This window comes from Aptenodytes patagonicus, chromosome 1 (assembly GCF_965638725.1).
Source record: "Aptenodytes patagonicus chromosome 1, bAptPat1.pri.cur, whole genome shotgun sequence".
Lineage (NCBI taxonomy): Eukaryota > Metazoa > Chordata > Aves > Sphenisciformes > Spheniscidae > Aptenodytes > Aptenodytes patagonicus.
This window is the reverse complement of record NC_134949.1, coordinates 44,493,624-44,619,355: the sequence shown is the minus strand read 5'-3', so window position 1 is coordinate 44,619,355 and position 125,732 is coordinate 44,493,624. Positions and strand designations below refer to the sequence as shown.

The window sequence follows — 125,732 nt, the reverse complement described above, 5'->3', positions numbered from 1 at the left end:
CAGCAACTTAGATTTTCAGGGGACTTGTCCCAGTGCGGAAAGGGATCTTTATGTCCCAGAATTAACATCAAATACACACGGAGGCATGGAAGTAGCTGGTGCTGGAGAGCTAAGAGGCAAAGGGCATGCCCAGAACCAGCCCCAGCCATGAAGGAAGCCATAACCCGGAGAGGAGGCGTGACCGCAGGTGGGAAAGCAGCCCGGGCAGCAGGGTGCGGGGAGGGTGGAGGCAGCGTGGCTGCGTAAGTAAGGCCTTGCCTGACTTCATGGTTCCAGACGGTAGCAGTTAACCTAGGAGAAAAGACTGGGGAGCTGGAACGTCATTTTTTTCCCACCCCCTCTCCCTCATCGTGAACAATTTCCCTCCAGACCTCCCCAATTCCTACTACATACGGCTTTCAAACTTCTGCTATTTCCTTGCCAGATTCCAAAAAGAACAGTTACAATTCATGCTCTCTAGGTTGGTGCGTTTGTTTGCTCAGCAGCAAGTACAAAACGCGAGTCTCGGCAGTTCTTTCCTTTAGAGACTTCTTCCCTGCTAAACTGTGGCTTGTGCTCAGATGAACGTTAGACCAATGGGTGTTTATCTTACCTGTTCAATATTCCCGGCCACTGTCCATTTGGTAGTCTTTTAAGAGCAAACGTGTTGTCATAGAACAAGCGTTCTCTCATTTCTTTTTTAGAAAGAGTAACTATTTACATGTCATCTTACAGAAGAGGGGAAAAAAGCATGCTTTTGGGGAGCTGAAGATACCTGCTTCAGGAGATGTGTGTCAAGGGAGAAATTAATAATTAAAATTTCTCCCTTGAGAAATTTCTCCCTTAAGCTTTATCATACAGAAGTGGGCTCCGTATGAGACGGCTCCTACCCCTGCTAGCTGACTTAACCATGAGGTTTATAGTCAAGAGTAAGGGCACCACTTAATGCCAAAAACATTCGTATGACAGTAGACAGGAAGTCTAAACAAAGAAAAGCAGGTAGAGAGGAGGAAGTGTGCCACGATGCCAGACGTGGAAGGGCAACACCATGTCAGAAAATGAACAGTTGACATGGAGAAAGGTGGGGGACATATCGGAACAAAACTGGTCACAAGTCAGAGTTCAGGGCCCCTTCGCATCCGAACTCCCGAACAGAGGAAAATTGTCCAAAGCTACCAACAGTATGAATTATGCCTTGCTGCTGGCTTGTAATACTGCTCAGAGGAGGTATTAATTTCTTTTTAAATGAAGTGGTTATGAAAATAATCATTACGCTGACTCGTACTTGTCTGGGTGATCCTGGAAGTGGCTTGACTCTCCACAGCGGGCACTTTACAGTTCTCTTAGGAGCATCTTGAGGTTTTACCCACCTGTGTAGCACACCAGCTCCTCCAGAAAGGAACACACACCCTTTTGTCTCTGTCATGTTGCTCGTGGTCTTGTGGCAGAAGCATAAACGGAGGTGGCCAAATCTGCCCTGCTGCAATGCGGTGCAGCCACGGGTCCTGGGAGCTCCAGCTGGGCCTCCCCAGAGAGCGCCCAGGCCCTCCGTGGGGCGAGGGGTGCCGAGGGCTCTTGGCGGCTGTGGCCTCGAGCCTGTCCAGTATGGGAGGTGTAGGCAGCCACATTTTTAGTTACAGTGGAAGTCACTTTGCCCCTTTTAGTGGTAGCTTCAGCTTCTCTAACTTGACATGATACAGTGTGAAACAGTAGATAGTTTTGACGCTTTAATTGTGCAACTGAGAGGTTAATATGTTTTATAGATGAAATTTAGTTTCCATCTACAATCTGAAGGACTCTCACAGCAAAACACGACACAAATTCACTACATTACAGTTTAAAAAAGAAAAACTCCACAGTCATACAAACATTACAGGATTTTTTGTGGACGCTATTTTTAAAGAGGGTGGAGAAACAATCGTAACTGCGTTGTAGAGGGTTGCTTTCCCACCTGCTTTAAATCTTAGAATAGTTTTGTTGCAGCTCTGCTGGTCACCTCTGTGAAATTACAGGGTTTTTTTTCCCCATGCAGGAATAGCCACTCAGCCTGTTGGGGGACAGAAGAAACTATTTGCTTAAGTTCTTCAGAAGTTCTCGCTGTTCATGGTTATGTACACAACGTTAACATTTAGCTATGGTGATTCAGCTTCCTCAAGTTCTTAGGTCAAAGCCACTAATAACAAGCGTAAAAAATGCTGGTGACTAGAGTTACTTGCTTTACATTTGTTTTGATCGCAAGAGCAGCAGTTGGGGTTTGTTAGAGAGTAATAGCAAGTAGTATTGTGCTCTGCCTCAACATAGATTTGAAGTAAGACTAGAACAGTCCTAAAGGTGACTGCAGGTTCCTGCATAGAAGGCAGAATTAAAAAAAAACACAAAACCTCCCAAACCCACAATAAATTGCTCACACTTCAAAGGGAGAGCTGCTGCCACACTGATGAAGTCATTGGCTATTCTTGCTTGTGTCAGCACCTCCCCATTTTGTATTACTGATTAGATAGGAAAAGTATGTAGCCTTTAGAGAAAGGAGGAACTGTTCGTTTTTTCCTCTAAAAACATCACCTGTTGGATGTCTAATGTTTCTGATCTGGCCCAGGGATAATTGCAGCAGGGACAAAAGCCCCACATTCCAACTCTAATTATTTCACCCTTCTTAACTTGGGTTCTACACGTCTGTTTTGCAAACCTATTAAAGCTTAGCAGAAGCAGTTAGCCAAGACAGCACACTTCATCTTCCAGTGTGGTCTTTTCCCTTTGTTTTATTTGCTGGAGAAAAAAACATGGGGGTGGTGGGTGAGAAGAACCTCTTTATTTCCTTGGTACCGTCTTTCTGCGCTCCACCTGTTCCACTACAGAGGCCTTTGAGCAGAGCCTCACCGGGCTGAACTCCTCCTTTAGCAAACCGGTGCAGGGAGAAGCTGCTGCAGATCTCTCTGTCCTGTGCACCCCGTCTGCCTGCGCCGCCTCCGGTGGGACCCCCGGGCACAGCTGGCTGCTGCGCCTCCCCTCGCCCCCTCATCTCCCCCCAAAAGGAAACAGAAAATAGCCCTGTTGCCCTCATTTGTGTCTACGTTACATACCCCTGTTTTAATGATACGTCTCTACCTCAAAAGAGGACAGGCCTGATCTGAGGGAGTTGCTACATTACAGCTAAAATACAGCTACCGCTCCCTGTGAGTGGTTACCCAGACCTGCACCCTAAGTCTTCCAAAGAAAAGAGCATGACTTCATTATATCAGCTGGTACAAAATGCGCATTTACACAAAATTTACACAAAATACACATCTAGCTACACAGTCTAGTCACTGCCCAGAAAGAAGATTTAATGGAAAAAGTTTCTTTAAAATAAAAATCCACGTTTACATCAACTGCTGATACCATGGGCGTGATTCTCCAACTGTTACCAGCATACCTCTATTAGCTGTATGAAAAGCGGCGAATTACACTAAGTTCTTTCCTCCCACTTAATCCATGGCTATAGGTGCTGCATCGTATTAAGCAAATTGCCTACTGACTAAGTCACCCTCTGCTCCCCTTGTGTAAAATGCCAGTGCTCTATGAAAATAACAGAGCTTTCACCACGGGCTTTTATTACGCTTAGTTAGTCCCCTGCATAAAAAAGGAGCGAATCCATTTCAAACCATGAGGGGGTGGCGGGAGGGGGAAGCAATGCTACTTAGGGCCTGAAGCGCTAAAGCTACTTCGCCAGTTTCTGCCTAGAAACAACGACACCGAGGTCGGTTCTCAGCCTGCGGAGGAGCCCCGACCGGGGCAGGGCCGCGGGCGGGCGGGCGGCTGAGCCGGGAGGTGGCACCAGACGGCTGCGCTTCTCCCGGCCGCCTCCCGGCCGCCTCCCGGCCTCCTCCCGGGCTCCGGCAGCTTCTGCGCGGGGCGAGCTGCCACCGTGCCGGACAGCTCTGACCCCGGCAGCAAGGCACCGCGTCTGAGAGCCGGCCGGTGTTTGTCTGTTTTCCCCCTTTTTTCTTCCCCCTCCCCCCTCCCCCCCCCAAAAACAGTTCGTAGGAATGACTCGAGGAAATTCTGCCTCTGCTGTAAGTTAAGCCAGTTCTAGTATGACAGATGAAGCGTGGCAGAGAACAGCAATCACAAATTAATTTAGATGCACGGGACCCACTGAGCGAGTCTGAACGTGGCAAGCACTGCTTTTAAATATCTTACACGGAAAGTCTGCTAGAGGAGCTGCACTATTTAACACCCTGGGAATGGCAGAGAGAGCTCTTGACTTGGCTGGTGAGCTGAAATCCATCCCATCGGGAGGCAGAAACCGTAACCCAAGGAGGGCTGGCCAGTGGGTCTGGGGGAACGCATCTGTTGGTGAACGCAGACAGGGACCCGCTGCACAGTGAACACTCCCGTACTGTGCGAAGAGACTTACGGACTAGGGATAGACACTTACAAAGCACCACAGGACGGCTCTGCTACAGCCGAGAGGAAAAGCAAAAACAAAAATCCTCCATATCAAAAGTTGTCAAGCCAGCAGTTCATAGCAGCACTGAACTTGGCTGAAATGCCAAAATGCTGGTTAATTCCTTCTTGCTCGGCCCCCTTTCAACACGATCACTATTTAAGCATGTTGCTTTGCTTTGTAACCAGAGCACTCTGTACACTGTGAGGTCCCTGTAGTCCTCCCTTTGCCCCCTTCCACCTCTCCTCCCTGTTCATTGCCTTGCAAGCATGTGCAGCCCACCACACGCACTCACATCCTTCTCCAGTCTCCTCTCAACCTTTTTTCCTCAGTTCTGCATGGATAGGGTTCTGCCCTATTTCCAAGCCACCATATATAATTATTTTCTGTGCAAGAGAGGGCTCTGAGGTCTAATTACGTTCCCTGTTATTCAGGGTGATAGCCACAAAAAACAAAAGACCCCAGAAGCCACTTCCCCTGGGACCTCGGGCACTCTGAATTTCCCCGTGTCTGGGGAGTGGCACTCAGAATTGCTACACGCAGACACAGAGTGCAAGATTTTTTCTTGCATATTTTACTAACAAGTCACTACAAGCTTACCGACATGCCACAGCTGCTGGAGAGAACAGGCTCTCCTCCGTCTTCCGCTCATCTCAGCTGTCAGTCTTCTCAGTCACTCCTGCGTGCTACCCAGGTCACCAAGACTCTCCTTGGATATTCAGTTCCCTGCACTCCTCACTCAGTCCTTCTGGTACTTGCTGCCTATTTCTGCCCCCTTAGACCATCTCCCATCCTTCTGCTTACTTCTTGCATTTTCCACTCATTTGCTACTTCTCTCTCCTGTTTCACTCCCCCTTCAGACCTAACCACTGGTCACCTCTTCCTGAGCTAATTGCTCTACAGTTGTATCTTCTGTTGACTTCTCTACTGTCCGCAATTCCTCTCTCCACAACTCAGGAGCCTCGACACTTTGCGTGCTCTCCCCCCTCCACCTCTGTTACTCACCTCCCGCTCCCCCTTTCCTTGCACTGCCTTATCCCGAGCTCCTCAGAAGCACACATCCCTAATGGTTTCAAAGACCCCATTAATCTTTTCCTGACCACTGGATCTTTTTTTCACTGATAAGCTAATCTTTACTCAGTAGGAATGTCTCTACTCAGCCATTTAGTTCCCACCTACTCTCGTTTCTCTCTAATCCAAGGGGGTAGTTTTACCGTAAACTAAGCACACTCTACAAGTCACCTGTTCCCACTTAATCCAGTTATTCCCCTCCTCAGAAATCAGCACTGTTTTCCATAGGCCTCTTTCCTATTTTTCTCCTTCTTCCCTAAACAGTTTCAGGGTGAAAGCAGTGAAGGTCTTACACTTCTTCCCTTGTTTTCAACCCATCAAGGTGTTTGCAGGCAAACAGCCATTCACTATTTCTCCATCAGTTTCCTTTCATCCCTTTTTGAGTGTCCAACAATAAAGCAAATACAGAAGGCAAGGCCTGTTGGGTCCTAATGCCTAATTTGGGAATAAGTACTCTAAACTGAGCATTGACTGCAGATTTGCTTGTACACAAAGGACGAAGTATGCAGCTTGTCCTCTTTCAAGTAACTTTTCAACTTAAAACATCTTTTTAATATCTGTTTAAAGCCTGTCATCTTAAATACCTTGGCAGTTTTCACCTTAGAATCATAGAATCGTTTGGGTTGGAAAAGACCCTTAAGATCATCAAGTCCAACCATAAACCTAGCACTGCCAAGTCCACCACTAAACCATGTCCCTAAGCGCCACGTCTACACATCTTTTAAATACCTCCAGGGATGGTGACTCCACCACTTCCCTGGGCAGCCTGTTCCAGTGCTTGAAACTCCTTTCAGTGAAGAATTTTTTCCTAATATCCAATCTAAACCTCCCATGACGCAACTTGAGGCCATTTCCTCTTGTCCTATCGCTTGTTACCTGGGAGAAGAGACCTTGAAATAGCAAATAATGTATATTATGAGCAAAACACAAAATTGGTTTTTAAGCATTGTCCATGTTTGTTTATATAAAATCATTACAATATAGGTACATAGATTTTGTTCCAATTGTTCACACAAAAATTCAGTCCCAAGCTTTCATCCTAGACATTTACAGCATGGCCATGTATCATTGAAGTAAGTTTCAGAATATAAAATATCAACATAATTTGAACAATAGGAAGTATATTTTATTTTTTATGTTCTTTAAGCTATTCTATCCCTTTGTAGTCTGTTTGGTTTCATACACGCTGACTCTGAACTCTTCTAAGTGCTTCCCCCTCCTCTGCTTACACTCACCGGTATGTCACAGCCATTGATTGATTGCTGTTTGTGTTTGTTTTGGACACTTCCAGATGATTGCTACTAATAACCAGTACTAAATTCCTGAAATATCTGCCTGATTCCTTTTACAAGGCAACTTCGTTATGGTCCGTCACATGAAACACAGTAGGCCCTAGGAATACTGTGGTGCAGGAGAAAAATAATCGCCAAATGAACGGATAGCTCAAACAAAGCATTGTAAAAAGCCATCACACTAAATTCTGCATGCATCATCTACTGCATTTCAGTGAAGGCCAAGTTTCTTAGTCAGCTCTCTGAGGAGATCCGTCAGCCCTAACTATGATTCTTTTGGGACATAGTTTTGCACCCGCTGCCCTTTTCTACTGCGTGCAGCTCGTCACCTGCACGAGGTTAGATCAAAAGGATGCAGGTACAACAGTTTAACCAAGAGGTACGCAGTGAAAATCCAGAGACCCGATTCATTTTTACTGGCTTTGTATTGGTCCTTCAAAAAATAAAAATAATTCTTAAGAGCTAGAGGGCCGTTAACTTTAAAAAAAACCAAACAAAAAAGCCCTGAAGGGTTAGGAACTGTAACCAGTACCAACAAGACACGGACTGACAGTGAGCCAGTAACCACTGGATTTGGTTTCTAGTTATTCATTTGCATGCTTACATACAGAAAGACAGGAACCAAATTGTCTTTGGTGCGGACCAAAATATGTTTAACAATGTTTTAAACTGTAATGAGAGTTAGCTGTATAGGGGCCAGTATGGTCAGAGGATGCTGTCTTTAAGAAGAATGAATAGGCTCTGTAGGTGCTGGAAATGTATCATAAATACAAGAAACAACAATGGTAGTGTTACTCAGATAAATTAGGGTTATCTTAAAGGTAACTTAAACCTACGATATTGTTTCTGTCTTATGGATAGGTACAGTCAGCTCTTCATTACCAAGGTGACAGACAGTATCTTAGATGGCACAATAGCTTGATAACCTGGTGGCTCCCCCACTAGCTAAGATGGTGGCAGCCCAGCTGCCCACGTAGGGTATCCCCGAGAACTCAGGAATCCAGAGGACAATGTGGCACAAAGACATGCCACAGAAAACACCCAAGGCTAGCTTATGTCTGGAAGACTACACGAGCTCTCTCTCTTGTGGAGGAATACAAAGCTACCAGAGGCGCTTATGTGCGAAAGCAGTTCATTCCCAAAAGGGCAAGTGTGGAGGCTGGACTGATCAGCCAACGTACAGACAAATCCAATTCCTCTGCGTTACGCTCCCTGGTATTCTTACTGTGAGGCAGCATGGGCATTCTGCAGGAGCGTTTTAGTTTGACAGGCTCAGCGCTGCTCAAGAATGTCTACGTAGCCTGCTACCTTAGAAAATATTCCCCAACATAAGTCACTTTACATTTATCTACTCTGAATTCCATCTGCTACTTTATCACTGCCATTGGTTTGGCAATTCGTTATTTCTCACTTTCTCGATTTGTTCTGTTTCTTTCCAATACTTTGATTTTGATGGATCCTCCACAATGAAGAGCTCCACTGCCAGATGCTCCCTAGGTTCCTTCACACTGAACACAAAAGTGAGAGCCATAAAGGAAAAACTGTCTCCTCCAAGTGCTTCTTTTGTCTGGTGATCATATCCTGGCCCTACTGATTTACCATCAGGGGATTTGCTTCTATGCCTTTTGCAAACTGGTCCTCGAGCATATTTATAGCCTGCTTTATAGCATCCACCCTTTCCTCCATTCTCTCCCAAGCACTGTGAGGCTTGTTAGCATTGGTTTTTCTCTACCTTCTTATACCTCGCTGACTCCATGTCTGTTTTTCATCCCTACGCCTCAACAGGTTGCTCTAGGGCATACTTACCCGGTTCACTGTTCAAATCTGGCCCTAGAGAGTACCTATTTGGGCAGAAAAAAAGAGGTAGCATCGTTGCTCAATAAACTGTTTCAAAGCTCTGCTGACTGAACTTCATCACAAATAGCAAGGAGTAGTAGGATAAGGTGAGTCATCGGTCCGTACCCTCATATGGTGCAGAACACGAGAAGCAGCAACAGACCATCCTAGAGTGAGATTGTGAATTGTGGCAGAAAACGTTCTCATCGCGCCTTTGAAATCATCTGCACAGATACTGAACCCATTCCCATCCCCACTGCCATTCTTATCCAACAACTGCCAACTGGAGACAGATGGCCATCTCTGCATTAATTCCTCATACTATAAGATGAAATACTTGAAAAATCAAGCAAACTTCTTCCTGTAAGTTTGGTTTTTTCCTTTTCACACTGCACTCCTCCATCAGCTAGATGAATGAACTTTGCTGCAAGAAACAATACTAGTTTGTCTGTCAAACCAAACTAGCTCAAAGAAACTACGTAGTTATTTTTGGTCAAATGATAGCAGAGTTCAAGAATGGTAAAACACACACAGAAACCAGACTAGAAGATGGACTCTAGGATTGATCTTGAATGCTAATATCTCCTGATAAATCCAGCTATTTCACAAAGCTCTGTTGTATTTACATGCGAGATTTCAAATCAGTTGGAAAAGCAGTTTGGAAAAAAGTTGGAAAAAAACTTTTAAGCATCCAATTCAGTAGCATGGCAAATAGGATAAATTTGATATTTCAGTAAAAGTGGGACTGTCAGATTTGTATGAGTTTCCAGACGCAAGTCATAACAAAGTAATCTAGTTAAACCACTGACTACAGTGACTACAACATAATTAGTTGTTAGAACCTTACAGAGGAAAACCTTGCCAGAAGGTTAGCACTGTGACACTAAGCTCCAGTGAGGGGAAAGAAAGAATAATTTAATTAATTCCTGGAAGAAAAGGAAATAAAAATCCATGATGATAGGCTAAGCCTCTCAGATTTAGATAGCATGTATAGCTCAGAAGTAGCATAAAGTGGTATTAAATTGCAAGGGATAGCAGTTTATCTGCATTTAGACAAAAATGCAAAAACAACCAAGACCAAGCGATAACAGAATTTGGTAGGTAAGAAGAGATAAACCAAAGATTAAGAGAGAATTTGAAAAGCAAACAGTACAGATGCAAACAGAAATAAAAACTCCCTCTACATACTTAAAAAAAAGGAAGTTGGTTACAGACAAAATATGCAATCACTTCACTGTCCAGAAACGAGGCTACAAGCATCTCCGCGTTACCCTTCACAGCTTCACGCCTTCACTGGGATCCGCTACAAATGAATCTTCTGAAGTCATGGGAAAGAGGCCAACGGTCAAGACTACGGAGCACCACCTAATTTCTTAAACACTTTTGACCGTCTCTGACAGAGATATTAAATGTTCTGTTAGCGATATAACTCAGAATACCAACAGAGTGCAAGGAGGAAGACACTTGCAAAATATGTTTCCCTAGGTTTTGTCTCATCCTAGGCATGTGGTCTAAGGCAGCACAGGTGGTTGGAGGGAGGAGAAGCATTGCTGCAGAACAGCAGAGCATTGGCTTGGAAAGCATTAGTAAGAAAAGGTTAAAAGGAAGAGTCAAGAGGGATAGTAGTGCTATGTCTGAGGATTATTTTACTTTTACGGGGAGATTTGACATTAGAAATGTCATGGAGTATAAGTGGGGATTTTACAGGAAGGTTAGAGGGAAGTTACAGTAAGAGATTTAATGTGAAAGGTTTAAAGAGAGGGTTTTGAAATTTTATGGATAAGAAGAGGAGCAGACATTTCTACAAAAGGATGGCAGTAAGATTTCACTGAGTCATAGCAATTTAACAACTGCATTTATGGAAGGATAGTGCAGAACTAAGTAGGTAGATAGGCTAGTTGGGGTACAGCGATGGGTGTGAGGATTACCCAGCAGGTGAAATTTAAAGCAGTAGAGAGGGAAGATTTAATGGGACAGCACTGGAGCGAGCTTAATAAACCTAGTCTAATAAAGCAAGAGCGATAAAGCAGGTAGAACAAGTATGTGACTGAAAAAGTTTGTGTTGGGAGAAGGAACATGAAGAATGGACTTCAAAGGGGATCAGATAATGGGAAGCAGTAGATAGGTGCACTAAGCGAAAGAGGTTCATGGAAGTTCAGGTAAGGCAGGCAGAGGTGGGGTGAAGTCCGGAGCCGAAGGAAGAGTATGCGTGCTTAAGAGACAGGCTGGCAAATACAGGAAACTCAACAGAGGCTTTGGGGAGAGCTTCCAAGATGCTGAAGAGGTGAGAGGGAGGGAGTGTTTCAGTGGAGAGGACACCAGCACCAGTGGGTATAACAAATGTTTGCTAAGCTTGGAGCCCAACAGTGACAAGCAGACAGATATTGGGCAGGGATTTGGATGTTGTCCTTAATTTCCTCAGCCAATAATTCATTTTTGTGTTCAGTATTTTATTTTCCAGCCCTTGAAAACTGCCACTTCAGAAAATATTATGGCTCAGATAAACTTGTACACAGAACCTTAATAAGGTTGGATAATTTGGTTGAATCTCTAGATGAAATTACAAAGAGTCTTAACCAGCTTGCAACCCTTTACAAAGGACCAGCTTTAAAGTGCCCAACCCCAAAAGGCACTTCATTTCCTCAAGATTTTAAGAATAAATGATGGGTTTTATTCTAAATTGAAAAATGAAGTGTTTGTTTTTTGCCTGGCAAAGGAGATCAAGATATCCTACCCAGCCCTGGTGGTAACTTTACCTCTAGGGGAGAGTCTCATTCCGTAATAATGAATATATAAACCCCACTATCTTAAGGCTTAGGGACCCTTGTCATTACGCCAGCTTAAAACATAGCTAATAAAATGAATTGTATTTCTAGGCCTTAAGAATATCCTGAAGATTTTTTTGGTAAGAAAAGAGAAAAGTGCTGTTCTAAAAACGTTTGCAAGCTATTAAGCTGTTCTCCGTTGTGGCAGAGGAAAACATGCAGCGTGATACTTAAACTATTTGGGACTTTATCCCCAAAAGCTCTCCAGCACAGACAACCTTATTGAGATGCAAACATCTGACAGTCAGCATTTTTGTATTGGGCACTTAAGCCCAACCTCACTCACCACAACATAACTTCTGTTAATATATAACAGACTGTAAGGAACACAAAGCCTTTTTGGAACTAAAAAAAAACCCACAATGTTTTTTATAGAAGATTAGAGAAAAAAAAAAAATATCCAACAGCAATGGTAGATGCAGCTAAAGCCTGGCAACGGCACCTCCTGCACATAAGAAAGGTGGGCAGATAAGATGCGAAGTGGGGCGAGCACGTCTCAGCCTTGCTAGCTGCTAAGGACTGCCACAGAGAGAGGGGCCCTGGCAGCAGCTGGGGAGACCTGGGGTAGCGGAGAACTGAGGGTATCCTAAGAACTAAAACACATTGCTGTATTTCTCCGTATACACAACATACTCTAAGTAACGACTTTCTAATCTGACTCTTTTTACTCATTTTTGGCCAGCTGTGCTGCTCATGGGGTGTAACAGTGAGGGGCGAAATCCTGGTATTGTCACTGTTACATGATTCTCTCGAGAAAAGCTCTTCACCGTATAAAAGGAAAAAAATGACAGAATGGGAAAGACAGACAATTCACATGAAGGATCCTTTTTCTAAATTGTGTTTTCTGAAAATACAATCGAGTAGTTTTCTAATTTAAAAACTCTACAGATAAGAGTGCAGGTAAGAACGTTTTTTTCAGGAGAGTGCTTAGTCAAAACTTTCGTTAGGTCAACTTCGTGTTAGGCGCTTGATCTGCAAATAGAAATATGACCGAGTTTACTAATTTTGTATTGCTGACTATTAAAGAGTAGAGCTAGTACAGAACTATGTTTTCACCATCTACTTTTCTGCCTATTTACAGCTTTCCAGCATAACACAGAACAACTGGCCAGTTCTGTTTTGGGATTTTCCCTTAGCCTGAAAGATAAGAGGTTTTGTCTGCACTGAGGATCCCGATACCTCAACTTCCATATATACAAACATTTAAACACCCCTTCAAAACCAACCGCCACACCAAAAAAAACCCCCCTAAACCCAAACCAGAGCAGAAATGAGATACGAGTTAAGTGAAAAGTCCAAGCAAGTGAATGATCACCGGAAGGGCAGAGAAGGCTGGTAGGGTGAGACAGTGCCCACGGCTGTGGAAGGGAACGGGGTAGAGACATGCCTAGGGTGAAAGCGGTTGCATGGACTAAGCCTCTTATTTATGCTGTAGGGTGCAGAGCGCCTAGCGCCAGATATTTGGGGCCCCATTTTGCTAGGTATTTTTAATCTATATCTGTAGCATCTTTTTTTTTTTTTTTTCCTCCTGTAAAAAGAAACCAAAAAGTGTTGCAAAGTTTATATTCTGAACTCCTAATGAATTTTATTAACCAGGCAGACAAATTCAGGACTGAATCCGAAAGAGAGAAAAAAAGTGAGAACGTGCTCCCAGCTTTTTTCTCTCTTTCGGATTCAGTCCTGAATATGACATACTGGATTCAGCAAAACCAAAAAATCTGAGTTTTCTGTGCAGGTTTAGCCATTTGATCACCTACACAAACCGTTTAACGGCTACTGCACACTCCCATCACATTCCCTGCACGTGCCTTGTTCCTAATATTTAACCCGGGTTAGGTTTCCCCACTGAAGGCTGTATTACTTCTAAACGAGACACCTTTCAAGCCTTTGCAGCGTGACTCGTAACATCACGAAAACACAGGCTCTTCCCCAACCTTCCGCCTGCGGGAGTGAACTCCACTAAGTAACTTCGGTCTGCCCACCAGAGCCGCAGATGAGAGGAAGTTATTATGCTGCGGGAGCAATTAACTTCAGGCTCTTCCCACCGTGCATCGACCCCATTAAACGACGAAGCCAGAGCAGCGGCAGGCACCACGTTTTCAGGCCAAACCCGCGCTTCTGTCCCCAGCGCGGCGTTTCCTTAACGACGGCCGAAGCCACGGGTTGACCAAGCCGGGCTTTACACGCGGCTCCTTGCCTCGCCGCTGGTGACAGCCGCCGGCGGTGCCGGGGAGCCGCACCGCCCGAGGGCCGACCCCCGGGCACCTGTCCCGCGGTTAGGCGGCCCCACGCCGGGTATGCCGGCAGGGCGCGGCGGGCTTGGCGGAGCCCCCCGCGGGCCGTGGGGGGGGGTGTGACACCAGACCGCCTCCTCCGGCCCCTCGTGGCTGGGCTCTGGCAGCCCCCGCCCGCCGCCCGTTAAAGCTGCCGGTGAAGCGGGAGCGCGGCCTGCGGCGGGCGGGCGGCGGTTGGCGGCGTCCCGCTCCGCTCCTCACGCGGCCGCAGCGCCCCTTGCACCCTCCCGCCCGCGTTGCCGCTCGTCGAGAGCGCCAGGGTCCGTGTCCCCTCCCGTGCCGGCACCGCCCGCGGCAGGTGGCGGGACCCCGCTGCGGGCCGGCACCCCGCGGCGGGCCGGCGCTCGGCGCGGTCAGGTCGCGGCGCGCAGCGCACCGGGCCGGGCGGGGCCTCCCCGCCCTCACCCCATTGTTGAGGCCATCTCGGCAGTTTCCGCCCTGGCTTCGGCTCTGTCCGCGCCGCGATGGGGAAAGGGGAGGGAGGGGGAGCGCGGGAAGCCTCGGGGCCGCGCCGCTCCTTCCGGGACGGCAAGAGGCGGTGCCGCTCACCTGGTGCCGCCGGCGCTGGGGAGCGCCCGAGCCGCGGCCCCGCCGGGAGGCGAGCCGCGGCCCCGCCGGGAGGGAGGTGAGCGCAGGCCGCCTCCGCCCCGCCCCGCGCGGGAACACGGTCCCCCGGCAGGCAAGCGGGCGTCGGCGGGATGGCACACGCTCCGGCCCCGGGGGCGAGGGACGGCGCTTCGCGGTCGTCGCGGCCGCGGCGGGCGGGTGGGCGGCGGGCACCTTCGGACGGCCCCGTGCCGAGGGGTGAGGGGAGACCCCGCGGGCGCGGGGTGCTTCGCCGGGGCCGGGCGGCGCGGTCCGAGCCGCGGGAGCCCGGCGTGCGAGGGCGGGCGGTGATGGAGACCCGACCCCGGGGGCCGAGGGGCTTCCTGGGGAGCTGGCGGGGCGGCGGGACGAGGACGGGCAGCGCTGCCGGACGGTTCACGTCTCCCCTTTTGTTTCTCTCCAGGGTGTTTGTGCTTCTCCGAGTCTCTCTCCCCGCCCCCGTCTCTCCCGCCCGCCCCGCCGGGACCTCTCCTCTCCGGGCGGCAGCAGAGCTGCCTCAGGGCGGGCAGCGGCAGAGGTGCTGGTGGGGCGCTCTCGGCGTCCAGCCCGCCGGGAACATGGCGACCGGCGGCTACCGCAGCGCCGGGGGCAGCACCACGGACTTTCTGGAGGAGTGGAAAGCCAAGCGGGAGAAGATGCGGGCTAAGCAAGCGCCGCCGGCCCCGGGGGCAGCCGCTGCGGGGGAGGCCAGGCCCGCGGGGGGCGCCTCCTCCACCGAGCTGAACAACAACCTGCCCCCCGGCGGCCCGGCCGCCCCGCCCGACCGCGCGGCGCCCCCCGCCGGCGGGGCCGTCAACTGCGTCAACCTCTCCAGTGCCGCCTTGGGTCGGGCAGCCCCCGCCAAGGAGCCGCCGCCGGCCCTCGCCGGGGGCCGGGGGCCCGAGCCCGCCGCCAAGCCCCCTCCTGCCGCGGCGCCGGGGTCCCCCGAGGGCGAGGAGAAGCTGGCCGCCAAGGGAAAGAGCTCGGGCCCCAGCGCCAGGAAGGGGAAGGGGCAGATCGAGAAGAGGAAGCTGAGGGAGAAGAGGAGGTCGACAGGTGTGGTGAACATCCCGGCCGCCGAGGTGAGCCCGCGGGGGAGGGGGGCGGCCGCCGCCGCACCTGAGCCGCCGCTGGGGTGCCCGGGGGCGCTGCCGGCCGGGGCGCGCCCACGGAGGCTGGGGAGCGCCCGGTGCGGGTGGGGGGCTCAGCCCGCCGGGGCGGCAGCCGTGCGCAGCGGTGCTCTTCTCCTGAGCGCTCCTCGCCCGTGCCTGGGCTTCTCGCGTGGGCTAGCTGCGGTGGTGAAGCTTTCTCCCTACGCCGCGTGGGAAAGCATGAAGGCCTGCACGCAGTCGGAGGGGTATACTGTGGTCGTTACAGTGCGGCGTCCAAAGAGATCAGGTGCCATTTATTCTAAATAAATTAGACCTGTCACGACCTGTGACTTTTTTTTTTCTTATGTTGTCTTGTTGGCAGAGGGTAAGTTCTAGGGCTTTTGGAAGATCAAACCGAGACACGTGCCTGTTGAAGTATAGTCAAAACAATAGTAATGAAAAAAACTGATTTATCAGCTCTGAATAGATGTTCAGGTGTAAATATTATTCAGTTTGAAACCCAAAAGAATTTCCTGCGCTGGAAAAAATGTAGTGGTTTAAAGAGCATTTTTTTGAAGGCAGAGGAAGATATTTTTATCAGCCAACACCACTGTCCTCTGTGGTTTGCTACTAGTATAAAAATCTGGCATTGATTTATAATACTCCTAGAGGAATTCAGAAGAATGGTAACTAAGTTTTTAGCTTTTTTTGCAGTTAATAAGAAAGGCCACAGGAAACTTTGAACAAAGCTGGATTTAAGTCTACAATTTTGCACTAATAATGGTGACCACCATCACTGTAGAAAAAACTTGTAGTTCTTCTTTTGGTTAACATTATAGATTATTAAAATAACACTAGAAAGTAAGATCTTTGTTTCTAAAGCAGCAGGAGAAGATGAAATTATGTTCTCCATACCTGAAGTCACTAATCCTTTTTTGTGACATCCTGGGCACTTTCACAGCAGACACTTTCATGCAAGAAGGTATCGGAAGGTGAGGAATGAGTTTTAGGAACAGCAGAAATATTTATAATTGTGGGTTTTGATAATAATTACTTGCATAGTCTTTAGTTTGAGGTGAAGTGTTTTGGCATAGGTCTTTGATATTCTTGTTTTGGAAAGTGAGGAATATAAATGAGTTCTTTAATTCTCTGGCTTCAGAGCGTGCAAGCTTCCTAGACTGTGGGCTGTTTGTTTTATACAGAGCCCCCTAAATACCTGCCCCTTGTGCTTCTATAGGAACTCTTAAAATGCTGTATCTTTACTTCCCTAAGTAAACCAGTCCTAGCCCAGTTAATGGTCTTGCACATTGCAGCAAGCATTGTACAACATCATGTTTTAGGGGCCTCTGCTGTGTACTCCATCCCCAGTCATCATCTTTGGTTGGTTGGTTGGTTTTGGGTGGTGGGTTTCCTTTTGCTCTTTGAGAGTAGTGTCCTAGTTCTTTGAACTAGTTTTCTGAACTAATGTTCCTTTGGTAGTTTTTGGGTGGTGTGGTTTGGGGTTTGCTAGTTTGGTGGTTCTTGGGGTTTTTGTTTGTTTTGTTTAAGTATTGTTCAAAATGTGCTTTACTTTCCAGGAAAACATGTTCCTTGCTCAGCAGCCATTAGAATCTTATGTGTGAACTTGCTACTGTAGGTTCTGCTGCATTGTTAAGTGTGGTTTATTTATTAAGGTTAACATATTCAGGCATTGAGAAGCAAGTTCTCACCTGTTCCCATATTTCTGAGGGCCTAATAACTTTGCGGCCTGTCACCATGTGTTGGCACTTCTTGGAAACTTCTTGTATCTTTATACTAATTACTTCTGTAACTAGCGATTAAGCATTCCATCACGTTTTCGGGGTCAAATTTTAATAAACGTAGATACCTGTTGTACAAGGTATTATTGGGGAAACTGGCTAGTAGTAAGTGTTGCATTTTTGACTGGCATATACTTATGCAAAGCTATCTCTTTTCAGTATTTCACATTTCTTAAATATTTTTAATCATTACCACATACATTCCTAAGAATTATTTAACTAGGCAACACTAGATCATTCCTGATGGTGTGGACAGCTTCAAAAACTGTCTCCAGTGTCAAATGTGAGTAACTACTTACCAATGAATGTTTTGCAGAGTATTTACTTGTACTGTCTTTCATATATCTATTTGTTCATGAGGAAATATTTTGAAGCACTGATTCAACACGGTCAGTTGAAGTTCTCGGACAAAAGAAGGCTGCGATGTAGATGATGACTTGTTGCAATAATCTACAACACTCCAGTTTCTTGCTGTCTTTCTCATAAGATGCTAGGCGTAGCTTTACCATGCTGTACATAGTGACTTGGTAGTAGTACACACTGAATTTAATCACTTAGCACTAGTAGCTGTGCGTGGTGTATGTTTTAAAATTACTTTTCAGGAGATGTTCTTTTAAAGCCCCCCCCCCCCCCCCCCCCCCCAAGAAAATAGTCTTTCTCTAGAATGGAGTAGCCATTTTATGCTAAACATCTCCTTTTTATGATCAGCATGTCACTGTGGTGGAGAACGATGATAAGAGGAGAGTCTGATACTCTGAAATTAAAGTGGGTAACTGTCGACAAAATGCACTCGCAGAAGATATGTAGTGCCTAGAAGCTTCTCTGCACAAAACAGAATACAAAAACAGTTTTTACCTCAAAGAAGTAGGATCTAGTTTCAGTTGCAATGCAGCTGGAGAATTTAATGATATGAGGGGTGGTGGCATAAGGAAAGTAAAAGTTTGTGTTGTCTCAGCTATCTTGAAATAGGCATGAAAAATGTTAGCAGATCGTTATTCATTAATGATTAATTTCTGTTCAATAGGAAGGTAATAGAGCTGTAATAGACCTAGGTCTTAAACAGTTCTGTGTCTTAAGTGTATTTTGTATTGAAGTTGGTGGAGGACAGAAACTATAGGGGAAGCTATGAAAACAGATGGTGACAGGTTGGGAGTAGTGGTGACACTTTGTATTTAAAGGCCATTGTGATAGAAGCAAAGGCTGGTTTTTATCTTTTCGGCAGTAGTGCTTATCTGAGTAATGGTGGCTTTTGAAAATGGCTTCTGAAATACTTGCAGCTTTTTTACTTTTCAGTGGTTGTAAAGTAGTTTCTTGATAGCTTGTTGAATCTTGAAAGTTGATTTCACTCTAAAGTGCTGTGGGATTTGGGTTTTGTTGCCTCGTAACAGTTCTTCAGGTTGTGAAAGGTAACTAAATTGTATGTAATTATCATTACTATGTAAGTTTCCTTTTTTAGATATTAAGCTTTATAACCATTTTTAGCTATGTTAGAAAGTCTTTTCAGTTTGCAGGTATTCACTTGATGCAGGTGTTAAGTTTACTTGTAACATTTTTCTCATTTACAGCTGTGCTAGTATCTATCCAAGAAACACATAGAGTTCCCTTATGCTACACTGACAGTGCTTTGTGAGGACCCACATATAGGATGAGAGTTATGTTTTGTATTGTTATAGTAATTCTTCTGTCCTGCTCCAAGCAAAACAAGCTGCACTGGTGAAAGTGCAGCTTTACTTTTGTAACTGTTTACACTGGAGGATTCTGCTGGCATAGCTGTGTGGGTAAGTTTTTTTTTCTGAACCCCAACCAGGAGAATAACAACTATTGTTGCGGTTACCTTTTTAAAAAAGGTGTATATATAATCAAAATCTTGGTCCATCTAGGAAGGACAGTTAGATAGCTGGGTTTTATTTAATGTGTGCTTATAGACAAAGTTTACATTTTCACCTAACCAGATGGAAGTCATCTAAATTCAGAAGTGTTCTTCTGTTAATAACAGGGTGATGAATGATTTAAAAAGGTGTAAAGAACTCAGATCTGTGTATTTTGCACATGAAGCTGCCAGATTCGAGACACAACAGTCTCCTGACCTGTTTGTGGGAAATACTGGAGATACTAATAGAGTAAAAGTTAGAAGTGATTCGTATGTGGAATCTGCATAGGATGTTTAACCAGTCTGTGTTCTGTTCTTGTTGTCTTATTAACAGCAATAAGGGTATGACTTCTTGAAACCACGCTGTTGGCTTGCCGCCAGGCATCTGCCTGCCTCTTCAGAAGGCACTGCATATGTGGTGCTTGGTAGATGTCATACCGAACGACAGCGTTGTAAGCAAGCACAGAGTGATGAGCTCTTTCTGTGGGGAAAGAAAGAGTTCCTGCTACTAGAGTAGTCCAGTGTGCCGAGTTGTGTAGGCTGACAGAAAGTTGCTGCGTTGGAAAAACTTAAGGAAACTTTAAATGCCAAATGTGTCAAGCATAGCAATTACCGGGTAAGTTGTAAAGGAATTGAAATCCTTCTCTGAATAGCTGGAAACTAGAGAGAGGGGTGGAATCCCGTACTAGTGGTTGGGCTCTTTTGACCAGAAGTTTGCCTTCAGCCGTATCTTCCTTAGTGATTTGCTACCTAAGGGTTAAGTGAAATGAAAGAGCAGTTCTAGCCATTTCTTCATACTAATGAGGTAGTGCCTTTGCATTGTCTAACATCTCCGTGCATTTTCTCGTAAAACAGCTTGCTTCTTTTTGCATATGTTGGGGGGAAAAAAGTCTCAATAAGTGTTTGTTCAAAATACTGGGAAAAAACCTCCTATTTCTGACCACTGATACCCTTACCATCCATGCAGAGGTATTAGTGTTATAACAGAAGTCTGAAATATGTTTATGTGACCTGGATGACCATTCATGGTATGTTAGGCCATCCTCCTGTTTGCTTTGTCTAGTGAACACATTCATCTTATTATGGTTCTGTTTATGGTTCTTCCTTCAGACACAGCAGGGTGAAAGAAGCAATATGAGCATTCTCAGATTCTGATAAAAGGATCTTACTGAGATTGTTTACATCCAGTCTGTTTTGCTGTTGATGCCTTTGTAAATTCTGATTTTGACCAAGCCTCTGGGCAATACCTGTTCAAGGGCATATGATTTTTTTCTTTCCATCTTTTTTTAGCACATGATAAACTTATATGCCTGTGTGTCGTGTGTCCCCCCCCCCCCCCCCCTTCCATTTAATGGTATGCTTTAATAGCCTGACAATTAGCTAGGTAAGGGAAATATTTGGTTAAATAAATCACATAACTTACCAGATTTCTAAGTTTATTTTCAATTCCAGAACCCTTGTAGCAGCTTCTAAATCACTGCATGCGCATCTTCCAAACCTGGGGTCTCTAGATGATATGGATAACTTTATTCTTGCTGAGTTTAATAAGGCTGTTTTGTAGAGAAACAGGTTGTAGATCAATATGTACAGCTGGAATTCGCAGGACTCAACCAGAAAGTACCAATTCTTTTACATACTTGGTTCTTTTTAGTTCAGCACTCGTTCCTACTGGAATGGGAAGGACAGTGATGGAAAAGTATCAGAAGCTGTTAATTTCCCCACTAATTCTTTTGACTTTGCATTTATCTCTTAAGTGCAATTTTGGGAAGGTTGGTTTATAAAATGATCTTTTAATAGTTAGGTGTAATTGGAAAACATTATTGTATGGTTGCTTTTTTTCACTCTTCTGTTTTGGGGATGAATCATCTGAAATGATACAGTTACTAGGTGGAAAATAAATGCAATGTAAGTAAAGTATTCCCTCTTCTGTTGAGTACTGAATTCTACAGAAAGTAAGAAAAGTATTTAGTTTAGGTTGTAATTCGTGGTTGAAAGCTTCTTAATGTTCAGCCTTGCCAGTTACTGCCTTTTCTTGCCAGTCTGTCATGTAGCCAATAACCTTAAATAAACGTAGATATTGGTTGACTGAAGGTAAATATTCCTTTGTCCTCTTTCTAGGCTATTTCTCGAGTACCAAAGACTGAAATGCTGTCTATCCCATCGTTGTTTGTTCCTAAGGCCTGCTTAAAAGACAAGATAATCTGGAAAAAAACATTGTAGGGCAAAGAGTGGAAACAGCCTGTCAGCTGTACGTTTGTCTACTTTTACCCTGAAATATATGAAGCATCTTGCTTTCCAGTGGAAATCGGGTGACTTCAGTCTCATTGAAAAGCACAGGGAGAGAAGTGTTGATATGATCAGTTATTGCACTGAAGTAAACATGCTGCTGAGTGTTGCTAAAAATTACTTACCTGACAGTTTTTTCAAAAGTTACATCTAGCTTCACTGTAACAAGTAATTGCTCTGAAAATATTTAATTATTGTTCTATAAAAATGTCTTAATCTAATCCTCAAATTGGAAATTTTTCACTTAAACAATAGGTTGATCATTTCCTACAAATCAAAAAGAAACTTCTGCTGCTTTGGCTATTTGAAACTAGTGGCTTAGATACATAAATGTGAAAATAATAACTTCAGGTTAATTTCAAGAGATTTAAACTCACATCCTAAATATGAATAATAATATTGCGAAGTTATATTGTCGCTGAAACTTCATCACAAGAGACAGATGTGGACAACCTGCCCTGGGTCTGGTCACATGTTTAAAGCTAGATACTAAAGATTTTTTAGCATTGATGTATATAATACATTACACTATATTAGGCAAAGAATCATAACAATAATACAGATTGGAAGGCATCTCTGAAAAAGTCATCTGGTCCAATCTCCTGCTCAAAGTGGGGCCAGTTTTGATCAGGTTGCTTAGGGTCTTGCCTAATAAAGTTTTGAATATATTTAGCCTGTTGAGGCTGGTATAAATAGCAGCTCTGCCTCCCAGCCTCTCAACCGGTCCCTGCCAGTCCCTGCCCTACCATTTTGCTGTCAGCCACAGACTTGCTTAGGGTATCTTCCGTCCCATTGTTCAGGTTGTTAATAAAGATGTTGCCTGTTATTGGCACTAATCTCAACCCCTGAGGGATGCCACTTAACTGGCTGCCAATTAAAGTTTATAATACTGATTTCAACCTTTTGAGCCTGAAGACTCAGCCAGCATTCCACCACCTAATAGTACGCTTCTGTGGACCATATTTTACCAGTTTGGCTTTAAGGATACTACAGGGAGACCAAGTCAAAGGCCCTTCTTCACCCTTGAAGGAAACTTTCAAAGTTTCTGGAACTGCTGGTGCAGAAAACCCTAATATGAGAGCTGTGTACACTAATACAGCTGAATCATTAAAATTGTCTATGTGAGGGAAACTGTTTAGGGTTTTCTAGTTTCTTTTTGGTAGTGGCAGTGCTGGAAAACTCTTGCTTTTTCCAAGGCAGCAGGACAAAAGAATAAGTAGTTTGAAAGATGGTGAGAGGTCCATCCATCTTGTTGCTCTGTTGTATTGTCTCAGGTAGATGAAGCTATTAATACTTTGGAACAGTAATGCTAAAATAGATTTTCTGTGGAAAACTTGTGGTATTTTGATATTTAACTATTTAATATTTAAACAATATTATAAACCCCTAAAACTTTATAATATTTTAATGAAACTACCCTGAATGACGACTAATGAGTTGGTACTTTGGCTTCATTCTCCAGTTGAATCCACCTTTGCTATTTTATCTCTTGTAGCACTTACTTAGAACTGTCTTCTGGAGGTAATGGGATTAAATAGCAATCTTGGGTATTTGTTACAGTGTTTTCAAAAGTAAGTTCTAATATTCATAGCTGTGGAAGAAATAACTGAATGAGTAAACTCTGAAGGTTGAAAAAAATAAAAGGATAAACAGAGAAGCACTCCAAAGCTGCTGCTTCTAAAACCTCAACCTTTGGAATTGTCATGTCTTCAAAATGCCTTCATGACTTTTGGGGATCCTGATTCATCCCAAACCTGAATATTCAGAACTAATTACTGAGAGACTCATTTATTGAACACATCCAGAAGGAGATGATTGGAATAAATGATGAAATACAAAATATATTTTAAGATAAAATTAGCCTTTTGTGTTTGTTTCTGTACTAGAAGGAACAAATTATAGACTGAATGCGTTTTAGACTTCCCCATTTTGACTTTGGTTTGAATATTTCTGGTCAAACTGTGCTGATTCTAGTTCTTAATTTCCAAAGCTAAAAGTAAATTAGACTACAATTAATTTTTTATTTTTCTACTGCAGGTTCAGTAGGCTGAAGAATACTCCCTCAAAAAAGGCAGAGGAGGGCATTTTTAATAAAAAGAGTGAGAGATTTCTGTCTAGACTGGGGGGGGTGTGTGTCTTTATAGCAATATTTTTTTATATGTGAGAACTACTTTCATAAATTATTATTAATTAAAAAAACTGGGAAAAAGTAAAAAAATGCAACCCTTCTCCACTGAGTTCCGCAGATGTAACTTTCTCTGAGGACACAGGAGATTAAAAGCCATGAATGGATTAATTTCCAGAGTCATTCATAAACCACCAGAAGCCTTGTGAATTATTTTATAACTTCTCCAGACTTGCATTATAACTTTCCAGCAGCCTGTTTGTGCTTTGAATGTACTATATCCCAGATGTGTTACTTTCAAAAGAACCAAGCTAAAAAAACCAAACCAACCACAAAATCTCCCAAAACAAATAACCTTCCACCTCCTATGCGAGAGAAGCAAAAAAACCATCCCCCTAAAAACCGTCCAACTCTTGACTATACCTTGCCCTATTTCAGTTTTGCTTTATGCAACTTGAATATTCATGCATCTCTGATGGCAGCTGAGTTTGATCAGATCTTTCTGTGCTACTTAAAATAAATTTTCTGTGTCAAAAATGTAGTTTCTGCATATCCCAGTAAGAGCTCATGGGAAATAGATTCCTTTTTCACAAGGAAAGGTTAAAACAAATCCAACCCCAACTCTAAATGAAATACGATAATATGAATTCATATGCAAAGTATTTATTGGCACAAACTTCCCATGCTTCTTACTTCATTGCATCTCGAGCATAGTTGGTTCCTAAATCCTCCTGTAGCTCCAAGTGTACAGGGGACTTTTGGAAAGGTCACTGTTAAGTGTTCAGTTCCACACAAGTTTGTACTGATTTCTGAAAACTATCTTTGTCTGGTTTGCATTCATTACATATATGCAAACTCATGTACGTTTTTCTCTGCTACTTTTTTTTTTTGCAGTTGGAGTTGTATATTTGAAGACTTTCCAGTTGGAAGACTGTAGGTGGATGACTATTTCCCGTGCTTCACAAGGTCATGGGAAATTAAAATAAAAACCACAACCCTGATGTTTTATTTCAGGATTTTACTGTAGTTGATCTGCTTGCATGTTGCTAGGAAGAACTGGATGGAACATTTAGGTCTCTTACTCCAGGCCTGCAAATGTCATACGCAACTCTATCATATAGTCTTACCATGTAATAATCATATGTCATCTTAAATGTAGCCAGGTTTTGTGACTAATATGAGAACATCATCCTGGGTGAAGGTAAGCTTAAAAAACAAAGCATACTAAACAAACACCCTCAGAGAAACGAAATAGCACCATGTCAACTGCAAATTTTACCTATCTTAACTCTCAACTCTCACCCACCTTCCAACAAAAATACGAAACAAAAATATGTGCTAGGCATGGGCTTCGCAGTGTGTTATGCAGTACTTCATCAACAATGAGATAGCATTAATTTTCTTGATCTGAAGCCTATGTAGGTAACTAATGTTTTGAACCTGTCTAAGTCGGAGACTTTTTAGTAGGTGAGAGACTTGTAGAAGCATGGTCTGTGGCAGCACTGAGTGCTTTCTGTGTGTAGATATTGAATCTAAGTGTAATTAAGGTTGGAAGGAACTTCAGGAGGTCTTTAATCCAACCTGGTTGCTCAAGGTCTTGACAACCTCTCTCTTTATCCAGCCAGGTCTTGACAACCTCCAAGCATGAAGACAGCATAGTCTCTTTGGGCAACCCTTCCAGTGCTTGACTGTCCGTAGATGAAAGTGTTTTCCCTTCTTTTGGTCAGAACCTCTGTAAATTTACATCCGTTGTCTCCTGCCATGCACTGCTGCAAAGAGCCTAGCTCTATACTTGGTGGCTGCCTGGGACAACTGGAAAAAAGATGCTTTTGTTTTTTTGGCAGAACAACAACCTAGGCATGCTTTACTCAGCAGAAATAAGAGGTGCTGTAATGAGATTTCAGGCACAGAGGCAGGATAGCTGGGCAGAATGTATACAGCAGTCAGATGTGGAAAAAGTGTTGTGGAATAATTGCTGTTCATCTATATATATAGTGTATAAGCCAAATACATCAATGACCAGAGTGTTAGGCAGAAGCCAAGCAAGCAGCAATTGGGATTTCCCCTCTTTCACTGTTCCTCCTCTCAGCACTTTCTGATTCTTGCTAATTCTTTTTATGAGTCATAGGGACCTGTGCATGACCTGCTTGTCTGCTGTAGTTACTGGTGCGTATCTTATGAATTATTTTCCATGCAATATGCAGTTTAGTGTTTGTAGGAATATGGGATTTCAATTGAAACCTGCGGTCATCTGGACCAATCTCTTCCCACTGTATGCACATAAAATGCATTTAATTGCTTTGTAAAGCTCTAACTTAATTTTTCCTCTATGTACACTGTAAGAAAATAAGACTGATTATAGTGGATCTGACTAAGGAGCCACCTAGCTCAGTGTCCTGCTCCTACAGTGGCTGTAAACAGATACATAGTGAGGAAAAAGAATGTGGAAGTTTTATCAGGTGTTTCCTGTGAATTAGTTTTCTAGCCTCTTGGCAGTTTTCATCTTGAAGACTTGCAGCATCAGATGAAGGTTACTAAATAGATAGAAATTAAAATGAATTTATCTGCCAAGTACTCGTTCAGTTTCCCCTTGAACCTGTATAAACTGTTAGCATACAAAAAATCATTGGGCAATGAGGTTCACATTTCTAAGAACCCTATATATGACAAGCCACCTTTTTATGATGATTTTTTACTCCTCTTCGCCCCCAAAACCCAACGTGGTATCTGTTAGCTTCATGTCATGATCCCTATTCACTAGTTATTCTAGAGCAAGGCTGTCATAATGGTTAAGAGGCATTTTCTAATTAAATTTTGTTTCATTTGCCGGCATCTCTGGTCTGTTCTCTTGCTCTTGTTTGACAGTCTGTTACTTATACCCATCAATCTACTGCTGTCCCTTAGGACCTCTTTTTCTTTTTTTTTCCTTTTCTTTTTTTTTTTTCTTTTTTTTTTTTACTGTGGGGGTGCTGTGGTACTTTTCCTCACTCTGTGCAAGCACTTGAACTTCTAGATTTTTGTGGCTCATCTGTTGAGGAAGATGGTTCATCTGATGTAACCCTTGGCTTAAGCCGCTGTGGAACCATACCTGAAGATGAGGGGGTTTTTTGCTGATCATTCACATCTGCCACATGTTCCCTTGTAGACTTTTGCTTTTGGAAGTAGGTTATTCATCCAGATAGGTTTAGAAATTTTTTGTATGCTCTTCTGTTTTGTTTGAGATACAGGCCCTGACTGTTGTACCACTTTGAATGAGAAGTTCTGGATCCTCATCATGCAAGTTCTTGTGCAGCCAAATTCAGGTGACCTCACTAACCAGCTCCTTTTAGTTTACCAGAATTTGTAATAAGGGCAGACTTTTGAAATAAGTATCTTGTTAAAGACCTTTAAAGTGGAAACATAAATACTTTATTATCTGAACCAACTAGATATGGTTGTTCAGTACAAAACAGCAAGTTATTTTATATAACCTGCTCTTCTGTAATGTCCTCTTTAGTTACCAAAACCCAATCTCTTACTCATTTAGTAATTCAGATAAGAAACCTGTGTGCTATAACGTCTAGAAGTATCCAGGCCCTACCAGATAAACAGTTGGCTTGAGCTTAAACATGTTGACATTTGTTTTTCTTGTATATTTTATCTTTTAATTTCTATATTTTGTTCTGGGGAGAGAAAGGGGAAAATTACTTGAGCGTTGCCCATAGCTGCTCATTTTTTTTTTTTGCTTGTATGTAAAAATTGCTAAGTGTGGAGACTGAGGCTCCTGCGTTTACAAATTGTATGTGGATAAAGGCCACATAAGAAGCTAGCTCCTAATGATTGAAGTGGTGGCAAAATAAACAAGTGCAATATTCATTCTTGAATGGGTCATTGATTTAAAATAGTTTCTTAATTGTTTACATAGTGCTTTTTTGTCTTGTTTTACTTCCTCTTTCAAGTTAGCAGCACTAAAGGAAATTAAGCTGACCTCCATCTTTTATAATTGGAAAGGGTAGAGAAGTTTTTGATACTGAATGCTAAATTAGATGGTAGCAAATGCGAAATGAGTTATTTGCAGGGGTTTTTTTTCATCCTCTTCAGTGTTTAGGTACATATTTGCATACTAAGGTCTTTTTTTTTTGGTTAACAAGCAGAAAACTGTTATGCTAAATTAATTTTTCTGGGTTTTTTTTGGTTTTTTTTTAACAAAACAGCTTTTCTTCCCCCCCTCCGCGCCCCCCCCCCCCCCCCCTTTTTTTTTTAAAGAACATTTGTTTTTCTGGACAGGAATATGAAGCTTTTCAATTTGATATGTTTTTCCTGAATTTAAAAAATAAATCTATTCTTCAAGATCTTTTGAGCTTATGAAAGATGACCTTTATTGCAAAGTTTAGGAGCTAATTAATGTTTTGGTACCCTGAAGCAGATTATTAAACAAACCTAACTTCAAAAAAGCTCTTAAAACAACAATGTACTGTGAGTAGCCATTTAGAAAGAACTCTGAGAACTCTTAGTCTGCTCTAAGAGCTCTTAGAACTAACTTAATCTGAAAAATTCTTCCAGGGTGCAATGAACAGACTAGTCAATGATGTGAAATATAATCTCAGTTTCTTCCCTAAAAGCACTTTTTTGTCTTTGCAGGTTAAGCTAGGAATTATTCATTATTATTATTGATCAATTAAGCAATGCTTTGCCAAGCCAGAACTATGCCAGTGCCTTATTAGCCTTAGTTTTTTAAAGTATTTTAAGATAGTTGTTCTAAGTTTGGCAGCTTGTAGTCTGTCCCCCAGAGTGTTAATAACAAATTGAGGTGCAGAGCATGCGTATTTTTTACTTGTGCTAATGTGGCTTATTAATTTTTGTAGACTAAATCCAATCTGAAATAGTATCATGTCTTCAATCTTCATGTTTTCAACAAGCCAAATATCAAAAGTTATATTGCTCACTGGTCAGACAACAGTACTTAGCAATACCTTACTAACACCTTAGTTAACCAATTAGCTCTCCTCATCCTATGTTACATGGCACACATTGTTTAGAATGTAGATGCAAGATTTCAGCACATGTAACCTGGAACCCAGCGAAGATTCCCTGCATGTCTGCTTTGTTCTTCATACTGGTTTAGTAACTACTATCTTTTACAGAGGTACCATTTAATGAGGAGTAATTTTTCCTGAAGCTGGTAGCTACTAGAGTTGCCTCTAGAACAAAAAGTCAAAAGCTTATCTTTCTCTTTTTTTCCCCAGGAGTATTGTAGGCTTTTATGTAAATAGGCATGTAACTTCTTACATACTTATATTGAAAGTTTTCTGTGAAGTCTGTTTTGAGTAAAGATCTGGGTATTTTGGAATGTGGTAGGTGGACTGGAACCTGGAAGTGCTTGGTCCTGTAGCAAATTGTGTTCTAGACCTGTACTAAATGAGTTGCTTAACTTCTGTCTTCTACACAGCCATGCTTACGTTACCATTTGTTTCCTTCCTATAAAAGCTCTTGGATCCTTATGTGAAAAAGTGCTATTCAAATTAACGTACTACCTCCAAGATGAAAGACTTCGGTTTTAGTGTGTGTGTAACATTGTGCTTCAAAAGATAATTATATGACACTGTCATTTCAATTAGACAAAAGCTACAAACATCTGTAAAATGCTGAGACATGCTGAATGATTTAAAAACTGAATGTACAGAGAAATTTTGTAGAGCAGTCCTTTCGGTTTGTCCTTTAAGGAAAAAAAGGTGAAGATGTGGTGAACTGAGATGCTCCACATTAGTATCTGATGACAAAAACCTTTTTTTTTTTTAATTACATTCATTTCTGCTATAGTATGCTGAGAAGAGGTTAAAGGATATGTTTGGGGCTTACATTATTAGTCTACAGATTTCTCATTTTTGTTCGTGACATTTGAGCATATCAAACTGTAGGCTTCTGCTTTGGGGGGGGGGAATGAGACAGGAACAGCATGCAGTCATACTCTAAAGGATGTTACAGAACCAGGTGTTAGGGAAGTTTGTACTACAATGGGCAATGGCAAAGTGTTGCTGGAAGTCTGATCATAAGGATGTTACATTAATGAAGTACTTTCACAAAGAAGTCACATTTCTTTCACAAAGGTATTAAATACTCTAGTAAACTCAGAAATGTGATAATTTTTCAGATTTAGAAATCTACAGCTGAATGTTTAAGTAGCATGATTTGGTGTGCTAAGCACTCTAATAAAGCATTCCAGTGAAGTATATTGGAATTGGGCACTTTGAGCATACTCAACAATTAAATTAGCAGCCTGCACTTGACAATCAAATATTTAGGGACCTGCATTCAGACACTTCTGAACAATGGCATAGCTAGAGTTTAGCTGGTCCTAACACAACTGTGAAAGAATTTCCAGTTCAGCCTATTTCTCTACTCTTCTGGTTTGTTACTAATCAAAAGAATTGAAAAAGGACAGTCCATAATACTTCTTAATGAACTCCTATGGCTAGAAAGACATAGAAACCCTAAAGGTAATTCTCTGTGAAAAGGGGAATAAACTAAAAATTAAGAAAACTTGTACAGTGAGTGCACATAAAGTTATCTTGTATCCTGTTGAAGATGATGTGCATCGTAATTATCTTGCATGAAATAAAGACACCTCAGGCAGTTGACTTTTACAGCAAAATGTAGGAGTTATTTTTCGCCTGAGGCAGAAACTGAGGAGCATCCCATTATCTGACAGTCGTCTTTAGTCTAAAACATAAATGGGTGTTTTAATATAATCCCATTTTGTGGGTTTGCATCTTCCTTTCAATTAAAAAAAATTGGGCTTGTCAGATGTCAGATCAGTTTTTGTCAAACTTACCCGGAGGCTGTTTGAATGCAGGTGTTGCTAAGCAGCTCAACACTAGAAACCACTTCTCATAGCATGTTACATTTTTTATAAGATGCAAGAATGTTTGAGAATCAAACCAAGAAATTAGAAATGGGTATGTTAATGTATTTATGCATGCGTGAAATATTCCCAGCTACCATTCTGCTTCCCTTTTTGATTCTTCATAAATTTTTTTGTGTTCTGTTTATTTAGAAAGATTTGGAGGTTGTTCGGGTGTTTATATGTTCTAAAGCTTTCAGCACTTACTGCTAGCTGGCTCAGAGAGACTGGAAACTGAGATCTGAAGCCTGAATTCTCTACATTGTAAGCTATCAGTTAATTATCTATTCCATTATGATGAGTGTAGACATCCCTACAGCTTTTTATAAGCTGGTACAGCTTATTAGTTTAGGCTGAAGATTGTTGTTGTTCTGCTTTGAGATCCCACTTGGGTCGATCCAGGAGCACCATGATAGTGCTCGTGCACTGCTGAGCCTGTGGTTAATAAATCACTCTGACCTAACCTGGCTCCATCTAGAAGTACTTGGAAATGTGGGTATGCAAATGTGATGCAGTGGTGTTCAAGCTGGCTCTCAGACCTTTGGATGTCAGTGTTGCTTCCCGCTTCCAAGAGTGTTTAGTGGACTTGCCACTACATTGCATAAGCACAGCTATGTTTTTAAATCAGCGTAGATTTTGCATTGATTCGTGTGCCTGAGGTCTGTGTGCCACAGACCGTAGTTTTTAAGGAAGCAGCAATATTGCAAAGAATAGCTTTTGTACCACTTTGGCAGAATGGAATGATAAAGATATATCTGAAAATGTGTTTCTGTCCCTTTAAAACATGCCTGTAAAAACCTTCTTTAAATTTGTTTGGTTTTTTTAATTAAAAAAAAGTAGATTTACTGAAGTTATAGTAAATAACAAAAAAGGCTAAACTGAAGGATAAATTCAAGATGTGGCTATCCCTTAATAATGTTACAGAACTTTGACAAAGGTCACACATGTCCTGATATTTAAAAAAGGAGATGATAAGAAATGATAGCTAACTATAGACATAGTTCAGAAGAGACAGTTTTGTGGATTTTCTTCTCGGTTAGGACTACAGGTTGCGCTATCTATAGAGAATTGATGAGCATGATAAATAATAAGCAGCTCACTAAACAGAGGTATAAGAATGGGTTATTTATCTGAGTAATGTCATCCTCAGTTGTAATAGGTTTTATTAACATTTAGTAGCTTTTAGTTAGCTTGTTCAAGTGCCCAAGCTCATTTTTCGGCTTCATTACTGCCATCATTAATCATGATACTTTATTTACCATAGTAAATAAAGTGAAGAAAAAGAAGATTAGAACAGATTAAATTCCCTTTGCTGCTAGAACATCAGAACTCTAGTCAATAACCGAACATGAAGAAAACTGGTGGGTTTTTTGGTAATGTTTCCTATATGATTTTTCTTTTGTGTCATCCATTGGTTTATTTTTGTCTTCATTTTCTTTTGCTCTTTTTTGTCTGTTGAATGCATGATGTATCCAGTGCTTATACTTGCATATGAGATTGCGTTTACAGAGCCTTCTGGGTTTCTTCGTAATTCTGAGACTGAGATAAACTTTTTTGAAGAATCCTGGGCAAAAACAGGCTGGGTTGCAGTAAGCGTTAACTGCTTTAGATCTGCAATGACTAGATGACTGGATTCTCCCTTAATTTTCCAGAACGTTTCCAGAATGAGTATGTGACAGGCAAACCTTGTATTGGAAGAACAGAGGCGAGCACATGGCAAAGAGAAAGTGAAGTGGCAGAACTTGAGTGTAAGAAGGGAGAAAGAAAAGTGTGTCCCAGTCAAGTTGTGTATGCAGTGTTTTTTAATTATAGGTTCTGAAATGGAAAGCATGTTACAGGCATTCTTAAAACACAGGTGACCAAAATTTTAGTTCATATAAATGTATATGAACCTAAGCTAAAATGTGAAAATTAGCTTGGTTATGTTTATATGAGCCACTATTTAAAATGTACAATTTAAAATGTACCTCTTTATTCCCCCATGAATTTGAGAAATAGAACTGGTAGTATTTACGTAATGAATAGTTTAGTGTAGTAATCTAAATGTGAAACAAAAACTAAAGAGACTTTTTCTTGATTGGTTTGCTACAGTCGTTGGTTCTGCATAGCAGGACTCTGGTTGAAGTTCGGAGGAACTGTATGAACCAGGATCTGTTGTTGGACTAGTATTTTGTCGATATCAAAAGTTACTGATTCGCAAAAGGGAAGTAGGACCTGTAAAATACTTTTTCACAGTTCTAAGTGGAATTTTTTCCATTATCATCTGCTTTTATCCAACTTTCAGAACTCAGATTTTTCTCTTTTGTGCAGGGATGGTTCTTCCACTTGGACGCTATTTATTAGGAAGCTGCGCTAATAAATCATGAATTAGTCCCCTAAAATATCACAGTATAGTGGGGGAGAGGGACTATTTTTTTTTTACCATTAGGATTTGTGTTTAAAGAAAAGCTTGAGAAAGAAATGAAAATATTTTTCATTTGTTTCTAAGTGCAGCTTAGATATTGCTGATATTAGTATTAAAATAATAAATTTAGAACATTAACATTACAAATATATGCTAAAAAAGCAGGTAGGTTTTAGTCATCAACACAAAAGTAGACAGAGACTAATATGAAATATGAGAGGATTATCTGACAGGGGAATCACGAAATGCATTTGCTGATTAGCCTTGCATTCGTAGGAAAGACTGCCATTTCTCCTCTTTAAATGAAAATCAGTACTCAAATGTCATACTGGGATCTTCTCGTTGATCAAAGCTCAAAATACCTGTTGGTTATTCCATTTCATTTGGATGATGCCGAAGGAAAGGCTAATTTTGCATCTGGACACGGCTATAGAAATTGCATAGAAGCAGGAGCTTGTGTGCCACCCTAAAGAGGTTGCCATCAAGGATGTTTATAACAGATGCTGCCTTATATCTGGAATTTAGCCTGGACCATACTTTTCTAGTTCTCTTCACATGTATGAACTATTTGTAAGCCAGCATGCTATGAACTTCATAGATGACTGGGTGTAAGAAGTGAGCTTAGAGGGAATGGTACTGGCATGGGGAACCGAATATGCTGCACGGGATGTGCCAAGAGTGGACTGGGTGAGGTGGGAAGCAGCCTGTCCAGACAAAGAAGCTTAAAGAATTCAGTGGTAGGTCACAGATGTTTGTGCATGGAGATAGCCACCTGACTCTGAAATCAGCTCTGCATCTAGGCTTGGACCAAAATAAGCGCAGCTGGTTTCATTTGGAGGGCCTTGGCTTTGAATCAGCTACAGGTACAAGGAAGGGCATGTTTTCTGTGATAGGCAGTCCTTCCAAAGAAGACTTTAAATAATATGTTCTGTCTGCTCCTTTCTTTATATACAGAGGAAGCTTGTTTGAAAACAAAGTTTTTGCAGTTTACTTGGCTTGTAGTTACGGAAATCTGTACCTTAAAACATTTTGCTCTGAGAAAATTATGAATTTTCTAGTCAGTGTTTTCATGAGTTAGCAGGTGCTGGTAGAGGTTGATTTGAAAAGTGCAGTTGTAAGTGAAAGTGAAAATTTCTTGAAAACAAAAGAAAATTATTCACCTTATTTTTCACTTTTTACTTTTAAGTACTCGATTAAAATTTTAGGTGTCATACATCATGTTTGTAAGAGGACATTCCCTTAATCAGTTGTAGCTGCAGGTTTTGAGATTACTCTTGTTAAATAAAATGGCATGTTCAGTCATGCCTTAACTGTATGACAAACAAAATGCCTGAAGCCGACAGAGATAACAGCAAATGGGGACTATCTCCTAGCAGAGAGACACTGGCTCATTAAACAATCATGTTCATCCCTGGTATTCCAGCCTTTTCTTTCTTCCCTCAGAATTCTGGCACTGCCAGATAATGGCAGTAGTATGCACTGGTAATTAAGAGGAGAAAGGATGTGAAGCCTATTTGACCAAACAAGTTCATTTGAGGTAAAAATATGTGATATCAGTACAAGAGAGTAACCCGTTTACAGTGCAGCTAGCAAGCTTCTAAAGTCCTTATTCTTTTTGTGTGTGTGTGTGTGTGTAATGAAGGAAAGTAGGAGGGTGGATAAAAAGCTAGAATAATCTTTAAGGTTCAGTTTTAGAACTGATTTCTTAAAGGGGAAAGAAAGGGAACTGTATTTGAGTTTTCACTTGGCTTCATTTAGAGCAAGCAGATAGATACTCTTTTTTGTGGAAGTAGCTTGCTTTTTTATTTCTGACGTCTCCTAAGCTGATCGTCCATTTGTCTTAGTAATTTGTTTCTGACTAATTTTTTTTAATAGCCTGTTAGGTACTGTGTCTACTTCTGTAATCAATGTATGATTTATTGTTGTTCATTCTCTGCCATAGTATCCAATTTAATTAAATGAGACTGACTGTTTTCATTAGTATGGTAGCCATTTAATTCTTAAATTCACCATGACTCTTGGGTGTATGCTTCTAGGGATTTATTTCTTATTTATTGCTTTAGATAGTCATTCTTAGTATGAGTTTGTAATGTTTATGCAAAACTGTGCTTGTAGGGGAATTTTTATTGAATTACCTTTTGCAGTTTTAATGGGTTGATTTTTTTAAAGACTGTGTGCTGGGAACTTTAAAATAAAACATCCTTTCAGACTGTGAATGCATATTGCATGCCTTGGACTTTTTTTTGTGTCTCCAGGTATGTCTGAGGTAGAGCAAAGGTCAAATGTTAACCATCTCCTCAAGTTACGTTTCAGATTAAGAAGACATGAATGTCAGGAATTTGCAGGATTGAGTTTAGTGAGGCCAGTAATGTCAAAGTATTAGTTGAAAATGTGAGGAGGGAGAGAAGGGAATGTGGCAAGGAGGAGGGGGGTATTTTGGAGATATGTAAATACATTTCACCCAGAACAGGCAATGTGTTACAAGGGATCACAGAACTGGTAGTGTCGGGATGAAAAAGTGCGTGTGGATCTTGCTTTTAAAGTAAAAATCAGTTTATTAGTTGCGAAATTGTTTGGTGTTGAACTAAATAAACATTTGCTGTTGTTCGTTATTTTTGTTGTTCTTATTTTTGCTCAAATGTTTTAACACCTTTGAAAGTCTGCAATATAAACAGGTGGAAGTGTAATCATGGATGTTTAGGTTTGGTTTTTTTTTCTAATTGGGAAGCTTTTCAAGAATGTGCTTATTTTATGCTTAAATGCATTTGCTGCTTATAATTTTAATCAGTTTATAGATGAGTGCTTTTTACTTTCAAGACCAATCCTCTTCAAAAGATGGAACTGTCCTTGAAAGGTGGATTTTATTTCTAAGAGCTTTATAGAAAGCCATTTATCTCCAGAAGGCTTTTTTCATTGTTCAGAACAAAATCCTGTCCTCTAAATATTTCATCTATTGGTCAGAATGTTTTACGCACAGCAGTTGGATTGAATCCCTTGATTTTTAGGGAATATTGGACTTGAAGATAGCACTATGGCTGAGTCAGTTCTTGCTGAAATATGGCTAGATGGCTACTGCTGCCGTCAGCTGATTCAACAAGAACTTGTCAGGAATTCAGTCCACACAGTCATGTTACATTTAAACTTGCTTCGCTGTTGGAGTGACTTACGTTGTTGGTATGTCATCAGCAACAACACCAAAACCTGGACAAAAGATAACAAGAAGGAACAATTCCCACTCAACTCTTTCAAAGTATTTGGAAGGAGAACTACAAAGCAAAGTGGAGACTTTTAAAATTTTGATTTTTTTTTTTTTTTTTTTTTTTTTTTAAGCTTTAGTTCATGCTACAAGATACTTAAATGTGCCTGTAATGAGGCAGGAGGAATTGTCATTGGCTGCTTATCCATTTCAGACATTTGGCAGCTGCCTGGTTAGTCCCCATAAAAAGTCCCTTGATAGTCATCCCTTGATAGTAAATAGCGAGGGGGAAAGGTGTTGTGAAGCTTACACACTGGAAATCACTGTGCTGTACCTGCTGGTAGAGTACTGTAACAGAAATGAGCATGTCACTTCCAGATGTTAATGTCTGCTAGGAAGGTTAAGTGCAGTTTGTTTTGAGAACTGAATAAAATTGAAATACACTGAGCTGTGTGCATTTTTACCTGAGCTTAATTTGAAGGCAGCCTTAATTCCCAAGGCAGGCTTTACCAATTTTATTTTATGCTGCTATGATTTGACAAAGATGTTAATTATTTTTTGTCTTTGCTTCCTAATTTTGATAAAATATTTACTATCGGTTAATTTCTGGCATAGATCTGCCTTTGTCAGTACACCCACTGCTTACTGCAGTTATTGACTGCAGGTTTATTTGTTTTCATCAAAGAGTCCTTTCCTGTCTAAGTGGGACATTTGGGAAGATCATCTTGAGAAGTTACTTTATAATGAAAATACAGTTGGCCTAATGTGCCTTGTTGTACACCAAATCATCGTGAAAAAAAGTTAGTTTAATGGTGGTAGGTACTTTTTAGACTTCAGTGAACAATATGTTTTGTAGACAAATCCAAATCCAGTTTTTGAAATTTTGTAGAGTTCATATTTATCTGCATCACCTTTCCTCAGAAGTCCTGCTTAGGAACCTAGGAAAGCAGCCTTTAAAAATCGGGGGGGAAAATGGGTGTGAAATCATTATTACTGTAGGTTGTGCAATTATGGAGCTAGGTCTTATTCATGTGTACTAAAAAGACAATTGGGCTCATACATACAGTATACCTTTTCAAATGGCCTTCATTGGACTTATTTCAGTGCCATGTGTCCTGGTTTCGGCTGGGATAGAGTTAATTTTCTTCCTAGTAGCTGGTAGAGTGCTAGTTATGAATAGTTAAAGGCTGCACCCATGTGTCCCTTGGCTTCTCACTAAGATCATGCAGCTGTATGCAAGGAATAGGATTTGTAGAGTATCTGTGTGAAAAGCATGCATATTGTCTCTTATCTTTAGAAGATGAGCAGGGTTGCCAGGTATATGGGTTGATGACTTCTTTCTTTATTGGGAAAGTAGTGGTAAAAGTAATCTTTCATGGTTGTTTTTCCTCTACAGCTTTTAACCCGTGAGTTCCATTTCTTCTTTTCTTTAAATCTGAGAAAGTTGCCGTGCTCAGTAGTAATAAAGCTCTTACAAATTCCATAATGGAAGGCCAAGAAAAGAAGAGAGCCAATTAATGTGCAAGTGAAGGAAAAGTAATGTAAGTGAATGCATCGCCAGAAAACAGCAGAAAATAATTCATGCAAAGGAGAGAGATTTCTGAGTTTGTCAACTTCGATCTGATTTCAGTGAACCATCAGATCACAAATCCATCGGATCACAAATCCATTGGAACCTGACCTTCATTGGATTTGGTGCATTCAGAACTCCTTGCTCAATATACAGTCTTTGTCATGTGGTATGTGATATGGGTTGTGACTTGACTGTATATATATATGTGTATATATATGTATGTAGCCAGTAGAGTAAGAGTTGGAACAGTAAAGCAGTAAAGAAACCTTTGGATAGGGCAGCTCACTTTTTGGAGGTGGGTAACTTATGAAGCAAATGTTACAGGAAGAAGTACATATCTATCCAGATAAAGTGTGTGCATTTTAAACAGTCCATCTTTCTCCATTCTCCTAATGCATAATAGCGTATCAGTTGGCTGTTTCAAAACCAGAAACTTTGGCTTTTAAAAGCTTTTCCTTTGCATATTTTAGGAGACCTTTTCTACGCTTTCTTCTTAACAAATGTATCTGATTACTTGTTTGCTTGGATTTTTTTGCCAAATTGTTTACTTCTGCATGTTTTTTTGGATGCATCTTTGGATTTGTGCCTGAATCCTTCTTTGCACAGAGCTTTGAATCACAGAACATTTTGCCTGAATCATCTTAGGAAGGAGATCTTAATCTCGGCTCTTGCCCAAATGTAAGGAAAAATAAAAGCCAAGTGGACCCTGAGATTTCCAGTTTGGGGGGAAATGGGGGACAGGGCACAAAAAAGAAATCGGACAACCCTACTGGCTCTGTAAATGCATAGAAATGTTGGTTGAAGGGGGCCTTTGGAAGTCTCAGAGCAGTACTTCCAGCAGCCCTGGATCAGGTCAGCCATGGCTTTGTCTTGCTGAGGCTTGAAAACCTCTGAGGATGGGAGGTTCCACCGTCTCTTTGAGTAGCCTGACCCACTGAAATGTTGTTCCTAGTGTCCAGTTGATGCATTTTGTACCTTTTGGTATACCATCTGCTGCTTCTGAGAGGAGCCTGGCTCCATCATCTTTGTAACTAACCTTCAAATTATTCTAGGTTGCTATTAAATTGCTCCTTGACTACTTCTTCAGTGGACTAAACAAGCCCTTCTTCCTGTGCTCTTGCTCTACAGACCCTCTCTAGTTTCTTTTCTTCCTGTTCACTTGGTTCACTCATTTCAGAAATAACTCTGATTTTGTACTTTAATTATGTTTTAATATGAGTAAGAGGAGTATGAGGCATTATTTATTATTTTTGTTGGTTCTCCTTGCCCTGTTGTCGGTGAGCAGAAGCGTATCTGAGAAAAGTTTCTTTTTGTTGGTTCTCCTTGCTGGAGTTACCGGTCATCAGAAGCGTATCAGAGTGTGGTTTGGGTTTTTTTTTTAAGGAAAAAGAAACAAAATTATGTTGAGGCACAGATAATACTTTCTCAGAAGCTAGTTAGTTAAAGTTTACATTTTCCTCAGATTCTTTTCTTTCCAGATGTTTCAGGGGCCTAGGGAGCGTAATTAATTCAACTGTTGCTTCCAATGATGGAATCAAGATGGATCCAGAAAGGATATGTCCAATAAAGTAATTCTAACTAGGAAATAGTTTTTTAGGTTGTTCCTCATTCTTTAAACTGAAGCATTTTAATTGCTAACAGAACCAAAAGTATTTCTAGTAACAAAAATAGTCAGTGTTTATTTGGATAGATATGTATTCACATATTTCCAGTATTTTAAAGAATTCTGCTATTGCTTGCAGCAGCCATCTAGGAGACTCGTCATCTTGGTGAATTATGGAATGCACATACAAATATATCTGTTCTCCAGTTATAGATCGCTGAGGTTTTAATTTGAATGTGCATTAAAATGCAAAACAGCATTAAATGTTTATTCTGACCAGTAGAAAAATATAACTTTTCAAGTCCATCCCAATATCTCAGTTGTTCTTGTAGTGTTTGTTTTGATAAAAGTTATTTGCTGCCTTTGTGCTGATAAGAAAAAATACTTACTCCAGTATTTTAAGAAGAATATTTGTTCTTTCTTAAAACTTTTAAGAAATGTTTAGAGGTAGAATGGTCTGCATAGTGGGTTTGTGTTTTTTTTTTTTACAGGATGGTTTTGGAAGTTGAATGATGCTACTGTTTGTGAAGCATCACTTAGCTTGGTGTTTTCAAGAATGGTGTTTTATTTCCTTGGTTTCCTTTCAGAAAGCCGAATTCTAAATTATGTGTCCAAAGAATTTTTTTTATTTTTTTTTTAAGCTTCCCTTAATGGACGATATGAATCCTCAAATATGTACTTTCTGGTGGTGAAGTTCTTTGTTCCTGGGTTGGAAATAAGGTTCATCCTTTGATTTTGATTTGACACTCTAGTCATGCTGATATTAAACTTGTACTTGGGCAATACAAAACTGAAATCTGCACTTGCTTTGTTAATCAGAATGGTGAACGGCTTTTTTGTGAATAAAGTGTTTGATCTAGTTGTGGATCCCAAAAGCAATCTGGGGAAAGTTCTAAGTAATTTTGTCATCCTAATACTTGTCAACGTTCTATTTTTATTTATCAGTAAAGCATGTGCTAGGGAACAAGAGCTGGCTATTGAGATGCCTAAAAGTCTTTTTCTTTGACAGTTTGAGGGAGTTTCTCAAGGGGCATACTCAGGTTGGCTGTGTCTTCCAGTAGTGGATAAATGCGACATCCATAACGTAAAATTTGCAGATAGGATAAGGCTCAATAGTGTTCAATAATAACGTTAGAGTAGTCATAAAATCAATTTGATTTTATGGTCTCCTTCTCAAATACGGCTAAATAAGATGTTCTTCCCCGCCCTCAACTCTTTTTTTCTTTCTTTATGACTCGTGTGTAAGAAAAGTTGTTTGATTTTTATTTATTTTTTTAAAACTGTTTTGCTATTAAACTAAAGGTCATGTGAGAATCCCCAGGAATCGGCCATTTCCCAAGAATGTGACTCCTAAAAGATGGTCTGTTCTAACATACTGCTTCTGCAGCCATGATGTGCTGCACGTCAGACTAAATTAGAGCACAGCTTATTCATTCTCCTGCTACATCACAGGAGTTGGATTTTGAATACCGATTACTCTTTATTCTTCAGACTTCATTAATAGTTTCGGACCAGGAGTAAAGTTCTAGGTCACTGGCCCTTTCCCTGTTAGTGTTAATGGAGCCCTTTTTAAGTCTACTGGAATGTGAAGAATGAAGTTTTACTTCCTTTTTTGGGAACTCCTAATTTTTGCCAGTTGTATGATTACTTCAAGCTTCTGCATTGCTTTAAGCAATAAAAGAGTATTACTAATTTATTTACTATGAATAATTAGAATTTACAACACAAAGAAATGACACTTAAGCCTTACCCTTTCAGGAAACTATTTATCATGTGTATGAAGATTCACTAGAAGATGGGAACTGAATGCTGAGATTTGATTTAATTAGACTGTTTTAAGTTTCTTTTTTATGTTAAGGCCTGTTTTTATTCTGATGCCCTACTGATAGTCTGAGGGGAAAAATCAGATTGAAGTGAACAAATAAATTATTTTAAGACAAGCGTGTCTCAAATCCTATTAAAAAAAATGAGGAATTGCATATGAAATTGAGATGTACAATTCCAGTCTTTAATGTAAAATTATCTTTTCGAATGTCAGTTTAAAAACAGCAGCTTCAACTTCAAATATTGTAGGATTTTACAAAGTTAGATTCCATAGTAGTTTTGAGAAGTACAAACAGGTTTAATTTGGTTTAGTATTGCAATAAGTATTTTTCACTTACCAAAAAACCCCTCACATTATCTTATTAAAACGGACTTTGCATGTTGATGGTTGTGTTTTTCAAGGAAAAAGATCAGGAGGAATGAGAGTGTTCTCTTTTTTGTGTGTGTGTGACTGTATCCAAGTTACTATCCGTAACCCAGGTTTTGTTCTGCAGCAAACTGATTTAAATCCTCCTAGGAATGCACAATGTCCTTGCCAAAGGGTTTCACAGAGCAATTGAAAGCTGTGTTTCAAAATAGGCATTCTTTACAAATACTTCAATTAAAATTTTGTCTTTAAGAATAGACTATAATAGTGCATGTGCTTTGTGGCAAATAGAGGTAAATGTTTAGTCTGCACTGTTGAATAACTAAAAGCTCAACATGGTTAGTTTTGCCAGTAGTGCAGCTCAGTGGAGGGTGGCATTTGAAGAAAACCACAAATTTTAAAGCACCATAGGAGTGTAATAAATAAAACAAACTGTTAGCTAGATTAAAAAGAAAAACAAAAAGTTACAATTCTTGTCTCTTTTTTTTTTTAAAGATTATAAATAAGTAATGTGTCAAAGCCCGTGTAGTCAGATAAATCCCCAATGTTTCCACACTTGGCTCCACACACAGATGGTTCAACCAGTGGCTTTCAGATCTTTCCTCTGGAAGTGCACAGCAGCATCTGTTACTGAGAACTGTGACCACTACAGATTGGGTTGGACCTGTCCTGCTTCCAGCAGAAGCTGCATTCATTTGCCAGAGAGATTCTCAAGGGACTGACTGCTTTAGATTTGGGTTATGGTCTGCCATCAGCTATGATGGTGTTAGTATTGGGTTTTGTGCCTCTTGCTTGCCTTTCTCACTTGAGGTAGAGTTACTGATAGTGGGTGTGCTGTTAGCCCATTACAATGAAAAATAAGGGGTTTGTTTCAAACTGTTGGTTTGGATACTTTAAATTAATCCTTTCTGTTCAGAGATGTGGTAGCATGGCCATGGCCAAGTGCTACATTTCATTTGGAGGATCCCGTCTAACTTAAATGTGCCATTTTTTCCTCAAACAATTATTTGGTCATAATCTAAATCATGTTGTTTTTTCTTTCTGGTCAGATTGATGGTATTATGTTACATTAATGAGTGCTTGCCATTAGGAGTACATGTTCAAGAATTATTTCTCTTTTCTGCCTGGTGGAAACAGGAGTAAGTATTCATGTCAAAAGAGGATTTTCCAAGGAGTTAGTTCATTTCCAGTAAGGATAAACATTTGGAAATGAGCCTGTCCAGATAACTTGCACTCAAAGCAGTTGACCAAAGTAGTCTCTGGTCCAGTAATACTGATTTCTAAGAAACCTTGGAATACTGGACAAGTTTTCAGAGAATTTGAGTATAAAATTAGGATTATAATTAAAAAAAAACAAATCCAGGAGCATAAATCTAGATCAGCAGATGCTAGCTGGAGAGATGTCAGTTCCAGGTAAATTAGTGGGAGATCTATTTTATTTAATTCTCTTGACTGAAGAACAGGCAGTGTAATTTACCAGATCTTTTTTCCCTAGGATTTTAACTGGATCTTTGAGACCTCCATCACAGAAGTCTATTGTAGTCTTCTTGTGAATAGCTTGTGTTAATAGGAAGGCAGAGGTTGTAAGAAAGGTAGTAATTTTGACTAAACAAGCAGGGAAGATGGATATGGATCACAGTTTCTTCAGTAGATACGACAGACTAGTAGTAATTTAAGTTAATACTATGGTGCAGACAACTGGATAAGGTCAAGACAGGAAAAACGTAATTTAAGAACTGATACTCTGCTTTAAAAAAAAAAAAAAGTCTGTGCATTGAAATGACATAAGAGCAGTTGTCTTCAGGGAAACGCTCCAACCATCCCAGCATCCTTTCTTGGCAGGGATGAGTGGGAACGTGTTTGAGAGCAAAGCAGGTGTAGAACCATTTTTTTCTTCTTTTTTTTATACTGTTACCTTCTCAGATTAGAACAATATTATGCTTAGGGAGTTCTTGATGCGTGTGCCCATGTCTTCTGATGAAAAGCCAGAGTGCTGCAGTCCCGTACGTGCTGGATGGTGTGATAGCAGAATTGCCCTGCTTCTTACGCTTGCTTCTCCCAGTTTGCTGTGCAACTGCAGTTGGTTTATGTGGGATGTATGCATGAAGGAGAAATATGTTCTTAGTGCAATTTGTTATCCTTTGTTTTGTTATATCCTTGTTATTTGTTATGTGTATTGCCACTGAAACTTCTCCTGCAGAGAGTTTACTGTTATCCTAGAAAATAAGGCTGCAGGGGACTTTGAAGAATCGTCTAGTTTGTCATCTTGTCCCAACAGGATCCTTGTACCTGTGTTATCTGACATTGGTGTATTCTTTAAGATCTCCAGTGATGAAGATTGCTTTTCTAGGCCAACTGCTCTATGTCCCTTTTTTTGTGTGTGTGTGTCTTTTTGTTTGTTTGTTTTTTTGTGTAATGTATTTGTTGTTTTTGCAACAAAATCTTATTAGGTTCAATGAGATGCACAAGTGAATTAGTCTGCATCCTATTTGCAAGGTGATGTTCTGCTGTCACTGCCCCAATAAGTTGTTTATAATGTTAACTGGACTTTTGGGAGAAATCCTTTCTTGCAGCATTTCGTATCAGTGGTGAATGACTGTGAAAGCTTTTGTGGGTGTTTGATATGACAATGCATAGATGTACTTGGGTCTTCCTTCTCTACACATTTTAAAAAAAGTCTTCAAACACAAACTATAAATTGAAAAGCAGCTACAGAAGAGAGTCAGAGCCTTCTATTATCCCAATTCCAGTTAATAAGATACTCCATTATATATAAATAAAGATAGCCAAATGTAAATGTTTCACATTTTCGGATTCACAGCCATAAAAGAACCTAGGCCAGACTTTATTTCAGGCACAAACTACTACAGCTTAATTAACAATACCTTCTTTTTATCTTACTACAAATCCATGTCAGAAGTACAATTAAAAAAATCTTGGAACTGTGAATGGAGCTCTAATTGTTTTAAGAAAAAGGAGTTCCATTTTAAAAAATGTGGAAAATTTTACTTAAAGCAGTAATAAGAGAATACCAAAACCCTAGTACATAGGGAATAGTATATAGCTGTGTTATGATCTTTGTGGTCTTGTTTTCAGTGGATATTTCTTCCTAACATTACTTGCATATGTTAGCAGGAGAAATTACTAATGTGAGGAACGCTATGTATACAAGATATACATATTTTAATGACATTTTTGCATACCTGTGCCAAGAGAGAGGGTAATTCAATAACAAATTTCACAAGGAGTTAGGCCAGGTCTAGTGGTTCCTGTCCTTGTGCTGTCTCTTTCGTTGTGTGTGGACACCTGTTTTTATAATAGGAGAAGTGGCAGGTCTGAAAACAACATTTTTGGGTTTTGATGAATTCATTTACAGAGGGATCAGTTCCTGTACAGGTAAACATTGTGCCAGGACAGAAGAATGGGCAGTGCAGGTTCCAGGATGAGCAGAAGGTGAGACTGGGCTATCTGACCAGTCTGTAGGTATTTCTGAGTTCATGCTGTTTGTGGTGGAAGAGCCAAGTTAAGAAGTCCAGCTTGTCTCGCATCCTGCTCATTTATATTTATGTTGCAGTTTTCTTTCAGTTACAGTGGCCCAGCTGCATGTGGAGCCAAGCTGTAAGAAGGAACACGTTAATCCACTGTCCTTGACTCCTGATGGGCTTTTTTACCTTAGGAATCATAACATGGGGTTATGCTGTTACGTGGCATGGTGGTGAAACTTGCAGTGGTTGGATGGATGAGCTCTGCAGCTCTGTAGTAGTCCTCTTGTTGCTACTTAGAGTAATAGCAGCCATGCAGGGGAAAACTGTTTGTAGCCCATACTATCCGCAGGTTAAAGAAGTTACCTTGGCCACGTGTCAGAGCTCTGAAATCTGAATCAATAGTTTGCTTCCCCTTAAAAATAGAGGGTGTTTACTAATATTGGGGACACTATTTATATCCCAAAACAGTTAACGATGTTCCACATTAGTATGTGCTTTTAGATGAATACTTCAGTATTTCTGTGGTTTGAATTACTGAGGTTTTAATTTTGTGAGGGTTTAACCTTTTCCATGTCCAGGCTGCTTTGGATCCTTGCTGTTACCTGACTTGTCTGTGCTGACCCTGGCACTCATCTGACCCTGTAGTTAGCTAGACCAAGGTGTACAAAAGACTATTCACTTTTTATAGAGGTAGCTTTCTGCATTACCCTGATGTGGCTTGCCAGTGTCAGGGGAGGTGATGCAGAGGGCTGGTAGATGCCCATGGGCAGGAGCGGGAAAGAGGGAGAGTTGGAGTATGGCTAAATGGACGCAGGCTAATTTAAGCTGTTGTGGAGCCTCAGCCCTCGTCCGTCATGTTGTTAAATTTGTTAGGAATCTTGGGGGAGGGAGAAGGCTTGGTTTTTTGGCTGGAAAAAGCAATTGCAGGGGGGCATGTGAAAATAAAAAATAGGAAGTAAAAATAAAATCAAAGCAATGCAGAGTTATTTCTGTGTCCAAATAAAGTTTGGCTCAACTTTAGGGTGAAGGTTCAGTTCTGATTCTATCTGCAGTAGTTTCCTTTCTTTAAATTGTGTAGTGCCCTCATACAATTAGCTATAGATATGCAGAGAGACTTTTTATTTCCACATTGTTTTAATAGTGTTTGAGAGACTTTTGGATTCCTTACTCTTCCAGATCTACAGACAGGAATCATGTGGCAGGGGAGGGGAAGGTTTTTAAATATTTATTGAACAAAAAGTTATATATAAAGCCTTCTGCTAATTTTTTTATCTTTTAGTGCAGGTGCTAAAAGGTTAATAGCTAGCCTATCACTTCTATTGTACCAAGAGGTATTTTTTCTAACCTAAAGCAATGTTAATTTCCATTTAAGGAAGAATGTCTGCAGGAGCCAGTGGTATTTACTAACTGCGCCTGTGAAAACATTCCTTTTCACCCTCAGATGCTCACTCAGCCTTCTGTTTTCCAAGTGACATTATTACAGGCTTTAGCTTGTAGTCTGAGAAATTAAAAGCACATTTTAATAACGTGAACAGCAGAATCCTCGGTCCTGACTCCTCCTTGGATACTTCCTCACTTGCGTTCCTCTGGCTTGGATTGGAGTGCAAGTGTAGCAATGGCTGGGGGATTTATTTTGTTGGTGGTGGGTGATTTTTGGTTTTGGTTGTTCCCCCCGCGCCCCCCCCCCCGTTTACAACATGAAGACCCCTACTGGAGCATCGTTTTATCTTTGAAAGTTGGGGTTTTTTTTTGTCATTAAGATTCTTAAAAACAGATTTTTTTTTTTTCCCCCCCTTGATTTAAAGTATCATTTGGCTGTGATAGGTTATTGCAGGAGATGAATTGAGCTCTGAATCCCATCTCCAGCGTTGCCAGCTCATGCTAATTCCTCTCCTTGTCCTCTTTGGTCAGAGTGAAAGGCTGTCGGGTTGGACACATGAATGGCTCAGGGCTGCTCCATGGTAACGGTGTGAATGCTCCTACCCTGCGGTACCTACAGGATATGTAAAATTGTTTACCTTTCTTTCACTGGGGGATGGTAAAGCTTGAATTACCTTGTGTTTACCACAGTTTGGTCTACAGAAAACAATGCATGTGAACAGTTACCATGGAGAAGACGATGCACGTTAATTTGTGTATCAGTCTTAACCTTAACCTCTCTTTACACTCAATAGAAAATGGGGGGGAGGGGTGTCGTGGCCATTTTATCCTGTGCCTCAGCAAGGGAGACCCTTGCCAGTGCAGTACCAAGCAATGCACGGGTCCGGAGCACAGAGCAGATCCATGTCAGCATGTAACAGAGTTTCCTGAGCATCTTTAATGGGTAGATTTCTGAGCACTTCAGCAAAGAGGACTGTACCCTTTATTCCTATTTTACAGTTGAGAAACGCATGTTATAGTTGATGTTTTGAATCAAGAAAACAAATGCCTTATGAGCTGAAATGTTAATAATTTGCTTGAGCTGTCTGGCCTGAAAAGGTAGATCTGTTGACATGCAAAGAACTTCTTGGTTGCTGAAGACCTGGCCAAGACTTACGCTATATTGTATGCAAGTAACTGTATAGCTAGAAACCCCCAAAACTGTCAGTCACTCAACAATTAAAAAAGCACTAATGGAAAATTGCATTTTTTGTACAAACTTTTTCTGCACTTGCAAATATAAGCTTTTATTTATCCAGCATTTTCCCTGCTTTATTTATTCCTGCTTTATTCTGGTTTGATTTGCTGTAGAAATACCATAGCTCTCTTACTCAATGAGTTACAGTAGTGCAAGGTTCCAGTGAGTGCAGTTGTTTTCAACCAACTGTATGATGTGACTCATTCCTCCCATTACGATCCTATACTACCTTTCCTCACACCTAGATTGATTTGGTTTTGTGTCCATGCATGTTCTTCTCTGTTCTAAGGTCACCATATGCAAATGCTAGTGCTGTACTAAGGTACTTGAACCTGCTGGTACTGTTTTGTGGACTTAAAGCATGCACTTGAGTGGCGAAGTCTTGTCTATCTGCATGCTCCTATCCTGAAGTCCCAGTTTTCCTTATCTTCTGGGAGAGGAGTATGTCCAGCTCTGTCTCAGATCTGGTAATCAAAATGTGAATTTTGAGTGAGTGCTGCAGGAGAAATTAGGCAATCACTCTGACAGTGACAGAAAGACCTCAGAAAAGTATAATGTTTAGTTTTGCTTCTCAGACCGATTGAAACAGATGTATTCTTTACTTGCTTGCTTATTTTTGCTGCTGTAATCTCAGTTTACTTGTGTAGCTCCCTCTCACCAGGCATCAGCTGCGTGTTCTTTCTATGATCCTTTCCCACAGCTCTTTTTGTCTCCCACGCTTTCTCCTCCTCACTCGTAAGTCAATCCTATAGTTCCCTCAGTTCCTCACGGAGCCTTTGAATGGGAAGAGTCAAACACCTGCTGAGTTGGTTCAGGGCTGTATACAGCGCTGACTGCTCAGGTGGAAGGGTGACTGCCTGCTTTGTCTAGCCCTTGAATTACTGTGGCAGCTAATCTGCATCTTTCACTGTTGGCAAACTTGATTTAAAAAAAAAAACTAATTATGCAACTTTCATATCTTTACAGTATTAACCTATTATTAATATTATTTATTACTGTGTGGACACCCCACTCCTTCTGTCACTAGTGACTTCAAAAAAATACAGGGACAAAAGAACTGTGATTTCTGAGCGCAGTTTCCATAAGAAGCAGGGGTACAAATGCTGGTGACAGAAGACTTTTATGTTGTTAGGACATGGGATTGCACTATGAGAACCTGGACTGGATTTCCGTCAGGAGCCTTGGACCTTGATACGAGCATTTATACAAAAAAATTTGTTGGTGAGGCCCCTGAGGAAGAGGTCTTCCTTCCAAACGCAGAGCTAAAGGGTGATCGCAGAAGTCTAGGTTGGCCAACAGCTTCACAGCATTGTTGCTAGGATTAACTTGTTAGGTATAAGGTGTTCTCCCAAGACATATTTACAATATTGACTGCAGCAGCAACTTTAAACTTTTTTGGTCTTCTCTAGGTATTGCCATCCTGGCAGGCTTCAGTACTACAGATGTGATTTGTTTGCCTGCGTAGCTTCGATCACTACTGTCTATTCCTGACATCAGTGCTGAGGGCTTAAAAAGTGGTTATTTATTGCCTTGAAAGTCAAATTCAACAGCTTTTATCCAGATATGTGCCTATCCTGTTTAAGGTGCTCTTTCAGTACTTCCTCTCCCTTTCTGCCCCATGGCTGAGTGTAGAGTCCTCATACCTGTCCGGTTAGAACAGCTATTTGTATTAGGACTCAAAAGAAACAGCTGGGAGAGCAGAAAACCTTGTTGATATTTTTATCAGCTTTTCTACGGGTTCAGGAGAATCTCCCAAATGAGAAATGCAGTACAACTCTCAAAAAAGCGCTGTGCCAAAGTTTTCTTTTTCCATTGGAATTGGTTCTGAGTCTATTGTCGTGGCTTGTCCGTGCTCACTTGGTTGTCAGCAGCCTCTTTGGCTTTGTTTAGTTTGACCAATCCCACACCCACTGTGTGTTAACACTGAATGAGATTAGGTTGGGTAGGGGAAAAAAAAAAAGATAATTAGCCTGTTAATCAAGAGAGCAGAAATCTATGGAGGCACTGTACTGCATTTTTTTTTAAAAACATTTAAAATGCAACTTGATATTGAGACAATATAAATTGCTACAAACTGCATGCTTCAGAGGATAGGATAGTTAGAAATACAGTACACTGATTAACCTGTTTGATCTCCTTTCAGAACATTCCTCAAATACTGATCTCATCTTTATTTCTTTTTAGAAGTACCATAGATGTACTAGGGAAGAAAACAGGAATTAGATGCCTTCTATATTACAAGGTCCCATTAAAAGTGACCTGTTTTGAAAATAGTTTGCTAATCTTCTCCAAGATTTGTTTCTCTCCCTGTTCTTCTGGCTTTAAGGAGAAGGGTGCTCAATCTGTATGGTCTTTATCTACATGACAATACATCTTTCTCTCTTTTGGAGCATTGTTTCTATTTGCTTAGTTTTGGCAAGTACATGGCAATGGAAGTCAAAATGATGGTGGTTACAGGCATTTTAACTCCATTATCTAACTGTTCTTTGAGTGGCTTTTGTTCAGCCATTGTTCCCGGTGGGTAAACTGCTCCCATTTCAGATAGTTTACATGGCCTTTAATACCAATATCTCCCAGAATCCTATCTAATAAAGGAGCAAGCTTTATAGGAAAAATAGTGTAGGCGGGCATCGTCTGTAAACTATAGCTTGTTTCCTATACATCCAGGATGAGTTCTCTTTTCTGTTCTTGCAATCTGTGATGTTGTTTCCTAACATGTATGGCATGATGCAAACTGATTTCTTCTGTGAACAGTGCAAATATCCTCAACAATTCTCTCTTTTTCCTCCTGGCTGAAACAGGCAAACTTTGTTTTGCCAGGTTTCTTCTGCTCAGCCACTGGTTTGCGATCTTTGTATCAGGTAGGATGCATCATTTCAGAATGTTAATTAGGAAGCTAAGGAGATGGGTTTGGTGACTGACTCCACTTTGGATTCCCCCCTCCCCCCCCCCAGTTTGTGTGGGTTTTTTGGGAACATTGCTGTAACTTTAAGATTTGTATGTTTGATGTTATTAGTGATTTCTGTGTACAGAACGTAATCTTCATTAACCCTATACCAGATGTAAACCATCAGCAGAAGAGGGAAAAGATGTGTTGTCACTAGCAAAATTTGATTAGAGCATAGAGGTAAGAAGAGCAGTGTGCAAAATTTCAAAAAGGAAGGGGATGTTTAATTTCACTCTTCCAGTGTACAGAGCTGTGCTGTATCTGAAGTCTGGGCCCTGTAGTTCTGGAAGTCAGGTAGGCTGGAACTGCCTGTGGATTATACCACAGGCACATACCACAGCAAGAAGAGGATTTGGCAGCTTTTCTCCTAGCCCCTTTATTTGCTGTTGGTTTATGTTTTCTTTTAATGAGCAGGTACTTCTTTTGGATGAGTCGTTACTATATTTGTATAATAATTTCCCCAGGCATCAGCAGTTTGACTTCTTTGCATAAGGATCTTCAGCCAATTCTACTGTTAGGTACTTCTGTTCTTGGATGGTGATCAGCCTGAAAAGGGTCTAAGATGCTAACTTGAAGTGTAGTATTAAATAGTTTGGTGCTTAATTCTGATAGCTTGCCAATCCATACTTTTTTATTACATTTTTCTCTTTTCTAGAAGGATTTTAATAATGCTAGATAGCTTGTCTTTTGCAGTTTCTCTTGTATCCCTGGCATTTTACTCTGTGACTTTAATATTAATATCACATACTAAGTAGTTAAATTGAGCATTTCCACCAATCATTCTTGACAAGCCTTGTGATAAAGGATTTTTAGGTGATTAGTTTAAGTTAAACATTTGACTTTTGAACTCATTCTTGTGGTATGTTTGAAGACAGTGGTGGCCAAACAGTGTGTTTTGCTGAATAACAAACTGTAAACATAGCTGCTTTTTGTTATTATAATGGAGGGATAATTGACATTCTGGTGTTGATGTAGTTGATGTTTTACTTAAAGCTTTAAAAGAATTAAAAATACTTTGTTATTTTGCTCTAATACAGGCAAATACGTTGGGTTTTTTTTTCCCAGAAACATTTCTAAGTGGATTTTAAGACTGCAAATTGTATTTGCTCTGAAATATAATTGAATATACGAAGTAGGCACTTGTAAATTCTCATTATGGGTGAGAAAAGGATAGAGTTCAAACAAAATGTAAATGTGACTTGTAATCATGAATGCTATGAGTTCTGTAGAGCAAGATGTGCATCTCATTGATCTGTGATGTCTTTTTGGTTTGCTTTGTCGGCAGCAGCAGTGTGGTCAAGGATGAGCGCATCCTATGGCTGCAGTCAGCTGTGCTCTGGCCCACCTGCTGGTCACTGACCCATTGCTGCATTTGGGTCTCTTTTGATCTTGGATACCAAAGATTCCTGCCTTTATTCTTTTTCTGGGTTAAAAATCCATGCTTGTGATTGTACTAATTGTTGATACTGGACCACTCCATTTGGATATGTAGACTTTTACAAGTGCACAAAGATCATTCAGATAAGGTATTCGAATTCAGAATCCTTTTTTGGACTCTCTTAATGTGAGAATTAAGGTCAAGTATTCTTAAAAAAAAAAAAAAAAATCTTTTACTGCGTAGTCCATATCCAGAAAGCTGTTTGTAGGTTTTAGATTGTTCCTGTGAATAACGTTAGCTCTTTTCACCTATATAAGGATGTTTTTCAACATGTAAAGAAAAGCATTTAGGCAAGCTAAAGCTGATGAAAGGCTTGCATAGTGAAAAAGATGCAATTTTTCCAATTATACTGTTGTTCTAATAAAAGATTATATTACTGTAAACCCATTTTACTTAAATATTTTGGGCACTGTCTGGATATTGTAATAAAAGTGTGTTTAAAAAGTATGATTAAAAATAGTGTTTCTGAAGGGGAAAGGTAATACAATCTCAAATCATTGAGGTTTGGGATTTTTGATTGGTTTTGCTCTGTATTTTCAGAGGTGATAACAGAAAGGTTTGGTACTGTGCAAAGCGGTAGGAAGATGGTATTTAACAGATACCAGAGCTGTGCATGGTAAAGTGAGGAAGCATTTGGTTCTCAGTGCTGCAGTAAGAAGAGTGATGATAAAGAAATGATGTGTAAAATAATTGTCTTTCATTTGCAGTTAACTTTTCCAGGGTTTTCTGAATGATCAGCTGAGGGAAAAATAATGTTGATTCCCAAAATGTACTTTGTTGTAGTTAATTGTCTAGTTACATTTTCTTCAGACCTAAAACTAAAAGTCTTATATCTTGGCTTGTATTTCTACTGTGGAAGTTTTTAGGAAATGTTTACATTTAATAGAAACCTTTGCACTTTTCCAGCATCTTGATATGAAGTTGTGATAGCGCACTTTGAACTTTTAATGAACATGGAAAATGTCCTTGTGGTAAAATTGATTTAAAAAAAAAAATTTTTTAACTGTTCGAAGTCGTTTGGGGGCAATGGGAAGAAGCCTAGGTTTCCTCTCCTACATTGTTAGCATGGTTAAGAAGCTAAAAAAAAGTCAAGATAACTGATGGTGCTTGTGTTGCAGAGATTCTGTTTATTGCCCAATGTGAAGTTGAACACAGGGTTTTACAAAGAGTATGTATCTGCTTGCACGTCTTGCTGTACTGGTTAAATATGTTATTATCTCAAGTGCTCATCATTGTCAAAAAGCTGATGTAGCGCAACCATCCATGGAGTTCTGTGAAATCAACAGTTTGAATGGGCTTGCGTCTGGTTCAGGCAAAATTAACTGGGCTAAATAAAACTGCAGAAACTAACCTGACTGACATTTCATGAAGTGAACTGGGAAGCTCTTAGATATGCGCTCTGCCAGCAGAACTGCAAGGCAAGAGCAAGTTGGTGCAGGAAGGGGGATGGGGATAGTGACATTTTGACTCGGCACCATTCCTTGTGGCGAGAGCAGCTTGTGTGCGCTCAGAAAGTGATCTTTTGCATGTAGGAATACCGCTTGTTTTCATAAAAAAGACAGTCCCTCCCCAATTTTTGTTTGTTCTTAGCAATGCACAAATGTTTATAGGAAGCAAACCAGTGAATCATTAGAAATGTTCTTTGTACAATGTTTCCTTAAACTGCAGGCTCGTGGTGTGCTGGAATGTGAGGATATCTTTGTGGCTGTTTCCTTCATCGGTCTGATTCTTTTGAAAGCATCTTACTCTGCTTGTATTTTCCATACTAGAGGTTTACAGAAAAATGTTTATACTACAGCTTCAAACATGTACTGAAATGCTAGAAAACCTAAAGAATTTCTGTGGATTCCTTATATTAAGATCAGATGTAGGAATGTCACATTGAATATCTGCTGTACAAAACTCAGATGATTTTAATGGAAAATAAGAATCTGAAATGGTATGTGCCTAGCAGCAAAATAAAAAAGCAGGGGGAAGGGAATGGATAGAGAGAATTATGTAATGGACCAGAATTACACCTTGGTGGTTACAAGTCCATTTCTCTGCTGTGCTGACGGAGAAAATAATTACTGCATTTATGTCTCTTTCAATGACGTGAAACTAGTTTCTAAAGCGGAGTATTTGATAGCAGCCTGCAGTGCAAGCAGCACAGTAATCCATCTGATCAAAATGTCCTGTGGGCTGAGGCAGTTTGAGCTGCAGGGCAGTTTGAACAAAAGTTTTTAAAAGTGTGTAACAACACTTAGTACATTTTTAATTTTTCAATAATAATTAATCTGTCAACTGAAACTTGGCTTTCATTGATTTTTATTACTCTAAAAGCTAACCTAGAATATAAATAGCATTAAGATTAGCAATCTAACTGAAGTTGATGGAGAAGTGCATAAGCAGAATACTGAATGTAAAGTATTATTTTGCATAAGAAAGCTTATTTCATCGTGAGTCAAAACAAATGGAAGGCTAATGGTTATTGAAACAAAATTTATTAACTTTAGTAAAAAACAGTAAAATCTTAGAATTCCGTAGTTAATATCATGTTGACGTGTGCTCAGCAGGCATTTCATGGACATCATCTAAGTTAGTGTGTGGGTATGTGCGTGTCTTTATGTTTGGAAGGGGAACCTAACCTTTGTGTTTTGGAAACCACAGACAGTTACTAGTAATCTGCTTTAGGGTAGGAAGGAGTTGGCAACCCTAGCCAAATGTGCCACATTGATTGCAAATGGTCAGGACCAACCTGTCCCTGACTCCTCTACCTCATCTGTAACAAGTAATAAAAACCCGCTGCTTCTGTGGTTCTCGCCACTCAAACTTGTGTTGGCCCCAGCTGGGTCGGGGCATGCTCCAGTGAAGGGAACTGGAGCAAGCCCCAGTAGCTTTCAAAGCAGGTTGTATGCTCCAAATTAGGTTTACATAAACTGTCGCTAACTGTTCCATGCTTGGGAAGAAAGCCTTTAACTTTGGAAGTATGAATTACTTGGGGGGGGGAGGGTTAATACCTTTTGATAGTATTGATTAGCAGTCTTTTGTGACCTTGGACCTTCCTGAGAAGAAGGGAAAGGGTGGGAATGGACATCGCTGGCAAATCCTAACTGAAAATGCTTAGGTTAAAATTTTGTGGCTGGAAATTTCATATCAGATTATGACATTTTGTTCCTGTCCAAAACTACTAAGAGAATAGTTAGTAGCAGGTGATCTTATATCAAAAGAGAGAAGAACATTCTTCCTCACAGATGTAATTGTATTCAGAGAAAAATATTTCTGTGGAATGCTGATGGTCTCTGGAAAGCTTATGAGAAGTATGTATCTGAAGGAGGAGAGAATTTGTGAAGAAAGGAGCACTTGTCTACTTAGTTGCTACAAAGACTTTTTTTTTTTACCTGCAGTATTGTAATTTGAGCTTTATGCTTCTCCTTAAAGAATGTTGTTCCTTGAAAATGCAAAGCTTTTTTGAGGTGCGTGAAGATTACTGGTCTCTTCTGTCTCCTGTCGGTTTTCTCCTACGCTTATTAGAGGCTGCTCTTCCAAACTCATGTCAAACTCTCTCTTTCCTTTGAGTTTATCTGGGGTCTTTATTCTCTTACATGAACAACTTGGAGGCTGGAAGAACAATCCGAAAGTTTTCCTGTTTTTCTAACACAGTATCATTCTTCATCTGCATGACATTAGTCTTAATTTTTGAGACCTTCTGTGAGCCTCTTAGTTCTTTCTAAACAAGACGGGTTTTGTAAGAGCTTAAGATCACTCCATTTATTGTTGCAGTTGTGGCTCGTTATTTCTTAATTTGTCACTTCAGAATGGATTATTAGGATAATGGGATAAATTAGGATACAGACTTAAGTTTATGTTAGCAAAATTTTTAAGCTTTACAGTTTATAAAAGGTAGAGGATGTTGATTTAAAGATCACCTCCTAGAATGTGCTGTGACTGTGTTTTCTAAACGCTCTGTTAAAAATGGACCTGAGAGAACCAAATTAAATATTTTTTTATTTATAATTATTTTATTTGAAAAGACCACTTATTGAAAGTGTTTTTGAATGTATAATGATACAGCTGTAATAATCTTTCAGGTATGCCTTTTCTTAGTGATAGAAGTAGACAGGTCTACATCAGTTGCATTAAAATGTTGGTTAGAAGTAGATTGGTGAAATTGCATTAGGATTCTGCCATGAGTGCTACTGCAGAGAATTTAAATGGCCTTTATTCAGGTTCACTTACGTTCACTTTATTATGTTCACTTTTGGAAACATATAGCTTTCTAGTTTGTCAGTTTTCTAGCACTTCTATCACCCCAGTGTTTGCTTTGGAGCAGCCAAAGTTAGTTTTTTATATTTTCAGTTAGTAAATCACACTGGTTTTCTTTTTAAAAAATACTATATTCCAGCATTCTCATTATATGCTTTTGACTACTTTTGGGTCTTTTGGATAAGATGGTGTCAGGGATCATCAGTATCTAAGCCTCAGAACAGTGATTTTGGTTTTTGTGCATTAGAAACTTCCATTGAAGTTATTTGACATTCATCTTTGTTCTCTTGTAGCCCTGTTCTCTGTTTCTAAAGCTGTTGCATGTTCACCTAGAAGCTTTTTTTGATACCCTAGAATGGTTAGTTCCCTGTGTTTTTGTAACTAGGTCTCACACACCTCTTGTTTTAATGCAGAGTGCTGGCAAACAGCTTGTGATGTTATGGTCAATTTTTTTGGAGCTTCATGTCTCTTCAAGTTGGTCTTCTAAACATGAGATTGTGTTTTTTTCTTGATGTAAATTTGTACATGATAAACTAATAGACCGATGTAGACATAGCTGACTTAGTCCAAAGCTGGTTGAGTCCTCACATTTCTACCCTGGCCTCGGTGTGGCTTTGAGCTAGAACAGAGGCAGTGTTACCGGTTATTTATTTATTTATTTATTAAATTATTTTTCTGTCTCTCACCTGTCAGCAGTCAGTGCTTTAGAAACATAATCCTTTTGAATCAAGTATTTCAGTAAATCTAGTATGAAACATTTGTGATGAAGAACCAAAATGTTATGTTAGTGTAAATGGTTAGTAGTTAATGACTGTCCAACTAATTTTAAAATGACTCATTTTCAATGGAAAACTTTCAGACAAAACCAAAAACAAGGAGAGCAAAATTAAGATGAGTGATTCAGTCTGACACTGACTCAGCAGATGTGTCAAAAAAGGTCAGCTATTGAATGAAGAGTACAATTAACTCTTTTTTTCCTTTTCTGTGCTTCCTCAAAATCTCTTATGTAGAGGTAAAATTATTGCTTATGACAAATGGGATTGTAAAGTCATTCAAATGGAAGGGACCTCAGGTATAGTTCACGCCCCTGACTGAACTTGGACAACGTTGCCTAGGGCTTCATCAAGTTGGATCTTGATTTGATTATTTTTTTGTGATGAAGAAAAAGCAGTTAGTTGTCAAACTTTATTCTTGTATTGGAGATACCAATATCCATGAAAAGAAAAAACATTTCAACATTTAATAACCTTTTCTGAAATATAAAATTAATCTTTGGAAAAATTCACTGATGCATGAATTTATGAAGTATGGGAAGCATGTGAAGCAACATACAAAGACTATCTTGTAACTGAAAATTTTTGTTTTTAGAGCCTTGATGAATATGAAGATGATGAAGCAGGGCAGAAGGAACGAAAGAAGGAGGATGCTATTACCCAACAGAATACGATACAAAATGAGAGTTCCAGTGCAGATACCCCTGGCTCATACTTACTACAGGTGAGATCTTGACACTTGCTCGTTTTGATATTTTACTTGGTTTTTAAAGTCATAATATCTTCTTCTTTGTTCTCCTACTTAATGGTAGATTATACCCTATATAGAAACAAACATGAAATTCAGGAGTTGTCACATTACTAAAACCAGAGTATGAGGTTCCATTCCCCAAACTCAACACTACTGAGACTGGTTTCGGGGAAGAGAATCCCTTGTTTCTGTAGGGGCTTTGAAGGTAGAGGTATTGATTGATGTCCACCAAACACTCATTTGATAAGAGGAAAAGAATCCTGGAGATTCAATTGAGAAATACTTGTAGTTTTAGAAAATTCAGTAAGTGGAGGTAAACTTTTCAAATCAGGACCTAATTTCCCAATTTAATTTATTGTCAATTAACAAACTTCTAATTACTGACTCTGGTATTGAAACAAGCACACACACTTAGGGAAAACGCTCCTTGCCCTTTGTGAAACCTGTTCTCCCCTTTTTTTGTTCTCCAGTCTCCTTGCCACAGGTTACACTGTCCTGCAGCCCTCCCCCCATCAAAATCTTGCCAATTATGCCCTGTACACCTCTCCTGCATACTATACTACCTGTGGCACATGTTCTCTTTCCTTTCGTGCCCTTAGTGTCTTTAGCCAGTCTTGTTTCTCCTTCTCTTCTGTTACCTAACAGCGTGTGTAAACCCGGCTGTACACACTGAGTCCATCTAGCTCTGCCTCTTGCCTCTAACAGAGGGAATAGCACATGCATAGGGAGAAAAATACACAGAGCAAGCCCATAGTGATAGTTTTCAAACCACCAGTGGGATATCCTGAACCAGAGGGGGCATCACTGAATTTAGTGGGTCTGGATGCACTTTCCTTCTAAAATTTTGCCCGGACTTTCATATGCTCATGGTGCATTTAACATTCAGAAGAGCCTAAGGCAAAAAGGTCTACAGCTTAATTACCTGGAATGTGAAGAACAGTCTCCTTTTGTTTAAGTTGAACCTGTCATTTGCCGTGTGTTTCCATGTGATTTCACCAAGGTGTCCCAGTGGAAGACATGGGGAACAACTGCTTCCTCTTTATGTGACTGAGTGCCGCAGAGAGAGCACAGCCCCTCTCAGCTGTCTTTTCTCTAGGCTGAAGTGTTCTTTTTTATTTAGCTGTTCTTTGTACAGGAGATATTCAGTAACGTTCGGTACTTTTTCCGGTTTGAACTATATTTTATTTGGGATCAGGAAACAGAACTGAAGAGTTCAGTGCAGCATGCAATTGTAGAGTGGTTTAATGGTGGTTTTTGTTTTATTCTCTGTTTCTTTCCTGACAATTCCTGATAGTCTGCCTGTTTGTCTGCAGCTGAGCACTGAGTTTACTTTTTTTGTTGTGTTTGTCTACTCTAACTTAACATTTTGGGGTTATCTGTGAGTGATAATAGCCAGCTCAGAGGCTGATGCATATGTAAATTTAGAAGCATGTTTACCTTTTTGTCTCACTTTGTGCTTATGTACACTAAATTTCATCTCCCGTTTTACCTCCCAGCCACTCCCAATAGAGAAGTCCTGCATGTTTTCACAGTTGACTCTCATCTTTTCTGTTCTGAGTAGCATCTGTGGACATCTGCTTCCCGACTATATTGAAAAGCACAGGTCCCAGAACAGGTTCCTGTGGAAGTCTTCTGGGTACTCCATCCACTGCAAAAGCTGACCATCAAGGCCCACCATTATTGTGTCTTTTCACCAGTGAAGGTCTTTTCACCGTGGAAGGACATTAGCTCTTATTGCAGTACGGCTTAATTTCTTTAAGAGGCTTTGGGGAATGCGTTTTTGAAACTCAGTGGGCTGCCAACCAACTTTCTCTTCTGGACATTTTATCACTTAAAAGCTGTATTAGATTTGTGAAGTGTAACTATTTTACAAATACGCTGGTGACTCTTCCACACTATATCATATTTACTCATCGATTCCCTAATTGTTTTAGACTTACTAGCACCACTTTATTCAGTATAAATATCAAGCTTACTGGTCTATAGTTCTCTCGTCTACTTTAGAATCTGCTTAAAGATAGTGATTATGTTAACCACTGGTACTAGGGCAGTTTTAAGTGAGAGATTTTACATAATCTTGAGTAGTTCAGCTGTGACATTTTTCATTAATATCAATAGTTCCTTCAAACCTCAAGGAGTAAATACCTTCTCATTCTGGCAATTAAGGGTTTTTTTTTCCATTTTGTTAATTTGTTTTTAAGTTCTACCAGTGCTTCTGGTAGACCCTTTGTGTCTTCCATGAAGAAGTACTCTAATGTGAGACATTTACCATGCTATTCCATGGTGAACACCAACAAAAATAGTTCTGCAGAGAAACTGTCTCTGAGCACGCCTCATAAAACTTGATCTATTGTCTTTGCAGATTCTTTGGCAGGATTCCTCATTCTGAAATGTTTTTATACTTTTTCCAAGTTGTTTTTTAGACTCTTTCTTACTGTGTTCACTCTGTTTTCATTTCTTCAAAATTAGTCTGAAAGTTGTCGATTTTCGTTTCCCTTAGTGGCATTATTACATAATGCTTTGGCTATACTCCTATGCCCCTGTTTTTTCATCCATATTTTCTATTCTTCTTGACCAGCAATCTCAGCTTCTATTTACCAGGCTGTCTGTATTAATTGTATCCTACACGGTTCCAAGTTTGTCACCTCCGTATTCAAACAGGCACTGCTTCTTTGTTGACAGAGCACAGCAGGGGTGTCTTGTCACTGACAATACAGAAGAGAGTCCCAGTCCTCAGATCTGGCAAAGACCCAGGATGGCACATGTACAGAACAGATGGAACCTTAGAAAGTTGTAGCTGCTAAGACTTAATCAGTTTATTACTGACTCTGTCAACTCGCTTTTTATGAGAAGACTTACAACTTGCCCAATTTGAACAGAATTTGACAGCAGTGTTATTTCAGCTTTGATGACTTAGTTTCCTTTTGTTTCTCCTCTGTGCAACAGTTAAGCCTAATTCTGTTCTTAAAAGTAGAATTTGTTTTAGATTAAGAATTCAGTCAATTCTAGTTGCCATTGACCAATATTTATTCTAGTTCTATCTACTAAGCAGAATAAATAAATTTCTGTAGTTACAGACTTGTTCACTGACTTGTCCATTCTATTATAATTTTATGAAATTTGTAAATACATAATTACTGTGACATTTACAGGGGAAACAAGACAGTTAATATTGACTTCATGTATGATGGACAAATATGTTCCTGAATAATGTTTTGTTTCCAATGCTTAACCTGCTCTTTCAGTCGTGTTTTAACATTGTCAGAAGTTGCTGTTCTCCTTCTCGTGGGCAAAATGCACAGTTTTTGAAAACTGCCTGAATTTGAAGTCCTTGATCCAAAGCACAGAGATAAGAGATTTGTTTAAGAATAGATCTAAAAATATACAAGACTTGAGAGTATTTTCCCCGCAGCAGAACTATTTGGCTGAAATCAGCTTCTCAATTATTTTATATTGGAAATATGGAAGATGATAGGTCTGGCAACATTATAAACATTGAAAAACCATTACAATTGGAACTGTTACTTAACTTTAGCAAAAGATAGTGTGGAAAGCCACACTTCACCAGGTGAATCAACCTTAATCCATTCCCAAACACAAGTGTTACATCTGGCTCTGACTTCCTTGCTTGATTTTCCTCCTATTATGTAACGAAGCTTAGAACTCTTACAAATTAGCTAAAAATTTGTAATGCTAAGGACAAGCATAGTTAAAGTTACTACTTTAAAGTTACTAAGGTTACTACTTTAACTAGGAATCAGTGGAGCCTGGCAATTATATAAATCTAGCTCTTGCTTAGCAGAGATGATAAAATTAAAAATAGTGCAAAGCTATTTGATAGCAATGTCTTTCTTGCAGTTGGACAGAAATTATATGTTCAGGGTAATGAACGTTGTCTTTTTTGTTAATTGAAGAGGGTGTTAGTACACAATATAAAGATAACTTGCATCAGAAAACCTATAAGATTTGGCTGGAAAAACAATTAGTTTACTGATGATTTTTTTTTTTTTTTAAAGTCTCTTAGAAGACTTGCTGAGTTCCAGAATGTGGAAAAATGCTACTATTGTGCTAATGCCCAAAAAACCCCCACCAAAACCCACTATATGCAAGGCCTTAAATTTTGCATCAAAGCATTCAGGTTGTGCTCGGGTGACCATGGTCATCTGCCTCCTGGAATTCAGTGGTTTGGGGAATATTGTAAGAGACCAGATGCACAAATATGTGCCCTCTTTGGTGTAATCCTGTGGCAGTAGGGTTAACATAACTTCTGTGTCATTATAGAAGTGATATCTGAGCATGATAGCATGTTGTGGTGTCTGTATTACTTTGTGGTGGTGTTAGAAAATTGAGAGCAAATTGGGAAGGCTGAGAAGATTAATCCAAAGTCAACATAAAGCTTTGCAGTGGGAGACACATGTAGGTCCTCCATCCCTTAAAACCTTCAAATCACAACTGGGTGTTTTTCTGGAACTTATGCCATGATCACACAGAACTGTCATTCTCAATACCTTGGAAGGAGTTGGACATCCTTTGCTTCATGTTATCTTTGCTTCCTTTCTGCTTGCATTTTATTTCAAATGTTGTAGTGTCTGTGAATGCTAGTTGTTGTGCTGTGCACCGTATGAACACACTGCAAAAAAACTTCATCAGCTGTGAACAGTGTGACATTTAAGTGTAAGATATGGGAATAGTTCAGTAAATATGTCTTGGCAAAAGCACCAAGAAACAACAAGATACTTGAGATCTTCAGAGTTATTTTTGACATTGGCATGGGGATAGGGTTTACTGTGTTCTAGATGTGTGTTTTTCTCCCAACTGATTACAAAAGGGGTCTCACTAGATCAGATGTAGGCGTCTAAAATTAGATGGGCTGAATCCTTTCCTCTCTTGGCAAATTTGGACCAAGCATGTCAGAATGATTTTTTGCTACTAACATAACTTGCAAATAGGGATCAATTAGAGAGAGTGTGAGATACCAGTTTTTGTGCCTGTGAGCATGAAAAGGGGAAGCTCTCAGTCACTTAGATAATGAGGTTCAACCTTTGTGAAATAAATACTCTGAATCCTTCAAGTGAAAGGTAACGATTTGTAAAAATGAGAATGATTTAAAGTATCCTGCTGTAAAAAGGGAATGCTGGTCTTCATCATTGTCACACAGTAGCAAAATTTGTCCAGTGTATTTCTTAATTCCAAGTTAAGAAACTGCAGATTATAACTATCACGGTTACCAATACCTTTTGTGTCTGGAATGACTGCTGAAGATCTCTCTAGGGTCATCTGCTAGAGACCTGCTTTTGGATTTGTATTGCTGGCATGAAACTGGTAGGGGAATTTTACTTCTCAAGTGTTCTGAAGCCTGGGACCCCAGTGGGAGACATGACTCACTCTTTTTGTTAAGCCACACCAACTGTTCTGCTGTACCTGATTGCATATTATATACTGCTGCGAAGCCCAGGACCTCATTCAAGACCCTTGCACTCTAGTTAGAAATTGCGATCATCTTGTTCCAACCATTAACTTGTTTTGTGTATGCAATTGTAATGGGCATTTCTTGGAGTCCCCGTATTGCTCTTAGATTGCGCAGCAACAAGAAATTAAAGAAATTTTAAGGTGTTGAATCTTACCAAATTATTTTATACAAGATACAACTTTGTAAGATACATTCTAGACAGTTAAACATCCACATGAATCACAGTCAACAACACTAGACAGATTTGCTAGACAAAAAATGTCACTTCATTTGTAGCACTGAACCTTGTCTTTATACTATATGTTGTATCATATTCTTGAAATAAATTCAAATTATGTGCATTAGTAGGTAGGCTAAAGCTTGACCCTAGTACTGAATTCCTGTGGAGCTGTTAATCCAAGACATCAAAAGAAGAAGTTGCTCTAATTTTCAACTCACAACACTGACTTGCATACGCAGTAGTATTGCCATGTCTTGGATCGCTCTCACTCCTCTCTGTAGCAGCAATGCAGGTTTTTGTTCTCTGCAAGAGATTAGCTTGTGATAGATGCTTGGATAATCATTCTGTTTAGTGTAGAAATTAGCCAGTACCTTTGAAAGAATCCTTCTAGTTATTGGAGGTGAGGGTAGGATAAAATGTCTACATAATCAGCATTGACCTAATGGTGTAATTATAAAATCGTGCCACAGCAGATTGGGGTCATTGTAGTTAACTTCAGTAGTGAATAGGTTAGATGGCTGGTAAAGTCATCTAAACTTGGTTTATTATCATGACTATTTAGTTATGACTTGTGCATTTAGTCATAAGTCATCCAAGAGACTATGAAAATTGAAGGAAAACCACATCTGATCTTTTTTTTTAACCTTTTCTTCTAAAAAAGCATAACGTTTCCCCAGAACACTGCAGGCAATTTCTAAAAAGAACGTGGTCCAAAGATGTTCCCACAGAAGTGCTCTGGTGCAGTTCTGATTGCTTAAATACCATCCTTTACTTTAGATGTGACCCAACACGTTGAAATTTTCTGAAGCAGTGATGTACGCTGGTGTTACAAAGCTGTAAATGTTTAATAGAGGCACCTTACAAGCTATGTTGAAAGCAGTAAATAAAATGAAGTTAGTGAATAAAAGTCTCTGGTGACTTCTTAGCCGTGTGACAAACTGTGAGGAATGCAGGGAACTGAAGTATTACGTGCATCTCTGTTAGGAAACAGAGCTGAAAACCTGCTTGACACAAGCTTCCCCAGAGTCTTGTACTTGAATCTTATGCCAAGAATATGCTGCCAAATAAGTTTCTCAACTCGTTTTGTAGTTTATACCTGTCTATTTTGCATTTCCTGGCTTTTTATTTTGCACAGCAGTGTAATGTCATACAGCATAGTTTTGCAATTACTTTCATTATCCAAAGTATGTGATAATGATACTCATATCTATTCATACCTGACCACAATTTTTCCAAGATGTTTTGCATCTAGGTTTCATGTAGTTCTTGCAAAGAACAACAGTGTGTGTGCATTCAAGAGTAATAATTCATCTTTTATTAGTCTATTGTCATGATGTTACTTTGTGTTAATTTCTGTCCATAGAAAAAATTGAGTTGTGCTACAGGGCGTGCCCATATGTATTAAGATGGGGGTTTTTTTATGCTATATTTCTTCAGTTGTTAGGCCAAGTATTATTTTACATAATGTGATTATAGTATTGGTATTGTTTTAAAAAGAAAGTAAATAAAATGTGATTAAAACACAGAAATATGTAAATTAGGAGGAGCTGTGTTTGAGGATATGAAGTTGCATGTAATTCTGCAAAATCAGATAGTAAGACTCTGATATTTGATGGTGAAGTTACCATATAATACTGATCTTGGGTTTTCTATTTGCTGATTAATGTGATCCATCTCACAGAGATGGTATGAAAACAGTTGTTAGTATTCACGAAGCGCTTAGGCAATAATAGTGAATGCAGTAGAAAGACTCATGAGGAAATTTTATTGTGTCTAAAAAGGATCCCTTAAGAAAGGGTTTAAAAAGTTTTCAAATTCAATAAATATATTTGCATCTAAAGTAGATCTTGTGTACATGTTTTTAAAGTAAGTGACATCAGTTGCAGGGAATTTGCTGCACTGTACAGTTCATGACATGAACCAGGTGCTTCAGATGTAACTGCCATGCTTGGCATGGCTTGGGAGACCCAGATTATTCCTGTGATCTGTGTAAGGAAAACAGGAACACAGGAATTCCGTCTTCCCATGACCGTGTATGATCAGGCCATCACTCAGTAGTTTCTAGCAATACGGGCATGTATTCAGTGCAGTTTGAGTATGTGAATAGCAGTAAATAAGGTGTGGTGGCCACTTTGTGAATCATAGAATCATTGAGGTTGGAAAAGACCTCTAAGATCATCGAGTCCAACCGTCAACCCAACACCACCATGTCCTAAACCATGTCCCTAAGTGCCTCATCTACTCGTCTTTTAAATACCTCCAGGGATGGGGACTCCACCACTTCCCTGGGCAGCCTGGTCCAATGTTTCACCACTCTTTCAGTAAAGAAATTTTTCCTCACATCCAATCTAAGCCTCCCCTGGCGCAACTTGAGGCCATTTCCTCTCGTCCTGTCGCTTGTTACTTGGGAGAAGAGACCGACACCCACCTCGCTACAACCTCCTTTCAGGGAGTTGTAGAGAGCGATGAGGTCTCCCCTCAGCCTCCTTTTCTCCAGGCTAAACAACCCCAGTTCCCTCAGCCGCTCCTCATCAGACTTGTTCTCCAGACCGCTCACCAGCCTTGTTGCCCTTCTCTGGACACGCTCCAGCACCTCGACGTCCTTCTTGTAGTGAGGGGCCCAAAACTGAACACAGTATTCGAGGTGCGGCCTCACCAGGGCCGAGTACAGGGGCACGATCACTTCCCTACTCCTGCTGGCCACACTATTTCTGAGACAGGCCAGGATGCCATTGGCCTTCTTGGCCGCCTGGGCACACTGCCGGCTCATGTTCAGCCGGCTGTCAACCAGCACCCCCAGGTCCTTTTCCAACAGGCAGCTTTCCAGCCACTCTTCCCCAAGCCTGTAGCGCTGCATGGGGTTGTTGTGGCCGAAGTGCAGGACCCGGCACTTGGCCTTGTTGAATCTCATACAGTTGGCCTGGGCCCATCGATCCAGCCTGTCCAGGTCCCTCTGCAGAGCCTTCCTACCCTCGAGCAGATCAACGCTCCCGCCCAACTTGGTGTCGTCTGCAAACTTAGTGAGGGTGCACTCAATCCCCTCATCCAGATCATCGATAAAGATATTAAACAAGACCGGCCCCAGTACTGAGCCCTGGGGAACACCGCTCATGACCGGCCGCCAACTGGATGTAACTCCATTCACCACAACTCTCTGGGCCCGGCCGTCCAGCCAGTTTTTTACCCAGCGCAGAGTCCACCTTTCTAAGCCGTGAGCCACCAGCTTCTCTAGGAGAATGCTGTGGGAGACGGTGTCAAAGGCCTTGCTGAAGTCCAGGTAAAAAAAAAACCAAGCAAACACAAAATACTGAATGCTACTCGCTGAGTACTCTTCTTTGTGTTCCACGTAAGAGATCTTGTGGAAAATACATCGCGTGATGATGTCAGGAAAGGCAGTATTTCCTGACATCGTGATATATCACGATGCATGTAGTTGTAAGAACTTGAATGAAAGTTGCAGAAGTCAACAACGTTCTGACCTGTTCTGAACCAGTTGACTTCGCAGTCTTAATTTTCTTTAAATGCTTTCTGTCTGTATTATTGGAGACTGGAAAAAAACCCACCCCCTGTAGTAACTTTTTAATTAATCCGTAAGGTAACTTCCCTGAGTTTAGGAGTAATAATGTTGCATAGTGGACTTGTCTGGTATAATTGGAGGCTTTAAAGACACTGAGTGAATTGTTTTGCAAAAATGAGATTGCTAGTTTTTAAATTGTGTGTGTGTGTGTGTGTGTTTTTTAATAGAAACTGAGCTTTGAAACAGTGGAGTCTGGATTTCTCAGCTGAATGGGCTATGTAATAGACGTTGTAGCAGCATAGGTTTCTCTGCCAAAATCATCCTCCTCTCCTCTCATGTGAGCAAATTTAGTATACGTGTGCCTATGTGTAGTGCTGCTGATCCATGCATGTTCAGTTTTATGTTCCCAAAGGATCTGCACATGCTCAGCAAATCTGATTCAGCTATATTGCGCGTGCACTACCTAATACTGCTGCTTTCGGAAAGTGCTTACAAGTGAAATCGCGGTCCCCTTTGCCCCTAGGAAATCAGGAAACAGAACCAGCAGTTACTAATGTGAGACCGAAGGGAAAGCGGGTGGCTGTAAACTGGCTATGAGCCAGATGAAGTTGTTCTGGCCGGCAACATGGAGGTTGGGCATCCCTACTTTGAGTCATCTGATTTCTGCTCTTGTAGAGAAACACTGCTACGTGATTATCAACATTTGTCTTCATAACAACTGATCAAAAAGAGAAATCTTTCCATTTGTTTGTGGAAGGCATCATTTGTGTTCAGTGCCTGATCATTGTCAGCATAAATTTGATTACCTTTGACAAGCAAACTTTGCTTTTCTTAGAAAGAAATACAAAATGATGAACATTTTTAACACCTGTGTTCAGTAAAGTTTAATTTAATGGATAAGTGGTTTAAGCTTAAAATTTTGTTTGAGGAGTGCATTTCACTCCCAGTAAATAAAGTTGAACGTACCCATGAAGTCTCTTATAATTGAATACTCCGGTTTGTGTGCCTATGCACATGTACAGCTATTCATCATAGGACATGCATGAAAACTAAAACTGAATCAAGCCTGGATCTGTGAAGGCAAGGCGGTGTGGAGGCTTCTTACTCCTGCTTTACATTCGTGGTTGTGCCTAGGAACTGCAGGGGTTGCACAGCCTGCTCTTTGGGTACTTTTTAAATCCTTGTGCCGACCAAGTGGGAAGCAAAGTGTGTGCATTATGATTTCTGTCTTGTAGTTATCTCTTGAGTTCGTTGTGATCCTTCCATTAAGATTTTTTTTTAATTCACTTTTCTTCTCTGTTTTTTTTTTTTTCTTATTTACAGATGCTGCTGCTATGTAGTCAGCCTGTATGAGCAGGCATTTGTTTTGTTGTTGCACTGTTTGTTTCTTTCACAGTTGAGTTCATGAAGCTACGCTCCGGAATTGCATAAGCTGGTGCATTAGCTGGTGTTACACTGGTTTGGAGCTTTTATACAGCCAGAAGGAATAGGAAGCAGTTTCTCAAATTCCCAGCTAACGTTTTGAGCAGTCAGCAGGGGCCTCATTTTCTTTCCCACATGCTTTCTTTTTTGAACTGGCATCACTTTTTAACTCAGCTAACTGAATGCTGGTTTGAAAAGATTGTTTTATCTCTGAAGGAGTCAATATGGAACTTTTGTTCAGCTGTCAAAAATTAAGACGTCTAAGCAGGTATCTCCTCCCAGTCTTCTCTTAAAATTTCTTGGGGGAAAAAAATGTGATCCCGTGGAGTACAGTGATACACTGTAGCTGAGCTTTCTGTAGGAAGAAGAGTCCTTTGGTAAATACAAATTTATTGGAAAATGAAGGTCTTCCTAATGTATCTGCTTGTACAAATAAATGACACAGCCTGACTGATGTCAAAAGCTTCTGTAAGATACAGTAATACTCCTGATTCCTGCACTTTTCTGCTATTCTATTCTAGAGATAGAACTTTAGTCAATACTGTTTTCATGACAGGAACAAGTCTGAAGCCTAGATAATGAAGTTATAAGTACTTGAGGTGTGTGCATAGAGGAGGAGAACATTGTTCTGCAAGAACCTGCATGGACCAAGGGGATCCCTGCTGAATGTGTTTGTGCAAGGTGGAGAGGGGAGAAAACTTACTCTTGCAGAAAGATGAACAAAAACTTACGCAGCTCTACAGAAATGTACGCAGTAATAGTTGTCAAACATTTTTATGGATCATACATTTCTGTTACTCATACTAAGTTAGAGAATAACGTAGTGGTAGTTACTCAGATGTACTTTTGTGTTTAGAAGCTGCATATTCCAGTTCCATAGTGGTGTGAGGATGGAGGAGGAGCCTGCTTCTCTCCATCCCTGTAGTCTAGTGTAATTAATGTGATGGCTCAGGAGGGAGGAGGAATCTGGAATTCAGAGTTATTTGGTGGAGATAGTCTGACTAAATTTGTACTGCTAAAAAGAGTAAGACCTGGGTGTGAGCTCAACCACTGCACTGCTGATAGAGCCTATGGATTAATTATTAGCAATGGTTTCTGGCATGCTACCTAGTGCTCTCCTATATTATACCTGGGGACTGTTTGAGGAATAATGCGCCGTGTCCTCACATGTAGTATGAACATCACAGCACCAGGTTTGGTTGCCTGTGTAGTGCTACGAGGACATTACTAGCCTTTGCTAGCTCAAGAACAGCTGCATGCCCTTAATCAACACGCTGGGGTGTGCAACACAGACCTAGGTTTCATGCTAGGAAAGCATCACTTTGGGCTGTAGTTCAGCCCTCGCATTATTTCAGATGCTTTTAACTGGGGGGAGCCTACAGATTATTATTTCTTAGCGACGCCACATGGGACATGGAGGAGACCCACAGTCAAGTGCTTTGGAGTATGGATGTGGCGACTCTGTGTCACTTGGCTTTGGAGCCATAGAGTAGTCTCTGGTGTGTCTGCCTCCATTTACTCTTTTGTTAGTAGAAGCCGTCAGGACCATTCTGCTGGTAAACTCACCGACAAGGGTCTCTCGTTTCTTTTCTTGGAAGTAGTACCTAGTAGAGGTGGTCAGGATGGCTAACTGTTTTAAACTGGTTCCACTGAAGAAGCAGGTTTTATCACTAGTTACATTTCTAGTACATAGTGTGCAAACCACCGTGTAGACAAGTCAACAAGCAACTCAGGTCTCTAAGGTGAGGTTGAAAAAGTTACAATGCTCTGTAAAGTGTGAGACAAATCCCATCAAAAATAATTTTGAGAAGTTTGTATTTTGTCTGTTTATATGTCTGGGCACAGGCTAGAGTATTTTGAAGGGGCTATGCACATAGCTCTGTGCAGGATTTTATACTTGCTATAAAGTATTACAGCAAATTCTGTTTGTGTTTTCACTGTCGTCATCTCTGCTGTGGTTTTCATAACGTGACGTAGCTCTTCTGTGACTCAAGATCCTCACACTACTCTCTTAATTTATCTGAGCCGTTAAGGTTTATGCCCATCTGAATTCTATTTTTTTTCAAATGCTCTCCTGTTTCAGCATCAAGTCATGTGTTTTAGATCCTGTACTTTTTCCTTATGTGTTGGAGGTGTTCTTCAGGTTTCTGGCAATGGTATTGATTCTTTATTTTTTTATGTATGACTGACACGTTGAATTTGGGAGCTTTGTGCAAGTACTTCCAAGTTCCCTTTCTTTTCAGGAAATTTTAGGAATCCTACATTTTCAGTTTACAACTACGCAGCACTGATCTGTGATGGTCATATGTTGGATGTAATCACTGTCTTTCTGATCATTTTTCCAGCTGTGCTCTGTCAGTGAGTCACCTGAGATCTAGTCAGGTTTTGTCAGCCTGATCTAATCAGCTTCTTTGAAGCTTTTGTTCTGAGTGCCTAACTGCTTGTCCTGAACTCTTGTTATGGCTCTTTAGTGTTGAATATTGCTTGGGTATAGAAATGGAGAATAATGAATGAAGAAAAAACTCTGTTCATATATTTTAGTGAGTATTTCTGGTTTCCTTATTTTTGGGAGCTGTTTTCTTCTTGATGACACTTGACTTCCCTGGGAGTTGCTTGTTTTACCTGCAGGTATTTAATTATTTCCTCTCACCTAATGTCCTTGATAGAATTTTTTTTTTTCTTCATAGCTAGGAATTGAGGATACTTACCTTCCTGTTAGACGTCTGATTTGATTCCCTAGATGTTCTTGCAGTGTTTTTCCATGGCCTCCTGGCTCTATGTAAACAGGGAGATGAGTCATAATTTCTTTGGTTTTACAGGAATAATGTGTATCACTTGCACCCAGGTGTTTTAGCATGTCTATGTTAGTTCTTGTTTTGAAGTCATTATTAATTACATATTAATTAAACCTAGTAGATGGGGCTGTAAAAAAAATAAGGTTCACTTAAGTAAGTGAACGGAAGTAAGGACACGTAACGTTTCCCTGACTGAAATTTGTTTTTCGAATATGTTTTGGGTTTTGGTTGTTTTTTTTTTTTTTTCCCTTTTTCCCTACTCCTTTGGGGTTTAGCTCACTGCACAGGCTGATCACTAGGTTGAAATAATGTTTTCACTATTTCTTTCATTTTCTCTCATGTTGGTGTCTCCTTTTTCTGAGCAAATTTTCATCTGTAATTAATAATTTGGTTTATTTTGCTTTACAAGTTACAGGTAATAATTTTGAAACCTCTAGGACATTGTAAACATACTATAGTCTTACTTAAATCATGACTTTCAATCAACATGAAAACAATATGCTAAAATCTAACAGGAGAAGCTATTATATAAAAATACTTCTATATAATATAAATATAACGTCCTTTTCAACTTCAGCCATTCTGTGGTGTTAACATCTATTTTAAAGCTGATGAAGACATACTGGTGAACTATAAGAACTAATAAACTTTAAAGTCCTCCATTTGTTTGTGTAAAAATACAAATAGGTTTGTAAACCATATTGACCAAGAAGCAGCCGAAAAAGTTAGGCATTAGAGTTAGTTCATATTGGAACTTACTTTATGAACTTACATATTCTAGTAAGTTTTTCTTCATACAAAACATTCATACCTTTGCAACTATGGAATTAGGTAAGAGCAAATAAAAAACCTTATGTTAAGATTTTTAAATTTTATTAACATTATATGAAATGTTTGACCTAAAATTGTGCCACAGTGTACCAAAATATTTGATTTTTTTCATAATTGGACAGGTAATTAATATTTGGACTAGCTGGGTTTTATCCCGTGAAGGAATTAGACACAGTAATGTGTGTACTACAGAATACTTTTGGGAACATGGTGCAAATATATTTCAGTAAGTCAGGATAGAATGAACGTCTGTGTGGCAGACTTCGATGTTGCTGCCCATGCTGCAGCCTGGCTGGCTCTTTTTCGAGGCACTCGAGTGCCTTTGAACCACGCTTCCCACTCGGCTGGGCTCAGAAGGGAGCACGCCTGTGTCTGCGGAGTGCGGTGCCCAGGCAGGCTGCGTGTAAGAATGTTTGAGTCACTCTACAGGAGCCAGACGAGGCCAGTGCTGAGCCAGAGCTCATAGGTACCCTTGGGTCCTGGCAGATTTTGGGAAGAGGCGCTCTTTGCATGGTTGTCTTCATTGCTCCTGATTTCTGGAAAAGCAAACCCAACACAAGAACAGGCTCTGCGCACGTGTATATTGGATGTGCAGTACTTCATTGAGGCTCTGCTCTGTCAGGTAAAGAGAACTGCAGTGTTTTCACCTAGGACATCATTCATCCACAGTCCAGAAATGTACACACATCACAGAGAATGACATGTTTTCAGATTTCCCTTTTGAAAAAAGAAATTGGATAGCTTTTCTCCCCAAAGGTTTGCATAGTCAAGAGGTAGAAGAGACTGCCTGGAACCTGTTTGAGATGCATGGATTTCATATGGGCTGCATTGAAGGGGCCTGGGAAATTCAAAGTCAGTCTAAGGAACTGGTAACTTGTGATGTTACTCTACATCTGGAGAGGTGTCCTCTCTTTGGATCTTCCGTTTGGTCTGTGTCTCTCTCTCTTTCAATAAAAAAATACAGGCAGATGCTCTAACAGGTTAATTTACTTATTGAACTTACCTTTATATTTTCTCTTATGGCTTCCTTCCTAAAGAAAGCCTCATCCTTGTATAGACTGTAATGCCATTGCCTTTCCACTTTTATAAATGCCTACCTGAATCAATCAGCCAGTATTTCAGAAATATGTGACCAGAGGGTATATTAACCTTAAAATTCCTCTCCTTAGCACAGGTAAAGAAACTGTGTCTTCCTTTTCCCTTATGACATTTTTTTAGGTCTTCCTTGTCTACATCAACTGCTTCACACGGAAGAGGTTGTTGTGTATTGCTGATCTGGAATTAAGTATCTGGGTGCCACAACGTCAAAATAGTTCTGGCAATTGAATTTTAATCTCTAGAATATAGGAATGTCTTCTTCCTGCTCAAAGTTTTATTCTGTTATGTGTTACTCATTATGGCATGTTTTAAAAAGATCAGTTGGATGTAAATGAAACAAGGCTCTATTAAAATGTGTTGGTTCCAACTTGACAGAGTACAAATCAAAGGAAGATCAAAATGCAAAAAACTTTGTCAGGCTATTTAAGAACAGTAGGTCAGCTTTTGTTTTTGTTTAATCTTACCAGGTTCCTGTTTCGGTTTATTTTGTAACTGATTAATAGGTGGTGATAACTTCATGCTTTCTTAACAGTTTTAGAAATAAAAGCTCATTTTTAGAATGACTGCTTATAAAAGAGATTTATTGGGTGAGTAAAGAGTGTTTAAGGTCATCTTCAGGAAATCCACACCAGGAAAAAATAAAATGTAATGAATTGCGGAAATAGATGTAAAATCTTGGCAGCTAGAAGAATAAGGGGAGGGGAGGGAGCCTGGGATGGTTTTGTACGTACAAGTATTCTGTCCAAGTAGAGATCTAGAAAGTGCACAGCTGCCAGGAGTGCAAGTAGTTGAGTGATATAATTGCTTCTTTAAGAAGCTTGGAAGCACCTTAGAGTGCTTCTGGAAAGAATGGTTGCAGTGGAGATTCCTGCCCTGCCCTCCGCCCCCAGCAGTGAAAGCATTTCCATTCAAAGCTGAATTGGTGTTACTTTCCATGAAAAGCATCTCTAGACATTTTCAAATGGTTTAGAATCAGGAATGGAAGGTGAGTGGTACCTCCATGACTGTTGCTCCTGAGAGATGCTTTCTCTTGGCGAATTTCGATGCCTTTCAGTTGTCAAGCATTCAGATGTTATCTCACTTTAATAATCTGAATGAAACTTTGTCTGCATTGCAGAAGATATGTAACTGCCATTTCCTTGGAAATGGCAATGTGAAGTTGTACTGAGCATAAGAAGAAGGTGGATGTAGTTTATCAAGATGTAACTCAGGAAGGAGGTTGGAGTTAACTTGATTGGCTGGATGGAGATAGAATCTACCTGTTCCTTGATATGTAAGAAGGCAAGAAACCCCAGCAATAGATCTTCCTCCATGCAGTGAAGTTGTATCTGCTCGCATCTTGAAGAATGTATAAGAAACTTTGTAGGAAGCCCACCATTTGGATTGCATATGAAAAAATAAATTGATGGCCTAATTTCAGTTAAAATTTAACCGTGCATGTTGCAGGAATATCATTGTGTAGTCATAATTTACACTAGCGTATAGTAAAATTCTAAAACACTGCACGTATTCTACATGCCAGTATATATACCAGTGTACTGTAGCAGCCTGATTTGATCCAGGCAACTTGCTTTAATTGTTTGTGAAACTTTTAAGTAGTCTTTCAAGGGATTCCAGTGAACTGTTTTCATAGTCCAGCTGACTCCAGAGTTTGTACATGTTTAAAAACAATGTTTGTTAGTGCATTTTAACTAGCGGATTTGTAATGGTAGGGTTGGTTTAACATCTGGAAATCTTTGTCAGACATTTGTAAACACAGACAACTCTATTTATTTAAAGCCTGATGACCAGCTTGTTTATGTAATCTCTGTAATGGCCATATGAAATACCAAGATGAGCCAGGAGCAGAGAGGGGAGTTAGCAAAGTTGCTTACATCCTAGTTTGACAGAAATTTAATTGGCAGTAAATGGTTTCATTAATGGAAATGGTCTCAGCTGCCTTTTCTGCCCTTACCCATTCTCTTTCTCTTGTGCAGCAGGTGTGTGTTAGGCTCTGTGGTGAATCAGATGAAGGCGCTCATGTGGAATGAGACAAATCTTTGCTTTTTCCTTGATTATTTTCACTTAGATCACACCCTGTCATGCATTAATACATGGCTGCACAAACACTTTTGTAGGCATGAGGAAAAGGAGCATGACCAGTTTTCTGGAGCAGTGCTGACGTATGTCAGTCTTGCAGTATTCTTGAACTCCCACTTGAGATGGAGCAAGAGCAAGACTACTTGATTATATAATTTATTAGCAGTAGTATATATTGTTAAAAGGTAATGCGAGCTGCCAGAGATCATGTGCAAGAAGTAAAAGTAATTTTAAAGCTGTGTTTTGAATACTGTATTGAAACGAGTGTTTGATTTCAACCCTGGATGAAGAACTGTTGCTGTTAGATGTCTTTGGCAGCAATATTTTTTCACCAGTATGAAGGAAACCATTAACATAATTGTTATGGGTTACTTCTTTCCTGATAGTTTTTCTGTTCAGGATTTCCACAGACAGTAAAGAGAATACCTTTTTTAAAGGGAGATGTTCAAATAAACTGGTCTCTTCATTGCTCATAAACAATTACTTTGTCAAATCATTCATTTTTATAGTAGTTACTAGATATTTTAAACATGGGTTAAAACTCAAAGTTTAAAAATATTTAAGAATATAAGCAAGATTTGTAAATTAGTATTTATATACATGCCAAATCATCTGCTTTTAGGTTAGTTCTTTGCAGAACAGGAATCGTCTCGCTTTCTCCTTCCCCTTCATTTTCTGCCAACCGTATCTTCTCCAAAAGTGGTGGAGGAGACGATCTTAAATTATGAGATGTTTGCCTCATTTCAAGAGCTTTTGAATAGTTTGAAAGCTTAGATTCATTTTTGATTAATAGACACATAATGCTGTTTATAGTATAACTACATATATTCCTGTTCCCAGCAAGTTTTGGGTAAATAACACACACAAAATAAATTTCATAACATGATAACAGAGATAAATAATATTTCCCTGGTGCTTGCATCATCACCTTAAAGAATGATTGGTTTGCATTTACATTAAAGATTCCAAAATAATAAAAGTCACAATTTACCAAATCTGAAGTATTAATTTGGTTATCAGAGGAGATTGTTTTTATGCATCAGATGTGTGTTTTTAACTTTTTGTTCATAGTTAGTTTTAAATACAAAAATAAAAACCACTAATACTTGCTGTAGAAACATCTGTTACAAAGGGCCAGTTAATTGTTTTTTTAGTTTTAACAGGTGTCATTTGTAGCAAATGAGAGTATTTGCCATGTACTTTGTCCCTGAGCATTTGTTTGCTTTCCCAGCTTTCTTTTTCTGAAGAACTGGCTTTTCTGAATAGTAATGCCAAACTTTTAGAAGTCTCCTATTGAGGTAAATGTACGAGTCTATGTATATAAATTGCTTTACAGCCTATATTTACATTTACTATATGAAAAGGTCTTAGCAAATTTGAGGGTATACGATGCATACATTGTATCCCTTTGGTGTCTAGAGTAGAAAACAAGCATCCAAGATCCAGAGATTTCTTTGTACAAGGGTATGTGTGCTTCACTAGACTGCAATGTCATGTGCAAATTCTCCCTTTCTCGTGAGTTCTGCCTTTCACCGTAAGCAGAGACTTCTGTTCACCAGGAAGTATGGCCATAACCTCAAGGCTACAGCATTTTCCTAAAAAGAAGCTGTTTAAAAAATAAGAACTGAGTAAGCTTAGAGCCCAAAATTCCTACTTTATTGGCAAGAGTTGTATCTACAGACAGTTAGGCAAAATTTTGACCCAGTCAGCTATGTGTCTCTCTTTCTCCATCCAAGCTTAAAAAGAGAGTTGAACCACTTGTCTATGGCTAATGGGACAACCAGGATGTTTCCGAGACCATCACCACCAAGAGCTGTGACTGATATTACTGATAGGGCATTTCAGTTTTCATATACAGTGAACACGTATCTTAATGTATTAGATGAAAGTACTTGAATCTCTTCATGTACATCAGAGTCAAATCACCTTGTCAGTCATTGCTGACTGTCTTAAAGCTAAAAATCAGGCTGTTACAGTCCTCTGTATGTAAACGTTCAGATAGGCAAGTCCCTAGATAACAATATTAGAGGGCAGAATGAAATCCTTTGAAGCTGCCAGATGTTAGGTGTGTGTTCACTTAAACTCACTAAGCTGAGAGAAGAATGCAGATGGAAAACTCAGATGACCAGAGCAGAAACAGAATCATTAAGACTGGAAGGGATCTCAGGAAGTCTGTAGCCCAACACCTGCGGACAGAGCAGGGTCAACCATAGCAAATTGCTCAGGACTGTGGCCAGTTAGGTTTTTATTCTCTCCATGGTTAGAAACTCCATAACCTCTCTAGGCAACCTGCTAGAGTGCTTAATCTCACAGTAAGAAAGTATTTTCGTATGTTTAAGTAGAATTTCCTGTATTTCAGTTTCTGTCCATTGCCTCTTATCCTTTCTCTGGGCACAATGGAGTAGGAGTATGGCTCCATCTTCTTTACCCCATCAGGTGTTTATACACATTGGCAAGATACCTCCTGAGCGTTTTCTTTTCCAGGCTGAACATTCCCAGCACTCTCAGCTTCTCCTCATGTGTCAGATGCTCCAAACCTTTAATCATTTGTGTGGCCCTTTGCTGGAGTCTCTCCAGCATGTCTTTCTCATGCTGAGAAGCCCAGAACTGGACCCAGCACTCCACCTGTGGTCTCACTAGGGCTGAGCAGAGGCGAAGGTTCACCTCCCTTGACCTGCTGGCAACGCATCCAGAGGATGCCATTGGCCTTCTTTGCTGCAAGGGCACATTGATGGCTCATGTTCAACTTGGTGTCCACCGGGACCTCCCAGGTCCTTTTCTGCACAGCAGCTTTCCAACCGGTCTGCAGCATGTACTGGTACTTAGGATTATTCCTCTCCAGGTGCAAGACTTTGTGTTTCTCTTGTTTTGAACTTCATGAGGTCTCTGTTAGGCCATTTTTCCAGCTTGTCAATGTCCCTCTGCATGGTAGCACAGCCATCTGATGTATTATTAACCGCTCATCCAAGTTCTGTGTAGTCTACGGACTTGCTGAGGGTGCACTTTGTCCCATCATCCGGGTCATTAATGAAGATGTTAAACAGCACTGGTCCCTGTATGTGACTAGCATCCAGCTGAACTTTGTGCTGCTGTTCATAACTCTTTCAGCCCGGTAGTCCAGTCACTTCTCTTTGCACCACACAGTCTACTTACCTGGTCCATATTTCAGCAGTTTGCCTGTACATATGTTATGTGGGAAGGTGTTGAAAGCCTTGCTAAAATCGCGATAAACAGCATCTGCTCTCCCTTCATCCACTGAGCCAGTCATCTCCTTGTAGAAGGCTGTCAGGTCAGTCAGGTATGATTTTCCCTTCACATATTCATGCTGATTTCACTTTCTTGTCCTTCAGGATTTGTTCCATCACCTGCTTGGGAACTGAGGTAAGGACTGGCCTGTAGTTCCCTGGATCTTCCTACTTGAAGATAGGGGTGACATTTACTTTCTTCTGGTCCTCAGAAACCTCCCCCTACTGCCATGACCTTTCAAAAATAATGTATCCTTAGTAAACTTTAAAAATAGCATTGGTACCATTTAAAATTCTGTTTCCTTTGCCCTTTTAGAGGTGAAATTAGGTTGCTGTTTCATAGCTGTGAATTGCTACTTTTCAGATGCTGTCATCAATGATAAAAGTTATCAGTGTTAAAACAGTGATTTTACACCACTTTGTGGGTTTCTTCAAATAATTCCCATGACTTAACTTTGTTGAATATTGTTCTTCTGCTTATATTAGGGAAAGTGTAGCACATATTGCAGAAGTTGAAAATGCTTCATAAAACAAAATGCACTTTAAGATCAAGTTTTGTTTCTGTAATACAAATATTTTTGTCAACTTTATTTTCTATAATAATACTTTTTTAATCCTATTTTTTAGCTTGTTTATTTACTTACAAAGACATTAATACACTGATCAGTGAAGGCAGTTAATGTTTCGTAGGTTTTTCAGAGTGGATGGAATTTCTCTTGCATCTTGTTTTGAGAACTCATTTATTCTTTTGTCTGCAGTTACTGTCATAAATAGAATTTCATGCTTTGCCATTATTTTTTCCAGTAAAGACAATTGTTCAGTTCATTAAGTCCTTAAATATTATTTCCTGACTTTTTACCTAATATTTGCTGATGCTGGGAGGAGTTTTGTCTATGACTAATGAAATAATTGGTTCATGTTCTTCTTACAACATCCTAAAAAATATTTGTGGACTTACTCTGTCTAATCTGAGCCATCATTTACCAGTTGAAGCATGTCTTAATTTTTCTATGTGATCAGACTGGTATTGGGAAGCTATAAGCATAGCATTATTGATGCAAATATATTGTTTCAGGATTTCTTACTTGTACATAACGCATTGATGTTTTTTCAGGGATTGTGTAACAATAAATGAGCCCTTTTCCCCATTGTTCTCTTTGTTTCCATTTCCATCTTTACAGAGCTAGAATAAAAGCATAATGGATTTTTTTCAAATTAAAAAAAAACAAAAACAACAACAACAAAAAAACCCAAAACCTAATCTTAGTGAAAACATCTTCCTACTGCATTGTGGGAATCTGAAAAGCAATGAAATTCTTTACCTGTTGCACGGTTGAACTTGTATTTAAAATGTGCACTGTTATTTAAAATATGTTCTGTTTCTCACTATTTCAGTTGTTAAGATAATTTCCAAAGCACGATCAAAGGAGATGCAGAGTATTCTTTAAGTTTGTAGTCAGAATGCATTAAGCCTCTGCAGGTGCTTAGAAACCAATGATCAAAAATCGACTTAACCGTAGCTTGACAAGTCACTGTCTGACATTTGAGTGCATGAAACATCCATGTACAGACTTCTAGCCTACGTACTTAGCAGCAAATGCCAGGAGAAGACCACTTCAGTTAGCCTGAGAGAAACTGAGGTGAGCCAGGTTGCAGCACCTCGGTTAGCATGGCGAAGAGCATACCTGTAGTTACCATGACCCAGCTGATACGCAATAAATTGATTTGGGTCTCAACCCTGTACTACTCGCTGGCTTCAGTTTTTGTTCCGTTCAAAAGGACAGCAGTGGTGCCGAAGAATCGGAACAGTTTTGCTCTGCTGCTCTTGGACAAGTAGATGAACAGCTATCAAAGTGCACAAGTGTTTCAGTATTAGTGGTGGTAGTGAAAGCGTATTGGTGGCAGGATGTATACTGTTTTGGTAAGCTGCATCTTCTGGATGCTGGGGGACGGAGTAAGTGCATCCAGCTTTAAGATGTAACCAGAAGCTGTTGTTTAATGGTTCTGAGCTGATGTTCGGAAGCCATTAACACAGTGACAATAATCCTGGTATTCTGTCTATTCCTGACAGCAAAATAGTGCAAAACTGAGTTGTACAGCAGCTGTTTGAGGCATGGGCCTCCTGCTCTTAACTGCAGGCTTCATTTTCTATGGAGTGATAACGTATTTTGAAAGTACAAATACAAGAAAAATGTTAATTAGTTTTTCCTTTCTGTTTCTTTTAGGATTCCTCCAGGATGGTTTCAAGCAGGTATAAAAGGTATGAGATCTTTGTACACAACACATTTCTTTACACATACAGTTCTGTCAGAAATAAAGCTGATTAAATGGGTGTTTGTAGTAGAGGCCATCATACTGCTACTGTAGATATATAGCCTGATTTTGGGGTAAGGACCTGAGAGATGCAGCAAACTTATCCAAACCCCTCTATTATGTTACTATTTTAAAATAAATTCAGCTAGTATTTTGCTGGGTCTTACTAGTGCAGAACAGTTTCCCAAGCAAATGTCTAACTTGACTACGCATTACCTAGGAGCTAGTAGTTTCACAGTTAATTCCTGAACCACTGTCTTCTGAAGTTTAATACAGGAAGATAATTTTGTTGCTCTCCACAGTAATATTGAAAGAAATTTCTGTGGTTTTGTCATACTACTGTCTCAGTTGTAGGGGATGCTGCCCACATGTAGCATGTCCTGTTGTTATTTGTTTGTATTTGAGCCAAGTGTTACCCTGGTCATTACTCAAATTCTTCAATCAGAAAAATATTTCTGAAGCTCTTGATGCACCTGACCAATGTGTGAAATTTTTGCCCATGTGGAATTTAATATTGACGCAGCTATCACAATTATTGGGAAAATGTAATGGTAACATGGGATCTAAAATACTTCAAGCAAAGCAAGGCATTTGTGTAAACATATTTTTATTTGACTCTTGAATGTATTCTCTTCTAGATATCCTTTACTCGGGTAAAATGTGTAGGTGGTTAATTCATCTGTGTATATATATATCCTGGCTGTAGAAGTAACTGCAAGGAGCGCCTACAATTATCTAGTCTTCACTGGTGTGTTTTCCGCTCCTCAGACTTGTTCACCTATAGAATCGTAGAATGGTTTGGGTTGGAAGTGACCTTCAGAGATCATCTAGTCCAACCCCCCTGCCATGGGCAGGGACATCTTTCACTAAATTAGGTTGATCAAAGCCCCACCCAATCTGACCTTGAACACTTCTATGATGGGGCATCCACAACTTCTCCGGACAACCTGTTCCAGTGTCTTACCACCCTCATTGTAAAAAATAATAGCCTATCCTGTTATGCTTTAGATTTATTAGCGTGGTTCTGTCTTTTATATTTATATTCCTGGGTTCTCATAAACCTAGTTGAGTGATGCTTTTTATTGCTGTAGGAGTTTTTTTTAAATCACTTTGTCATTACAGAATGGGTGGACTTACTGTCACAACCTTAATAACTATATAATTTCATGATTACTTTCTTATCAATCAAACACATTTTAGTTCAGTCTCCACTTCCTCTTCAGTCCCCGTGCAGAATTTCATTGCTATTTGTAGCTGCCGAATACTTAGTGGTGTGTGTCATAGTGCTTTGTGGCTTTTCATAAACCTTATCTTTACTCTGTTCACATGCTGTATATCCTCACTCACTTGCAAAAACTTGGTTGTGTGTGGGGTGGTAATAAATAGAAGTTTGTGCAATCACATTCGTAGCTTATTTGAAAATAAGCTAATTCTTCTGATTAGCATTGCAAAAATAGGAAACTCCAAAGCTAGAAAATGCTAAAACAAGACTTGTTTGTGCGGTCTTTATTCAGTCAGCTGTAGTTATATGTAGGATGTACATTCTTTTTTCGTGAACTTTCCCCCTCAGGGCTGGAATCACATTCAGGAGGAATCTGACTTGCTGTGAGCTGCTGTTCAATATATTGTTATGTATGTTGCTCTCTATCTTACTCATTGCATAGTCTTCAAACATCATGTTGAAAACAAAGGATTATTCTCCTGCGAGGTCAGCGCAGTGCCCGGTGCTCACAAATACTAAGAGGGTTTTAGTCTAACTGTACCTCCATGAGGTATACAGTAGCTAATATTTTACAGATAAGAGACTCAATGCCCACTGGCATTAGAGTTAACAGCATCTCCTGAATTTCTGCTATATTTGAAAATGTCTACCCTCCTCCCAAGTAGTTTTTCAGGTAAGAGTACTCAAAAAAAGTATGGCTCCCAGTGGTTTTGCTTTGTAGTGTGAATGCTAAAGGAAGGAGTCGGGACCAGAGTCCTCTTCTGTTCTGGCAATGTTTGGCTTGTTTGCCCCTTCCAACACCTGCAATAAGGGAAGGTCACAGAGAAAATGGCCTCCTCTACACTAATTCTCATTCACTGCGGTGTAGATCTCACTTATGTCCCAAATACAGCAGAAGTCCTTTAGAAACCGAAGATGCCATTCTGTGATTACACCTAGTACTGAATGTGAATACCAAAAGGCTGAATTGAGACTATAAGCTGCTTGAAGGCTCAAATATGTTCAATTTAATGTGCTTTTAACTGTTTTGGGTGTACTCCCTTAGGTTTTCAAAGCAAATTGAGAGCAAAATGTGGTCTTTGAAATGTTTCTGTCTTCGTTTTTTCCCCCTGTTTTGTCTCCATCTTCTGTCCTTTTCTGACTTCTAGTCCTGGGTTACTGATACCATCCTGGGCTGCCCGTACCTTCCCTTTCCCTTTCCATATAGCTGTTTTCATGTCTGCATTGAGATACCCAGCCTCCTGGCTTATGGAATTGTTGTTCTCTTAATGTGTTCCAGGGCTCAAGGAATTGCACAGATTTTTCTACCTATTTAATCAGACATACTGGCTACTTTGCCTTATATGGATGCAGCAATCCATGGTTAAACATTTATATGGCATTGCTGAGAAACCCGTTTCACTGAGTGCCCATTGACTGGAAGACATGTTTACAAATGAACTCTGCTGGCTGCTGTTGTGTTATGCTACTTCTGTTCTGGCTGACTTGGACAAACTGAGCCTGTCTCCTTATGCAGTAAAGTAAATAAAAGTTTGAGATGAGGATCTTAATCTATAATTGTCTGTCTTCTGAATTTACTTTAAAAAATTTCATACTTACATCCCCAAAATTTGTGTAGGGGTTCCTCTGTAGTTGCATGATTAACTGCATAAAATATTTTCAAAGGAAAGTGATGGTTCTGTTGTGATCTGGAGTTCTACTGTAAGATCTATTAAAAGCATGACCAGAATCTTCAAGGTCATGCTGACATGAAGGCCACAGGACATGTTCATGAGCATATCTGGAAGTTGTGACCAACCATCTGTCCTGACTGTGAGCTTCATGTGATTAAAATGTGTAGGTATCCTTCAGTAGTAATAGCCCATATCAACTTCCTCATCTTTCATTTCTCCCTAAGCTTTTCTTTATGTGATATGTCTCATCTTGGCCATTCCAAACTTCTGTTACTGTTAAGGGGTCTACCAGTTTTTGCACTGCTCTGTGAGTAGTTATTTTAAGGCAACAAGCACGTTGCCATTAGTAAGAGCAGTTTTCTGATTCAGGTCTGATGCTATCAGCATAGTTGGTGTTGTCACTGATTTCTCAAACAAGAGAATGACAATGTGTATTCTGTCTATTGAAATATTTGAGTGTAATCTACATGTAAACATGAATTACATTTCTCTTGCATTCTGTGAACTAAAAAGTTTGTTTGCAAGTAACAGTAAAGCAAGATATGTATGTGGTCATAGGAATATTTTTATAAGTACAGAGAATTTGTTTTAGCAGCTTATTTTTAAGACTGTCTACTAGCTTCTGAACCAATTTAGCTTCTTTTTTAGAAAGGTCTTAAATTGAAAAGAAAACCTTGCAAATTGGGATTTAAAATAACTCAAGATTTTTGCATGGTTCATGGATCAGACAGATCAGGCTGGATCAGTTTACAGAAAGAGTATGATTAAAATCTCTTAGTGGTTCAGGGGTGTGTTCCCCTTACAAGTTTGTTTATTAGTGGAAATGAATACGATATAGTATGGCTTTATGGCTTCCAGACAAAATGTCAGAGGGTTCTTTCCCCCTCTTTTAGGATAGTACAGCACACTAAGATGGAACCCAACAGGCAGAGACCCTTGCCCACTAGTTCTAAAAGACCACGTTGTACTCGAGTGTAACATTCATGCAAGAGTTGAAAAATAAATGAGGAAGAAGACATCACAAGAAGAGAAGAATGAGTGCTTCAGAGCACTCATTGGAAGTGCTGTGCGGGAAATGTTAAAGCCCTGCTGAAATTCTCGTGCTCAGTGTTTTTAGATTACTACAAAGCTTAAACTATAACAATTTACATTCCATCATACTAACCTTGGTCTCACTAATTCAAAAAAATACAGCTGCAAAATACTGTTTCATGACACTATGCCCAGACTTGCCTACTTGCCTGTGTTTGGGAGTTTTGCAGCAAGGGTTGGCTGTTGAAGCACTGTCTCATCTAGCTTGTTACATTAGGATCACTACTGTGCAGATGTGAACACTTAAAATAGACAGGGGTCACTCCAGGTGCTTTTCTTGACTTCTGTATCCCCTTTTCAGCCAATGCTGATGTTATAAGAGGGCAGAAACACTTAGGATTATTTCTGCAGAAGTTTTTGATGGTCTAAGTTGAGCCGGCTGCAGTTCCTCATTGTCCCTTGTGTCAGTGCTCACGCAACTGGACAGGGTGATGCTTCAGGGAGCCACTGTGGCTGAAAGTTGATGGCTTCCTTGGCTGGGCTGCTGGATTGCTGCATCAGCTCCTTGGATGGTTTCCTACTCAAGTCACCTGAAGGCCAGAGCCAGGAAAAGTGGAGGAGGCTAGGAACGTACAGCTGTAGAGAAGACAAGACTGCCTTTCCTTAGCTCAACTCTGAAAGCCATGGACTTGGCTTAGGCAGTCCAAAGTAACAGAAGTCCAAGGTGGCCTATTTAGAAATACTGTCTTTTGCTCATTCTTCCAAAGAAACTGTTAGCAACTGACTGGATTTCAGTGACATAAGGAATTTCCAAATCAAGTATAGTTACAAGATTCTGGCAATGAAAACAAATGTGTTGTAGTTGAAATCAACAACCTTTAGAGGTCCCTTCCAACCCAAACTATTCTGTGATTCTATGAAATCTGGTTTTGACTGGGTGATTTTAATTGGATGAAATTGCAATTTGGACAGTGCTTCAGGAAAACATTGAAAGAACCAAAGAGGCATTGGAAGGAGCAAGATTTATTCTACCTTACTGTAATATTGCTGTTAAACCTGCCCCTTTGCGAATAACTGATTTCATTTTATATTAAAGGAAATTACTGAACATCATTCCGAAACAAAGCTTTTGTTTCTGTGTAAGAGTAGTCAAACTGCAATGTGGGTTGATTTCACTATATGATTTTTATTTAAGCACAGCCAGAAAAAACTTTCAAAAGCAACTCGTCTTAAGTTGCAAAAGTGTTTTCTGTTTTCAGCATTCTAGTACAGGAATACACATTTAAAATGAGGTTTTGATAGTGGCTAATTGAAAGTAAGCTGATGGAACAACAAGTTGAATTTTCTTAAACATGTTATTGAACATGCCCTTTTGAAGCAGTAGTGAGGGATGTTTCTATCCAGATGCGTTCTCATTTGCTACTCTCTGGGCACTCTAATCTAGTGTACATATGGCTACAAATACAATCTCAGACACTCTTCGTGGAAAATAATTGAAAAAATACTGTTTCCTGCAGCCGTAGCCTGTGGCTAGATGTTTCAACTGCAAGTGTTGAAACAGTCATGTGCATAAGTTACTTGAATGCTGAAAAGTGGAATACTTTTTGAATTGCATTCTTGAGCAGTGACTCTAAATTTTTTCAACTTGCCAGACCCCTGTCGTTTTTCTTCTGGTGCTAATGACCACTTTTACCCAATGTACATCTACTGACAGTAGGCTTTCTTTTCTTTCATACCTTTTGTGAGACTCCAGCAACTTCCAAGTTGCAAGCATTTGTAAACCTTTGGTCAGTTAGAAAGCGGAGGAAGCAAGGTTTCAGTTGCAGTCTCAAACTAAATGGGTTCTGCTGTCACGTGCATGCACTTCCCTGTGCCCCCGCCTCCACCCCCGAAGGCATAAACCCAATTTGTTTTCTCAGTAGTACAAAGCTCTTCAGTTTGGACAGATTATCATTATTATTATTAGTAGTAGTAGTAGTATTGTTGTTACATTTTTATAAATATATTTATATTATAAATATAAAAGATTTTTTTATACACACACACACACAGAGGTTTATTTCCAGAGAGATCTTTGTTGGGGCTGGTTGATAGGTATTTTCTCTTAGCAAAGCATAGACACCAAGTTCAGTGGTATTGTTATTTTAGATAAGTTTTCTTTCTTGTTTAAGACTCACAAAGTGATATTGTATCTGAAGACTAAAATTACATGCTGTGCAAAAGATACGTCTACCATGTCTGGAATGGTACCTCTTTTGCTGCTGCTGTGTACTGAACATTAGTTCTAACAGCCAAAATAATGAACTTCGTCACACTCCTTGTGTTAGGTTATGGACCAGTGCCTCCTTAAATGTTTGTTAAAATCCCATTTCCTAGAAGTCTTCATGATACGTCCTTTGTACTTGCTGATACTGAAAAGGAATGTGTTCAGTAGGGTCTGCTCCCCAGCGGAATAGACGAAGAAATTCTTGAGTGTGAGTTTCAGGGAAAATACAGAAAATGTCTTAATTTCCAGTATTAATGAAACCCGTCCTATCTAGGGATATTCTTTCCTTCTAACTTTCCTGTAGGAGCATCTGCCAATACCACTCACTGGAGCTGAGTTGAGATACTCCAGTATATTGGCAAAAAGGTTCATTTTTGAGTGATGAAAAATTGAGCCTTTTTTTGCGTGGTCTATCCTTGTGACATTAACAGCACGAAACAACACCTTTTTCAGAAAGCTAAATAATCTAGAATTTATAGAGTTAAGCTAAAATATTTCTCTTATGTTGTGTTGCAACATGCGTATCCGGTCCTAGAAATGTTTTCAAAAAAAAAATCTTCTAGATGAAGAATAAACAGTGCTAAATATGGTAATAACATTAAGCTACAAAATTCCTTAGAATTGTGTGCCTTGGAAGCTTCACACATACTGGAGCAAAACAATAGTTATATCCATGAAAAGACATCCCTTTGCCAGATATTCCTGCTTTTGATTTGCACCGTATCCATCTAGATTTGCACATTGTCAGCAGGGGTTTTCTAGAGTTATGAAATGCAAAACTGTTAAATGAACACCTCAATCATATACTCTGACCATGTCCAGACAGCTTTTGAGTGTCTCCATTCGAGTTCTCCTGGTAAAGACCGAACAAGGGGGTTTTTTGTCTTTGGCTATTTAGCTGTATGTTTTCAAAGTCAAAGTAGTGTGGTTTTGGTGGATTGGGGAGTGAAAGATCTGTATCTCTCTGCCTGGTCCCAGGGTGCTCTGTTCTGCTGCTCTTAATTATTCATTAGATTCTACATTGAAGGTAAATAACATTGCTATTAGGCAGAAAATAGCTATGGGAAGAACACTGTTAAATTTGTGACTTTGAAAATGCTTGACTTGTAATATATATATTTTTAAAATAGCACTGGTTTTGTGCATAGCAATCACAATGGAGAACCCATAAGCTTTTTTAAAACTAGCTTATGTGCCTTTGCAGTGCTTATCTGTTAAGATTCCATTGCAGTGATTTTTGAGGAATAGACACATGATCTAAAGGAAGAAACATATCACCAGTTAATGAGTGAGTGCCTACCAACTGAGCTGTGACAAACTGCTGCGTATCCAAGTTCTGAAGTAAAATATTTGGAAATGGCATAAAATTAATACATTGGGCCACATCACTTTCTCACTTTGGTTTGCTTTCCAGTTCCTTACAGGCCATCTCCATAGTTCCTGAAAAGATACGTGTAAGCTTCTTACATTTTGGACATGTACTTGTTTTTCATCCTTTATGTTTTAATCTACTTAAAAAGATGCTTGGTTTAAACTCCATAGTGGTATTTTACTTTTTAAAATAAAGTTGTTTAACTTGGTTTTTAATGTGCACAGTTCATATACAACTTTTAAATCTTTAAAAATAAGATAGGGTAAGTATAAGTATGGGTTTAAAGTTGATTACCTATGTGATGAGAGCTGCATTATCCAAGTATTCAGCTCCCTGAGGCAGTGAATTTAGTGAGTTCTCAGCAACACAAGAGCTGTGAAATAAGTTCTCTGCAGTTTATTAGACTGATCTATTGGGTGCTTTGGAAAGCACTTCTTGTTACTTCTATCGTTTCCATTTTGTTAAATGCGTAAATAGGTGTCTGCTTTGCTCTTTGCCTTTGTAGCACAGCTAATGCACCAGAAGACGATGCTCCAAATAGATACTCCCGAACAGACAGGGCAACTTACAGCAGATACAGCAGGGATGCAAATTCTTCTGGCAGTTCTGTACCAAGTAACGCTTTGGAAAAGAGGATTGACGAACTTGAAAGGGTAAGTACCAACTAACACCTGCATGGCATACAGCTGAAATAAAGTACCTTTGAAACTCCATCGGGAAATTTACAAGTAAAATATCTAGAAATGATGCTAAATGCTTGAAGTACAGATAGTTTTGTCTGTAAAAACTTATAAAGAGTCAGACTGACTGAGAAGAATGTGAACTTTCTAAACACAGACGTTTAGTTTTCATTTGGTATATGAGTGAGAAATAGTTGAGGTAAAGATCATACACTTAGAGAGCCAGCAGTGCTCTGCGTATTTCTCATATGTACCTCGTGACACACCAACACAGGGCAGATAACTTGGGGGAAGGAGGGGCTCGCTGGCTGTTCAGAAAATTAGCAAGCCTGCTTCCGATCTACTGCTTGTTCTGGATTTTTTTTAATGTACTGAAATATAAAATTTAATTGCTATCCAGTTGTTTGTTAAAGTTTTAAACATTTAAAATATATATTTAAAACAAAGTTTTCATTATTTCAGACGTTCTTCATACAGACAATTTTGGGAAAATGTAATAATGTTAAAGCTGAGATTTTCACCTAAAACAGTATTTTGCTAAATAATGTCATCTGTGTAATCTATTACTGGCTTCTCTGTCTTCCTCTGAAGTGGATTTTTGTGTGTAACTTGCCAAATATTCTTGATTTCGTATGGATGAAGGTTACTAAATAAACACAATTTGAATAGATCTTTTTTGGAAAGGCTGAAAATAAAGCATATTTTGTAGAAATTACTTTTTTTGAAGACTAGGGGAAGCCTGATTTGAGTGAAGTATACTGTAATCCTCCCTTCCAAATCAGCTTCCTTCTGAAATAATCTAACTGCCAGTAACACAGAAAATAGAGGAAGATTTAAGGGCTTTCTTTCAATATCCTGAACCCTGATTTACTGAATTCCTAATGAACATTTTCATTTTTTTTTCTCACATTCAGGCCCACAGATCTAACAGTGAGTCTTCATTCCTTGTTAACGGTAGTATAAACCCACCCCCCCAAAAAATACTCCTCCAAACAAACCGACAAAAAAAAAAAAAAAAAAGGATTAATAACCCTCCCAATATAACAAATTTGGAAGCTGGTACTTTACATTTATTTACTTCTGTTTTGGGCCCTCTGTCCAATTTTGGGTTCATGCTTAAGTTAAATATTAATTAAAACATTATCTCTGGAATCAGAGACATCACACAGGTTTGCTGTGGGTAAAATATTTTCTTAGATGTGATTCTTTAGCTCCTTGAAATGTAAGGGGTTGAAGACGTGGGTTTGAGTTGGTGTAGAAAAGGAATTGTAGGTAAGTGTGTGTGGGTTTTTCTTTTTTGTTTGTTTGTTTTAAATGTTAATAAATCAAAACTGTCTCTTAAAACCAAAAATTACATTTCAAACTTCATTGTATATTCTGGTTTTAGGAACTTGCAAAGGAGAGACAGGAAAATGCGAGATTAATGAAGATGACACAGGACAAAGAGGAACTAATTGGAAAGCTGAAGGAAGAAATTGATTTATTGAACAGAGTAAGCACACACTTTCTTATATAGTGCTATATAAAGAGGAGATAAAAGCCTTTGCATTCTCTGTCCTCTTCTTCAGGCACCCGCATCCACTGGGCAAGGTCAGAAGAAAATGAAGTGTGGGGGTTTCTTTGTATTTGTGTAACTTTTCAAGAGGCATGTCAATAAGTTACTTTTTTCCCAGGTGACTTCTGTTTGTCATGATTAACTCACGTAAGTTGTGTGTTACTGAAGTACCTAAATTTCTTGTTGCTATAAGTGTTCGTAGAACAAGGTTATAAAAGCAAGAGTTCTTTACTGACTCTTCTTTCCAAATTCAGTACGTAGCATACCAGGAAATAATTAAGTTGGGGTTTTGACAGTTTTCTCAATAAATTGTTACCAAGGACTTTTGTTAGACAAAGTAATTATAAATTTAATTTCATTTTAGTCAGCTTTTAATTACTAATAATAGTTTAGATGATCTTAGAAAGATTTGGGAGTAAGTGCTTTATATTCTGACACATATTCTCATACTCTTTACCGTTGATCCCCAAGTAAAGGCAGAACAAGACAGGGGGCGGGAGACTTGGGCTAGCATCACTCAGGCAAGGTGTGTAGGCAGGACAAGAGGGGGTAGAAGAGTGAGACATGCTTGGGAATCGGACAGGATGCAAAGTTTTAAAGTTGATAGAAGATACCAATTTTAACAAGTCGCAGTTTTAAGGGCAGACTGGAACTCTTTCATAGAACGGATTAGTGACGTCATCTTGAACTTCCCGGCTGAGGCCCTGGATGTACTAGGGAAATATGCTTCTACTGGACCAGTGCAGACATTCCCATAAAAATTCAGAAAAAAATGTTGGAACTGGCTTTGGTCAATCCAGCAGTAAAGGGAGGCAATAACTCTATGTGCATAGTGGCAAACTTTCATTTTGCACTATTCATTTGTAGCAAAGGAGGACAACAAAAGTTTGCAACTAATCTAGAGAACTAAAGTAGCTGAGATTATTCTGAAACAGATACCTTTTTTTTTTTTTGTAAAGAAAGTCAAATGTTAATTTGTAGGATAAATGAAGTATTGTCTGTTTTGGAGAGATTTCTATTTTAATTGGAGAATTGGTCTTTATGCCGTTCTGTCTGCAAAGAATCTGTCACATCTAAGCTGATGACCTGATACAGTCAGGTAAGTGTTCTTTCCTTCTACATAATGGATGACAAAGCTACTTAATACTGCTGGTCACACCTGACTTCCTGACTCAGAGGTCAGAAAGACCAAATGAAAAGACCCTAAATCATTGAAAGCTTGTGTTTTAGGACCATGACTGTTTGTAAGGTTTGCTGTTCCAGAAACAATGCTGTTTTTTTTTTTTCTGCTATGTTTGAAGTATGATGTCCTAAATTAAATCCATTGAGTGTCTGACTAGAAACAGTCTTTGAACATTTGCAGTGAAGTCAAGCAGTGCCTGTGCCTTGCTTGTGTTGAAGTATGATGGCAATTTCTGCTTGTTGTGTGGAAAGAAAACATAAACCAGAATATAGTCCTTCCAAAAACCTCTTTATTATAAAATGACTAAAATCGTACCGTTCCATGAGATACGTAAAGCCACCTTATTGGTGCTCCCTAGGTAGCCTCTCGCAAACGCAGAAGAGAATGTTTTCTTACATTTTTCTCCATCAGGTTAGCATTTATCATAGCTATAACATTGTCTGTTAGCTTAATTGCAGTGCAAGCTATTTATGTTTGCATCCCTTGGGGTTTTCTTAACGATAAAATAGCTGCCTTTTGACTTTATGACCAGCTTAATAATTTGTCGTCGTACAAAAGTTTGAACCCGTGTCTCAAGTGATGCTTCCATTAAAACAGATGCAGTTTTACTTTCTTTTTTAATAGCTCTTGGATTTATGATTCCTTCTATATTGGCTATCCATGTGGATTTAGAAAGAGGAAAGCTTTAGAATATTAAGAAAAGCTACAGAAATACTGCATCATTCCCATGACAGAATGTTATGGAAGCTAATAGTGCAGTCGTATTTGCCTAAGGTTTATCGTAGCTGAGATCATGAGAGCCAGCACTCTGTTCTTCGTGGAATGTTACTCTGTAGACCTGGCACCAGGATTGGATGCTTTGCCTGGAAGAACAGTTGTGATCTTCAGCCTTCTGCTCAGATAAAAGAATGTCCTGAGGACTGGACTTTACTTAGTGAGCTTATGCAGAGATCTCTTTAAAAGGTTTTGCTGGTGGGTAACCTAAATAGGGGGTTTTAAATTTGACCATCTACACATTCACGGTATTTCTCCATCTTTTCTGTTAATCAAAATGTGTAGTTATTGCATGTTAGGTTGCATAGACATGGAAAGAATTTCAAGTCAAAGAGCCTAAATAACTTTTTAAAATGCCATTTTATTGCATAGCTTTCTGACTACTCAGCCCTCATATTTAAAGAAATGCTCTTTCTAGAAGTTTAAGCCAGTTCATAACCATGGATGCATCCTTCAGGGGCAAAGATCTTGTGTTACGCTTGAAAAACTGTTTTTCCAAGAATCCTGAGAACTTCTTGGCAGATTTTTCTCATTTTAAGTAAATATATTTATTTAATGTAACAATATAATTTTACTGAGATCAGTCAGTACATCACAAAGATACTTAAAGACCATATTGAGAAACAGAAAAGGCTTTCTGCCATAAATGGCATTCTTTCACTCCAGTACATAAGCCACTAAGAGTATGTCTGCTGTGTTTTTTGTAAGAAAGGGGTAATTGCTTCATAAAAACCTCAAATGTCTGAAGGGAAAGGCATCTCAAGACACTTAAATATTTGTAGGCTAAGTTCAACTGTCGAGTAGTTTACACTTGGTCATCTCTGACCTCACTAAGATGTCATTGTAGTTAAATGTGTGTTTGGAGAGAGTCTGTCGGTGAGGATTTACAATCCAATTAGTGGCAGTTGTGTAGTTATCGGTTCCTTTGGCATGTGAAGTCCAAGCTTTCCTGCTGTTGCATCTTTTTTACTAATAAGCATACATTAGTGTTGTAATTTTGAATACGAAACTTTAAATTTCAGAGTGGCAAAAAACACCTGCATTTCTTGGTCCATTGTTTCTGTAGATATTTAAACTGCTTTTTTTCAAACAGTTACTTTTCCTGTCTCATATTCAAGAAACTCTCACTTGTAATAATTTTTGGAATGTTATTTTTGCAGCATAAATATTTCACAAACTTTTAATATTTTATTTTGAGTAAATTACAGGTATTCTAAACAGAAGGTTTTTAGGTAAGCTTTAATTGAGGCATCTGATGGCTAGGTTAACAACGAGTTCAAACACAGTATTATGTATACTGAACTAAAAAAATTACCGTTTTATTGAAAAAGTTGTCCCTTCCATCCGATTGTTGATCTGAACTGCACAAGAGAGAAAACAAAGTGTGTTTCTTAGAATGACATAGTAAACTGTATTTATAGTAGCTATCCATCAAAACTTTCCATGTTTAGATGTTTAAGTCACTTGTATCTGTTATGTCGGAGTGGTCAAATGCTGTTCTTGGAAGTTGTTCATACTGTGATGCAGCATTACTTCTGTGAGGGAAAGAGGAATTTCTGCTAGTGATTTCTTGATTCCACATTACAAAAACAATAAAGTAATTGCAAAGGTATTGCAGTATGGATTTTGGCTTGGCAAACTGAAGAGGCTGTTAAAAATAATGATACCAATTAAACACAACATCTCTAGCATGCCCTTCTGGAATGACCCCACTAAAAAGAAACAAGAAAATAGGCTCCGTATGTCAAACTCAGCTTAAGAACTTAAAGGAACAAGAGAGAGAAAATCTTTTCTCTACTACTGTTTTATGTTTAATCTAGTATGGCAACAGTAGGGTTTTGCAGACTTCAATCAAAAGGCATCTAAGATCTCTAATGAGAATCCTGATTCTTCCTCCTTTGCCTGCCTTTCATTTTCCTCCTTAAAGTGCTGTCCTTGAGGTTGCTCTTCTGTTTCTTCATTTTTTCATCCTCATTCTGTTTCTTCCATGGTTTTTTGTACAGTAAAACTATTTTTACCAAAGTAATGCTTACATTAAACAGCCAAGTTCACTGGTTTTCACTTTAAAGGCTTGAAAAGACTTGGTAGGAAGTGAAGAAAGTGAAATGGGGACTGGGTAAACATGGTAATTGGTGGAAGAGGGATGAACATTTGGGGTGGAAACAGTCTATTTTAAGCACCCATTATGACTGTGTATGCTGTCCTTTCAGTAACAGTTTAGACAGAAGTTACAAAATGCCTTTCAATTTTTTTCACAGAAAATGAAGGGGGAAAAAAAAAAGTGGCTAGGCAGTAATTTTTCTGAAAATTTTGATACTTAATTTAAAACACAAAGCAGGTCTTCTTGCAGTAATAACCAGTGATGTGTATATGTGAGCGGGATAGTTGCAGGCAAGCACAGTCTGGGGAGCAGAGGCAACAGGTGACTGATACACTCTCGGTGTATTCCAATAAAATAATCACGCCCATCCTATTTTGGTTTCTTGATGCATTAATTCCTGCTGTAGGAAGTTTTGATTATATGTTTCCATTTAAAGGTTCTTGTACATGGGAATATAATATTACTGTTCTGTAATTACAATAACACTTGGAAAAAGGACGGTTTAACAGATTTAAGGGTAGCTACTGTGACACTAATTCTTCCCAACCCCAATTTCTTCATTTCGGAGCTAAGATGCTAAATTCCTGCTGCTGTTAATTGAGAGCTTGTATTTATGTCCTGAGAAATGTTTATTTTTCTTTTTCCTTTCACAGGACCTAGATGATATAGAAGATGAAAATGAACAATTGAAGCAAGAAAATAAAACCCTCTTAAAAGTTGTTGGACAGCTGACAAGGTAGAAGATTCAAGCCTCAATGAGGAAAGATTTAAAAACTACTGATTGAACGTTAAGGTCAATATAGTAATACTTCCTGTGTTGCAGTATGTTACAATAACTGTCTTTATATTTATTGTTAGGAAACCAGATGAATGTTTATTTTCATAGTACTTTCTTCTTCATTCAATGAAATGGCATCAAATTTGGGGTATATTTTTAGCTTTCTTTTCACATAAGAATAATTAAATTTTTTGACATATTTCAAAATATGAAGTTCAAAAATGTTTGGGTTTTGTATCTTCAGATTACATCTGGATAAATTACAGTCATTTAAAATTCATAGCACCAGGATCACTTTCAGTCCATGTGGGTGTATATTTTTGAAATGAATGGAAGCAATACAGATAAGCTTTGTTTACGCAGATCCAAAATATATATTTTGGGAAATACTTCCTTTTTTGTTTAAGCAGCTGTAAAGTGGATGCCTTATTACTGATGTATAACATTTTGCAGATTGATTACTTGCTCTAAAACTCTTGTATGTTGAGGGTTTTTTACCGTATCTGAAAGACTGACAATAGTAGAGAGTAGCAATTTTTTTTTCTGTATAACAGTATTCTGGCAGGAGGGGGAGGTTTTATTAAAACAAAAAAAGAACCAAAACCAAAAAACAGTAAATCACCTGCGGTATCAGCATTAATGAGTTCTTAGAATCATATTGAAGTTCTGCACTGCAGTTTATTTTAAAGCTTTTGCTTGAGCAATGAAATGCACGTTTGCTATCAGACAGTAAGTTTGCTGTGTTGAGAATTCAAACAAAGCCTGGAGCTTTCATTTTAGCAGAGACACTTTTGCAATACTCTTCTACTTAAAGCTGTCATCTTAAAATTTGTAGTGATCATAACCAATATGAGTTTTTTGATGTTTTCATTTTTTAAGCTGGGTGAAAATTTTTGTACGTAACAAAGTGGAGAGGCATACAAGTGATTCATGCCCTTTTGAAACATCAAATGGTTTAAAAAAAACTTTTGTCCTTGATTTTAAACTAACAAGGTGTTTAAAAAGTGCCTGTTTAGATGTTACAATCCGGTTATGACTGTGTACTGATTCTTCTATAACATGATAGTAGACAAAATTTTCATTTGACATTAACCCACAGACCTCAGTTAACAGTTCTCTCCTAAAATTCTTGTTAGGCTGAAATTTGATGTACTTTATTTCATCTTAATACAGCACATTTTTCATTCCTGATCAGCATAAATGTATATGTCATTTAAGTCAGGACACTATAAATGAAAACATTTTGAAGAGTCCAGGCTTTTTCTTGATGATTTTGAAGTTTGGTGTCAGAAAGTTGCATGCATATAGTCTTTGTTACCTTAAAACTTAAAGGCAACTTTAGTATATAATAACGATCACCTTTTCAGATTTGCCAGTTTTTTTCATAATGTGTATTTAATGACTGTAAGAGTTTCTTAAAGGTCAAATCCAGGTATTATTGTTACGCCTTGGATTGTTTTGGATATAGGATAGATTATTTTGCATTTGTGTATTCTAATGAGGAGGAACTTTTCAAAGCTTTAAAGTATTTTTCAAGACACTTATATTCCAGGATGCCTTGATGTTTTCCTTCACAGTGGATGAGATCCCATGTGATATCATTTAAAACCTTTACTCAGGGGTTTAAATGGTATGGGGCATTTGTGTAGGCCCTCTGAACTATGATATACACCAATGAATATTGCTTTTAATATTACTCAAACAGTAAGAAGTCCCTTAATTTATCAGTTTCATGAAATTAAAAATTTAATAAAAAAAATCAGTTGAGATGTATGCCTTCTGAATAAATATGAAACTTTCTCTGGAAGAACATCTGATTTCCTTCTCTGTGTACTACGTAGGAAATACACATACTGATTTACGGCACGGGATGTCAAACATATTGAAGCATTGTTAAGGGGTTAATGCAGAACAGATGTTAAAAAGAAGTTTTTATGAGTTATTTCATAAACTGTATTTCACATATATTTTAAACCAAAGAACAACGACAGCAAAGAACATAAGCAAGAATTACTTGTTGTCATATTACCTCTTCTTGGTTTACATGTGTATTGACTAAAACTTAGCAGCAGAAACCCCAAAATTAGGATTTCTTTTTTTAACCTGGACATGTAGCTGACAAGAATATTTGGCAGAAGTACTTCTGATACCCTAGCTTGAAGAGGTACTGGCAAGGGAAGTTTCCAAATATTTGAAACCAGTAATGCTTCAGGCAGAACGTATGAACAAAGGAACTGCTGGGAACTCACAGATAAAGTACCCCAGGACATTATTGTTGTTGTGTACTATTATACAAATGTAAAACTCTTCATGGTTTTAAAAATTCCCACAAATTGTATCTTGAAGCATAACACTTCTGCTGACATTTTGGAAGATTTAGATGGCTTTTTGGAAAAAAGTATGTCAATAACAATTCATGATCACTTACATTACCAGGCTCTTGGGAGAAGTTTAGTAGACTCTAGGAAAAATGATGTATTATGTAGAATGTTAATAATCGTCTAGTCATTACTTGCCATTATCTTTTTATTTCAGTAGGGTACCCTTACAGTCAAGCTCAAACATAGAGTAAGTTTTTATCCTAGGTGATTTGAACATGTTAAATTAGCTATCTTACCAGCAATTTACTAACCCATGTCCGTGTCCTCGCCAGTCCAACACCTCGATAGTTCTCATTTGTGTGATTTAAAAGCAGAGAGACTCCTGTAAGTGGGAACCCACCTTGCTTGGGAAGGCTATATGATTCCTGAATGAATCTGGGTATTAACGTACCTAGGCTGAATTAGTTTACTAGGGCTTTTTGGGGGTGGGGTGGGGCATGTTAGTATGCAGTATTAACTGTATGGGTAAGTCTCTTGGAGATTTCTGAACTTTCATGTCTTAACATTCATACCAAACCGCTTAGGTCTAGCATCTGTGTTTCTGGGTAACTTGGGTCATCTAGGAAATCTAAACAGAAAAGTACTCCCATTGACTAAAGCAAATAAGACAATTTTTTTCAAGATACCTTAATAACGAACAGCACATAATTCCTATTTTGATTATGCAAAATGATACTCCTGTTACGGTCATATACTGTTGTATAGAAAACAGATGCTACATCCAGAGCTGAAGGTTAAAGTTGTGCAGAAATATTTTTTTATCGTTGATAATATGCATTAATGTTTGTGGGATGTATTCCCTAAAGAGGAAGTTTAACCATATAAAATGTTGGTGATTTTTACAAGGAAATTCAAAATGGCTCATTTTTCATTTTTTAAATAATTCAATGGCCATGTTTAAGTTCAGTGTTACTTGATGTATATATTAACTGAAAGAGTACAGTCTGTATTTGCAAATGAGTGTTTTTCTGTCTTTAAAGCAAAATTTTTCTTTGTTAATTACCAGATTTGTATTTACACATTCAGAGATTAATTATTTCTGTGTTAGAATGGCTCTGAATTTGAGAGGTAGAGTGAGAAAAGAGGGTAACAAGAAATAAACCAGTGACCTCCAAAGTAGGAAGTACAACCTAATGATTTTTTTATTATTATTATTATTATTCAGCTGTACTGAGAATTAGCTGTGGAAAGATTTGTGATTGGCATAAGCACTACAAAAGATATAGGGGTTTTAGTATGTTGGAAACAACTGATTAACCTACATCAAAGCTCTTTTCAACTTGTCTGCTATCATTACAGCTTGGAAACTTGCTACCATAAGAGAGACCAAAAGGAATACTGGACATCAAATTACTTTTTAACATTTTGCTAGGAGAGCAGAGTTACACTGACTCCAGCTATTTTATGGTTTTCTGTAAGTTCTTTGTGGCTATTTCCAGCTTGAATTGAAACAAATCAGTATTAGTAGCCAAGAGGAAAGGTAATTACTGGGAAACAAATACATGAGTAATAACTATGGATACCTTTAGCATATGACTGAGTGTCAGTATTTCTTGGGCTCAGACCCTTTATGAAGATGTCAGTTGAGTTGGTCCATTTGCATCAGTATTAATGATCATAAACATCTGACATTTTTAATAAGAAACAACTATTTTAGTTGGAGAAATTACCATTGCAAGCCATGACGTAAAAACTTAGTACCATAAAAAAAATCATGCTGGTACCTGTAGCTGCTGAGACTAAGGAGGTAAGGATTATACTTAAAAGTTTTGTTGAAAATGAAACAAATTCATTCTGGATCTTGTCATTTAATTTGATACAGAAGTTCACTACAGATCTGTTCTAAGCCAGTCGTTCTGACGTCAATACCTGCAAAAGGTATTGACACGAGCATTTCTAGAAGCATTTCTACTTCTGTTATTAAGCATTTCTTTAGGACTACTTAAATATACCCAGGACAAAAAGGACTTTGATATGTATTTTAGTAGCATTGATGATCTTCCAAGTATGTTATCTTACTGTAGCAAATCTCCATCTACCATTTCTCCTTGTACTGTAGCAGATGTACATTACCTTGTTAATTTAATCCTTTTGCTTTGATTTCTGGATTTCTGGTGTAACTGTTCTTGTTCAGGGCTAGCTGTGATTTTTCTGTTCTGGAAAAATTGTGATAGTTGAGTTTTCCTCTGAAAATAGTCTCATAATCATAATGCGGAGTCATTTTTTTAAAAATATCCATTTTATGCATTTAAAAAGTTGAAGCATCATTAAGCTATAAATAACTAAATATCCATTTTAGTTTTGAACATTGACTAGTTGTGATATTATTTGTGGTATCAGATTAAAAATTATGTTGAAATTCTTACTATTGCAGGTAAAAGATACGTGTTTAATCTAACAATAAAGACTGTGTGCCTTTGTCCAAATAAAACTAATTTCTTTTTAATCCAGGCTGACTACTTATTGTGTTTAAAGGAGAATTAATATTGTCTGACTAGAATTCTAACTGGATTTGTCACCCGTACTGGGAAGCTCCCAGTCTGAACCGTTAGAATTATCTTTACATTCGGATTCAATTCTTCAAGTGTGTATGTGTTTGCACACACATTAAGAGAGAAATCTGCGTATTTCCACTATACTAATTTTCTGCTTCAGGGATGTAGTGCGTATCCTTCCATCAATTAGATGGAAATGACCTTTTCCTGTACTTCAGAGTTGAAGTATAGCCCTTCCCAGGAAAAGGTAATGAAGGATGTTACAGTGCTACTTCTACAAAAACAAAGTGAATTGACTTCACAATACATTTAATTTCTGAAATTTCTATATGAATACATGTTCTCTTCTCCTGCACAGGTAGAATCGTTAAAGACAACCTCCTTTTCATTCATTGCTGCAGACTACACGTAAAGAGAACAGGTGGATCACCAGTAAATGCCAGGGAGATAATAACTGTATCACAGTTTATCATAAAGTTTGTAATGTTGTTTTAAAAAACAACTTGAAACACAAATACCGTAAGAAACCATGCATTGAACACCATGGTTACTTTATGGATAAGACATTCTGAGTATTTGCACTTAGTAAATTTTAAAATGTTAGGTGAATTTGGTTTAAGATTATTACTCCTACAGTTGACTTCCTTTATGAAAGCCCAGTGGCCTTTGGATTTTGTTTTAAAACACAAAAGTGTGTCCTTCTTTGGTTTTTGCCTTTGGCATTATAGGTTCTTCAGTCTTCCTGGGAAATTTTAGCTCCAAGTACAATAGTGCCTGTTCTGTGCTGCTGCTTTAGTCACTGGATTTGCACTTGGTATGTTTTCCTGTGGATGTTTTAATTTTTCTCTCCTAGCCCATCTCTTCCTTTCTCTTTTGTAATTTTGGTATCTTCTTGTTTCCCTTCTTCTGCTAGAACCTTCAAGTGTTATCTAAAATGTAACAATGTCCATAAAACTATTCTTCACTGTTTTTTTTCTTTCTTAAACAGACCTCAAACATTTGTATGAGAAAATTTTCTCATTTGGTGAATAATTTCACTGTGGAACGTACTGCTGCTGGAAGTTGCTCTGGGACACCAAGAACTTGCCAAGGTTTTGAGAGGGATTGAATATTGATGAGGACATTGAGACGATCCAATGCTCTAGTTATACCATAAAAAGTTCTGTTAGTCTCCAACTTAAAAATGAAAAGGAAACCTTGTAGGAATATCACATGTAAGAGTGACGTTGACGTATGGAAAGCATTTGGGCAGCAGTCAACAACAGGGATATCCTTCTGATGCGTATCTAACAGTCGCAAATAGCACAATTCTCTATGGAGGTCTAGTGGGTTTTCACCTACCTCTGCAGGTTTGCAGCTGAGAGCTTCTGGTCTAGCAGCTGACAAGCCTTCGCGTATGGAAACTGACACTTACATTTCACTTGGCATTCCTTGAGCAGAAAGATCTAATTACACAGCCAACAGCCATATTCTCTCTTGCTGATATCTCAGTAGGGATTTCTGTTTAAGCACAATTGACTGGCAATTTCTGGATTGACTCAAGACATTTGAAGTAATATTAAGCATTTGACGTGTTTTAATATTTGATTAGGAAATGGGTGGAGTCTTTTATACCACGTAAAAAGGCAGTGCTTCATTTTCTTAGGCAATGTCAAGTCCCCTAGGCCTTTTCTTAAAGTGAAATATGCTGCCTCCAGAGAAGACTTTTTTAATCTTAACACCTTGGAATTGGGCTCATTTTCTAGTCTGATGAGGGTGCTCACCTCAACAAACCCAAAACTTCCAGGCCTTCTTTTAACAAGCACTAGAAGTTAAACGTCTTTGGAAAAGTTCTAGGAGCAGATTTGAAGGTTAAGCACTGTAAGATCAAAAGAAGTCTGTAAGTCCTTGTTTTCTTCATTGGAGAAAATCTGGCTAAAAAGACAAAACCCAGCAGTGTTTCTGAGTGACCGCTACCTCGGTAGTCATTGGTGGGCTTCTAGGGAACACAATTGTCTCTGCACACCAAAGTCTGCAAGTACCTTAATATAGCAAAGGGTAACAGCAGAGTTCTAGAAATGTCTGACTTGCATTTTCTACTAGTTTGGGCCAAACCGTGCAAACTATGGTTAGTAATTAGAGATGGGATTGTAGTGGATGTTGCTAATGAAGGAGTAGGAAAAATGAGATTCTCTTACTTTTTTATTTGTATTTTAGGCTTTCTTCAATAAATGTTTCTGTGATGTTAATTGCTGAGATGAAACAGTAAACTTTGGCACTAATTGTGTAAGTTTTAGAAAGAATCTTTGAAGTAAGAGGTGCCATCTTTTATATCTTTAATTAAGCCTTTGACTTGTAGGTATTTGTTCTGTGGTAAAGCTCTGTTACAGATAACAAAAGATAAAAGCCCTATCTATACTGCAGATATAATAATCCAAGTCTATGATGATTTTTAATCAATATGCTGTAAATTTTTTTTAAGAATATTAAATAACATAGGTATCAAACTTTGTTTTGAGATCTGGAATTTCTTTAATAAGGAAGGTAATGAAAACGTATGCATAATTTGGTGCTAATGCTCTGCCTTTTTTTCTGGTAAACAGAAATGCTGTTGAAGATGAACAGGTTCTATAATCTTCTCATTGTTGACTCCTTTAGGTGTTATGGCTAATAAAATCTGTGCTTTCTGAAATAGCAAAAGGATGCACTTACAATGTGGTGACAGCAAAAATGAGAACTTAATCTCTGCTTAGTCTTTTAGGGTGGGAACTCAAGCAATTTTTAAGGGTTTCCCTTGATGAAATGACCTGAAGGTATTTAGGTATTACAGGTTCTTTCAACAAGCTATTGCGTAATCTCGTGCAAAAAGGCAGCATTAAGTCTTGTCCTTTCTTTGTACCAGGGTATTTTCTAAGAACCCAAAGCATAATTTAAAAGAAAAACGGTGTTTTTCTGTTGCACAAGATTGTGTTTGAGAAAACTGCAGGGTGATAATTGGCATCTTGACACATTATCCATTAGTATTTATCTCTGGAAATCAGATTTTGTAGACTGAGAGCCTGTGGAATGAAATCTTTGTTTTTCTCTCTCTCAGAAATGTTAATCTCTGCTTTTGCCTGAAGGCTCGTTATAACAATGATGCATTTTAGAGAGTTTAGAATTTTGATTGCAACAGTCTAAGTGTGGTTACAGCCAGCTACCAAATATATTTAATGGGTGGGGACAATAAAACCACTGAAGCTTTGCAAGTTGAGACTCTCTAGAAATAACTCTCATATTTCTCTGTGAAGCAATTATATAGAAAATGCTAATTGTTCCCAACTGAATCACTCTTTCTTCCCGTTTAACTGCTTCTGCTCGCTATAGTTTGTAATAAAATATCACTTAAAAACCCCTGTAATTTTGTTGCTCTGGCTTTGTGTGAGAAGTGACATTTAAAAAAAAATGGCCGCTTTCAATTTTCACTCTCCAGATTCTAGGATTTATAAAGATGGTTAAAAGCAGGGAGAAAATAAGGAAAAAATGTATGGGTTGAGACTGTGCAGGATTGAATATTAGGGAGAGGAATAGGTGTGTAAGGATGAAGAAAACCTAGGTCTTCTCCAACATTTTTTTCACATAGTTTTCAACAAGGAAAGGACAACAAACTGGATATTTTATAAAGATCTAAAAGTGGTTCTGGTTATCACTGCAGTATAGTTAGTGTTTTTATGAGAAAAACACGATCTCCAGCTTTTCATTTGCTCACCTTTGCACAAATACTTAAAAAGGAAAAGAATATTACTTTCCACCCTTCAAGAAATGCAAATTACTATCTAAAATCAGAGCTTTGATCATATCTTTTGTAGACCATGCTAGGCTGTAGATGAGTAGGCAGAAATTTTGGACGTTACTTTTCAAATACTACATAATTTGTGGTACTACTACGGTAATGTTGGTTAGTATGCTTGATGTTTTTGGGAATGTGTAGGGCTAGCCCCAGGCATTTAGATCTCTAGCAGAAATGTGGTAGAGCTGATTTTCGGGATATGGTGGGAGCCCCTTGCTAAAGCACCAGGACCGTATGGAGGACTTCTGATTTGCTTGCATCTGAGAGCCCTCTTGCTGCATCCTGCAGATTTAAATATAACAAAGTTGTCTTCAACAACTGCTGAGAGATGTGTGAAAAAAACCCAAGACAACACAACTGCTTTTGGAGTATACCAGATAGGTGTATGCAAGTGTTACAGAACAAAATAATTTAAAAAGTCTTTTAAAAAGCACATTGAAGATAATGTTGCCGAGTGAAGTCATTTAGTACATTTTAATATAATTCACTGTGCCTGTCTGAAGTGGTGGTGCATATATGAATTTTTAAAAACATTTAGAATAATTACAAATATATGTATCGTAGGTTTATGTTCACGAGGTTAGAATGATAATTTATGTAACTGAAAAACAGTGTATTCAGGTGCTTCCTTTACATCCATTTAAATAGCTGTACTTGTTTGAAAAATTAACTGTTTTGTTATAGGAAATGCTAACTAGAATTAGCAGTTTGCTGCTGGTGTAATGATCCATCATTTTTTAATAGTAAAAATTTTAATCCAAAAATTGATGGCTTGAAAGTCATGCTCCTGCAAGAACTGCAATGATTATTAACTGTATTATAAGTAATACCTAAGACTACTTAAAAATGAGGTAAAAGAAAACATTATTTACATTTTCCTACTTCCTTTAGTCTTCAGTAACATTCATTACTCACTTTATTAACTTTTTCTGTTTCACTGAGATTTCATGTATGTGTTTTCGGTTGATCAGAGAAGGATACTCTTCTGGGTGCACTCGATTGTAAAGGCCCAGAATGGGATAAGGATCTCAAGAAAGGTGCTTCTTATTTTGAATAAAGCAGCTGGTGCAGCTCTATAAGCACGCTCTTCATTCACATGCCGTTTAAGCAGCTGTCAGCAGTCTCCACGGAGAAACTCTCTATGTAGGAATCATCACATCCTTTTTATTTGGCAACCTGTCCATTGAGTTTACGTGGCTTTTTGAATGCTGTTAATATTGTAGCTGAGGTGGTTGAGAGCAGAAAGAATTGCACTGGCTTCCTTCTGTGGGAGCGTATTCCAACACTTGGAAAGTGTTCCTGGCAATAACTGTAACCCACTCCACCAGCAGAAGAAAGTGGATTGCTATTTGGGATTTGTAATAAGTGGAAATGTTAACTTGATTCAAAGGCAGCGGTGACCGGCAGGTGTTCACAGGGCTACCTCTACCGCAGAGCAATACGCCATTCTGAATTTTGTTAACACAGATACACAGAAAGGTTGTAAATTGGGTGTTGGCTCAGATGAGAGGTCAAAGAAGTATTCAAAGTAGAAACTAAACTCCTATATCCAAAAGTGTGTTACTGAAATGGATGAGTAAAGCTGATGCCTTTGGCCTGTCTATTCTGTAGGTAAGTGAAGATGTGGACTTCTCAGGTGTTTTGCTTTGGTCCTTCTGTCTAGGTAGATAAAGACTCCAGCTTTTCAGGTCTGTCACTTCACGATCCTTTTTTCTTCAACAGCATGGAACTATTTTTTATGACACTTTAAACAAAGACAAGTAGATCTCATTTGGCTACTTGAGGATTTTACAGTAGACGAGTGTAATTGTCCTTTTTCTTGGTTTCATTTCCTTCTGTTATCTTTTGCCTTATTGACACCTCTTGAGATTTTCAGTGCTTAAGCTGAAATATAGTTCAGTTTACATTCTAAATCTAAGGAAGGTCTTCCCAGCAGATTACTATTTACCTCTGCAATTGGAGTGTTCTGTGTATTTTTCTCATTTTTTAATGCCATGGAGGCAATAACACTTAACTGAAGGGTTCAGGAAATGCCTGTGTCGATGCTGCCAAATACTCAATAGTTGAATCTATTAGCAATCTTTTCTGGCCCCGTACTGCAGTCAGAGCTGTGTGATTACAGAAAGTAAACAACTGAAGTACCTGTGCGGGGAGCAAGAGTTATAGGTAAGCACTTTCTGTTTGGTTTGTTCCTCTCTCAGGCCATGCACTAGATACTCTGTGCTGTCCACTAAGCTGCTGCAGCTAGACAGCTGAACCAACATATTTCAGGGTAGTATCATTAACTGAGTGCTGATATGAAAACCCACTGGACAGGATGAATCAGCTTCCATTTATTTGCAAATTGGCAAAATGTCATGTTCCTCCTCTGCTCTTCCTCTGTGAAATTTTTACCCGACTTTCCCACTGCTCTTTTGCAAATAACAGCATGTCCCGATACTCAGAAACAGGAAGGTTTTAAAGCAAGTCACCTATTGATTTGTCAGCTGCCTTGTTCAGCACCGAGGCAGTGAGACACAGGATGCAGTTTACTAGGCGTTGGCACGAAGGAGAATTTTCCTTCTTGTAATCTGGCAAAATGCCATATCTCCTCACCAAAGAGATTGAAACAAAACATATTTTTCATCATCACTATGCAAGAATTAAAATAATAAACTGTTTTGAGATCTTGGCAAGCGTTGCTTTGGATTTTAATGAACTTTAATCACTTCTTCAGAAAAGTAATAATTAAATCACTTTGAATAAAGCATCCAAATTTGAAATCACGCGCAGAACTTTCCTCCCCCCCGTTTTGTCCCCTGCATAACATTATGTTATTTAGCTTGTTAAGCATTCTTGGCACTTGCAAGAAGAGATAAAATGACATTCTGAAGAATATTTCTTTTGGTCCTTAAGAAATCAGATGTCTATAAAATAATATCCCAATGAGCACAGAATATAACTAAATATTAGGCCTTTTTCTAAAACAGAAAAGAAAACACTTATTTAGCACAAGTTCAGAGTGAGTCATGTTCTGCCTGGTGAGTTGCAAAGACCGAATACATGTGTACTGCTACACTTCGTGCTAACACGGCTCTAGGATCCCAAGCCTAGGATGGGAAGCTGCAAGGCCAGGGAAAGCAAGCCTCTGCTCCAAATTCAGTGTCGTACGGGGAAAAGGCTGGGTGTGTTACACAGCTTTTTCTCCTTCCCCTGACTACACTTTTTATGATGCTTGACTTCATTGCAGGACTGCTACAGTATTCTTTGTGTGTCACAGCAAGAATTTAGGGTGTGTCGGCAAGAGACAGGAACGCGAGCAAAGGTCAGGCTGGATGGCAGGTAGGGATCGAGGCGCTGGTAAGTACGCCTGCAAGGAGTATATTTGTACGAGATGATGGTATTTGGCTTGGGAGGGGAAAAGACAATGCTGTTTGGTTGATACGTTGGCATGGAAATAGTTATCACAGTAGCTAGGCTGTGCTGAACCTGTGGAAAATAACTATTATTTAAAAATAAGTCCTCATGCATAGTGGTTTTGTTTTTCCTTTTATTTCTTTAGTGCACTAGAGAGCAATAGCTATGGGGTGCAGAGGAATTAGAAAGGAACAGAAGAGGGGTCAGAGTGTAAAAGAACAGGACGTTGCAAAAAGGCTTTAAAACAAAACGGGCACAGTAAGTCAAATGCGAGAGGAGGGTGGCTGGTGTCCTCTTGCCAGCAGACAGCCTGTCCCAGCACTCAGCAAAATAATAGCAGTCAACCAGAAAGGCATCCAGTCAACTTAGAAAGGCATCCAGACTATGGGCTGTGAAAGGTGAGAGCCGGGAGGTTCTTCCTTTTCAGGCAGATAAGCTTCTAAAGGCTACTGCTTTTGTCAGTTTTCAGCTGATAAATCTGTATGCTGTTATTTTGCCTATATGATCTTTGGTAAACATCACAGTACAAGGCTTAAAACTTACTACATATTTTCAGATATATTTTGAAGTCTGTCTGGTACATGTAGTTTTTAAAATTGTCTCAGTGGTAGGCAATAAAAAGAGGAATGAGAAAGTATCCGCAGGAGATGAAGACAGCTCAGCAGAAGCGGTAGCAAATTCTGAGCAACAGCTGTGAGTGTGTGTGCGCTGCTGTGTACTCATGTTAGGTCTTCCCTTGAATTACCGTGTGGGTGAGTCTCTGATACTGGCTGACAGCAAGGTTGGTTCGGTGGAGCTGCAGAGAAATCTGGGAGTTCACAAGCTCTGCGAGAACCAGGCAGAATTTAAGACAGTTCATGAAGAGAGAACAGAGTGGCTGTGATGGGACTTTCTTCACTGAGGAAAGGAGGAATTTGACTACGAGCAGCAGTAGTAAGGCCAGAGCACTGCAAACTCTACAGACTGGTGTCACTAGCAGTAATAACCTGTTCCTCTGAATCACAGCGAAGTAAGAGTAAAGTCTGTGAGAGAAACTAAAGAATAGCACAGGATGATCTTAGCGTGGAGTGGTTTCTCTGTGTCGTGTTAAAATTAACGCCCAAAACTGGGTAGCATCTAGTCCTTTGAAAAGATCCTTTAAAAGGAAGGAGAAATGCCATTACGTCATTCATAGTGCCAGGTGCATTTGAAGGAAGCGGAGCTTACCTTTCTCATCTCTGATCTGCTGTAGAAGGATTCTGATTTTAGTTAAGAGGGACTTCTTTTTTTTTTTTCTATAAAGGGGATAGATCTGCTAGTGTAAGGTTTTCCACAAGAACTCCTCAACTCTGGAATTTTCTGTGTTTTATAACTCATATTTAGTATTCAAGAGAACTAATGTTTTAGCTATCTAGATACTATAAACACTTCTCATTCCTTCCCCTTTCTTCCAATTAGGGTAAAATGGTAGGGAAAGGATTTGAAATAGTTACTTCTTAGAAGGGGAGAGGTGGATTTGATGATCGTTGCTAAGACTGTGGTTTAATGGGTTTTAGTGTTATTGGAGAGCTGGGTATTTTGGAAAACATGCCCAGAACTTCGGATGGCCATTCTAGAATCTATTTTTAATATATTTCTAAGTTAGGAATTAAAAACAGATGCAACACAAGATTAATTAGTCTCCATGTACTTTCCCTTGTCACCAGGCAGTCCTCCTGTGAGAGCTGTATGCCAGAAAGCCAGGAAGAGGGCAGTCTCACCACAAGTAATTTCATTGTACAAGAACAAAAACTTAATTCCCAAGTTTCCTCCCAAATATAACCACGTTAAACAGAGGATCTGTTCAGTATTGCATAACTACTTCTGTAGCAATTACAGAAAATGCCTGTATAGAAAAGCAACAGTAGGAAAGCATCTGTGTTTCTAGCTTGTCTCTCTATAAGATTTTCTTTCCTTTTCTGTTAATTTGATACAGATACGACTGTACAATCCATTTTTCTCTTCAGTACATTTTTTTTTCATTTGTCTCTCTTCCTAAGTGAAATGAGTGGAGTCAGCTTGACAGAGCTAGCCAGCTTTCTGTAGGTCAAGGGCATGTGATTTGTGGCCCATAGTTGGGAAACCACTGGTATTAGGTTGTTTATGAAATCTTCTTGGGCAGCGTGATGACTAGAGAGGGATGTCAGCCCTCAGGAGGGACCTGGCTGGATGCAGTGCTAAAGAGTGGGGGAGAGAGAAATCCCATAGCCTGCTTGACCACAGGCTGCTGAAATCACTCAAACTCTGGTTGAAACACTGACCTTTCTGGACAATAAGTGTCTTTCTGATAACTCTCTTTGCCCTGCTCTCTGACTTGCTGCTGAGGAAACAGGATCTCTACCCAGTTTATTACTGGATTATATACGTGCTGGATTGCATATAGCAGGTGATATGGACTCCATCCTAAACCAGCATTTTTGTTTTCAATAGCCTAGTTACTCTTTAGATAAACATATCTCAGTCAGATAGATATCTCAGTCAAGACCTTTCGCTCAGCTATTTTCTAGAGGCAGCTGCTTCTCAGAGACCTTGCCTGTATGCTCCTCCAGGTACGGGGCTGGGCTGGGTTGAGAGTGCTGGGGCTCCCTGAGCCTTACTCAAGGTAGAAATACGGCTGGTCAGCACGTGCTGATAATTTTGTGGAAAGGCTAGGATTGAAGAGTTGTAGTGTGGGAAGCAGCCAGCTGGGGAATGAAATCAGGAGTCAGTTCAGCAATCTACTTTTTCAGAAGAAAGCAAACAAGATGGCCGAGAGCTTTCTGAGGGAGCCGGAGCAGAGGCCTGGGCAAGGAAAAAGACGACAATCTGACGGCAAACTGCTGCCTGCATGTTAAGGTCCCACACTTTCTTCCTCCTCTGCTGAGGCTGAAAGGGACATAGCTAAATGGGGTGGTGGTGTGAAAAGCCCTGTCCCGAAGTAAGGGAAAAGGGATCCACCAGACGACCGTGACTGCCCTTCGTACAAGGTGAGGTAAAAGGGGAGCTGTGTATTGAGCGTGAAGGGCTTCCCTGCCGTGACACGGTGAGAGACCAAGGCACCTGCTGAGGTCCAGATGTCCAGATCTATTTGCAGTGAAGGTTTCCATTTGTATTCTCATTCTGAAATGGGAAAGAAACACTTCTCACTGGAGGCCAGGCCGTTTCACAAGGCCTGAAGAGACCAAAATATCCGGAATGAAAACTTGCATGTGGTGGCACTAGGTGTTGGAAAGTTACTTTCTTACATGTTACATATATTGCAGTGTCTCTTGGAACCACTGTTCAGGATCATTTGTTGTATATCTCATCTGTATTTTTGCAGGTGTAAGAGCTACTCTAATTTTAACATGAGATATATAGAACTACTAGAGCTATGTAAAAAGGAAAAAATAGCAAAACAAAAACAACACCCAAAAACCCCAAACCTAAAGGAGCCTACTGCTATCTTCATTAAAAGGTAGCAGACTGCTTTTTAATTGAGGGACTCTGAAAGTTTTTCTCACAAGGAAGAGGTGGGGCTCACGTTGTTTTGCCCAGATGATGACTCGCGTGCCAATTTAATTCAAAGGGGAATAAAAATTCATCGCCTGTCTTTCCTCCTATACAGAACATTTTAATGTAACTTCATTTCACAGAATATATTTTATAAAATAAAGTTGAACAGTTCTACCTAGTCCTTAGAATCGGAGCCCTGAAGGTGTGCGAGGACACCATGTGCTGCTCTCCCAGCCTCCGTTGAATTCCTCAGGAGCCAGAGTTTGGATGAAGTCGCGTCTCTTGGCCGGTCTGTTTACTGTCTCCCATTTTCAACATTCTTCTCTTGACCTGCAGTGTTAGTTTATGAACTCCATTACAAATTCCAGTACTGCAGGTCAGTAGATGGAGTAGAGGTTTTAAGTAATTCCAGGCTGGTTTGGTGTGGGGTAGATAGGGGTGTGTGATTGAATCAGACTTAAGTTAGGTGTGGTTTATCTTGATTTTGCTCAATTGAAGTGAAACAAAATGACAAGGAAAAACATCCTAATATAATTGTAATCAACTTCTGTGAGGTATGGACAGTAAGTGCCAAAGTTATGGTTACAGGAAACGAAAACATCAATGAAGTTGCAGTATTGGAGCTGCATCTGTTCTCAACCTTAAAGTGACAGTAATTTTCAAGATAATTGAATTAGTATACATTTATAAATAATTTCCATAATTCATTGCTAAACAGTACCTTGCTTATTTGTAAGGCTGTGAACATTTTAAAGACAGTACTTTCTTACTGTAAACTTGGCTTTAATTGTGTTTTTAATGCTGGAGATAGAACTTTTCAGATCTACATTCATAAAGAACAGTTGAACCAAAAATCTATTCCCCTCACCGTGCCTTTTGCTGAAGGCTGGGACAGCAAAACCCTTCTGTCCTGGGGGACTGAAAAAGGACACTGGCTCTTCATTTGGAATCCAGACTGTTCTGTTTCTTGGTTTTATGTGAGCCTGAACCATTTGGGGATTGCCAGCTAGAAGGCAAGATGGTCCGTCCCATCACATGTTCTTAAATCTACAGGGGGCTAAACCTGGTAAAGCACTTGCTGTTTCTGCAGAATCACTTATGATTTAAAATTTTAAAAAAAGTGACTTGCAATCTGGTATCTGAAAATTGGCAGATTGCATTTGTTCAGAATGTCTTCGGACAGATGACCGGTTGCTGCCTGCCTAGCACTAGCCACTGGGCAGAAATGAATCTACACGAGTGGGTTGTTACTGCTCCATTTGTCATCCCAGTACTGAGTAACGATTATGGGTGGGTATGAGAAAATAGAAAAGAAGTCATAAAAATCTACCGGAGTATAATCTTTTGTAGCAAGAGCAAGAGCCAAAGAGTAGATAAGCACTGTAATCTTAAATGTCATAAACCTTTAGGTCTACAAGATACTGAACTCAGTTCTATTCTTAGTAATCAGTATCTTCTCTTGAGTACCCTGAAAGGGAATCTGCAGACATAAATGTGCAACAGTCAAACACAACTCACTCCGTGTTTCTTGGATAAAACAGTTCTAAGGAATTGCATTAAAACCTATTCAGTCATTATGGACTTTGTAATGTCTAGTACACAAATTTTAGCTTCAGGAAGTTGTTGTAGCACATATCAAACATGTCGTGCTTGATCCCAGAGTTGTGTGGGGGTTTGTGTGTGCGTGTATGGGCATACACAGGCACGCATGCAGGTATGTTGGTTTGAACCAACATTCAGGTCTTAGTGGAATTGCTCTTCTGAAGTATTAGAAAAGCTAGTAGGAGTAGATGAGAAAGATATTTTTACTTTTAATTTCGAGATATAACAACATCAGAAACTTTGTTTTCTATTTTTCCCAAATTGGCATTTTCTTAAGTATGAAGTACTGACACAGTATTAGCAATGACATCTGTGCCTGTCAAGTGCTTTTCAGCTGAGTGTTTATTTATGTGGGTTTGGCTTGTTCAGGCATCTCCCCTGCTGTCCCCCAGCCCTCCCCGCACCCCCCCGCGCCCCCCCCCCCCCCCCCCCCCCGCGTTCATGGTCCGTGCCTGACATCTTCTGGTGGCATTTCCATACTACACAGTAGCCTGTACGGCAATTAACGAGAAACATTATAGGGCCCTAGAGTTTAAAAAAAAAAAACAAAAACATAACTGCTTTTGTGAAATTGTCATACTAAGGTTTCATAACCCTCAGAATTATTGTCGTTGTCTTCTGCTTATTTACATATGCAAAATCTCACACAAATTCTGTATTTGCAGTTATTCCTCTAAGTTTCCCTTGCAGAGTTCTTGATTTTGATGACTTTTTTTTAAAAAAGAGGGAGGGGGGAAGCATTTTTTAAAATGCGTATCAAATACGTAAGATGCATTTTAACTGTTTTGTGAAGTCTAATAAATTTTTAAAATGCATTTGGCATCTAACTTGCAGCTTTGGGACTTCTGTCACATAACAGCAAAGCCGCATAACAGTACAGGCTTTAGACTCTCATAAATTTCATTTCCTTAAGTAAAGCTTAAAGCAATGTTTTTTTGGATGCTAGAGCACTGCTTCTCATATTTCCCAGGAATTTACTGAGGTGCTGTGTGTATGTATATACGAAGCAGTGGGAAGATAGGTATGTGTTTAATTTGAAAGAAGCTGATGGTTTTGTTTACAGGAATTACATCTAGTCCTTCGTCTCCCTTCCTCTCCGCATTCCTTTCATTCAGAGGCTCAGACTGTTTACATGGTCCACTTCCCTGGCGTTATGCTAAACCCTGGAAAGAAAGACATTTTTCCAAAGCGGTCTGCTTGGGAAACTCCCCCCAGATGAATGGTCTGTGTGGAGAGCTGGTGGGAATTTAAAGCCTGAAACTGCCAGCATTAGCGTGGGGTATTTGGCAGCAGTCCTGAAACAAGGGCTGCTGCTCTTGCTCCAAATGCCTGCTTACTTCTTAAGGTGGCCGAGGATGTGGCGTCCTGGGCCTGGGACATGCCGTAGCCACTTGCTAGCTGTGTTCATTCCTTGAATTTCTTTAAAGAAGCTCAGTGTCCAGATGGAGATTGGTGATGAGTGGCGTCCCGCAGGGGTCTGTATTGGGACCGGTACTGCTTAATATCTTCATCAGTGACATAGACAGTAGGATCGAGTGCACCCTCAGCAAGTTTGCAGATGACACCAAGCTGAGGTGCGGTCGACACACCAGAGGGATGGGATGCCATCCAGAGGGACCTGGACAAGCTTGAGAAGTGGGCCTGTGTGAACCTCATGAGGTTTAACAAGGCCAAGTGCAAGGTCCTGCACCTGGGTCGGGGCAACCCCCTCTATCAATCCACGCTGGGGGATGAAGGGATTGAGAGCAGCCCTGCCGAGAAGGACTTGGGGGTACTGGTGGATGAAAAGCTGGACATGAGCCAGCAATGTGCGCTGGCAGCCCAGAAGGCCAATCGTATCCTGGGCTGCATCAAAAGAAGCGTGGCCAGCAGGTCGAGGGAGGTGATTCTGCCCCTCTACTCTGCTCTGGTGAGACCCCACCTGGAGTACTGTGTCCAGCTCTGGAGCCCTCAGCATAAGAAAGACACGAACCTGTTGGAGTGGGTCCAGAAGAGGGCCACGAAAATGATGAGGGGGATGGAACACCTCTCCTATGAAGAAAGGCTGAGAGAGTTGGGGTTGTTCAGCCTAGAGAAGAGAAGGCTTTGGGGAGACCTCATTGCAGCCTCTCAGTATTTATAAAAAAGACGGGGGCAAACTTTTTAGCAGGGCCTGTTGCGACAGGACAAGGGGGAATGGCTTTAAACTAAAGGGGGGTAGATTTAGACTAGATATAAGGAAGAAATTTTTTACGCTGAGGGTGGTGAAGCACTGGCACAGGTTGCCCAGAGAGGTGGTGGATGCCCCATGCCTGGAAAGATTCAAGGTCAGGTTGGACGGGGCTCTGAGCAACCTGATCTAGTTGAAGATGTCCCTGCCCATGGCAGGGGGGTTGGACTAGATGACCTTTAAAGGTCCCTTCCAACCCAAAGTATTCTATGATTCTATGAAAGTAAGCAAAATCTTTTCGAACACTTTCTCCTCCCAACTCTGACTTCTTGAGCAGGCAGTCCCAGCCGGAGCTTTGTGTGGTTCCCTCTGTTTCCATCAGCACCACTGCTGTACTGCAGTACGGCCTTCAACAAGAAGGCTTCAGGCCTGCTTGTACAGTCCTTCAAGAGCTTTTCCTAGATTGTACATATGTAAGTGAGGTATCCAACCTCATGTTCTTCCTTTGCCCACCATTGATTTTTTCATCGCTGTCCCTGCATATGTTAGCCTGAGTGGACAGAGCTGTATGTTACACTGCTGCAAGGTGTCCATCCCTTGATGTTACGTGTAGCCTTCAGAGCTCCATATGTGGTAGAAGTTGAAGTACCCTTCTCAGCACTTTCCATCTCATGTCAAAAATACTGTTACTTTTTTCCCTTACTGTTTGCCTTCCTGAAAAGTCCTCACAAATGCCTTGTGAAGATTGTTCAGAACATGTCTATCTCCAGCTCCTCATAGAGACCTGAGGCTTTCTCCTCAGACAAGGTCATCCCTGAAATGAAATTACTGAGACAACAGAGTCATGGGAGAGCACTTCAAGGCACCTTAGCTGCTTTCACGTTTTTGTGCTGGGCCTGGTTTGAGTACAGCCTACAAAGCATTAAAAGCATTGGCCCTAAAATCCAAAGCTGAGATAATGCCCTCACCTACTAAAAGGATAATCCAGCTCCTCTCTTTTCCTATTATTCTGATGTGGTTTTGATCAAATTGACCTGACCAGCACTTAGTGAGGCTTTACAGCTCTTGCTACAGTCTGACATGACATGAACTTGCAATTAAGAGGGCATGCTCCGCTGAAGCACAGAACGGGGCCAGCACTGAGAAGGGTTCCTAAACCGCTTCACAGTCTCTTCAAAGCTAAAAGTGCCAGAATAACGCTTTGTCCTGTTCAGGCGCAACTTGTCAGAGGGCAGCTTTGGATGGTTTGGGAGAGATTTATTTTGAAACTGGCACTAAACTGAGGTGCCTGCTTACAGGTCTCTGCGTGAGCACTGGGTGCCTGAACTGTCAGGGTAGTCACTGGAGCTCAGAGCGTGATGCCTTTCCCTACTGCACGCATCTGCTGCCTTGTGCGTGAAATTGCTGTTTCGTTGACCAAATCTCTGCTGTCTATACTTGAAATAAGCATCAGGTACACTTGTAGACACCTGTATGTGGATACCTATAGTCAGATGTCTTAAGCCAAATCCCCACCCTCGTTACAAAGTGATCTTGATTTTGCAGCATCCAGAAGTATCAGCATTTTTTAAAGAAAGTCTATTCCAAATCACCTTCCTTGAAAAATCATTTCAGTTCTGTGCAGTCAGTAGGTAGCCCTGTCAGAAATCCAGTCCTTTTCCACTGCATGGAAAACAGATTTAAAAAAGAATTTGTAAATATAATTTAAGTATTCTTATTAATTATTTAATACCTTTAAAAGCATTTATAACTGTAGCCTCTGGATGCTCAAAGCCATGCCAGTTCAGCTCCAGAATTAACCCTAGAACTGGAGAATTTCCTGAGAGATGGAATACATTAATTTCTATCAGAATATTCAATAGGGTACTGAACAGGTTGAACAAACTCCCTCCTTCTTTATGAAAAATGTATCTGTGGTCAGGCAGTTTCCATGGCTGCGTATGTAGATATATAGGAAACACATTTCCCTTCAGTTTATTGCATGCTGCATTTTACAGTTGTGTTTTTGTATATTTACAACTAGGTAGGAGTAAGAAATACAGCAAGGTGTTTGATTTGAGTGCCTTTCAAGTTGAAAAAGAATGAGAAATGGTCTTAGTCCTCACTAATCATTGTTGGCTGATTCTGAAGACCCACATCTTTTATACGTCTGCCAGGTTCAGAAACTCTGCGCAATCCGGCAGTTAACACACCTGGGTCACTCTGCTTTCCTCATCTTCCACAAAGTGGAGCTGCAGCTGCACTAAGAGAAAGGAATGTGGAAAAATGATTGAAGCATAAGGAAATAATATTCTGCGCTGAAAAAAAGTTGAAGCTTGACAGCTGAAAGTGAAGGAGAGATAATTCATCAATCTAACTTTGCAATGCTATAGATCCAGAAATCATAGAGGCTCCTCATCTTAATCCATTTTGAGTGAGCAATGAAGTGCATGTACTGCTTGCACATGGCATACCTTTTCTTTACCTTGGCACAAATCTTACTGGGGGGTGGTAGGATGTGTTTCTTGTGGGAGACAATGGTTGGTTTTCAAAACAGTGGTTTCATTTACAGGTAGAAACGTGTGGTGGCATGTACCGCACCACTGAGTAATGGTGACTAGTTTCTATTGTGACTCCCCACAAGATACTGCACGAGCAGCTTTGTGAAATCTCTAAAAACTCTTCAGGGATGCTTTACATCATGCTGAGTGAGAGTGTCCAGATATTCTTGAGGTTTGAGCTGTGTCAGGACCAAAACTCTAATCACTGCTGCAGCCCTGCGTGGCGTATTGCTGACCTGAGGTCAAATAAGTGGCATTCAATTTCTGCCTACAGAAAAAGAGTAATAGTGCTTACCAACTCATTACTGAAATAATTCTTTAGATATGATGGGCAAGGTTTATAGAACACATTGAAAAAGAGGTATATAAGTTCCTAATCATGGAATTAATGGTATTGTTAATATATAACTGCTACGTACTACCTACAAAACTCTCTTCCTCAAATTCTCAAAGAGATAAAGATTTTTGTTTCCTAGTTACATACGTGGAAACAGAGGTAGCAGACACATGAAGTAAATTACGTAAGATTCCCTGAAAAAAAGCCTGTCAGGAGTAAAACCTGGCCATCACAAGGTAGCATTCTGCCAGTCAGGCCAGCAAGTACTTCATTAGCTCCTAAGCACACAAGAAGTTCAATTAACTAGGATGGTAAACCCAACAAAGACCAGCTGCAGCTGTGGTTGGGATCAGAGAAGGTTTGGGAAATGCAGCCCTGGACTGTAGAGCAGAAAAGGCAATACAGGGTACATCCAACTGTGGGGTACGTATAAAGGCAGTGTTTCACCCAACTTTTTTTGACAGAATCAGCACAGAAGATGGGTCAGCCATGGCTGTGTATGAACTGATGCTCATTGATGTGAAAGTGAGAAGCTTGCAGGGTGAGAGACAGTGGCTGATGGGATCATGGGACTGATGGACTAATCATAGAATCATAGTATATTTTGGGTTGGAAGGGACCTCTAAAGGTCACCTAGTCCAACCCCCCTGCTGTGGGCAGGGACATCTTCAACTAGATCAGGTTGCTCAGAGCCCTGTCCAACCTGACCTTGAATGTTTCCAGGCATGGGGCATCCACCACCTCTCTGGGCAACCTGGGCCAGTGTTTCACCACCCTCAGCGTAAAAAATTTCTTCATAAGGAATCTAGTCTGAATCTATCTTCTTTCAGTTTAAAACTATTCCCCCTTGTCCTATCGCAAAAGGCCCTACTAATACTAATCTTTCTTATAAGCCCCCTTTAAGTATTGAAAGACCACAATAAGGTCTCCTTAGAGCCTTCTCTTCTCCAGACTGAACAACCCCAACTCTCTCAGCCTTTTTTCATAGGAGAGATGTTCCATCCCCCTGATCATTTTTGTGACCCTCATCTGGACCTGCTCCAACAGGAGCTGGATGCAGTGCTCCAGGTGGGGTCTCACCAGAGCAGAGTAGAGGGGCAGAATCACCTCCCTCGACCTGCTGGCCACGCTTCTTCTGATGCAGCCCAGGATACGATTGGCCTTCTGGGCTGCCAGCGCACATTGCTGGCTCATGTCCAGCTTTTCATCCACCAGTACCCCCAAGTCCTCCTCGGCAGGGCTGCTCTCAATCCCTTCATCCCCCAGCGTGGATTGATAGAGGGGGTTGCCCCGACCCAGGTGCAGGACCTTGCACTTGGCCTTGTTAAACCTCATGAGGTTCACACAGGCCCACTTCTCAAGCTTGTCCAGGTCCCTCTGGATGGCATCCTGTCCCTCTGGTGTGTCAACCACACCACTCAGCTTGGTGTTGTCTGCAAACTTGCTGAGGGTGCACTCGATCCTACTGTCTATGTCATTGATGAAGATATTAAGCAGTACCGGTCCCAATACAGACCCCTGCGGGACACCACTCATCACCAATCTCCATCTGGACATTGAGCCTTTGACTGCTGCCCTCTGGATGCGACCATCCAAACAATTCCTCATCCACTGAACAGTCCATCCATCAAATCTGTATCTCTCCAATTTAGAGAGAAGGATGCTGGACATCCCTGAAGTACAGATACTCTGGCTCCTTGCTGTTATGTTTACCAGTAAACTTCTGACCTGACTCCCTTTTATGCCTTTTTAGGCCAAGTAGGGAGGAAGGGGATGCAAAAGCGGCTGGTGCAAAATCTAGTTCTGTGCAAGCTGAAGTCCTCAGCTGCTTCTCGGCAGGACCTTCCTCGTTTTACCCTGCAGTTCTGGTGAAGGGGAAGACCTGACCTTATGTCTTTGCTACACATACTGTACTTTTTAAATATGGGAAAACTGGCTGCCTGTATCCACGAACTTAAGCAAATACCTCACTGCTCCTTGCCAAGCCCTTGGTTTCTGTTATTACACCTTGGGCTAACTCTGGACTGTATTCTCCAGACAGTCTCTGGGAGCCATGTGTTAGGAATCAGTTCTTTCATGGTATTATCCAGATCAGTAATTTCTGAAGTGCGAGGATATTTCCCCCCCCGATGAGTACCCTGTGGCTGTGTTATCAGGCATGTGTCAAATCATGTTGCATGGCAAGGAAGAGACCATGTTGCTGTTAATAAGACCAAATCCACTCCATAGATAACTGTTTTAGATAATTAACAGGATCAAATGTTTTCATATGTTTTAAGTAGTTCAGATGAAAAGGACACAATTCTTGCAGGATTTTGAAAATGACCTAGCTCTGCAAAACCATGTCACAGTAAGTGGCTGTTCTACAATGTGGGAAACACATTGTTAATGAGATGATCAGAAAATGGCATTAATCTTCTCTTTTTTTTTTAATTTAAGGAAGAGTACAGCAATCTTTAAGGATATGAAAATCCAGACAGCTTTTGAGTAAGATGATTTGGCTGATGATAATATGATTGTTTAGCAGATTGTGTCAATGGTAATGGTAGATTTGCAATGTTAAAAGCTAGGGATCTTGAAACCCTTTGCTGTGGCTTTGAAATTTAAATAGCTAGCATTTGCAGTATAGTAATGCCCAGATGCCCAAATTGTGGACCAGAAGTCTGTGTGCTACAAACCTTAGGAAAAGCGAACATGGCAACAGTGTGAGTGTAAATGAAGTAGGAAAGTGTGGTATATGCCATGTAATACACTCAGCAAGGAATGGTGCGTTGCTGTTTACATGTGGAGGAGACCTATTCTTTTTGAGGTGCTGAGGAATACAGTGTGCCAGTGCATACTTGTGTTTGACAGCTGCTAGTCAAGGAACATGCTGTGTAATTGTGCGGGGACATGAAATGTTCTGTCGTGACGGAGCTCCTCGTCTATCCTTGAACATATGAAGAGTGTGAGAGGATTTACAGAGCTGTCACCCAGGAGTTAACGAATGCACGCACATACAAAAGAAAGTGAAGACACTATAAAACCATTAGCCTGGCTATCAGGAAAATGAAGGCGTTCCCTGATAGCTAATGCTTTTAACTTGCTTATTCTTTCAATGCATTTTAAAATCTAGATTCCAGTTAAGTCTACTTTTATTTCACCTGTATTGATATTCTGTTTAATGTTTGCTGTCTACTCTGTGTCATGAAATTTTACTTCTTAAGATGACTGGGAGTGGGTATGGGATAGTGGCGTGACCAAAAATTTGTCCCCGTGAGATGCCTTAAAGAGAGAATGTGAGTCAAACCGGCCTAAGTCAGCTCAAGAGTAGAGACCGTCCTCTTAGCGTGTGATCAGAGAAGTGATTGTGCTGCCAACTTCACACGAGGCTGGGAGGAGACTGGCTGAGGCTAACGTGCAGTTCATATTGATCGTTCAGCTACCTTGCTTATAATGAAATGGGCTTGCATTATGGTGCTAGGCAGAGAGAGTGTTTGCTCTCTCTTAAGGAAAGGGTTGTGGGAGGTTTGATGAAGGCACTTGAGATGATGAAAGTTGCGGTGGGAACTGATTTAGAGTTTCTGGTGCAGGGAAAAAAAAAGCCCTCGATGTTGCCCAGTCCATCACATTTCTTCCTCATCAAAAGTGCTACTACACTTCTTTGAAGTGCTGGTATGACACATCATTGCTAATAAGGTATAGAATAAGATCATGAAAAAAGTATACTTTACACGGCAGGTGTACAGAAAGGTATTATAGTGTGGGAAGCAATTAAACACTGTAGCATCTTTGTAATTTATACTCTGGACCAAGTATTAACTGGTTGCAAAGGCTTTTGCGACTCAGTGTTTTTCCCTGAACCCATGTTCCTGAGAGATTGTTAGGCACCAATTGTCGCAGAGTGGTTGAATAAACTTTAGAAAGGAAAGGAAAGTTGGCTAAGCAGAAGTGGAGCAAAGGGAGCATGAGAAGAATCAACAACAGAACAGCTTGTGCTCAGCTGGATTAGGGAACACAGTAAATACAACATAAACAGTAGCAAACATGGGATCAAAAGTTTAGTTAGAAGAGATCTTGTGGCTCTATTGACATAACAGTGACACGGGGAAGACAAAAACAAGTAGGACGGTGTGGTGCTGGGGCAGTATGGCAAGAGACAAAGATTTGGTCCCCTGATCTGCAAGTGATTTCTTTTTCTTCCTGCATTTTTTCCCAATTTATTCCTCTGTGTTAATCTGTATTTTAAAAAATGTCAGCTGGAGAAGCTTGCTCACTTGCTTTTCTTGCTTGCTGTTGTTGCATTACTAATTACTGCAGATTTAATTATGGTCACGGTGCTCAAACCTTTCAGGCAGCTATTTGTTTGTGTTAAATCCAATGAGTGAGAGCATTAACCAATTCTCCTCATGACTAGGCTGGAGTGGGAGATGTAATTCTTTCTGTGGGGGGAAAAAAAGACTCTTTCCAGAAGCACGGAGCAAAGCAACGATAACAACCTGAATCTTCTCAGGTTTTTATTCTGGAGACCTGGAAGGCTCAAACACAGGACAGTGTGTGGCCTAAGTAGGAATCATCTTCACTCTGGTACAAATCTGTAGCTAGATACTTTTTCTCTAGTATGGTAGAAAACTGTAGCTAAGATACATATTTATTCATTTGCCCCACATTTATTTTTCCTGTTCATTTATATAATCTCCATAAACGTCTTATGTTTCCCTCAAAATTGGCTCTTTTTAGATTTACTTTTCACAACTTCTTCCTGCCAAGGACTCGCTCAATTCCTTTTTATACCCTGTGTTTGAGCTACAAAGACTTACCTGATTCAGCTGCCATGGTGAGCTTTTTACTTTATACCAGATCATATGACAGCTTTTAAGGGGGTAGTATTTTCCAGTTTTCCAATAGGTATTTTTCAAGGCTTAGTTTGATCTTTGAAAAGCACTTTGAGATATTTGCATAGAGGCTGCTATGTCTCAGTGGTAGAGGTCACTGTAATGGAGAAATGCCCTTACTGAAGTCGGGAAGCATCCTGGTATCTGTACACAGTGCTGCACTGGGACACGTAGACATATTCTGTGGATGTGTGAAGTATGTCTACAACTAAACGTATTCCAAATAACATATATGAAGTCTAAATATGTATATGAGGATAGTAATTTGAACATCCTTTGTGTACTCCCACTTCATCATAAGCTTTCATTACATTCTTAGAGACTACTGAGAAGAGAAATCTATTTTTCTGTCAGCAATTCCTGTACAAAAAAGAGGTTCTGCCTTCATTTTCCTTAATGGCTTGACCAGCTCTCCTACCTTCTCTTCTCATTTGAGATCATCTTTACAGACATTTTTGTACTACTGTTCACAAATCTCTCCAGAATATTTGGGTGATCAATAAAATTTGAGTTGAAGTGCCTGTCTGGGTACTTGATTTTCAATATATGAAATTAGACATGACCTCACAATTTAGATCTCTTCCAGCTGAAACAATTTTACACCACAGGTAAATTTTGTCAACTCATTCATCTGTTTTCTAGATCATTAATAAATATTCATCATCATAATAAATGAACCTCTTAGCACCCCACCCTTAATCTTACACTATGTTGAAATTTGACCATTTAATCTTCATTTAATCCATGAAAAGGACTCTATCAGTCACTCTGATTACTTAATTTCCTTGATAGCCTTCCATCAGGGCTTTTGGGTATCAATCAGTGTCAGATCATGGTGTATGGTTGGAGAGGAGTGAGTGGAACTTGTAAGTTTGATGAAGCAAGGTGTTAAAGCCAATTAAACAATTTAGCTACTTATTATTAACTTTGAAGAGTTGCCTTAGAAATTCTTAACTGAGTTAAACAATAAAGGCAACCTTGTATTTGAAAGAAAGAAAATATATGAAAGCTGTTTTGACTCTGTGAACGTCACAGAAACTATCTCAAAAAAAAATTGGTTTAATAATATTGCCAGTTTCATGAAGAAAGAAAACATCTTGAGCGGCATGCAAGTTACTGAGCCTCAGAGTCTGTCTTTCCCCAGAACGAGTGGATGATAACGTTTCTGACTAAGTGTGAAATAATTGACTTCCGCGTTGCATTCCAGGTTCCAACCTGTCAGGCTTTCAGTCAGGATTTACAGGCAGAGATCCTCCTTCTTGTGATGAATGGTCCAAGGGAGAAGACAAATAGAGCCTAAGCCCAATCTGGAACTCTTCAATGACAGATCCATGTCAGGGTTTTGGAACAACCTCTTGGTGCCAGTGGGTGCTGCTGCTTCTTAGGAAAGAGTCACGAAATCTTCCAGGCTAAGGTACACGTATGTGAATACAATAAATACAAGGAGAGAACTGTCCCTGGGCTCTGGGAGAATGCAAGCAAAATTAGGGAGGTTTGTGCAGGATTGTGGGATAATCTTGATTAGCGGAGCAGAGAATATTTTGCCACTTTTGTGCGTTGGTCTTTTGTTTATGAGAAAAACCGATGTCGCCTCTATTCGTTGTATAACATCAGTGCATCGCCTACTGAGTGCTTTCCTTGTTGTAAGTAATAAAGTGTACAAAGATAAGAAACGGTTGACTGAAATTAAATGTGAGCTGTCAAACTGATGAGACTGGTTCTGTCAGAAGATGAAAGTCTTTTGTTTTGGTTTGGGTTTTTTTGGTTTAAATGGCTGTTCAAAACCTCAGTATGTTATTGCACAGTGCATGTATAGAACAGAAAGATTATGCTACCTGCCCCCTCCACCTTCACCCCAAAAGCCTGGAAGAACTGTCTTCACTTCCCCAACCTATTTGGCCTCTTCATAAGCTCCATTAAGGACATCTAGATCATTCCCTAGTTTGTAGAACTTTCTTTTTTATGTTGAATACAGCATAATCTTGAAATAAATCTCTTTGTGTGGCTCTTGTGTCTGAAAATATTGCTGCAGGTGTCAGTCACAAAGTACCACAGAGTTAAAGTCTTCTCTGTAGTAGTTTGTCACATGCTTTTGGAACTACTTTGGGGTGCAATATTAAAAGTATTCTCTATATTGAATAGAAGAAGATTTACTGCATATAAGGTAAATGTAACTAAGACTGGGTAAAAGTTCTTGTGGCATGTATAGAAAAACCCTTTTCCATACTTTCTTTAATGCCTGGATGAACAACAGTGTCTGAACTGACACTGAAAATAGGGGCTGGACTGAATTTGGTAGATGTATGTTCTGAAAAGCAGGTCAGTACGTGTATAAGAAACTGAAGTGGCAGCCTGGGGTGAAAGTGCTAATGCATAAATAAATAAGGGAATTGACTGTTAGAGTAATCAGAAAATATAATGTTCTAATTCTTGCTTTGCATAACTAACAGGCAATTAACTTTCATTGACTCATGATGTGAAAAGTGATCGAGAGACGGAGGTCCTTTGCTTTGGTAACTGTCACTTAGGAAGAATGTTTTTCTTGACAGCTGATTAGGGGTTAAATGAGCTGAATAAAATTGGTAATTTTTGCTGCTTTTCCCACTTAGTATAACAGCTAATATATGAAGCATTTTTCCTTAAATTAGTTGTAACGACTGGCTTTAACTGATTAGCCTTGTTGGAAGAACTGTTTTTGACCGACAAAGATGTCACTTTGGTATTCTCAAGATCTGCAAAAATGGCTGGTGCATATAGAACCTGGATCAAAGTATTTTTATTTATTGACTTTGATAGATTTGGGTCTGCTCTTAAGCAAACTTCTCCTTTTAGGGAAGTACGTGCTTGATTTTATCATGCAACAGCTTAGATGGCGAAGAAGGGAGCAGCATCATCTCATACCTCCATAACGTGGTACCTGCCTGTATCTATGGGGAACTACATTGCACCACAGGAGAGTCACCTCAGCTCCTGCAGACCAAGCAGGCATCACCGCACAGCAGATCTGTAAAGCCACAGGCACAGACTCCAGTCACTCACAGTTTTGGAAGAGTAACTGCTCTCCAAATCACCAGGCCCACCAGGAGATGTCGGCCTGCTCTTGCTCACTGAGAGAGCATCAGTCCATTTGGTGCTTGTTGACACTAGACAATCGGAAAAAAAAAAAAAAATAGCAGGGAGAAAAGAGCAGGGCATTTTCTGAGCAGTGGGAATAGGGAAAAGGGTCAACCCTGAAAATATTTACAATGAGCTCTAACTCGTAGTAAGACCTCATGTAACAACGGCTGTGGTTAAACTGGTGCATATCAGTAATTACCACAGTGTGGCTCCTGAAAGGAATGGACATATTTCTTTTCAGACTGGGGAAAAAGCAAGGGTAGGGGAGATTGCTGTGGAAAAGGGTTACATAAAACAAACATGGCTACAGGTTTGGGTTTTTTTGGTTTGGTG

General features: G+C 39.7%; 1 protein-coding gene across 3 annotated transcripts; it reads left to right on the top strand.

Moving 5' to 3' along the window:
- The first annotated feature begins 14,482 nt into the window (after window positions 1-14,482).
- PAWR (pro-apoptotic WT1 regulator) lies at window positions 14,483-100,020 on the top strand. 3 transcript variants are annotated; one of them, XM_076333519.1, is made up of 8 exons: window positions 14,483-14,527; window positions 14,733-15,390; window positions 57,427-57,555; window positions 80,485-80,519; window positions 88,643-88,790; window positions 90,205-90,309; window positions 95,084-95,166; window positions 98,889-100,020. In XM_076333519.1, exons 2-8 carry the CDS (start codon window positions 14,887-14,889, stop codon window positions 98,959-98,961), a joined length of 1,077 nt encoding a protein of 358 aa, XP_076189634.1. In that variant the 5' UTR covers window positions 14,483-14,527; window positions 14,733-14,886; the 3' UTR covers window positions 98,962-100,020. The 3 variants fall into 3 exon arrangements, 2 of the variants coding, with proteins under 2 accessions (XP_076189634.1, XP_076189619.1); XR_012994909.1 differs by lacking the exon at window positions 14,483-14,527 and having other exon boundaries at window positions 14,835-15,390; window positions 95,084-95,223; window positions 98,889-98,910; XM_076333504.1 differs by lacking the exons at window positions 14,483-14,527; window positions 98,889-100,020 and having other exon boundaries at window positions 14,835-15,390; window positions 95,084-97,020.
- Window positions 100,021-125,732: the final 25,712 nt, after the last annotated feature.

What these genes read in the sequence shown, in the direction of transcription:
- PAWR (XM_076333519.1), top strand. Translation starts at nt 14,887, where the DNA reads ATGGCGACCGGCGGCTACCGCAGCGCCGGGGGCAGCACCACGGACTTT. An exon ending in GTTTCAAGCAGGTATAAAAG is followed by an intron (nt 80,520 to 88,642) that starts GTATGAGATCTT and finishes TTGCCTTTGTAG; the next exon opens with CACAGCTAATGCACCAGAAG. An exon ending in AAATTGATTTATTGAACAGA is followed by an intron (nt 90,310 to 95,083) that starts GTAAGCACACAC and finishes TTCCTTTCACAG; the next exon opens with GACCTAGATGATATAGAAGA.